The following is a 143,119-nucleotide window of genomic DNA, read 5'->3' as shown; positions in this document are numbered from 1 at the left end:
GACCCCATAGATGGCAGCCCACCAGGCTCCCCCATCCCTGGAATTCTCCAGGCAAGAACACTGGAGTGCGTTGCCATTTCCTTCTCCAATGCATGAAAGTGAAAAGTGAAAGTGAAGTTGCTCAGTCATGTCGGACTCTCAGCGACCCCATGGACTGCAACCTACCAGGCTCCTCCATCCATAGGACTTTCCTTGCTTGAGACTAGGGGTTGGCAAATTTTTTTCTTAAACGGCAAGGCAGTAATTATTTTAAGCTGGCAGGGCCATCCAGTCTCTGTCACAGTAACAAATGACTATGGCTATGTTCTAATAAAACTTTATTTACAAAAACAGTGTAGACTGCTAACTCCTGTGCAAGAAAGTGGTGATACAAAAATACAAAAAATTCTCTTATTATCTGAGCATAGGACAGAAGCTTGTCATTCAAAAAAATTTTTTTTGATTTATAATACTTTATTAAGCAGTTTTAGGTATATAACAAAACAGAGAGCTGTATAGATGTTTTCCACACACTCCCTGCCCTCACACATGTACAGCCTCTCCCATTATCTAAATCACTCACCAAAATGGTAGTTTTTTAAAAACCTACACTGACATACCACAATCACTCAAAATCTACAGAGTTTACTCTGCATTCTACAGGTTTGGGTAAATGTATAATGACATATATCCATCATTAACATCACAGAGTATTTCCACTGCTATAAAGAATCCACTGCCTATTCCTCTCTCTTGCCCCACCCCACCCCTGGCTATCACTGATCCTATTTCCACACTTTTGCCTTTTCCAGAATGTCATACTGTTGGAACATATAGTATGAAGTCCTTACATACTGGATTTTTTTCCCACTCAGTAATATGCATTAAGATTCCTCCATGGCTTTTCATGACATGATAGCTCATTTCTTTCTAGTGGTGAATAATGTTCCATTGTCTAGATATACCACCATTTCACATACTGAAGAACATGTTGGTTGCTTCCAAAGTTTGGCAATTATGAACAAGGCTATAGACATCCACGTATAGGTTTCTGTATAGACATATGTTTTCAACTTGTTTAAGTAAATACCAAGGAGCTTAACTGCTGGATCACAGGGTGCCAGTTCTGGAGACACTGTCAAACTGTCTTCCAAAAGCAGCTGTTATTATTTTGCACTGTATGCATTTTCCTGATGGTCATCTTTCCATTCAGTTATCTGAATATCTTAAGTGAGGTGTCTGTTAAGGTCTTTAGCTCGTTTTTGATTGGGTTTTTTTTTTTTTTTGCTATTGAGATTTAAGAGTTATTTGTGTATTTTGAATAACAGTCCTTCATCAGATGTGCCTTTTGCAAGTATCTTCTTAGTCTGTGGCTTATCTTCTAATTCTCTTGAAAGATACTGTCACAGAGCAGAAGTTTTTAATTTTAATGAAATCTAACCTATCAATTTTTTCTTTCATGGATGTCTTTATAATGCAAGGTCTTCTAGGTTTTCTCCTATGTTATCTTCTAGGAGTTTCATAGCTTTGGGTTTTACTTTCAGACTATGTCTAGATTCAGTTTTTACATGTCGATGTCCAGTTATTTCAGCACCATATACTGCAGAGACTATCGTTTCTCCATTTTTTGCCTTTGCATCTTTGTCAAAGATAGCTCAACTATATTTACGGGGGTCTACTTCTGGGCTCTCTATTCTGTCCCTTTGATCTATTTGTCTCTTTCACCAATATAATGCTGTCTGAATTACTGTAGCTTTATAGTAAGTCTTGAAGTTGGGTAGTATCAGGCCTCCAACTTTGTCCTTCTCCCTCAATATGGTGTTGATCTTTAGTCTCACCTCACAAACTTTAGGATCAGTTTGTTGATATACATAAAGTATCTTGCTGGAATTTTGCCTGGAACTGCACTGAATCAACAACTCAAGTTGAGAAGAACTGACATCTCCACATTATTGAGTCTTCCTGTGCCCCTGACATTTTAAATCAAATGAAGAATAGCGCCGGCACTGTCTCAACACTCTCACTGCATGTCTCTGCACAGGCCTCCAGGCCCTCACTGACTTTAAGCGCCTCTCTTCCCTCCTCACCTCCTCTTCCTGCCATGCGCCTTTAACCTAGTGTTCTCTCAGTGTCACTGATAACAACCAACAGGGAAGCAAAGGACTATTTACTGACTCTGTTTTATAAATCTGGGCCTATTCCAAATCCTTTAGCAATAAATTTACATGTCAACCAATCACACTGCCAAATCTATCACCACACGATTCATTTATCTGATATAGTCTCCCTTCCTTCACTCCTGTAAATTCTTACACCAACCCAAGCAGGATTTAGTAGCAGAGACTCAAATTGCTATCACGCTTCACCTGCCTACCTTTTTTCTTTCTCCCTACCCATCCCCGCTTTTTGATCATATTCCAAAAAGCATGGCTCTCTAAGGTTTCCCTTAAATGCTCCTTCACAATCCTAAACTAAAATTCAGTATTTACGATGCAAAAGCCTTGAGGATAAATAAGCGATTCCTCTGTACTCCCTTAGAGGTTTTCCTTCAGGCTAGTGAAAGTTAATAGTGCTATGATATAAAATATTCAGCAAAAATATTTTCAGATTCATACTGTAAGGTGAGCCTAAAGTTTCGTCAAAGAAACAATCAGAAAGGAGGAATTCCAATATACTCAATGAATGAAGAGGTGCCAGAGAAATTGAGGATGATGAGAGACGAGCTAGGGTGTTGGAAGGGCCGTCTGCTCATAGGCAATCAGTTGAGTTCAGTCACTCAGTCGTGTCTGACTCATTGCAACCCCATGGACAGCAGCTCGCCAGGCTTCCCTGTCCATCACCAACTGTGCTTCAAAATCGACATGTGCTTCTGTCACGTAAACAGCCTATGACATGCTGAGAATTTGGCACGCAAAAAGGGATAAAGAACACTGAGGCTGATAAGAGTCAGAAGATCTGAGTATTTCTCCTTGTATCGAAACACTGAAACAAATTTCCAGCCCCATTCTAACCCTCAGAAAGTATCAGCTTTGGATAAAGGCATTATCAATTGCAGTTATCAATACAGACAATGCCTCCATTTTCCTCCAAACATCAAGGTCCTTGTGGTTGAATTATCTGAATTCACAGACTTTTCAATGAATCCAGAGCTCAAGCAGGAAATACAAATTAGAAATTTCAGTAAATGCTTTTTTTGGAGGAAGCAGCACTTGAAAGTTTCAACAACTAAACCCTTTTTTGGATCAACAGCTTCTTACCTTTAAAAAAAAAAAAAACTACTGCTATACATTTGCTATTGGTCAATAGAGGAAAGGAACTTACAAGGCAATGAAAACAGGGGAAGAAGAGAGTAACAAAGTTTCCCACTTCTCTTGTAGGGCTCTCAGGGATTTCTAAAAATTTAGTCCATCCCTGTGATTCTTAATAAAATTAATTATAGAATACACTTATAAAAATGGAGAAGGCAATGGTACCCCACTCCAGTACTCTTGCCTGGACAGAGTATCCCATGGACAGAGGAGCCTGGTAGGCTGCAGTCCATGGGGTCGCAAAGAGTAGGACACAACTGAGCAACTTCACTTTCAGTTTTCACTTTCATGCATTGGAGAAGGAAATGGCAACCCACTCCAGTGTTCTTGCCTGGAGAATCCCAGGGACGGCGGAGCTTGGTGGGCTGCCGTCTATGGGGTCGCACAGAGTCGGACATGACTGAAGTGACTTAGCAGCAGCAGCAGTTATAAAAAATACCCTCTCATTTAAAAAGGAAGATCATGTATTTCACCACTATCAGAAAAACATAAAGTCATTCATTTTTCTATAAATCTCTTTCCTCCCTTTCAAACTGACGATCCCTCGGCAACTAAAAAAATATACTTGAGACAGACCAACTGGGTAGGGATGGGATATAACTGTGACAAAGGGTCAAGGAAACTAACTGCAGTCACATGTAGTCATGGACTGAATCCATAAGCTCTGTTTCCCCTAGGATATGCCTCAATAGACAATGTTATAAGAAATGTTCAAAACAAAAATATCACTAAGGATAAAGAAAAGTGGTTCAGGATACTAGGAGCCAAAAACTCTAAGTTCACAATGAGAATTTCCAAGTCAAATAAATCATTTCTGAATCTGAAACCAGTATTCAAGATTTCTAGTGCATGTTAACTTACATATGAAAAATGGTGGAAAGTATTTACTAACTAGAGCACTTGCTAGTAAACCTGGGTTTACGCTAACTACTAGGTGGAGACCTCAGTCAATTCATCAAACTTCCTTAAACCTGATAATATCCTCAACATGTCAAGCCATCCCTCAGGGAATGTTAATTACGGAACAGAATACATCACAGAAGTTTAAACTCTTTGGAAGATGGCAAAAAATGAAAGATGGTGGTTTATGGATTTCTAGGCAATTCATACCTTTCCAAAAGGGACAGCTGGTAGGACACAATGCATCACAATCTCAAACTCTCAAAGAAGCAAAACAGCCACAGACTCACCTTACAAACTGGTCTCGTCCACCCACTGCAAACTGGTGGGTGTTGGCAGGATTCACATAGATTGTATACAGCCCCACCTTCTTCTCCTTTTCTTTTGTCACCACCAGTTTCCTTCAAGAGTAGAAAAGTACAAACGTTATATTCTCCCAAAGATTCAGACAGTCATGGCAAGGGAAAACAGAGTAATGCAGACACAGCTAATAAGAAACCAAACAGATTTTCATTTGGAAAGAAAGAAAAAAGTGGTTTTGTTTGTACATTGCAACAAGAAAAGAAAAATATAACCCACTGCCATATATATTTACTAAGTGCTACTTTGGAAATGGAATAAAACATGTAGTACTTTTATGGTGTTCCTCAAGAAGTATAAAATTAAAGGTATATGAAAGTATCACTTCCCAGAGTCTCAGCCTGAGTCCAATATGATGATAACCAACCATTAAAGAGACAATACCCACATTTTCCCACCTTTTACTTACAAATATATCTTTCCAATCATCTGGGAGCAGGGAGTGAGAGGAGGATGAATCATAGGAACAGTGGACAGAAAAGACTTTAAGGTCAAAATCTACCTCCCAGATTTCAGAAAAGCATCACTTAAAACACAGTTTTAAAATGCACAAAGAAAAACGGCAATCAACAGTTAATCCAAAGGGAAACAATATTAGTGTTCCCTTATTTGAAGAAAACTAGGAGAGGAGATTCTTATGAGGACGGCTATTTATAAGGCTGAAAATAATTTCTGAATTATTCTTCTGGTTGTACTACAAAAACAGGTGATTCTGAAGAGGGCATGGGACCCCAAGGAAACCTTATAAAATTTCCATAATTTGTCCCACCTTAAGGGTGGCCCTATTACTACTCTTTCTAGATTGAAGTGTCCAACCTATGAAATATGACATCATAAGGATTAGTAAATTTATAGAAGACAGGAAAGGAAGGGTTGGACTTGGTTTTTTTTTTAGTGCCAAATAATATCTATTATCTGGGTCTACCATGGTTTATCCATTCACCTACTGAAGTACATCTTGGCTGCTTCCAAGTTTTGGCAATTATGAAGAAGAGTTTTCATTTTTAATTCTAAGCTTTTGTTCATTTCTGGTGCTTAGAGAAAGAACTATAATTATGACAAGTTTCTTTGTAAATGTTAGCATCCTCTCTACATGGTCAAAGTCACTCCAACCTAAACTGTTCTAGGCAAAGAGAAGAAATTTTATTAATATTTAATTTTAAAATCTCTGTAGTTTTCCATTAAAAGAATAGTGTATAGAGGTCATTAAAAATAAATGTTATTAGGGAAAATATAAATACACATGTACCCAACCCTCAAAAACACAAGGCAGAAAACAAATCAAAAAAGAGTTTCAGGAACAAAATTAGCAATGGAGAAGAGGCAGCTCTGAGTTTTAGATAAGGAAGAGGAAGAGGAGTAGATGCTGCTCTTTTCCAGAGTACTGTCTCATTTCCTAAGCAATCTGGATTTTTTCAGAGGGAGAGGGTTTCAGACAAACATAAAGTTTACCATGCAGAAGCCAAATGAGGAAATCGAGGTGAAAGATTATGAAGTTATTATGACAGCTCCACTGTCATCTAATCCTGACAAAGAACTCAATCTTTCCATGCCTCCATATATTCACCTAAAACAAACAATTCTCTCTCCCAATATGTAAAAACATGGAGTACCTTGAGCTCTCCATGGAAAATGCAGAGGTATAAATACGATTAATAATGGTAGCAGGGGAAAAAAAGGTTTGACACCAGAGCAAGGCAACAAAATCATATGAAACAAATTTACCAAATTTTGCCTTAAAACTTGCAGTTTTAATGAGCAGGTATGCTCTAAGAAAAAGGGAAATTATGGATCAAACCACAGGATTCTTTTGAAGACTATCTCAAACCAGCTTTCACTGGCTAAAGGAATATCCCCCCTACAGCTCTAAATCTCTTTTCCTATGACATTAGCCAATTTCACCAGCTTCCAGAGAGTCAGCTATTATGGATACAAAAAGGAAATATTCCCCTATGTCAATCTCATACAAAAATGCCTAGCATATAAGCGGATGTTAAGGCACCAGCTTAAGATATTCTAGCCATGACCTTCACATTCAGTCCTCCAACCTCATTCCAGCCTTTCACTAATTCAACCCCTAAAGCAAAAACTTCTTGAAGACCCACTGTATCTTATTTTCCCAGCTCAGAATCCGGACCCCCTCCTACTATAAGTTCCTCTTACGTTCCCCCGTTTAATTTCTATCCCATCTATTACTGCTCGCATCTAGATTTACTGGTCAACTCTCAGTCAGATTTTCTGCCTACAACATTTCATCACACATTCCATTATCTGCCAAAGTCATGTGCTCTGCCCATTACTTGAACCAGATTCCCAATTTCTTGTGGGTTAGTAGTAGTTTTCCTCTGAATCTGATTCAGAGGATCTCATTCTGCTTCACAACTCTCTACCAGAGCAGACCAAACAAACTCCTATCATGTTTTCCATCTTTGCCCTTCCCACTCCTCTCTGGAAAACTTGCTAATGTTTCATTATTATCACAGAACCACAGAACTTTAGAATTGAAAATAACAAACATCATTCAGTTTAAGAGGTTAAATGATTTCTCAAAGGCAGATAACTACATGCTAGGACTGAAGGTAGCACCTTTATCACCCAGGCCTGTTCCCTTTCCAGAAGTCCGTTCGTTCTCTCTCAACCTTCACCCTCTTGAAGTTTTACATAAATAACCAACATATCCTTTCCACAAGCTGAAAACACTTCCATCCTTTAACCAGTTATTTTAAATTCTTCCACTTTGTAGACAACTTTTTCTATACTAATCTCTCTAAAAGTCTGATAATAATCAGCTGTTTATATCACCTAATTAACATATATTTTACTTGTATGCTTTGTAAAAATCAGTAATACCCCTTACTCAATATTGGTATTCACTTATAAGAGTTAAGATAATTTTTAAGGGGGGAAAAGATCTGTACAGTTGAATACTCTGTGGTCCCATAGTAGACTTCCAGTATTCCATATTAAATATATGAAAGTGAAAGTGAAGTTGCTCAGTCGTATCCGACTCTGTGACCCCATGGACTGTAGCCTATCAGGCTCCTCCGTCCATGGGATTTTCCAGGCAAGAGTGCTGGAGTAGATTGCCATTTCCTTCTCCAGGGGATCTTCCTAATCCAGGAATCGAACCCGGGTCTCCCGCCTTGCAGGCAGACGCTTTACCTTCTGAGGCACCAGGGAAACCTGCGTGTATGTTATGTTCTTGCAATTTGCCTTTTTCACATTATAATGCATTTTGGAGATATTTCTACGTCAGACCAAAAAGGCCTACCTCATTTTTAACCATGACATATATATCATAACATTGGTGTACCACAGTTTGTTTAATGATGACCTAGTTGATAGATTATCTAGATTATTTACTGTATTGTTTTAAAAATTATATATATAATTTTTAAAACAAACAATATATATAATTTTTAAAAAACAATATATAATTTTTAAAAAACAAAAACATATAATTTTTAAAAAACAAACAATATATATAATTTTTTAAAATGAATAATACAGTAAATAGATAATCTATCAACTAGGTCATCATTAAACAAACTGTGGTACACCAATGTTATGATATATATGTCATGGTTAAAAATGAGGTAGGCCTTTTTGGTCTGACGTAGAAATATCTCCAAAATGCATTATAATGTGAAAAAGGCAAATTGCAAGAACATAACATACACGCAAGTTTATATACACATACAATTATCCCACACTGGAGGGAAAAGCATATATGTATATAGTAAAGATACGTAAATGTACATAAAAAGGACTGAAAAGGCACTCAAAATTTTTAACAATAGTTATCAACAGCTAGAAAAGTGGGAGGCAGGGGAGGTATACATGAGGCAGCATTTACATTTTGTCCATGTGCTTCATTACTGCATCCACACATGTTTTCTTACAAGCGCAATAAAAATGAAAAAAGTAAACTAATTAGCAGCTACAATTTAACCAGGTATAACCACGGGGCCAGGCTTCCCTGGTGGCTCAGTGGTAAAGAATTCACCGGACAGTGCGGAGACACAGGTTTGACCCCTGAGCCAGGAAGAGCCCACATGCCACAGAGCAACTAAGCCCGCGCGCCACAACTATTGAGCCTGTGCTCTAGGGCCCAGGAACCTAACTACCGGGCCCTCGGACACAACTACCGAAGCCACGTGCCGCAGAGCCCGCGGTCCACAGCAAGAAAAGCTACCACAAACAGAAGCCTGCATGCGCAACCAGAGGGTAGCCCCCGCTCACTGCACCTAGAGAAAAACCAGCGCAGCAACGACGACACAGTGCAGTCAAAAAAGAAAAAAAGCCACCACACTGCCACACACTACGCTGAGGTATCAAACACATTTATCAGTAATCCTCACAGAAACCAGAGAGAGAGAGAATGAGACTGACTGACTATATCCACAGCGAGGCTGAAGAACCTGAAGTTCAGAAAGGTTACATGGGTCACTACTAGTAATGCCCAAATTAATATCTGACCTAGGTCTGCCTGGATACAAACAAGACGCTATGCTCTTTCTATGGTATCACACAGCTAAAAGCAGATATAATTTACCCATTAGTCTCAGATTCATGTAAAAATGAGCTATGATACGATGAGTTCTACTACAACTACCAATATTTTTAAGAATCACCATTTAATTTTTATGTTTCTATACATAACTGAAGTGAAAATTACACATGAGCATACCTCTAAGCTGCCAGTAATGTGCTTCTTGTGGGGAAACTCAGCGGCACCCAAATGAACTAGAAGATCATCCAGTTATTACAGCCCACAATATAATAAGATAACTGAACTCCGCTTTAGAAATGAAGCTAAGCTGAATAGTACTTTATTGCTGAGAAACAGATAAACAACAAAGTAAGGAATTTCCCTAAACTAATCCATTTCTTATTATAAACACAAAGGAACTATTCTTTGTGTTTAGTTGAGAATTATCCAGGACATGTGTAATATCTTTAAAACCTAGGACATCTGCAATACTTTCAAGGTCAAGAAATTCAAATTCTGTAAAAATACTATTGCTATACTTACGAAGCTGGTCGGTCTTGTCTGAGGTCAATGGTGAAGACAACTGCATCTTCACCGGCAGACAGGAACGTACAGGGAGAATCTGGTTCCAGGGCTAGCTAAAGGAGAAAAAAGAGAAAGGATAAGGTTTCTAAAAGATTAAAACTAAAGGTTGTCTAGTTCATTCCTTTATATTTATGAAGGGCTGCATTTACCATGTCTCAGCAAGACAAATACCTAGCTTTTTTTGTTGTAAAATCTCAGGAAAGAAGGTAATTTAATAAGCCCACTGTCTCTTGTGTGTGAATTACTTACAGCTTGTTTATTCTATACAAGTCAAAAGCACAGGTGATTTGCTACTTTAAGTCTCCAGGGGATTTGAACAGTGACACCAAAGGAAAACATTGCCATTAGGGCTCATTCTCAAATCAATTCCACACCCTCAGGTGGGGAGAGAAATGGCACCCAAGTTTCATTCTCTAGAGCTTAGTCCTAAAAGTTAGTTGTCTAACTAGTAGTCTTAAGAATCAAAGAAATAGGTAATTTTCACATTTCTTGAGTCATCTGGGCAAGAAAAGCTATATATTTTATATATATTCAGGTCCACCTGTATATTTGTGCAGGGTTTATAAAAAGAGAGGATGATCTTTTCATGGCATGGAAGAAAACAGTGCCTACTCTGAGACTAGGCAGTTCTTGGCTCCTCACTGCCTGCCACCATGACTATTTGGCCTATATTCCCAGCTCTAAATAGGGCTTCCAGAAATAGTGCTGTTTATGCACTGAGTGTTGTGGACAGGAAAGTTGGAGCTCTCACATATGAGAAGCCAACAGCTAGCACCTTTGAACTGTTAAAATGTTCCAAATACAGTAAGGGCAAATTTTAAATGCTTGGGAGGCAAAGGGGGGCCTCGAGGATCTCCAAACCAACCATGGCTCAGCTTAGGAGTTAAGGATAATCAGGTGAATGCTGCATGTGCAAGATTCTGAGAAGTTCTGGGAGACTGCTTTTTCTCCAATCTTATCTACAAGTCTTAGGACTGAAAGAAGTGACGCAGGTATCCATAACAAAGGGGACACAGTGGACAGAAATACTGGAGGGCCTTGGCTGAGATCCACGGAAGAGCTAAAATGTACAACCTTTGGGACAAGGGCTTACTTACCTTGTGGGATGCTCCCTTGTGCTGGGCCACACGCTTTGTGTTCTTGCAGCACTGTGTAGCAGACAGCTCTGCTACCCGAACCTGTCCATCACGGGCACACATGGCCAGGGTGGAATCACCACTGTTAGGAAGGAACTTGGCCTGGATGTTAATTAAAAAAACAGGACAAGAGAAATTGAAGGAGTGAATCCGAGAGGTAAAAACATGATGACAATCCCAAATCATCCCCTTTTGCTATACAACAGCTGGAAACTTAGACCTCCTGCTCTCGTACAGCTGGCTCAAGTTCAATTTCTTCCGAGGGTTAAAGGAGAAGAGAAAGAATTTCTAATATGAGAGCATTTCTGTTGATTCTGGAAGGTTGAACTGGTTTAGGTTAAGTACTCAGGTGAACTAGGACTAACCCAGTAAGAAAGAAAGGTAAGGGAAAAACAGAGAAGAATCTTCCTTGATTCAAGAAGTCAACAAAAATTTGCTACAAAGATAAAGGAAACCAGAGGGGATACTGGGAAAGGAAAGAGAACATGCTTAGGGATAAAGGTCTAGTACTATATGATGGATGTGCTGCTAAGTAAAACTTCCAGAGAATAAAAATGCTAACTTTATCTATCAATGATTTATTAAGTACCAGGCACAGTTCTAACTGCTTAGCTTCTATTGTTATTTAATCTTCATAACCCTGTACGTTATCAGTCCTAAATTAAAGGCAAATAAACTGAAAGACAGAAGTTAAATAAACTTGCCCATAATCACACAGCTAGTTAAGGGTTTGGGCCAAGATTTAAACTCAGTAGTCTGGTTCAAGAGCCTCTTTCTGTTCTTATATTATATGCCTCCGAGCACAGCATTAGTGCCTTCCTGATGATTTCCAAACACCCTTCCTATATAACGAGGCTTCTAACAGTTTCTGTGCTCAAGGAAACAACAGATCACCATGAGTCTTTCAGTGTATTTAACTCTTCTAAGTCATTGTGGGAGCCAAGGTATGACCAACTCCTGATATCTAATTCCTACCACAACTCACTAGCACTCTTACTTCAGCAGCAGCTCAGGTCTAACTCATGCCTGATTTTCTCAATTGCCAATCTGTTCCCTTGCCTCACCTGGAAGACATTGCTCTTGTGGCCGCTCTCAAAGTCCAATACTGGCTGCCGCCGCACCCAGTCCCAAACCACCACTTTCAGGTCATCGCTGCCACTGGCCAGCCAGGTGCCGCGTTGGTTAAAGTGCAGAGTATTGACACAGCCAGTATGGCCTTCAAGCCCATGCTGCAGGCGGAAACGCTGCACAAAGACTCTTGCCCCACAAGCCTCATACACAAAGCGGGCACTTGAGCCCAGCTCCCGCTCCCGAAGGGCAGGAAGGGCTTGCCAGCGAGGTCGGGGCAGGGCTGATGTCTCTGAGGACACCCAGTCTTCCAGGGCCCGCTCATCGTCTGATGAGTCCTGGTCACGATTGGCCCGCTTGCGCTGCACACGACGACGAGGATGCTCCTCCTCCTCCTCCTCCTCCGAGCGGTCATGGACTTGGCTCTCGTCATTGACCGAGTAATGGCCGGTGTCCTCCATGCTGTCAGAGTCCTTGTCTTCACCTGAGCTCTCTGTATCTGTGCCTCGACTCTCTGTGCTGGTGCGGTTGGGGCCACCATCGTCCCCGGTCAAGCTCAAGCTCAGGTCTGAAGCCTCCACTTCAATGCCTGAGGATGTCTCCCTCCCCTCCTCAGCACCAGACATCTCCTCTGGACTGCTAGACAGGCTTCCTGCATGTTAGTAAGGAATGGGTAGGTGAGGGGGCAAAATAAGGAAATAAGATAGTGACCAGAAGGATTTCCTCTCCATAGTCTAAAAAAATCATCACATCATGAGACCCATAAACCAACACTGGTCAAAAATGTTTTCATTACAAATGCTTATAAAGAGTACCTTCTAAGAGGGAATCCCGAAAAGATTAAAGCCAGAGATACGCACAAAGAACTGCAAGACACACAAATGAGAACCGCAGGACAACCAAAGATTATATAAATTCTCAAGAAGCAAAGCACTGGCAGATTTTATTAAAGTATGCCTGAGCCTAACTACCTTAGGCTCTGTTTTGCTAGATGGGCATCCATTAGTTATAGCAATTAAACTGAATATAAGGAAAAAGAACAGCCATCCCCAGCATGAATTGGCTTGAAAAGAAAAGTTTATCACATTCTAGGTCTGCCATACTGGTAGTTATACAGTAACTGGGTCACTTTGAGCAATATAATTCCCAACAGTCAGATACTGAATTCTCCTATCTAACAGCCAAATTATATACCAGTGAACACTCAGGCAATGTTCTGGAGCCCACAGGGCTACAACTTTCAAACTAAGGTCAAGGTGTAAAGAAAGGAGGGGGCAAATGAGAATTTTAAACACTGCTTATGGCCTCCTTTCCTCAGATGACTACAAATTTTATCCTGCCAGAAGCACAGGCTATGAGGAAAGGCTGACCAGCTATGTGTGACCCTGGGATAGCTATTCAACCCCAGTACCACACTGATGGTCTAAGGGTTCAAAACGGGAGTGTCTTCTTGCTTAGTCATCTGGGTAAGAGCAGTGATTTCTGAAGCTCTTTGAAGCAATGACATATCTTCTCAATGAACTCTTAGACAAAGTCTATTACGGAAAACAGATAAACACATATGGTTTTGGTTCAAGTAGTGACGAAAGGTTGGAAGACTCATAAACATCTGTTTTCAAAAAGCACTTCAACTAGAGTACAGTGTGAAAACGGCTAGGAACTGGAAGGAGGAAAAGTGCAGCAATTCGCTTCTAGGAACTACATTTGCTGAGGCTCCTGTGTGCAGTGAGAAAGATAAATACATGTGGTTTTTGAAATGAAACTGCGTTTGAGATTGGGAGTGGTGACAAGGCATAAAATTTCACACCCATCACTTCTGGGGAGAAGAAAAAAAATAATACATCAAACTTCCTAGCACATGTTGTTAAAATTATGATTAACAAACAAAGATGACTTTGGGGGCCTCACCACTTTAAGATAAGGGCCAGAGCATATCACAAGCTCAGTTAGAGGCTAATAGTCAATGACCAGATACAGCTAAGAGTTGGCAATTTTTTTCTATAAAAGGCCCAACAATAAAAATTTTAGGCTTCACAGGCACAAGTACTCAACTCCATGTTGTAGCACAAAAGCAACCATAAATACTATGTAAATAAATGGGGCATGACTGAATTCCAATAAACTACAAAAATAGAAGTCTGCAGGCCATAATTTGCAATCCCTGATCTAGCTAATGGCCAAACTCCAATTCTGTATCTCAAACCCCTCTAGAATCCTGTGTCTTTCAACTAAGCCCAGTGAAAAATCTTAATCACTCTCCTTTACAGAAAATAAGTGAGCAGCAGTGTTAAGAAAAGAACAAAAGGGGTAGAAAAACAGCATGTTGCAAATCTCCCCTTCCCTTACTCAACACTTCACTGCTCTACCAATTACATCAACTAGAATTTAGCCTATAATCCTAACCCACAAGGTGCTAAGGAATACTGGACTCTGTACTGCCCAACTGTAACTATTCTGAAGGACTTTCTCTAGCTTCAAAGTTGGCTCCGAGTTGATGCACTGGTCAAATGACCCAGTGGTAGCTATATTCTATTAGAATATTGATATTCTGCCTTCAAATATGCCCTAGACCCAGTGATTTAATAGTTTTTCCTAAGAAAAGAAAAAGAAATGAAGAAAAAGGAAGAAAGAAAAAAAGCCCTAATCCCAGTTATTTATAACCATCTCTTATCTAATCTATTGAACTATGATCTACCATGGAAAGAGACCTCTCCTTATAACCGGGGAGGTCTTGCCTTCCCAACAACTACCTTGGTTCCACCACCAATTAGATCTTCTTTTCCTCCTTTATTAACAGCATCTCCTAGGTTTTGTCCACCCTTACAAACTTTCAGAATTCCAAACCACTTGACCTCTTAGAGGCACAACTCCATTACTGATCTTCTGAAAACAATCAAGATAAAAGTTGAAGAAACAAAAGTACCAGAAACAAAAAGGTGTTTCCTATGTACTTTCAACACTCAAAACAGCACAGGAAGAGTTCACTCCCTCCCTTAAAATCCAGGTCTCCATTCTCTTTTCAGTCGACAGCAAAAATAGCTTCACCTTCGTTCTGGTCCCTTACCATTAGCTAAGTCTGTTCTGCCATCTGTGCTGCTCCCTTTGCTGGACATCTTGAATGATATTTACTGTAGCCAGCCTGGATTGAGGAGAGGAAGAAAATGAAAAAATTAGGAAACAATCTGGGAAAGATGATAAAAGGCACCAGGAGATTTAGCGATGTACAGCCTTTGTCATTTCTATAAAAATGATTTTTTGGTGTGTGCTCAACAGGGCTTCTCAGTTGCTGAAAATTATGTCAGATAGTATCCCCCCATGTCTAAATTCCATAAAGGGACGTATCTTTGGCAGGCCAACTGCCATCTTTTTACCTTAACAAGTAACTGGCAGTGATTTTTCAGATGGGGAAGAGGAACTGAAATAAATCTTGGAACAGCAGGTCTATATCAAGTGACAGGTATTGCAAGCAAGCAGTCTTAATACAAAGAAAGTTAGCTTCAGCACTACCCTCTTAGGCAAAAATCTTGTTGTAAATATTCACCGTATGTATCCACAAAGTTTATAAAACATTTGTCTTCATAACATGAAGAGGAGGGTCAGAATGAGTATCCTTTTACATACAAAACAGCCGAGATAGAAGAGACTGAGCTTTTGGTATAACACCTTGAGCTTTATGGCTATTCAGATGCCTAGTTTCAAACTTACAGGCACAGATACAAACTAAGGATTATAAAAAACAGAGTCAAATTAGAACCCAGAAGCACCCTACCCCTAAAAAAGAACCTAAAAGTTTTTTCTTTCCCTTACGACTAGTCAGTCATCAAATGCAAAGCTGGAGAAGAAAAGAGCAACATTTCCATTAAAACCATCTCAGTCCATTTCATAAAATGGCAAACACTATTTCACCTAGTTCCACCAACTTTCACCAAATTTGTCTGTTTAGCAAGGCCCTAACTAGGAACTGGGGTACCTAACTTTATTCCTTTTATATTCCTTTAATACAGTCATTATTTTTTCAGGGCCTCACTCCCACCTCAAGCAAATTCCAAAGAGCAAAGAATATTATTCAGACCAGAATTCTGTAAAGCCCTTTCAGTGCCCTGGACAAAAGGCACTGGTAAAAGACAAAGTATGATTATGATTCCAGTCCTTGTACCCAGGCACACTGGCCTCTAATCTTTCAACAGCCCTTTCATTCCCATAACAATTATCCCAGAAGCAGCCCCATCCTTATCCTTACCCCCTACTCTCTCTACAGAAATCTAAGTTGCTTCAAAGGAAAAAAAAGTATCCTTTGCCAGGAGACAGCTGCCCAAAACTTGCTCACATTAGGCCAGGACGAGGCAGTAGAAATAATCCAAGAGCAGGACTGAGGCTGAATTTGAAGGAGGGACACCTGGAATGGTGATGATGAAAGACAATGTCAACAAAAAACAGATCTGTGAAGCCACATAAAGAAAAACAGAAGAGCTATTTGCAGAACAGGCTGTTTTATTCCTCCTACTTCAATGATGTATTTTTGTACAGTGTTCTCCTCACACAACACTTGTTTTTTCCTCTCTGTTGTCCCTGTGTATATTCTTTGGTAACTCAGCAGTATCTTCTTCCCCACCTAGGGCTTAAATTAATTACATTAATTGCAAAAGTCTATGGAGCATGGAAAAATAGTTGTACTACTTTAAGATTAAAACCTAAGGTCATCGACGTACCTTATGGTCAACTGCTAACAGAACTGTTTTTTCATTTCAAGAATCAAAACTGTCAACCACACCTTACTTCCCACCTCACTAATATCCACTCCTAGGAAAGTAGTAAAGCAGCTCTAGAGACCCTTATCTCAAAACTCAATCTCATCAACTTCTACAGAAGCCCAGACTGCTTGAACTTCAGTCTCATAATGGCTCTAGAAAACATTTGCTGGGCCGGAGGAGCCAAATGCCTGATGCTTACCTAGCTCTGAGAACCACTTCTCAGAAAAGGAGAGCCATGGGGTTCAACCTATACCCAGAAGTTGCAGAGAACATCTGCCTTTTGGGAAATTGGTTTAAGGTTCTTGCAAGGAGGGATCTTTTCTTTGAAGAAAAAAGCTGACAGAATTTACTCCTAAATTCAGAACAGAACATAGTCTATGTCAACTCTGTTTAATCACTGAGCTGATAGCTTCTAAAGGTCACATTTTAGGGGCCACAGAGTCTAGTGAAACTAGTCATAGGCAGAAAATCAGAAGTGCAGGGTTCTAGTACTAGCTAAGTTTATTAACAAACTTTGTGACATGACTTTGGATGTGCTGGTTAATCTTCTCTGGGCTTCCTTTTCTTCTTTTGTAAAACAGTAATTACAGAGATGGTACAATTAAGCAGAATTATATGTCAAAACTTCTGCAGAGGATGTTCTTACAGCAGTGATCTCAAAACTGATTATGAACGTCTATCAGTGAAAACTCTGCACATGAACCCACATTTAATCAATTCACATTAATTATTGAGCTTGATTTTTCTAGGAAAAAAAACAAAAATTTCAATGTTCTTTCCCTATACACCACTGGATCATCTTCCATACCCCATGTGAAGTGAAGTGAAAGTTAGTCGTATCCGACTCTTTGTGGCCCCATGAATTATACAGTCCATCGAATTCTCCAGGCCAGGATCCTGGAGTGAGTAGCCTTTCCCTTCTCCAGGGGATCTTCCCAACCCAGGGATGGAACCCAGGTCTCCCACATTGCAGGCGGATTCTTTACCAGCTGAGCCACAAGGGAAGCCCTCCATACCCCATGGGGTACATACATTCCCATTCTGGGGGACTGCTTCTCTAAAAAGCCAAGAAATGATGACAGTGATAAAACTACAATTACTTTTGGGATGAGTTGTTATTATATAACTGTCTGTCAAAATGAAACTTAAAACCATCTCAACACTATGGCAGAAATTAGAGTAAGTGCCCAAATTAAAGCAGGCTAAAGTGCTATGACTGTTCCTTAGGTCTTAGGTATACGAGTCACGCTAGAATTTCTACCATCACCAAAAAATGCAATCTTATTTTATGATCTGAGTTTGGGAACCATATCTGACCCAAACGTAAATTACTTTTATTCTTTAATGCACTCCATTCCCAACAAATCCACTGTTTTTACCTTGATCATTTTCCATGTAAAATCCAGTCCAGAGCAAACCAATCTGAGTTTGGAAGAGCTCACTGGCCCAGGTAGCTGGGAGAGTTAATCAGACTAGCTCTACTGCCTGTGCTCTAAAAATAACCATAACCCCTGCCGAAGGGAAGGTTAAAGAGGAAACTATGGGGGATGGTGAAAAAGACCCAGGTATCATTTTAATTTCTACCCAAGAAATTCTAACGACTGAGATTTTTCCTGTCTTAAAAAGGCCTTAAATTTTTGACCAAATACATGATAAAATATTAGCTAAAAATCAAGAAGAGGGGGAGTTAATCCAGGAGGTAAGAGGAATCTGTGCAAGAAGCACCAAACAGCTCTTGTTTAAAACCACTGGGGCTGCTTTCTTATTCTAACACTGAAGCAAGAGCTATACAAGAGACCAGGTATACTAGAACAACAGGACATCCAAATGTAAAAAAAGAAACTCAATTTGTACACTGAACGATATACAAAAACTAACTCAAAATGAATCACAGACCTAAATGTAAAAGCTAAAACAACACAACTTCCAGAAGAAAACAAAGTAGATAACCTTTGTGACACTGGGGTAGGCAAATATTTCTTAAGACAGGGCAAAAAAGCACAAGCCATGAAAAAAAAAGTTAATTAACTGCATATATCAAAATTAAAAAGCTACTCTTCAAGAGACACTGTTAAAAAATGAAAAGATGAGCTATGGACTGGAAGAAAATATCTGCAAAAGACATGTTTGACAGCAACAGGAACATATTTACAGTCTCACACCTAAATAACAATCACTTGAAAAAGACGATCAACATTATGAGTCATTAGGAAAATTCAAATTAAAACCACAATGAGAATCCTCTACACACCTATTAAAATAGCTGAAATTTTAAAAATAATAATAATGAAAGTCTTCTTTATCAAGTGCTAACAAAGGGTAGAGTAACTCAACTCTCACACACCGCACAGAGAAATGTAAAACGGTAGTTAGTTGCTTTGGAAAATGGTTGGTTTGGCAGTTTTTAAAAATAAAGTTAAACATACACTTACCATACAATCCAGGAATCCTACCCAGGTACGTACTAAAGAAAAATGAAACTAAGAATGAAAAGATCCATCTAAAAATCTAAATGTAAATGTTTTAAGTGACTTTACTTAGATCCATCAAAAACTAAAAAGTGTTTTTGAGCTAGGTCATGGATAAACAAACTATGGTCCATCACACAATAGGCTACATCTGAGCAATAAAAAGAATGAACTACTGATACACAACATGAATGGATCCCAAATGTGTTATGCTACGTGAAAGAAGCAAGACTCAGTTAACATAGTATTACTTCATTTATAGGACAGTCTGGAAAAGATAAACCACAGGGACAGAGAGTCATTGCTGGGATTTGGGGAAAAGGAACTAAAAACAAACAGGCGTGAGAAAACCTCTTGGAAAGATGAAAATGTTCTGTGCCTTCATCGCAGTGGTGTCACGTGACTATGCATTTGTTACAATTCACAGACTAGGTCAATGAAACAAAGGACAAATTTTACTGTATGTAAATTATCAATCAATCTGGCCAGAAAAGAGAAAGGGGGTGAGGGGGAGGAGATTCATGCAAAGTGTTAAATGACAAGATACAACCCAACAATTAAAAATACTAGACTCTAGAGCTTGTGATTATTAATAGAAGCTACCTAATAGTGGTCAGTAGGTCACAATAAATGAGAGCAAAATGTCAGGTCTTCTTGCCTGAAAATTAAAACATGGAAGAATTTTTGTTGCAAACAAAGCTGCCTTATCAGAACCCCATTAAATGTAAGATAAATCCTGAACTCATAAAAGTCTTCAACCCTAGTCTAGGTGACAGCTAAGAATATCAGAAGCTTAAAGTAGTCCAAAGTAGTTATAGTAGTTGTACTATTAATTTGTATACATATGCCTTCTACCTTGAGAGAAATTTCAAAAATTTCTCTTTCAAGTTCACTTTAATTCATTTGGAGTCTAGGGTCTATGGAAAACGGTCTGATAACTCTACTCTACCTCAGTTTCCATTTCTAAATAATATTACTGTTCCTGATACCTTTACTAAGACTTGAACTTAGGTTCAGTGAGTTCTCTTGAGTTACATAATCCCAGCATTCTCTTGGGTCCATCCAGCTGTCTCATGTGGCATGTCTCATTCTGCAACTTAAGTTCCCAAGTTTCTTACATAGACACCCATGTTTAAATGAGACAAGGTCTCAGAACTTCCTCTGAAAGTGAAAGGTGACGGTAGAAACTACTTCAATTATTAGTAAGACAGATATCTGAGAGCCACACAATCCCTAGTTCCTCTTGGGAGGACAGATGTCCCATACCACTCATGACTGAACAGCTGTTCAGGGTTGATCTCCATCCAAAGTACAAATTTGCTTTTCAGTCTTGGGTCCCCACAGTCCATCTGGAATCAACCAGTACTACTCATTCTCCATACCCAGTTTTTGCTTTCAAACTGAAATGACTCATTTAAATTCATTCTCCTTACCTTACTACTCTTCTACTTTACAGTAAACACTTCTCCAAGCCAACCTTCCCAACCCCAGCTGCCAGCCCGACTCTAATAGTACAGTGTTTATTAATCAGACAGAGAATCTTAGGGTCTGAAATTCAAAGAATGACTCCAAGGAAGCTGAAACTCATACTATATAAAATATGTTTATAGCGAGGCAAGCCTTTAGTTCTGGGCTACTCTCTCTTAAAGTAGTTGGAGGTGTTATTAATAAATACACTATACTGTCTCCTCTGGTAAGCTGGAATGAGGAGCAGAAACTATAAATGTTTCTGGGATCAGGGAAATTAATCTCTATTCCTATCCTGCAGAATAAGCAACAGCACCGGCTAACCATACAGCAGCTCGAGCCTCCCTTTTTTATCTAAATTATAAGCCTTTGGCACCACCCAGTGGCCCATTTGTACTGAGACATGCTAGTAATGCAACAATGTACAAGGCAAGATAGGAGCTACAAATACAAACAAGGCAGTCATAATACCTTTTGTAGCCAATAATCAATTAGGAAAAACAGGTATACAACTATGATATAAGAGACACAAGTGTTAGTACCATTAAAAAAAAAAAAAAGATAGGAAATTCCATGGTGGTCCAGTGGTTAGGACTTTGCTCTTTCACTACCATAGCCCAGGTTCAATTTCTGGTTGGGTAACTAAAATCCCACAAGCCACGTGGTGCAGCCAAAAAATGGGAAAAAAAGAAAAAAATGAAAAAAAAGAAAGAAAAAGAAAAGATAAATAGAATATTGTTATAGTTCAACAGAATAAGGATTATATTGTTTCAGGGGGAAACAGTTCATCAGTTAAGAAGAGAGTGTGTGTGTGTGTGTGCGTGTGCGTGTGCGTGTGCGTGTGCGTGTGTGTGTGTGTGTGTGTTAGGCATCAGGAAGATTTGGTCAGAATAATAAGATGGACAGAAAAAGGAGAAACAAGTTTAAAAGACTTCCCTGGTAGCACAGTGGAAGAATGAGTGAGTGAGTGTGTGTATGTGTGTTAGGCATCAGGAAGATTTGGTTAAGAATGACAAGATAGACAGAAAGGGAGAAACCAGTTTAAAAGCTATCAAAGGACTTCCCTGGTAGCACAGTGGATAAGAATCAGCCTGCCAATGCAGGCGACATGGGTCTGATCCCCAATCAAGGAAGACTCCACATGCTGATGCACAATTAAGTCTGTGTGCCACCATCTCAGCCTGTGCGCCTAGAACCTGTGCTCTGCCAAAGGAAGCCCTCACAGGGCAGCCAAGAGTAACCCCTACAGAAATGCTCACATGCGGCAACATGCGGCAACCAAGACCCAGTGTAATTAAACATTGTAACAAATAATTCTTAAAAAGACACACAGGAAATATTTTTTAAAAAAAGCTATCACAAAGTTGCCAAAGTTAGAAGCAATGAGACCCTGTATCCGGAGGATGGCAGAAGACATGGAGAAGGGGACCAACGTGAGCAGCACTGTACAGGGCGGGACTGACAGTCTGGCTCAATGAGCAGCCGCTTCTCTGTGGGATCACCTCAGGAACTGAGGGAAAATGCTGCTTTTCTCCCTATTCAAGTATCATAAAAGATTCAGCTATCTCTTCAGTTAAGTCCATTAACATTATTCCCATAAAAAACTTATTAGATTACCAATTAATGATAATCTGAGATCTATGTGTCAACAATTAAAAAATGTTTTCATTCATATTATCATTTGGACCGACCTTTTATACTTTAAATACACTTTTGTAAGCAGCACTGAATTCTACCTTTCAGCTCAAGTTGCTTCATCACTTGGCATTGAAGAGCCCTGGTTCTTAAAGACAGCATATGGTATAATGAAAAGAAAAGGGCTTTGGTGTTACTCAGACTTGGGTTTGAATTTTACTTCTACCACCTACCTGTGAGTTTGTTTCTCTTTTTATAAAATGGGACAATACCATTATCCTGAAGAAATGGTTTAGAGGATTAAACATGGTATTTGCAATTGGCTGTCTATACGTGTCAGGCATTTATATTAATTTTCTAGCTTCTCATCTCTGGTTCCAGACTGCGTTTTCTAGAGAAGCCTAGGCATCTTCACCACTCAACAATGATCCTCCAAACACTGTACACAAATTAAGACATAGTTCCAAGTCTAAGAAATCTGCTTACCTGCTATATCACTGGTCTTTTCAAGTACTATTCTCTGAATTCTCTGAATTCTATTCAGAGAGGGACTTCCCTGGTGGTTCAGTGGTTAAGACTCTGGGCTCCCAATGCAGGGGGCACAAGTTCGATCTCTGGTAAGGGAACTAGATCCTACATACCACAACTAAGAATTTGCACGCCATGACTAAGACTGGCACACCCAAATTAAAAAAAAAAAAAAAAAGAATTCAGAGAGCTCTGTTAATACCTTCCTTTGAGCACATTCATGTTCTACGAACTAGGGTAAAGCAATACACCCAAGAGCCCACCACATTAAGTCTCTTTAAGTTCTCCTGCCTTTTGAAGTGTCAGAAGATAGCCAAGGTGAAAACTTCAAAGCAATCATCACAAATGATGAGGGGGAACATAAGTCCTACATCAACTATACTAAAAACAAGGAACTCTGTTCCTCCACTGGAATGAATGCCTTCTCTCCCTGTTGGTAACACCAAGTGCCCTGTGTTTATAGTTTATTGACTTTAATTCTACTAACAGTATTTCAGGGTATGTTAGGAATGTGCTAAGTGCTATCTCCAGCAGCAGCAGAGCTAAGGAACTTTTTATAACAACATTCACCTCAATTTAAATAATTTTAAGGAAAATCACTTAGGAAATTTCATTGTGTTTCTATGAAATGTTTTATACTTAAACATTTGTTACTAACACTATTAAACATAGTGTTACTATGAAATGATTTGTATTTACATCAGAATCCAGTCCCCATTACCTGTTTTTGCCTTTCACATTTCAAATTTTTTCTTAAAATTGTTCAAAAGTATACCAGAGAGATAAAAGGGTACAACTTAAAACAATAAGGAGAGGCTAAAAACATCAAGACATCCCCTCCAATCTGAATGAAACTAGAGGCGAGAGTATAATGTGGGTCCTGAGTAAGGTTACAAATATACCTGAAAATGTGGCAATGCTCAAACACCAGAGGAATATAGTCTCTTGGCTACCACTAGAGGTAAATCCTATAATAGCTTTCCAGATGGCTAACTTAAAAAAAAAAAAGACACGTGAGGCAACATGGATGCTTCACATTAGAACTTGCCCAGACCTCCTTAAATAGTATCCTCAGAGGATAAGAGCAAATATTTAACCTCTTAGATACGATGAAACTTTTTACAATAACCCAATCCATTAGACATACTACATTCCATTAATAAGATGTCATCTTTGTCAAATTAATCACTTATCATGCCCTATTTGCAAATTCAGGACAGCTTTAGTTCACTGGCTTATCTTGGGCATATACCTTCCTTGGATAAAGGTAATACTTGAGAAACTGAACTTCTGGCCCAGAAACTATGTTCTGTAGAGGCAGAAATTTTTTTTAAATGTTATATAAAGAAGTGACAAATTCATAAAATGCATCACACTCTAATCTTTAAAGACCTTTCAAGACTTTCTTCTCACTCTAAGAATAACTGAATCAGTAAACAAGAACAGGTAACCCCTTTTTCTGACCAAGTTTAAGAGTGATGAAGTTTACTCATGAAAATAAGAGATGAAAAGTTTTCAGCATTACTATAAAGCTAATCTAAAATCACTGCCTTTGGGCTCTGAAACTAAAATATGCACAGTCATTACTTCCATGACTGCCACTGATTCAATTCCTTCAGTTGCCTGGGTTCCAAATGGGTGAGGGTAAATAACAGATTATCTTGGCTCACCAATAATCTGCTTTAAAAAAAAAAATTAATTCAATCTTAAAAACTAACTCTAACACCACTGGGATGCAATAAAAAGCTGTTTGGATAACTCTTTTATAGAAACTCTGAACATTTACTAGACATGTTTAGAGTAACTTTTCCACAGTAGAAATAATCCAGAAATAAACCTATCTACTGAAAACAAAGGTCAACCAGTCACTTCATTATTTAAAAGCCTTTAACTCATCTGATAGAACACAGGACCTAGAGCATGAAACTTTGAAGACCTCAGTCTCCCACAACAGGGCACACTTCTATAGAATGTCTTCTACTAGAGCATGTCTGCTTTTGAAATGCCAGTACGGTTTTTAAAAGGTAATAAAAAGACATTTCTTTTTTCTCTGAAGACACGATTCTGTCTTAGGTTGATCCTAATCAAAACTAAAGGTCACGGAGACTGATTCTTACACATTTAATAAGTTGCTGTATAAAATGCCCTGTCAGGTTGGTGGTGGGAACTAAGATCATAAGCATAACTAGCCTCTTACTGCAGCCACAGAAGGAAATACTTCCTAGCAAGATGCAACAATTCTTATGCAACATCCTGAAATATAAAATATCCTCAGAAATACACGAATTTTAGAATTGTGGTCCAGAGACTACAAATACTGCTTCACTGTACACACAGGTGTCACCTGGAGCATAAAATGTGAAGCCCTTCCTGGTGGTGGTGATGGTGGGCGGAGGCCCTTACCCAGCACATAGAGTAATAAGGAACAAAGCTGGGCTCTTTCAACATAGTTCCTTTTCTCCTCCCACACCTGCTCCTGCCCTACTCAACACGGAACTCTAGATCTCAAAAAAACCCAAAACACAAATAATAAAGTGCACGTTACTATCCTTCACCCCAAGAGTTTTTACCTTTCAAGAGAGAGTATTTAGACCCTAGATGGTAGTAATGAAAGTTGGTTAACTTTAAGTTGATCATTGGCTTGAATGAATACAGTTGCTTTCATCGCAATGTTATCAACATTTTCTTAATTTTCATGTGCCCTTACATCCCTCAAAGATATATGTCATGTCAATGTATGGCAAAACCAATACAATATTGTAAAGTAATTAGCCTCCAATTAAAATAAATAAATAAATAAAATAAAAATTCTGACAAAATTTCAAAAAAAAAAAATGTGAAATGAAAGCCAACAAGAGAAGGTTAAAAACTTTTCATCTCTGCTATTGTATTAAGATGGCCAAGTTGGGGAGATGAAATAAACACTGCATTCCTGACTTCCTAGCCCAGATTCACTTCAAAAAGAAAGGAGACTTTTTCACGGTCCACAGTTGTTTTTTTGGCCATGGGGATCCTAGTTCCCTGACCAGGGATCAAACCCATACTCCCTGAAAAGGAAGCGCAGTCTTAACCACTGGACCACCAGGAAGTCCCTCATGGTCTAGTCCTTTGATAAGCTATTGATGAGGATCACTGCAAAGCCCAACGGCTTGGAAAAAAATGTGTTCTTTCTGTGGCAAAAACAAAAAGGCATAAGCGGTAGCTGGAGCTGAGGTGGTGAGCAACATTGAATCAGGAAGGGAAGGAATTATATAAACTCTGATTAGGTGTGCTAAAAGGGAGACCAAGAGGTAGGAGCAAAGAATAAAGGAAAGTTACTGATGCTTAGTTTGAGAATGAATTTAGAAAGACACATACATCAACATCTAATATTCCCGCTGTTCTCTGGTCTTGAACTCCCACCAGAATGACCTGAACCACAATCAAAAGGCAACCCTAGGTGGGCACCTACAAAGAACACATCTAAGCTGGCCAATTAAAAATGAATCTGAAAAAATTACCAGGAAAACACGTTCAAAAGTAAAATGCAAAGAAGAGGACACTAACATACAACTTATTTAAAGCTGTATCAATGATGTGTAAAGAAAAATTTTTTAGTGTCTATCTTGTGCTAGGCATAATGTAAGACCTTTATATGACTTTCCTCACACAATACTGACAAGGACTCTAGGACATAAGCTGTATTATTCCACTTATAGAGAGGCGAAAATTAAGAAAGGACTCAGAAAAGTTTAAGTGACTTGCCCAAGGTCACATGGCTAATAAATCTTAGTACAGTATTTAAACCCAGACCTATCAAGTTCTAAAGACTGTATTTTTCTTTTATTTTATTGATACACACACATACTGCCAATGACCTTATTTCAGCTCCTAATAAGCAATTTCTACACAGAACACCATGTGGAATAAAACTCACCAGTGTCACACTCAACCTCTTCCTACTACAAATCATAAACATATTAAGAATCAGCCAGGTCTACCTTCCAGAGCCACTCAACTCTTCCATCACATTCCATGAAACTCAACCATAGTACTATTCTCTGCTACCAGGAATCCAAAATCTTTACAAAAATTACATTTACCACTAGTATGTCCTAACTCCCTCTGTGGCACTGGCCCATGCTGCTGAATGCATAGGATGATTCCTCTGCTAAATAAGAATTCTTCAGACCAGATATAAAAGAGCACCACTGTTTTGTAGGGTCTTTTTTCCACTCAAAACTTATCTCTAAGTCCTGAAACCAGAATTCTGAGGTGGATGAACTTAGACACCAACTAAAGGCAGTATCACTCAGGATTCACTAGCTTTTAGTTAAAAGCAGCTAAATGTTCCCCTAAATAGCAAGAAATGACAATCCAAAGCCCTAAGAGGCAAAGAGAATTGATTTGACAAAGGGCTAAAGAGAACTCTGGCAAACTAATTCCCAGCTTTTAACAGCATAAGAAACACAAAGGCAAAACGCAAGGCAAATGAATAAAGAGGAAGATACATTCACTTCTAGGCTTAACAGGAGTCATGTGAAGATAAGCAGCAACCATTTAGGACAGAAAGTCAAGAAGCCTAGAGTCAATTAAACTTGCAAAAGTAATTTTACCAGACGTGGAACAAAGCCAAGAACAATACCCCAACTCTTTGGAAACAGTGGAAGGAATTTTATGACTTTAGTGGTCAGCACTGGAGCACCAGAGTAGGGTATGTCTTGAACTCAGGAATTTAAATGCCTTCAAGTCCTACTCACCTTTCCTCCTTTATCACTGAAGTAGGGTCAGGCTGAGCTCCTGAGAAAATAGGTCTGCAGATTCACTGAAGGACTGAGAAAAGTTAAAGTTTAAATGGCAAAGGTGTCTCTTCTACTAAACATAATAAAAAATTGTAATATAATAAAAAAGTATTAATACATGTTAGTATTTTTCAGACCTCGTCGAACTATTTAGAACCACAGAAATTTATCTTACTAAAGAAGTAACTTTCAAACATTGTTACAGAAATGAAACGAACCAGGCAAGTAATCTCCTAGTTCTGCTAAAATGTAAAACTCATTGGAAAGTAAAACCTGAATCTTTTCAAAGCTAACCCATAAGCAAACCTCTCAACAAGCAGCCACAGAGCAGGGGGGAAATCCCGCAGAGAGCGTGATCGCGCTGGTGCCGGTTTGTTTACAGACTCCAGCAGCAATCGCATGAGTCAGAAATTCAAACCACCAGATGCTTTCCAACTAACAGGGACCAAACGGCACCGTTCTAGGGTGTCCTCAAAGATTTAGGGGTGAAGGGAGGCAGACTACGAGAATTACATTACAAACCGGACAGGAAAAGACGGCAACAACTGACTCCCGGGTTCTTGAACCTCGGCCTTCCGTACAAGGTGCTGGGCCCGAGAACTCGAGATGGGGGAGGGGGACACACTGCGCGGTGGCCCCGAGGTTACGGGGAAACACGAGGGGAGCCGCGTCCCTCAATCTAAAGGTGGGGTGGGGTGGGGAGCGCACACAAATGAGTCACCCGACGAAGCGAGAGGTCCTGCAGACTGTGGGGCAGGCTCCTAGGGGCAACCCTGGGGCTGACCTGAGGGAAGGGCAGCCAGTCCTCCCAGCGGTGACTCGGGTCATGGGGAAAAGACCTGAGCCCTGGGAGCTTGGGAAAGGAGTCAAACCCATCCTGAAGGGGTTTGGGCCAGGGGAGAAGGGGTCAGGCCAAGCCGGAACGAGACACGGACCGGGTAGGTCAGGGGGGAGGGGGGGATGTCCTGCTGGGGCAGTTACAAGCACGGGAGCCGGCGAGGCTCAGCAGCCCGCTTCCCGTCTTGGGTCATCCTTCTGCCAGCGGCTGCTCCAACTGTTCCGGGCCCAGCCGCCCCGTCCACTGCCGCCACCAACGCCGCCGCCATCTTACACTGGCCAGCGGCCGCCACCACCACCGCCTCCGCTCTCTGCGCTTGCGCCTGCGCCGCCACGCTTTCCGGCCCCTTTGCGACGCTGTGCTGGAGAAGGTTGGGGGAAAGTGGTCGCGCAAGCTCTGGGCTCCCAACCCTCCTCGAAGGACGCATAGGGGGCGGGGCTTAAAGTCAACGGAAAACGGAGCGAGGAGCGCGTGCGCATTACTGAGGAGGGAAAGTTGGCTTTTGGTAGTTTTGCTGGGGGTTCACTTTGCTCGTGATACTCAAAAGGTAGACGGCCTCCCAGAATTGTGGTGGAAATCAACTTCATTTCTAACAGGCTGGCAGGCAACTTTCTGAACGACTTGCATTTTCCCCCGTTTTTGAATACTTGGAACAAGCAGCTGTCTCTAGATTTCTTCTGAAAGCCCATTTCCTTTGAGGACCTTGTTAAGTGGTTTCTATACCTCTGAGAGCTATTTACCCCTGGGAGCCTCCATTTTTTAAGAAGCCTGAGATGCAGCTAAGCTATTCAAGAGGCTCTCTGAAGCAGGGTAGTGCGTTGAAGACTCCCACGGATGGGACTGGAGGTATTCACTCTGCCTACTTCTGACACCTGAAGGAAGCGTGCAGAAGACCCGTGAAAAGGTTACACCTAGCTGCCAGGCCGGGGATGGAGGGTTGGGGCGGGGGTGACCGGAAGGCCAGGGTGCAAGGCTCCTTGTCATCTCTTCTACCGCTACATTCCTATTATAAGTCATTATTATAATACCTGGACTATTGCAACAGATGCCAAGCTGGTTTGTCTACTTCCATTATTGCCCAACTAGTTAAATAAGGGCAGTCAGATTGACCTTTTAAAATGTAAGCCAGATGACTCGCTCAAAAGCTTCCCATCACACAATAAAAATCAAAATGCTCAAAAGGGCCTCCAAGGAAAGCCCTACATGATACTGCTCCTATTTCTCTGATACTACTTAGCTTTAACCCTGCTCTAGCCCTTTGGCCTTCTTGTTGTCACTCTTGACCAAAGTATGAAGAGCCCAAGGGCTTTTGCACTTGTTCCGTCTTCTTGGAATGTTCACCTACCAGATCTTTACTAGACTTGTTCTGTCCACTTAATCAGATCTCTACTCAAATACTCCTTCCTCAGAGAGACAATTCTTAACCATGCCAGCTATAATAGTATCCTGCAACAAAGGTCCGTCTAGTCAAGGCTATGGTTTTTCCTGTGGTCATGTGTGGATATGAGTTGGACTGTGAAGAAGGCTGAGCGCCGAAGAATTGATGCTTTTGAACTGTGGTGTTGGAGAAGACTCTTCAGAGTCCCTTGGACTGCAAGGAGATCCAACCAGTCCATTCTGAAGGAGATCAGCCCTGGGATTTCTTTGGAAGGAATGATGCCAAAGCTGAAACTCCAGTACTTTGGCCTCCTCATGCAAAGAGTTGACTCACTGGAAAAGACTCTGATGCTGGGAGGGATTGGGGGCGAGGAGAAGGGGACGACAGAGGATGAGATGGCTGGATGGCATCACTGACTCGATGGACGTGAGTCTGAGTGAACTCCAGGAGTTGGTGATGGACAGGGAGGCCTGGCGTGCTGCGATTCATGGGGTTGCAAAGAGTCGGACATGACTGAGCGACTGAACTGAACTGAACACTATCATCATTCTTTGTCCTTTCACTGTGCATTTTATACCATTTTTTTACATATAATATTTAACCTCTAATTATATATTTGTAATCTATACTACTAGAATATAAAGTCTATAAGGGCAATGGCTATGTCTTTTTCATCTTTATAACCCCATCACCTAAGAGGACTTTAGAACAGTTAACTATCTAATGCCTTAACATTCTATTCATTCTTTCATTCATTCCATCAACAACTATTGAATTCCTGCTACATGTAAGGCCTCTTCTAGGTACTGGGGCTGCAGTAGTGAATAAAACAAACCAAGATTCCAACATTCATGCAACTTATTAATGCAGGGGTTGGGAGTGTAGGGGGAGAAGAGGGCCATGCAGACAATATTAAATGTAAAGAAAAATAAAGCGGGGTAAAAGTGGGTTACCTACGTAGATGAGTTCTTTTACATATGTGGTTACGGAAGGCACCTCTGCTGAGGGCTTCCCTTATAGCTCAGTTGGTATAGAATCCGCTTGCAATGCAGGAGACCCCAGATCGATTCCTGAGTCAGGAAGATTTGCTGAAGGGATAGGCTACCCACTGCAGTGTTCTTGGGTTTCCCTTGTGGCTGAGCTGGTAAAGAATCTGCCTACAATGCAGGAGACCTGGTTTCGATCTCTGGGTTGGGAAGATCCCCTGGAGAAGGGAAAGGCTACCCACTACAGGATTCTGGCCTGGAGAATTCCATGAACTGTATAGTCCATGGGGTTGCAAACAACTGGACATGACTGAGCAACTTTTACTTCACTTCACTTCAAACTACTATCCACATAATGATGACTCCCATGTATTTATTTCCAAACCAGGCTTCTCCTTCAAGCTTTAGACTGACACACCTGAGAGCCAATGCACTTTTTAAAAAACAGCTTTATTGAGATGAAATTCACATACCATACAATTCACTCATTTAAAGCGTTCAGTTGAATGGCTTTGGGTACATCACAGATATGTGCAACCATAACCACAGTCAATTTTCAATAATCTTCATCCCCTAAAAAAACCCCACAAAAACCCAGGTTCCTTTAGGTATCACCTCCCACCCCCATCTCCCACCCCTCTCCAAGAAACCACTAATCTATTTTATCCCTATAGATTTCTCTATTCTGGACTTTCATATGAATGGAATCATATAGTATGTGGCCTTTTGTGACTGGCTTATTTCATTTAGCATGCTTCCAAAATTCACCCATTGTATAGAATGAACTGTGGTGTTGGGCAAGACTCTTGAGAGTCCCTTGGACTGCAAGGAGATCCAACCAGTCCATTCTGAAGGAGATCAGCCCTGGGATTTCTTTGGAAGGAATGATGCTAAAGCTGAAACTCCGGTACTTTGGCCACCTCATGCGAAGAGTTGACTCATTGGAAAAGACTCTGTTGCTGGGAGGAACTGGGGGCAGGAGGAGAAGGGGACAACAGAGGATGAGATGGCTGGATGGCATCACTGACTCGATGGACGTGAGTCTCAGTGAACACCGGGAGTTGGTGATGGACAGGGAGGCCTGGCGTGCTGCAATTCATGGGGTCGCAAAGAGTCGGACATGACTGAGCGACTGAACTGAACTGAACTGACTGATAGAAGGTAACAGTACTTCTTTTAAAACAAATATTCCATTGTATACGTTCAACCATTCATCTGTTGATGTATGTTAGTGTTGTTTCTACCTGTCAGCTATTGCAAAAAATGCTGCTATAAAAATGTATATACAAGTTTTTGTTTGGACATATGTTTCATTTCTTTGGAGCATATACTTAGGAATTAAATTGCTGGGTCATATGGTTAACTCTATGTTTAATCATTTGAGGAACTGACAGAGTGCTTTTTGAAGCTGTTGTACCATTTTACTTTCACACCAGCAATGTATAAAGGTTCCAGTTTTTTCCCATCTTTACCAATGTTTAATAACTTTTTGATTCCAGACATCCTAATGGGTTTGATTTTTGATTTGCACTTCCCTGATGACGAACAACGTCAAGCATCTTTTCATGTGTTTATTGCTCATTTTTGTTTCTTTTGGAGAAATGTCTATTTAAGTCCTCTGCTCACTTTTTAAAATAATAGGTTGTTTTTCTTTTAAAAACCCACTCCAGTATTCTTGGGCTTCCCTGCTAGCTCAGCTGGTAAAGAATCCACCTGCAATGTGGGAGACCTGGGTTTGATCCCTGGGTTGGGAAGATCCCTTGGAGAAGGGAAAGGCTACCCACTCCAGTATTCTAGCCTGGAGAACTGTAGTCCATGGGGCGCAAAGAGTCGGACACAACCAAGGGACTTTCACTTTTCTTTTAAAAGTTTTTATTTATGGCTGTGCTGAGTCTTCGTTGCCGTGCGGGCTTTTCTCTAGTTGCGGCGAGTAGGGCCTAGTCACTAGTTGTGATGTGCAGGCTTCTCATTGCAGTGATGCAATGGCTTCTCTTGTTGCACTGCACAGGCTCTACGGCTCTTGGGATTCAGTAGTTGTGGCACATGGGCTCAGTAGTTGCAGCTTCCAGGCTCCGGAGCACAGGCTCAATAGTTGTGGTGCACAGGCTTAATTGCTCTGCAGCATGTGGGATCTTCCTCGATCAGCAATTGAACCCGTGTCTCCAGTACTGGCAGGTGGATTTTTAACCACTGTGCCACCAGGGAAGCCCTCCTTTGCTCATTTTTAAATTGGGTTACTTGTCTTTTTATTATGGAGTTGTAATAGTACATAGTTTTTCTAGATAGAAATCCTTCATCAGTTATGTGATTTAAATATTTTCTCCCATTCGGTGAGCTGTCTTTGCCCTTTTTTGATGGTGTCCTTTGAAGCACAAACTTTAATTTTGATGAGGTCCAATTTATCTTTTTCTTTCATTGCTCATGCTTTTGGGGTCCTATATAATTCTTGGGTTTCCCTGGTAGCTCAGACAGTAAAGAGTCTGCCTACTATGTATGAGACCTGGGTTGGATCCCTGGGTTGGGAATATCCCCTGGAGAAGGGAATGGCTACCACTCCAGTACTTTTGCCTGGAGAATCCCATGGACACAGTTATTACTTTGAGCTGTTTATTTTGAGTTAAGTTTTTTATATGGGGTGAGGTAAGGATTGAACGTATTATTTTGCATGTGGCTATCTAGTTGTCCCGGGGCAACTGTTGAAAAGACTGTTCTTTCTCATTGGATGGTTTTGGCCCCTTTGTAAAACAAATCAGTTAACCACAGATATATAGATTTACTTTGGAGTCTTAATTCTACTCCACTTGTATCTATGTCTTTTCTATGTGCCATCACCACATTTTTAAGATTTGTTTTTTTGTTGCACTGGGTTTTTGTCGCTGCCTGCAGGCTTTCTCTAATTGTAGAGAGCACAGGTTCTAGGTGCTCAGGCTCAGTAGTTGTGGCACACAGGCCTAGATGCCCCATGGCATGTAGGATCTTCCTGGACCAGGGACTGAACCTGTGTCCCCTGCCCTGGCGGGTGGATTCTTAACCACTGAACACCATGGAAGCCCTCATCACACTGTTTTGATTATCATTGCTTTGTGGTAAGTTTTTAAAGATTATTTTCTTCTTTTGAGTCCACTGTGATGCCATATGAATTTTAGGATTAGTTAGTCAATTTCCACAAAGCAAGCTGGGATTCTGATAGAGATTGCATTGAATATGGAGATTAGGGAGTAGAACAGTTCCCAACTGACAATGGTTCAGCTTACTATTTTTTTACTTTATGGTGGTGTGTAAGAGATAAACATTCTGTAAAAACTGTACTTTGATTTTGATCTTTTCCTGGGCTAGGGATATGTGGTAGGATATTCTTTCAGGATGTTGGGCAGCAACAGTGAGCCACAGCTCCCAGTCAGCCACACAATCATGAGGGTAAACAACCAATACACTTAAAATCATTCTTTTTCACTTTCAGTACGGTATCAATAAATTACATGAGATATTCAACACTTTATTATAAAACAGGCTTTGTAGGTTTTGCCCAACTGCAGGCTAATATTAAGTGTTCTGAGCATGTTTAAAGTAGACTAGGCTAACCTATGAGTTTGGTAGGTTAGTGTATTAAATGTATTGGCTTAGGATATTTTCAGCTTACAATGGGTTTATCAGGACATAACCCCATGGTAAATCGAACAAGATCTGTAGTGACATTTTAACAATGTGCTCCATGAACATTATTTAGATCTTTCTTAACAATATTTTGTAGTTTTAACAGTACTTCTTTTGTTAAATTTATTCTTAAGTATTCTTCTCCCTTAATCCCAAGTATTCTTTTTGATGCTTTTGTGAATGGAATTGTTTTCTTAGTCTCACTTTTCTGGACTGTTCACTGCAAATCATAAAAATACAATTGATTTCTGTATATTGAACTTAAGTCCTGCAACCTTGCTGAACTCATTAGTTCTAATAGTTTTTTAGTGGATTCCTTAAGACTTCCTATATCTGCAAATACAGTTTTATTTTTCCTTTCCAATCTCAATGTCTTTTCTTTTTCTTGCTTAATTGCCCTGACTAAAACCTCTGACTAAAGCCAAAGCCTTTGACTGTGTGGATCACAATAAACTGTGGAAAATGCTCAAAGAGATGGGAATACCAGACCATCTGACCTGCCTCTTGAGAAACCTATATGCAGGTCAGGAAGCAACAGTTAGAACTAGACATGGAACAACAGACTGGTTCCAAATAGAAAAAGGAATACGTCAAGGCTGTATATTGTCACCCTGCTTATTTAACTTATATGCAGAGTACATCATGAGAAATGCTGGACTGGAAGAAGCACAAGCTGGAATCAAGATTGCCGGGAGAAATATCAATAACCTCAAATATGCAGATGACATCACCCTTATGGCAGAAAGTGAAGAACTAAAGAGCCTCTTGATGATAAGTGAAAGAGGAGACTGAAAAAGCTGGCTTAAAGCTCAACATTCAGAAAACTAAGATCATGGCATTTGGTCCCATTACTTCATGGCAAATAGATGGGGAAACAGTGGAAACAGTGGCTGACTTTATTTTCTGGGCTCCAAAATCACTGCAGATGGTGACTGCACCCATGAAATTTAAAAGACGCTTACTCCTTGGAAGGAATTTATGACCAACCTAGACAGCATATTAAAAAGCAGAGACATTACTTTGTCAACAAAGGTCCATCTAGTCAAGGCTATGGTTTTTCCAGTGGTCATGTATGGATGTGAGAGTTGGACTATAAAGAAAGCTGAGCACCGAAGAATTGATGCTTTTGAACTGTGGTGCTGGAGAAGACTCTTGAGAGTCCCTTGGACTGCAAGGAGATCCAACCAATCCATCCTAAAGGAGATCAGTTCTGGGTGTTCATTGGAAGGACTGATGTTGAAGCTGAAACTCCAATACTTTGGCCACCTGATGCGAAGAGCTGACTCATTTGAAAAGACCCTGATGCTGGGAAAGATTGAGGGCAGGAGGAGAAGGGGACGACAGAGGATGAGATGGTTGGATGGCATCACTGACTCAATGGACATGGGTTTGGCTGGACTCTGGGAGTTGGTGATGGATAGGGAGGCCTGGCGTGCTGTGGTTCATGGGGTCGCAAAGAATTGGACACGACTGAGTGACTGAACTGAACTGAAAACCTCTGGCAAAATATTGACTAGAAGTGGTTATGGCTGATATCCTTGTATTGTTCCTGATCCTTAAGTATGATGTTAGCTGTAGATTTTTTGTGTAGTTGTACTTTACCAGATTGAGGATGTTCTCTTCTATTCCAGCCAATGGCACCTTAACATTCCCAAACTGAACTCAACACTTGCTCTTTGCTCTACTTCTGTCACACTCAAATCTCTCAGTTGACACTATTATCTCCTGTTTTCTCCCTAGAAGCAGAGTCCAAGAAAGGGATTCTGTGCAAGTGGTTTATTGAGGGAGTGCTCTCAAGTAAAACCTATAATGGAGTGAGTGAAGAAAGATAGGACAAGAGGAAAAGTTAGGCAAAGATACAGGTTCAGCTGATAAGTTTAGCTTCCACTGGGAACTCTTGGCACATAAATGGCTCACCTTGAGGAAAGCAAGGAATTTTGTACCTTAGTATCATTTGCTGACAACACAATTACTAATTACATATCATCACTGATAATGCAATCCCTATCAGAATCCTGACTGACTTCTGAACAGGAACTAATATCATACCATTGACTGTGGTGTTATCCCTGGGAAGGAACAACCTTCCAGGGATTTCCAGAAGTGGCTTTTGTTGGCAGAGAGTGATTCCCAAGAAGATGCAGCAGTGAGCTATTAGCAGCCAACACTCACTTCCTGGTAAAGAGGCTTTGAACAGAGTACCAACAATGTCTACTATATTGGGGCCATTTGTGTTATAAAGTTCTCTATATCTAAGCAGTTTCTCCATAAGTCAAGTTAGTCACAATTTCTGGAAACACAAGAGGGTTTGCAGTTGGTCCAGAAATTGCAGATGATACTCATCATCTTCCTTCAGTGACACCTATTTCAGATTCATCTTCCTGCTGACTACAATTTTTGTTAGTCTAGATAGCTTACCTCTGGGGTGATCCAGATCTTCATCCCTGAGGGTTCTGGGCCCCTGAAGATCATGCCCTACCAGGCCATAAGTGTTTAGTTATTTACAGTTAAAATTGAGTACAGGAGAACTAAAAGTTAACCCAGGGATCACATGTGCATCAAACACTTTTCTGTTTGTATTCATAATGTAAAAGTGATCCTAACTCCTCATCACAGAGCTAATTATCCCAGACAGTATGGCAAGTTTTCTGCCTGATAATTTGCTGGCATTAGGAGCCCAAAGTGACCAGATGGCAGCCATACCTTTAAGTTTATTAAGATTCTTATGCTGTACCTGGTAGAAGCATCTCCACTCTGGGAAACAGGATCTCCAGACCCACAGAATTTAAAGTTGCAAGGACAGGAAGTACAAATGCTTCAAGTGGCTCACGGAAGTGATATTGAACAGGGTCACGCCTATCTCCACCCCTTGGTTCCAGAACCCATGAATTCTACCTTTTGTGGATAAAGCACCCTATTATGGTCATGTAGGTTTATACTGTATTGTGAAGGACAGCACTCCATCCTTAATGGCACCACTTGCACCTTCAAAAGGCCATCCCACTACTCTACCAGGTCAGAAGCTTCTGGTAAAAAGGTATTTTTAGGAGCAGTGGGCCCCACTGTCATGTGCCCATTACTGTACTTGCTTTGCCATTAACTAAGAACCTTGTTCCACGGCATTCTTACGTAGGGCCCAATGCCAGCAAATGGCTCAGGCACTTACAGGCAAAGCAAAATATATCAGTCCTGATCAGAATGTTAAACTGTTGTTTTTTCCAGAATGGAAAAGGTTTGATGTAATCAACTTGGCACCAAATGGTGAGCTGTTCTCATTGAACAGTGGTACTTAACAAGGGGATCAGCACTGCTCTTTGATGCTGACAAGACAGACATTTAGAAACAGCAGAGCTCAGTCAGCCTGGGTAAGAAAGGAGTTCATGTTAACAGGTTGAAAAACAGGCTCCATTTCTGCCACCACAGAGATTCTATTTATAACCACACTATGCACGAACCAGGATAGCTGAAATTGTCCCAACTAAATTATCCTATCCATACAGTTTATTTATTTAGTGAATACAAGTCCCACTTCTGGGGAATACAAGTCTCACTCTCACAGATCCACCTAAACACTCTTTACCAGACCCCATTTTCTGATCTTGCTCCTTTTGGGTCCTTGACCAACCAGCCCACTGACTCTGAGTTCATGTATATCCTTGCCTCCAGCCACTTCTTTCTCCAAAGTGGATGGTCAACTAAACTGCCTAAAGTCCTACTCATTGAGAGAATTTCCCCTCATCACTGTCTCTTAGGATTCAGGACCACTCAGGAAAAGGCTATTGAGAAGCAGCAGTCCTTACTTGGCTTAGTTTGCCCTAACATGATCAAGCTAGGCCATCCACAAACCAGACTTGGACTTTTTCCTCTGTCAAATGGTTGAAGGAATTCTTATGTTGCCATAGGTATGAGCTACAAGAAAGGTTTTAGTGCAACAGATATAGGTAATATGAAGGCCTGAGGCCCTTTGTTTAATTTTCTTGTGCCAAGTTTGCTTGGGCTTCTTCCAAAGTGAACAATTTCCACTGTAAAATATATTGTTATTGTATCCACCGAATCTTATGACTTGGCATGTCTGACAATAACACGCTGTTTATATGGGCAACTGGTCACATAGTCACTTGATATTTTGTGGTCAGACACTGAATTTCTTTCAGGACCTAACAGTATGCCAGGAGATGCTTTGCAATGGTGAAACTTTCTCTACTGCAGAAACAACCACCTAACTCCAGAACCCTAGAGATCTGTGCTGGAATTCTCCTACTGTGGATTGCCAGACAATTCACACATCTTTTCTTACCACAGGTACCTCTAGTACCATGGAACTTTCCAGGTGTTATGACCCAAGCAGCAGGACTGCTTGTATGGTAGTCTGGACCTGCTGTGAAGGCCAGTATTGTATTCCCAAGCTCAGACTATGCTGCCTCCAAAACTGTAATATGCCTACCAAGGTATTGTACTTCTTAGGATAAAAGGCACAAGATACAATAACTTATATTTACCTTAGAAAGGATCATTGGACACGTAGAAACTTAACCAACATGGCAGGGCCCTGCGTCTTTTGAAGAATTTATCTTCTACCCTCTGGAGTGTATGTGTCTCAACAAGGAATCCAGAATAATTGACACTGTTTGTTCATCAGATCTGATTAGTACATCCTCAATACCTGAGTAGTATAAGCTTAATAAAGCAAACAAATGGGGTATATTACAGAATATCCAGATTCTTTTGGACTGTACTGTGACAGGGAGAGGAAGAACTAACATAACTCTATATTAAAATCAAAACATATATTGTTGACCATCAACTGCCGCTCCAACTAATTCTGATACTTCTTCCTGATTAATATTGAAAGAACATACTCACTAGATTGGGAAACTTTCTGTTAAAAAAAGGCCAAATAGTACAAATTAAGAGCCACATACCTGTATCAGAGGCTGTTGTCACTCTCCAGTAAATGTGTCCAACCTCTTACGAGATGGGCCACAAGGGAGTGTGTTTCTCTCTCGTGGACTCAACATGTGTTTGTAGGTGAAAAGTCTTGTTATCTCTACAAGCCAGAGATGAAGCTCATCCAATGTAAGATTTGTTGTGTTCAACCAGAATATCAAGTCTAGTTGTAAGGGCCAGAACAGACCCTACAGTTGTAAGGGTCAGGACTACTAACTGCGCAAGTTTACAGCAGTCCATTTAGTCGGTGTTTGCAAGGGCCAGATGGTAAGACTAAACGAGGATATGATGGGGACCAACACCCTGTACCCTTTTTAACTCTTAAAGAATATAACTAATTGCTGCCATTTCCCCCAGAATGCAATAGTACTTATTTACTATTCTCGGCAGAGGTGGGGGTGTAGTTTTAGGGATTCTACTTGGGCTTTCTGCCGACTGCCAAATATGTCCATTCAGATTACCCATCGCAACTGGAAAAATGACTATAGATTTTTGGACCCACCGTGAGACAGACTTGGGCAAGCACTCCAGTTATTACCTGATCCCCTATTTTCCTACTGTAATTGGGTTGGGGTGGGGGCTGCAGGGATAGGAGGTGTGTGGCAGTGCTCTAAGTCCCTGGGTTTCAGTGTCAACTCAGACCCTGTATCCTTGTATTCCAACTAAAAAAATGTGGACAGTCTTCTTTCCTGAGTGTGTGGTTAACTAGGTAAATGATGTGGTCAACTGAGGAATTTAGTCTGAAAATTGTCTCAAGCCTAGAAACTAGGCAAGGAATTGTGACCTTTCATTGAAGTTACTGACCTCAGTCTTCTGTTCCACCATTCTTGGTTACTCTTAATTATATGTAAATTGATTTATCCTCCTTGACTATCTATGGCCTCTAGGACTCACTGTCCATTAGTCCCCTCCTCTTTGACCATGCTGCCCTTATGGAAATTCATTCACTCTGCTTCTGAGAGTGAAGTGTTGCCATTTGGTCTCTGCTTTCAGAGGCAAATGCTAGGATCCTATCATCCCCACCAATACCAGGGAAACCAGTTCTTAAACAACATCCTCTTCCATCAGCCTCCACCCAGAGACAACCCTTCTTAACTTCTCAAACATGCTGGTGACCCCTTCATCAGGGCCTTTCCTTTATAAAAAATTTTCCCAATGCCTTCCTGAGAAACAGTCAGCAGGTGGACTTTCCAGTGACATATACATTCATTCTTGCATGCATACTTCCGCTAAGACTTTTGATCACTTCTCATATGGTCTGTCATTTCTCCCTGACTTACTGTGGGCCATCATTTCTCCTAAGCTCCCCAAAAGCCATCTCAATAGCATAAGTGCCTCATGGGATCCTTGGGCTGCGGGTTCGATCCCTGGGTCAGGAAGATCCCCTGGAAGAGGGCATGGCAACCCACTCCAGCATTCTTGTGCCTGGTGAATCCTATGGACAGAGGAGCCTGGCAGGCTACAATCCATGGGGTCGCAAAGAGTTAGACATGACTGAGGCGACTTAGTACACACACATGGGGCCCTTATTAGGATGTTCCAAAAATCATAGGAAATTGACCCCATTATCACAGTATTAACTTGATTCTTAATTCATTAAACCATCTAAACAACCAAGAATTTGTTTTCTAATGTACAGAATTTTGGAGCAAGGGGGCATTTCCTTTAAAGTATGACAGTAGCATAAACCGGAGAAGGCAATGGCACCCCACTCCAGTACTCTTGCCTGGAAAATCCCATGGATAGAGGAGCCTGGTAGGCTGCGGTACATGGGGTCGCTGAGGGTCAGACACGACTGAGCGACTTCACTTTCACTTTTCACTTTCATGCATTGGAGAAGGAAATGGCAACCCACTCCAGTGTTTTTGCCTGGAGAATCCCAGGGACAGGGGAGCCTGGTGGGCTGCTGTCTATGGGGTCGCACAGAGTCGGACACGACTGAAGTGACTCAGCAGCAGCAGCAGCATAAACATGCACAACTGAAAACTAAGCTTTGTAATGGTTATTTTAAGTAGCAAAAGGAAGGCTAGAAAAATACTAGAAACTTCCTTACAGTGACACATTCTTGCTAAAGAAAAAGTTCATTAAAAGCAACACTCATATGGAACAAGTATAGAAATGTATCTATTTGCCTGATGCAGCTGTGGAGAGACTGAGGAGGGGCCCAGAGCAGAGCTACTCAGGTAGTTGGAAATTTGTACTGATCTGTGAGTAGTTTACCACTCTGTGACAAGACGAGTTAGAAATTCAGTTTTTAGAAACTTTTTAGCATTTTATTTTTTCATATTCATTTAGGCTGTGCCGTGTGGCATGTGGGATCTTAAATCCTCGACCAGGGATCAAACTGGTGCCCTATGCATTGGGAGCGTCGAGCCTTAACCACTGGACTGTCAAGGAAGTCCCCAGCATTCCGACATTGCTATAGTATCTGAACGCATAAAGAGTGGCTTTATCAGGCAGAAGGGATTTGGTCAGTTTGGTGTTGTCAAACTTATATGGTGGGTCGCCCACAATATGAACTGTGCATATGGAAAACATACTGGTGGGCAAAGGACAGGATACTTGTAAAACAGAACACCTGGTCCTTTACCAAAGGACCTTTACCAGTCTGAGAAAGACTGCTTTATCTTTCTATGAGCCCTAGAAGAGTTCAAATAGTATTTTTGGAACAGCCAGTAACCTGAGGCCAATCAAATCATGTTCAATGAAAATGAAAATGAAAATGAATGTCTCAGGAACAAAACTAAGGTGGTACCTGTTTAGGTTCTTGGAGTAAGTCCTGGCCAGGCCACAGAAGTGAGAATGTGTAAAAGAAAACTGGCACATGGATCAAGGGGCAGGGCCCTTCTGTCCTTCCCACCCCCCTTCCCATCCTCGTTCAGTTTTTGGCTAGAGCTATAAGGAGACAATTTTGGCCATTCATGTCCTGTGACCACCATCACAGATCTGCTTGTACTTTCCCATCTCTTGCAGAGGCGAGGAGTCTCAGACTCAGGCCTGGGCTCTTCCCTACTGTGAGGTACAATAGCTGGACCTTCCTAAACAGCCTGAGGTCTTAAAAATATTTCCTTCCTCACCAATACCACAGAACGTGTAGGGGATCTTAAGGGGAGAAAAGTCTTAACCCAAGGGAAAGTGTCATGTCAGGTGATCAGAATGCCACAAATGGTAAGTACAAATTTGCTCTGGTAGTTATTTTCTGAGTGCTGAACCAGGACAGCCAGCTGGTCTGAACCAGAATATCCACCAACATGTGGTACCCAAGATCTACAGATCCACTGGCTCCCATAGTGAAAGGCAAGGTCAGCTCCAACAAAAAAAATTTAGAAAACATGTTAACAATACATTACTAATATTAACATAATAATGTAAAATGTTAAAATACAATACCAACTGAAAGGCTTCAAAAACAGAGAAAATGAGGAATGGTGGTCATTCAGTCTGCTCTACCAACTGAGGTGCAGACTGAGCTGGGAAGAGACGTGATGGTAGAACCCAGCAGTGTTAAGCTAACACACCTCACATGGCAGCGTAGAGAAGCTGAGGAAGATTAGGAAAAGAGTTGGATGAAATACAGACTACCGTCCTCACTCAGAATATTTATTTGTCAGGAAAAAGGGCGCAGGCAGCATCCCACCTCCCTTTTCCCAAGCTACCTCCCTGAATCAATGGGCAGCAGTCAAAGAAATCAGAAGTGTAAGTGTGTAAAAGAAAACGGTATGCAACTGGGGAAGAGCAGTCATTCACTTCCTAGACACACTATAATTACAGGCTTGCCAGCGAGACAGCAGGGCTGGTGAGAGTGGTGGATGGACTAGAACAGGGGAAACAGGACAGGACTTTTTCCTCACAGTTTGGGCTCAGAGAAGGGTTGGAATAAAGAGGTATTTAAAGTAGAGTGATGAGAGGAGAGGTAGGGGGGAAAGGAAGGTCAAGGGCTGAGTTCACCCAGATCACATAGCATTATAGAAAGAACCAGGGCAGCTGCTTGAGTTCTCAGGCTGGACAGGGAGCTGAGGACTCTGTACCTGGAGAGAGAATTCCAGGGCTTCTCTTTCAACCTGTGATTAGATGCAAAAGGCCCCCACTTACTTTGGAGAATTCACAACAGTCTGAAGGCAAGAGGGTGTGGTGACAGACCTACGGCCCCAGCCCAGGCTAAGTTTCTTTGCACTCATTCCCAAAGGCCCTGCTTAAGAGAAATACAGAAATACAGAGTCTTAGGACGCAGTCCCTGATCCCCAGGTCCAAGAGAGGGAGGAGAGACAAGGCACGAAGACCTCGGGTACAAAAGTGAACATCAGTGTGGCCCTGTGTAACATGACTTTGGGAGAGGGAAAAAGGTGCCTGCCCCCAAAGAGTTGCCTTCCTTCACTTGGAAGGTAGCTGGGCCTTTGCTAGCAGCAGAAACCACAATGGAAAGGTTCACAGTAATGATCTGCAGAACAGGCCTTATTCCTACAAAGAGAAAAAGCCTCAGCTGGTATGACACAATCTTGGGTGGGATGACAGATGGCAGTGGGCAGCCACTCTGGTAGACGACACTCCTGCCTCAGTTCTCAGTGCTTCTTCTGACTCCAGACGTTCCCCCATGGCTGGGAATCACGGAAGAAAGTGTGCTGTGTTTCACATGATCAGACACTGTTCGCCATTGGCACCTGGTGGGCCCGATAGATTAAGGGCATCCAGGTCAAAGTTGAGGCCAGGAGGCTGGAGAAGAGATGAAGGGACTCAGATAACTCCTCCCATTTCAAAAAGTTAGAGCTTTTGAAGGTCTATCCCCTGCAGCCACTATTATTACCTTAGGCGGAATCACTAAAGGTTACAGAATAATGGAAACTTGGGCTCAGATTAAAGTCTACAAGATGGTATACTCACCATCTCCCCAGCAAGCTCTTTTGGAGGATGGCCCAAATCTTGTAGCTGGAAAATAAGGAGGAACACGAGATAAGCCCGTGCCTTGTGGCCTCCCCTGTGCGCCCTCCCCAACTTTGGTTCGGCTGTGTGGCCTCCTTTCAGGATCTGCCTGCAATGAACACTCAAGCTGACAGCAGCAGCAGGCAGACAGTGAAAGGCCTTACCTGCTGCATAAGATCCAGCACCACCTCAAAACGAGCCTTCTGAGTGGCCTCACTGTCTGTGGGGGTCTCTGCCTCAAACTGCTCACATATTTTGCCCATGACACTATGTTGTTCCTGATATTTTTCAAATTGCTCTGGAGGTAGAGAGTCTCGGTGAGCCTGCAACCATTCTGGATACTAAGTAAACAGAGAATGGGTGGTGAAGAATTAAGTGAACAATGCGTAAGTAAGGGTCATAAAATATGAAGAACACGAAGGGGCCAGAAAGAGAGGAGGAGGAAAAACTAAATAAGCAAGTTTAGCATGAGAAGCAGCACTGACTTCAATCAGATCACCTGGCTATGCTAGCCTTTATGGTCACCATTTATGACAAACTTTTTCTGTGACGAGCCAGATGGTCAATATTTGAGGCTTTAAGGGCCCATATGGTTTCAGTCACATATTCCTTCTTTTGTGTTTAACAACTTTTAGAAGTCTCTCCAGTAACACTATAAACTCTTTGATGGCAGAGACCATCATTTAAACTACTCTTAAAATTGTTCACAGCATAAAGTCAGTAAACCATCAGTGACATCTTGTTGGAGAAATGAATGAAATTGGAAATGCAAGAAGGAGTTGATCAGACAACAACAGAGTCTTAGACTAGTTTATAGAAAACTATTAATAGAGCTGAAGGATTTCCCCTTCTACCTTAAATATCCTCAGTAAAGTAGCTTTACTCTCTTGGAGACACAACTCCTCCCTAACTCTCCCCCTCCAAATAAACAAACAAAGGAGAAAAAAACAGATGAACTTGTACACTTGAGTTACTGTCTTTACAGTCTCTAAATAGACAAAGTAGCCCATAGGAGTTGATACAATGAGGAATAAGGAGGAAAAGCATAAACAGAAGTTCACAAACCTTTTCTGTGATTTCCTTCAGTGACGGGTACAGCACATCCCTGGACAGTAGGTTCTGCATGATACTCTGCATGATGGGGAGGATGGTCCCTTCCCCATCCCCTTCGTCCATGCCCAGCCCTTCCATGGCCTTGGTCAGTTCCTCTTCTGACATGCCAGAGTTCTGGAAAGGACAGAAGAGAAATGAGCAAGTATACCACCTTCTTGGGACACTTACCAACTTTTCAGGTGGGAAAGAACTATTTAAACATGCCTGTAGCAAAATAGTGAGGCAAGAACAGACTTGAGATGATAGCCAAGAGAGTCTGTCTTTTGAGACTCTGCTGGTGAAGTCTCTGTGAGTGGGACCCTTGTGGTTCCCTATCTCTTCCCCCTCACCTGAAGGTCAGTGGCATTCTTGGCTAGTCCACTTAACGTCTCCTTTAGGCAAGAGGTGAATTCTTGTTGGGAAGTCGCATCACTGCCTAGGAGAGATGAAAAGAGCCTAAGTCATTTAGGATTTTAACTGCTTGCTTGCTTAGACTGACCTGGTTACCAGCTTGGACATGGAGCATTTATTAGTGAATTACTACACTCCAAATCTTTGAATACTCTACGTTTATCTTCATAGTTATTTCCACAAATCTACGTGGACTGTGTCTCAGTTTGTTCTCTACAATGACACCCACATTAACACTGATCTTTAAAATTATCCCTTTTCAATAATCTTTTCTGTTACTTTCCAACCTATCTCACCCCTTTCATTAAACAGGGTCTCCTTTTTCCTTCCATCTCCTCCCCTATACCATGGCAGTGGTATCATAATTCCTGTCAACTTTTACAAAAAATTTTGGTGTTGTCAAGGGACAATAACCCAAGAGGTTTGTTTAGATATTTCCCACTGTTTCCCCTCCTTACCTACTCTCCCAGCAGCCTCTGAAAGCTTTTGGAACTGCTCTACCAGGTGGGGCTCTTCCTCAGCCAACTCTTTCATTGCTTTCTCAAACTCTGCAGTGGCTTGGGAAGCCAGCTCGCTGTCAAACAGTTCCTGGAAAAACTTCTCCTGGGAGGCGAAGAGGGCATCCTGCAGGCGACAACGTGGCCAAAGTACATCTCTTACTTGGCGCCCCACTGTACATGGTTTCTGACAGAAGCCACAGGCAGTGGCTCTGGGAGATGCAGTGCTTCCCTCCTACCCACCTCAATTGGACATTCTGACTACTTCTCCTTATGAGAACAGCAAAAAGGCATCCGGCCACTGAGGGAAGGCAATGGGCTGGCATTCCCAATCCAACCATTTAAATCTGTTCTTTGAGATCCCTCTACTTAATCTCAAGTCCCTGTTTCACAAGGACTGAGGCCTGCAAGAGCACTCAGCAATGTGAGGCCAAGGCACCCTCCCCGACTCCCTTCTGGCCCACAAGGGCCTGCCCCACCTCTGCTTGGAGCTGCACACCCATCCCCTCCCCATCCCTTAAGTGGGTAGAATTTATACTTTGGCAGTGTCTCCTGGCGATCTCTTCTGGGGCCCTGAAGCATCAGGGGCCGTGGTGGTAGGAGGGGGTGCTGGGGAGGGTTTGGCCTTATCGAAATCATCAAGAGCACCTTCAGAGACAAGAGACACAGTGTATATGTTGGTGATGGATGAGAATGCAAGGCTAGAGGGGTTTCTGAGCAAAGCATTAAGAAAACAATCTTTCAAGCTGCCAACCTTCCTAAAATGCTCTCCTTTTTTGAGTCTCCCTCTCCTGACCCACTCTTCAATAAGCTTCTCCCTCCCCCTCCCCATTATCTAATGTATTGTAATCATAGAGGAAGAAATCTCTTAAGGTGGAAAAAACATCTCTCAAAGCTGTAAGACGACAGTTCATCTACATGATGCCTCTTTGCCATACTTCAATGGTTCCTAGAAATCCCATACAGATATTCAAGGGGAACAGAGAACACAGATGTCCTTAACCTCCCTAGAACTCACTCTGGAGCCCTACAAGGAATAATCTTTGGCAAGAGAGCAGAAGCCTTAAGATATTTCACCCAGCTTCCCATGGGTCCTGGTACAAACTGAGGGACTCCATATTATACTCCACCGGAGGGCCCTGAACTCTCTTTTCTCTTTCAATTTAGCTCTCCCTCCCCAGAGTTGCTAGAGCTCCCTGTGGCCTCATCTCTGCAGACTCACACAGTCACTTAGCACTTCTCACCATTTCTGTTTATCTTTCCACCTGCCCACTCTGTGACTGAGCAAGAGACAAAAAGTATTCACCTCTACCCTGAAAAACCTCTGTTCTCACCACCACTATATTTGCCAGGCCTAGGGGTAAGACACCAGCCCCACTCTGGACAAGAAACCAAACCAGAGAGGAGTGGATGGCAGGGCTGAGAAGGAAAAGTACAGCCGCCTCCTTTCAAAAGAGAACTGTCTTCCCCTGAGGCTGTCTCACCCTGTTTTTCAAAATAATGGGAAGGGTTTGAGCTCTGACATGATGAAAGAACTGGAAAGGGGCCTGGTGGATGAAAGGACTGGGAGAAAGAAAGGAGTGTCTTTTCTATTAAGGAGGGCAGGAGCGTGCACAGAACAACGCACTACAGGTTTGCTAATAGTTAATGGAAGCAATCCGTGGTTGTTCGGTTCGCTGCCCCCCGAGGACCAAATGCTGCTGCTGGTGGGGAGAGTCAAGACTTCAGAACTTACTAATCTAAAGTAAGGGGAGTTTGGAGAGGGAGCGTGAAACGTCCTCTGGGTTAGTTTCCCCTCCGGCAGAGTGATCAACAGTGTGGGCCGTTCAGGGACCCAGAGAGAACTCCTCAACTACCGCTGTAGAGGAAGGAGAGGGTGACCCAGAGATTTTCTCGAGGGTCGCAGTCAGACTCTCCGCCCCCGGCCAGCCTTTGGCGAGCCTTACTTGCTCCGCCCCAAACATCGCAGGTTTACCTACCCCCCTGAATGGACCCTTACATCCGCCCTCTTTGGGGCTTTCCCATGACGGGCTCTTACTTTCCAGAAGCTCTTCCAATTCCCGGTCAGCTTCGGCCCGGACACCACCGTCCCCCTCAGCCGCGGCCATCTTGCCACCTCTGACTTGCCGTAGGGGGTGGGACTCCGCAGCTCCGCTCGCCCCGCCCCCGAGCCCGCCCCTCTGCTCGCGCAACCAATGGTATTGTTGGTCCGTGCCAGGCCGCCATATTTAAAGGGACAGGAGGCTCCAATTCCCACCCCTGCCACCTCTCTTCTTTCTACTGACACGTTGACCTAACAGAGGTGAGTTTACTCTTACCTTCTGCCAGGTTTTTTTTTCTTTTACTGGCCTGGCTTCCTTTCTTTCAACTTCCCACATTACCTGGCTTCCTTATTATTTTTTCCAGAGCTGTGGGTATGCCAAACTGGGACAAACTGCCTACGAGCCACCAGAAGCTGTGCATTTGTAATCAGTAAGGCAGTTGCAGTTACGGCATACCCAACATGGTAGTTTTATCTCACTTCAGTATTTTACTCACATGTCATCTTCTCTGAAATGCCTTCTTTGGCCTCACTAAATAAAACTGCAACCCCTCCCACACACATACATATACAAATCCTGTCCACTTTCCCTCCATTTTTCTCAACCCTTACCTCTATCTGACATACTGTATGTTTTACTTATTTATCATTTCTATCTCCCCTTAAGCCCTTTGCAATTTAAGCACGATGATGGCAAGGATTTTCATCTGTCATCTTCAGTGCTGCATCCCTAGCTCCTGGGCTAGGGATTAAAACTTAGGCATTCATTGTCTACTCTTTGCTCTCTCAGATCCTAAAGAGGCATGTTTCTCTGCAGAATCTACTGGCTATCTCACATTTCCTGTACCCCATTAAAACTATCACAGGGCCAAGAACTTAGAACTCGATTATTAATCAAATTGGGTAGAAAAGTGACTCTTGGACTTTGGATTAAGCAAAAAGGCTACTGTAGAGTTCCCTTCCCTGAACAGAAAAACATCTACTTGTGCTTTATTGACTACACCAAAGCCTTTGACTCTGTGGTTCACAACAAACTGTGGAAAATTCTTCAAGAGATGAGAATACCAGACCACCTGATCTGCCTCCTGAGAAATCTGTATGCAGGTCAAGAAGCAACAGTTAGAACAGGACATGGAACAACAGACTGGTTCCAAATCGGGAAAGGAATCCACCAAAGCTATATATTGTCACCCTGCTTATTTAACGTATATGCAAAGTACATCATGAGAAATGCTGGGCTGGATGAAACACAAGCTGGAAACAAGATTGCCGGAAGAAATATCAATAACCTCAGGCATGCAGATGACACCACCCTTATGGCAGAAAGTGAAGAAGAACTAAAGAGCCTCTTGATGAAAGTGAAAGAGGAGAGTGAAAAAGTTGGCTTAAAACTCAATATTCAGAAAGCTAAGATAATGCATCTGATCCCATCACTTCATGGCAAATAGATGGGAAACAATGGAAACAGTGAGAGAATTTATTTTCTTGGGCTCCAGGATCATTGCAGATGGTGACTGCAGCCATGAAATTAAAAGACACTTGCTCCTTGGAAGAAAAGCTATGACCAACCTAGACAGCATTTTAAAAAGCAGAGACATTACTTTACCACAAAGTTCTATCTAGTCAAAGCTATGGTTTTCCCAGTAGTCATGTATGGATATGAAAGTTGGAGTATAAAGAAAGCTGAGCATTGAAGAATTGATGCTTTTGAACTGTGGTGTTGGAGAAGACTCTTGAGAGTCCCTTGGACTGCAAGGAGATCCAACCAGTCCATTCTAAAGGAGATCAGTCCTGGGTATTCATTGGAAGGACTGATACTGAAGCTGAAACTCCAATACTTTTGCCACCTGATAGAAAGAACTGACTCCTTGGAAAAGACCCTGATGCTGGGAAAGATTGAAGGCAGGGGGAAGAGGGGACGACAGAGGATGACATAGTTGGATGCATCACCGACTCAATGGACATGAGTTTGAGCAAGCTTCTGGAGTTGGTGATGGACAGGGAAGCCTGGTGTGCTGCAGTCCATGGGGTCACAAAGAGTTGGACATGACTGAGTGACTGAAGTGAACTTCCCTGACTTATAGCCTTTTCTCTACACAGAAGTGAATCATGTGTAGTTGGGGGAGACTCAGATAAAGACAACTCCAGACATCCCTTCCCTTCTCTGGAATTGTTCTATTTAGATCTGCCAGAATGCATCAACTGCCTTAGACAAACCTACTTTACCACTTAGAGGGCATCTGCTGTTGTTCAAAATCCTATGTGGGGCACCATGGAGGACAGAGAGATAAATCAGGACCAGCCCTTGCTGTTAAGGTAGTTGTCTGGGCATTAGGCTGGAGGTGGGTATAGACATAGACACAGCAAGTATGGCCAAGGTCATTGTCTTATAAGAATTCAGGATAAAGTATCATAAAGTTTAAAAGGGAGAAACCACATCTAAATGAAAAAAGTCACTTCCTGACTTTCATCCTTAGCTTCCTAAACACACTTGAGTACTATGTCAAGCACCAGATTAGGTACTTACTCTTTCCTTGACATATAAGGCACATACTTTTAAAGTCATACTTGTGCAAAACCTGCTGTGATCGTCCAAGCACACGTACTGTAACTTGGGAAAAACACTCTGAACTAGAAGTCAGAAGACCTAAATGCTAGTCTCAACTCTGTTATTAAATTGCTTTGCTCAAAACCTTTCTCCACTCTAGGACTCTATTACAAATATGATTAAAAAAAACAAAACAAAACAAAACATGAAAGCTGAAACTCTAAGGTTGTTTTCACATCTAAACTTCTGTAATCCAATTCTTCCCTGATTAATCTCTTTCTCCCCAATAGCTGTAACATCTATTCCAGGTTAACTCCAAACTGCTTACATGTGTCTCTCTAATACAACTGTAGTTACAACAAGCACATGTTACAGGTATTTCTATTGGCTTCACATTAATATAGTACTATAAGTATGCTAATAAGGAAAGTATCAGATAGTAATTGAATGGAGTTGAAAATAGGCATGGTTGTTCTATTTCTTAAACTCGCTTTACCATTTTTTATGAATTTGTTTACTGGTTGCACGGGGTCTTTGTTGGTGTATGCACTTTAGTTATGGAGACAGGGGGCTGCGCTTCAGTTGCGGTGCATGGCTTCCCGTTGTGGAGCGCACGCTCTAGGTGTGCAGGTTCAATAGTTGTGGTGCATGGGCTTAATTGTTCCATGGCATGTGCAGTCTTCCCAGACCAGGGATTGATCCCATGTCTCCTTCATTGGCAGGTGGATTCCTATCCACTGTACCACCAGGGAAGTCCATTAAACTTGCTTTACTACTGAAACGCCTAACACCTCATCTCAGTATTTACTCATCTCCTACCTTTCATGTATAGTGAACATTGCTGCAAGAGTATTTTACAGCCTTTTCTTTGTATCACTCTCTTGATTAAGGACATTTTTGGTTCTCCACTGTTTATTCAGTTCAGTTCAGTTCAGTCGCTCAGTCATGTCCAACTCTTTGCATCCTCGTGAACTACAGCACGCCAGGCCTCCCTGTCCATCACCAACTCCCAGAGTTCACCCAAACTCATGTCCATTGAGTCGGTGATGCCATCCAGCCATCTCATCCTCTGTCGTCCCCTTCTCCTCCTGCCCGCAATCCCTCCCAGCATCAGGGTCTTTTTCAGTGAGTTAACTCTTCGCATCAGGTGGCCAAAGTGTTGGAATTTCAGCTTCAGCATCAGTCCTTCCAATGAACACCCAGGACTGATCTCCTTTAGGATGGACTAGTTGGATCTCCTTGCAGTCCAATAGACTCTCCAGAGTCTTCTCTAATACCACAGTTCAAAAGCATCAATTCTTCGGCATTCAGCTTTCTTCACAGTCCAACTCTCACATCCATACATGACCACTGGAAAAACTATAGCCTTAACTAGATGGACCTTTGTTGGCAAAGCAATCAGAACACTGCTGCAAGAATATTTTACAGCCTTTTCTTTGTATTACTCTCTTGATTAAGGACATTTTTGGTTCTCCACTGTTTATTAATCAGCTTCAAATTCTTGTCTGGTATTCAATTACTTCACATTTATCCATTTTGTTTCCCAGTTGGTGATGGACAGGGAGGCCTGGCGTGCTGCAGTCCATGGGGTGGCAAAGAGTCGGACACGACTAAGCTGAACTAAGATTATGTAAGCTTCATGAGGATTGTCCACTTTTTTCATATCCCTTAGTTCATTATGTTTATATTGATATGCAAAACTAATTTTATAATTTAAGTTTTAAACTTAAAAAAGTTTTACCAAAATAATCAACTTGCCTAGGTTACAGTAAGAATGTTTATAACTGTTATGAAATTAGTATGCAAATTTTTTGAAAAGGCAGACTTATTTTGGGGATACTATGTTTAAGAAGGTATCTTTTTAAAAAAAATTTTAAAATATGAGATCTTAGTTCCCCAACTAGGGACTGAACCTGTGCCTCATAGAGTGGAAGTACAGTCTTAACCACTGGACCAAGGAAGTACCAAGAAAGCATCTTTTAAAGCTAAAAAGATACACAGGCCTGCATTCTTTGATGTAGGAATCACACAATTCTAGGAGTTTATCATCCAGGCTCACTTTCCCCACCTGTACAATGTATGTTCACGATATTCATTGCACCACTGTTTATAATAGTCAAATATCAATCAATAAGTATATCCATCAATAAAAAGGCAACTTAAAATCCTTAAGTAGTATGCTTCCATTTAGATACAAATAGGGGGATAGGGAAGAACACATTGACATCTGCTTGTATATACATTTTAAAAAAAACCTCTGGCAGGATTTAAGGAAGCTAACAATGGCAGTTACCTGTTTTGGGGAAGGTGATAGGAACTGGGTGGCTGAGGGAAAGCAGAGGAGGAAGACATCACTGAATAGCTTTCTAAATTTATTGATTTGTGAACTAAATGTACTGTTTATTGAAAACATGAATTTGAAATGACAGTACATATTTTCATCAAAGGTGCATTATATCACACTACCAAATTAATCTTATTACATGACAAGCAAAATATGTTGTACTATATAGAGTGTATTACTAATTAGCAATAGATGGAAGGTTACAGTCAACAATGGAATAGGGAACTACTTGCTTTCTACCATTCTCACAGCAGTTTACTTTAAAAAAATCAATGGGTATTTACTACCTTTGTAATTAAAAATAATTATTGAAGGAAAGATATCTGCTTGGATGGGGCAGCTACATGAAGTAAGGAGGAATGTGAGAGTGTCCAGGAAACAAATGACAAACCACAAAACTCTCATAAAAATCTATTTTATTTCGTGTGAGAAACAAAATACAAGAACAATCTTTGGAAAGAATAAATCAACAAAAAGTGATATGCATTTCTGGGAAAACACACAGTTTCTTCTCAGACTTTAAGTTTCTAGGCACAGAGAGGCTATATCTGCCTAGGAGTTTAAATGCCCAAGGAAAATGGGGATGGCTAAGAGCTTGGTATGACTGAGTTAAAGATGCTATCTTATTTATTACATCTCATTCCTTTCTAACAAAAGGTACACATGGGGTGGAAAGGGAAAGGATAAATATTGAAGGAATTTACTATTTAAATGTTCATCACAAATGTTCTTTGAAAGATCTAGGCTGGAAAGGCAAGGCTAAGTGTGACCACAACTATAAGTCACCTTGAGAAGACGAGAGGTTCTCAGAGGCGACAACAACAACAAAGTCAGGTTTAGACTTGATTAGCCATACAAGAAGAGAAAAGGACATTAGATTTTAAGGCAGGGAGAACTAAACACCAACACGAAGAGTAGTTAAGGAAGAAAGGGCTAGAAGAATATAAAGACTCTGCAGGAAACATGGTGTTTCACCCTACACACAGAAAGGGGCCTCAGCGAAACTGCAGAGGGCTGATCCTCAAACCGATCACGTCTTTGCCAATCTCTGTCACCTGTGGAAGAAGAAAAAAGATTAGGGGTTTTTGAGGGTGAGAAGCCTAGAGAGTCTACTCCCTGCCCTCCTAGTGAGCACAGGAGAGTGCTTTGTTATGGTTACTGATTGGTAAGGAGTGGTGGGGAGAAGTTCTACCTTTCTCCAATGTCATTACCTTAAGGTGTGAGGCGGGAATACAGGAAACAAAAGGACCAACATGCCTTCTTTCCCCTTCCCTCAATACTCTAGATTCATTTCTCAAGGACAGTACTTACCGTGGTGACCTTGCAGATCTGACCCTTAAACTCAGGGGAATAGCAGGCCCCACTGAGCGGACATTTCTCCACTGGCTTTCCACGGTAGATGGGCCGATAAGATGCAGCACAGATGTCGAAAGGGTTGTGCATGTCATAATTGAGCTGATAGGCATCTGTGGGGTTTTTCTCACAGGCAGACAGGATTTTGCGGGTCTAAGGGAGGGAAGGAATGTTTTATTTAAAAGGACTGAAAACTGCACACCACAACTCAAATGACCTCAACACCATGGTTTAGCAGTTTCTTTGATGCAAGAAGCAATTGTACTGAGTGAATACAGAATATGTCCTCCGCACAGGTCATATGAAGGAATAATAACTGCCATTCATATTGTATCAGGGTTTTTCCTTTTCTATCCCAAAGTGGCCCTATGGAACTAGACCCATAGTGAAGTGAAGTGAAAGTCGCTCAGTCATGTCCAACTCTGCGACCCCATGGACTATACAGTCCATGGAATTCTCCAGGCCAGAATACTGGAGTAGGTAGCCTTTCCCTTCTCCAGGGGATCTTCCCAATCCAGCGATCGAACCCAGGTTTCCCGCACTGCAGGTGGATTCTTTTACCAGCTGAGCCACAGGGGAAGGCCAACTAGACCCATACTTCTCCACGAAGTCTGAGAATTGTCAGGGTTAGCCAGGAAAGGGTTAATACTGGCTTTCACTGCCCAAATAAAAAAGCTTTCAGAAAGCACAAGTAATGGGACATGTATATATATGGAGGTAACTGGTGTTGGTAAGGAGAAACCTTGAACTTAAGGACAGTGCGGGGCTGACTTTCAGCTACAGAGGAGCTATTTGATGTCACAGGTCACATTCTCACAGTGGAGCAATGTCTGAGTAAGGTATTTGCTTAGTTTCCAGGAGTAAAAGGGGGTCCTCATGCCATACAGAGGTCCTCATCCTCTGTATGTAAACAGAGGATGGCATCTTGTTGGCTCTTTTGTTGAATGCTGTAATACAACACTTTGTTTCTGAGACAAGAACCTTGGTCTTCGACCCCCTCCATGTAAGAGGAGATCCAGTTCTCCTATGCTCACTGAAGGAGTTCCCATATACCTGTTGAGCCACCTCCGGCTTGGGCCCGAGTTCCAACAGGCGCCGAGCAAAGGCGGCAGCAGTCCTGAAGTTCTTGAGCTTGAAGAAGAGGTTGAGGGCTGTACGCAACACCAGGATCATGTGCACTGGCTGCAGGTTTGAGTGGGTGAAATAGGCTGCCATCTGGTGGACAGAAGGAGGAACATGTCAGGCTGATGCTAAAGCTAGGCTAGATCATTTATAAGTTGTTGCACATGCATTAAAAACACAACAAAACAACCAAATAAAAACCGGACTGGCTATAAAACAGGGAAAGCTTCTGCCTCCTAGTTATAGAGAACTTATGGGATGAGGAAGAAAGGTGGAGAAATACATTCTATTGTCACAGAAACAGGCCCAAATTTCTCTTACTCCCCATATTGAGACCTAAAGAATTCAGACTCCATAGAGGCTTCCCAGGTGGCACTAGCAGTAAAGAACCCACCTGCCAGGGCAGGAGAGGTAAGAGACCCTGGTTCGATCCCTGGGTAGGGAAGATCCCCTGGAGATGGAAATGGCAACCCACTCCAGTATTCTTGCCTGGAGAATCCCATGGACAGAGGAGCCTGGCGGGCTACAGTCCAGAGGGTCGCAAAGAGTCGGACACAACTGAAGTGACTTACTATTTATTCATTCAGAGGGTATAAGGGAGGATGCCTCTGTACTGCTCAGAGGTCTTACCTCACAGATGCGCTTCTGCTGTTCTAGAGTTTCCTTGGGCAGTTTCTTCCTTTCTGTCTCCATGGACAAACCCACAATGTACTCACGGCAAATGGTGATAAGCTGCTGAGCCTGGAGAGAGGGGACAAAAGAAGGTCACGGTACAGATGCACGACTGGGGGGGTGCCTAGCACTGTGACAAGCAGCTAGACTGCTCTCACCTCTGCAATCTCTTGTTTATTGTCTACAACAAGAAGTGGCACGCTGAGTAAAATGGACCGGAATTTTTCCACAGCCTCCTCAAACTTGCCAACTGTGGTGAGCTGGTAGCACAGCTGCAACCGTTGGATGAGGTCATTAAGCTTCAGGCCCACAGCTGGTACACCGTTCTTCAGCCCTGCATCCTTCCTGAAAGAGAAAAGTAGAAAGAAGACAGGATGATTAGGAGCCCACCTCAACCTAACTTCTTCTGGAAACATGATCACAACAGCCTACAGTGAAAAAAGCCAGGGAAAAGTGGCAAGTCAAAGATCTTTTCCTACTAGGAAACATCAGCTCTGGGACAATGCTGATATTCCCTGAGGCTACCATCTGAAATATCTACCACAAGCTGGAACAGAGAGAAGCAAGGGGCCTTACCAATTGCGATTAGGATAGCCATACATGGAGGGCAGGCAGGGCAGAGCCTGATAAGTGGTGCGGCCTCGGGCATAGGTCTGCAGGAACAGTTGCTTGTAGGGGCCAAACTGGGTTACCCCTACTTGGTCGTGAAGGAGCTGGAATACAAGAGGAAGAAAACATAAGGATCTGAGCTCTGCTACTTAAAAACTAGTTGACCATGGGCAAGGTATTTAAGTTCTCTCTACTTGGTTCCTCATCAATAAATTATATTTAATTATAGGACCTACTTCATTAAATAATACCCATAAAGCATTCATGATAGTGACTGGCAAACAGTCAACATTAGATGTTAGTGGTTGCTGCAGCTGTTGGTATTGTTATTGCTACCACAGCACATGGCTTAGTGTTCAAAACATACACCTGTTCATGAAGGGGTGAAGGGGTGCTGACTTCATTGATGTGAGCCAGAAAGCAGGCTATAAACCAGTGGAAAATGGCTGGAAGAATCCTCTTTAAGAGATTACTAAGCCGTACTGAAAGCAGATGAGAGGTGATACATATACACCTCTGCCCTTGTGGGTATAATAATTTCCATCTGGTTAAGATGAGTCAGCCATCCCCCTGGGACCCCAGGCACATTCGGTGAAGGCCAAGGTAACTTTAAGACTCACTCGCATGGCTGTTTCAAAAGAGCCGGCCAGGATGTGATCAACTGGAAGCTGAGAGTTATTACACCAGATCTAACAAGGAACAGAAAACCCAAGACAAGTGAACTTTTGCTCTTTCTCTTCCCAACAATCCTACTCTATATCTGTAACAGAAGAGTGTCAATATTCTTTACACATGTAATCAAGTATAGCCACCTCACAAACATTTACCCCTCCAGAGCTGTATTTCTCTGCTTACCTGAGTTGGGCTGGTTCCCTTGGTTGGGGGCACAAAGAACCCATCCTCAGCTCCCCCAGCTGCCCCAGGGGGTATATCCTAGGGGAAAAAGAGAAATGAGTCATTTTTTAAGGCATTCAAGCAATTTGTCCTGATCAGTTCAGTTCAGTCGCACAGTAGCATCCAACTCTTTGCGATCCCATGGACTGTAGCACGCCAGGCCTCCCTGTCCATCACCAACTCCCTGTCTACTCAAACTCATGCCCAATGAGTCGGTGATGCCATCCAACGATCTCATCCTCTGTCGTCCCCTTCTCCTCCCACCTTCAATCTTTTCCCAGCATCAGGGTCTTTTCCAATGAGTCAGCTCTTTGCATCAGGTGGCCAAAGTATTGGAGTTTCAGCTTCAGCATCATTCCTTCCAATGAATACTCAGGACTGATTTCCTTTAGAATGGACTGGTTGGATCTCCTTGCAGTCCAACGGACTCTCAAGAGTCTTCTCCACCACCACAGTTCAAAAGCATCAATTCTTCAATTGATGCTTCAAAAGCATCAATTTGTCCTGATAAATCTAAACAAAACTATCTTATTCCCAGCCTCTGCTGGTGAGGGGTGGTGGTTGTGGAAGATGATTCTCAAAATAGTAGAAATTTCAGTAGTTGTAACAAAAGCTATATACCAAAAGTTCCAATTCAAACAAAAAAGCTTGCTGCCTTTTCATAAGCTGCCACTGTACAACCCTAGTTATGTTCTTCTATCTTTCAAGTGGGAGATAAAGAGCAGATTAGGAGGATCTAGATCTCCGCCCTTTTGGGGTCCTTAGGACAGGGGTCGGGGGGTGACAAGGCTGCTGACCTCCACAGGGGTAAATGGAGAGAACCATACAAGGGTGAGAATTCCACTTACCAGCTCAGGAGGAAGCTCCAGATCTTCTTCCACATCCCAGCCACCTCCTTCTTCTTGTCCCTTGCCAAGAGCATCATCCCCCAAACCTTCTGTAGCCTCTACAAACCCATCTGTAAGGAAAATCCAGGCACAAAATAGATTTGCAACATGACAATTTTAGCCAAAGGCAAGAAAAATGTTGGGATCCCATGGTCCAGGACCCTGCAGAACTGCCCACAGCCCAGTCCCACTCCAAGGAGCCCATCTGCCCAGAACAGCCCGAGATGAGCATCTTACCTTCATCCAGCTGCAGCTCAGCATCCTCTCCCCAGCCCTCAGTACCAACAGTGTCAATGTCAATGTCAGCAGCCAGCGCGCCTCCCTTCCCTACAGTGGGAAGGGACAGAAAGGAGCTGGTTATAGTCGGTTAACTCTGAGATTCGGCCTCCTCTGCAGGCAAGATGTATCCCTAAGAAGCAGGTGCCAATGCTTTATCTACTTACTGTTTTTGTTTATTATTTGTTTTTGTGGTATCTATGTCATGCTAACTTGCAGGTTAGCATAGGTTTCACAGAATGAAGGAATAGAAGAGAGATGAAAACAACTGACCTTCCTGCTAGCAAAAACTGCCTCTTAAACAATCTTTTCCTAACCAGCCTTCGGTACCAATTCTTGGCATTTCTTGCTGAGATCTTTGCTAAGTTAGCACCACTACTGTGTAAACAGGGTGTGAGGACAAAGGTTAGAGGGGAGGATATGGACGAAAGAGCAGTGCTGGGTACAAAATGCCCAAGGTCTATTTAAGTAGGCTCTTAGTTGCCAAGAAACTCGGAAGAAACAAATTAGTAGACTTTTCCAAGAAAACAGTGTAAAGATGAGTGGCAGTGAGTATAGTCACATGACAGAATTGAGGCAGCTGAGGTTTGTATCTTAAGATTGTATGTCATGAATGATAAAACACAGAATGGAGAGTATGACTACATATATGGTAAAACCTAAGAAAATACACCGAAAGTTAACAGTGGTTGTTAGAAGCATGAACTAAGAGACCTCTTTCCCTCCTATTTTCTGAATTTTCATGATCTCAGCATGATTTTATTCAGTTTTTAAAAGGCTATACAATAACTCTGATTGGCATTTCAGTGCTCCATGAGGCGTCACACAGAAAAAAGAATAGATGGAAAGGACATTATGGCTAAGGGTACTCTCTAGAACAGTTTCTCACAAAACAAGCACACAACAAAAATGTTATGGAAGAAGTGGACATTTACCCTTGCTGGCAATGGAGCCCTCAAAGAACCCTTTGGACACAGTCAATAAGGGCCAGTTGGTATCCAACGGCATGATAGGTGCAGGTGGCTGAAGCAACTTGGCATTAGGGTCAATGTCTGGGATCTGGAAGGCAAAAGAAGGTTAAAAGCAAACAGCTCTCAGGAACATTGTAGGGGAGGTTGTGGAGCTTCTTTTGATCTCAGTGGGAGTGACATTTATAAGTTTGAAAGTGAAAGTGAAGTTGCTCAGTCGTGTCCGACTCTTTGTGACCCCATGGACTGTAGCCCACCAGGCTCCTCCGCCCATGGGATTCTCCAGGCAAGAATACTGGAGTGGGTTTGCCATTTCCTTCTCCAGGGGATCTTCCTGACCCAAGGATTGAACCCAGGTCTCCCGCATTGCAGGCAGTCGCTTTAACCTCTGAGCCACCAGGGAAGCCCCTTGTAAGTTTAAATAGTCCCAAGATATCAGAGTTAATCCTGTAATCAGAGACACTTTACATAAAGACTCACTGTCTCCTTCTCTGGGTCAAATGTCTCCTTCAGGCTCTCAGCTTCTTCGTCTAAGCCGTGGGTAGCAGCTGTGAGATAGGCCAGTGACTCTGTGAAGAAAACAGATTTTGTGGTAAAGCTACATTTCCAAGTGTACCCCCATCAGCATCCTGATGTCAGCCTCCTGGTATTCAAGTCCTGGCATAATCCGCTTCCCTTAAGTGTGGGCTGGACTTATGGACTCACTTCTAATGAACAGCACGTGGGAGAAATGATGGGATGTCATTTGTGAAATCAGCATACAAAGATACGGCTTAATCTGAGGTGCCCCCACCTGCTCTAAGGGAAACCAGCTGCCATACTGTGAACCGCCCTATGGAAAAGCCTACATAGCAGAAAACTGACGTCTTCCAGCAGATAGCCAGCGAGGACCCAAGGCTTGCCCACAGCCACACGGTGAACATGGGAGTGGATCCTCCTCCACTTGAGCCTTGAGAAGTCTGCAGTCTTGGCCAACACCTTGATTGCAGCCTAATGAAAGCTAGTGAGCCAGAGGCTCTCAGCTAAGTCACACTGCAAACTGAGATAATCAATGTTTATTGTTTTAAACTACTGTTTTGGGTAACTAGCTATACAGTGATAAATAACTAAAACAGTTGCTTATCCTTAAGATCTATCAGTGTTAACAAGAACCTTGAACTCATTCCTTTCTCTTCTCTTTCACACCCCACATCAGTCCCCTTCAACAAATTATGTTGGTTCAACCTTTAAAATATATGCCAAATCTGACCACTGCTCAGCTGTTCACAGGCAGCACCTTGGTCCAAACCACATCTTTCACCTTTCTTATTCCCTAATGTACCTCAAGTGCTAGTGTGATGCTTGGTATATACCGTGGGTTCTCAAAAAATATCCCTTAAATATAAAATAAATATATGAGTAAAACCCCCAGACTTGAAGTAAATAATAAAACTCTAATGGCATTCAACCAACTACATTTACTATAGTATCTGCTCCAGGACCTTTTAAAACCCACTTTCCCCGTGATATTAGCTATTTTCCTACCAGTGTCTAGAGAAACTATATTTTCTGGCTGTCCCTCCATTTGGCTTTGAAGAAAGTCTTCTGAGCATGGTAGGAGCATGCGGTCTCTTCTGAAAAATGTGCAATGAAGGAAATCCCCTCACCACTATACATGAATAACTTGCCATAAAGAAAGTACTTCCTGAGGCCACCCCCCACCCCATGTGAGTTCTGGATACTTACTCTGCCCACAGTTCTTCAGGATCCGCACCCGCTCGGACACATCTCCCAGGTAAAGGGCATTCTGATAATGGCCACTCATGTCCTTTCGTATCTCAGCTGCACCAAGACAGTAAGAGGCACTCAGTTAGGTCTTCTCTCTCAAGTTCTCTCTTGCCTCTATTTGCCGTCTTCCTCCCCACAAAGACCCCTCTTCCCATCCTTAGTTTCTGGGGTCTTACCAATCTTCATCATCTTGCGAAGTTTCTCTAGGTTGCCAGTGATAAGGTACAAGAAGGAAAGTTTGTCAAAGTTTTTGGTGCGCTGATAACACATTTCCACAATCTGGTGGTTCCCCTGTAGTAAGGCCACCTCTCCCAGCTTTTCCCAGCAGTTCTTGTCATCTAGTGCTTTGGCTGCTTCCAGAGCAATCTAAAGAATCCCCAGGATTAGAGTTAACAAGTTGGAGGTTATTATGACTGAAAACCAGAGTCTGCAGACAAAATGTCCATCTCTAAATAAATCTTCCAAGCAACTCTTTATACTTCATTCCACCTAGCTTTGCTTTCAGTAATTCTACTGAAAATTCAATCAACAAATGGGATCCCTTAGGATCCATGGATCGAAGTATCAGATCACATTATCTTCCTCCTCAGAAATTTACAACAAAATCATCTTCTAGCAGTTGCTGATTTCATACAGTCAATTGTTGCTTAGCTATCATATTTCCTATCTGCCAGGTCTGACGAACAATGTGGCTCCTCAGAAGAAGTAATGGAAGAAGGAAGTTCAGAACTATTTCCACCCACTTAAAAATAATGTTTACAGACTCTACACCTCAACATTTAGTAAGTGTTCCTTCATCCAAGCAGCCAATCGGCAAATCAATGTCAAGGAAATAATGACGTTTTTCTAATTCTATCCTATCATGCTTCTGTTGTAAAAGTTATTGAATTCAGACTAACTCAGAATGACAACAACAGTAGAAATGCTGTGGCAGAAGCAAAAATGGGCAAATAAGCAACAGGAAGATGGCTCCACAACTTAAAAAATCCTAAAATTCATTACATTGGCTGAAGAAGCAAGCCCAGAATAATGTCTTCCCAAGGCCACCGTAACCCCCTCGCCTCCTCTGCAACAATATGGGGCTTATAACCCTACTTCTCTCACCTCAATGTTTCCACACTCCAGTGCCAGACTAAAGCGAGTTTTTTCATCCTTGACGAAATGCAGTGCCACTTCAGGATATCCCTTCTTCTGAAGATAAGCAATGATAGACTGGCCTACAAGTTTCGCATTTCTCACCATGTGTAGCACCTAGACATTTGGGGTGGGGTAGGCAGGAAATAGAGATCATTTATAGGAAAAAAGGAGCACTGCCCCTCTCAATACTCCTAATATGCTTCCTCATTTCATACCTCGTCATATTTTCTGTTGATCAGGGCCAGTTTGAACTTGAACTCAGTGGGATCAATGGTGAGCACCCGAGGACGACACTCCCTGTCCAGGCAATATACATTGTTGCCCTTCACCCGCGTGACGTAGATAGGTAAATCCAGAGTTCGGATGATCCCGTAGTCCCTGAGAATAAGAGTTGAAGAGCACAATTTTCAGCAAATGCATGGGTAAATCCAGCCTATAAGGAAGTAAGACAAGTCTAGGACCTAATCTTTTATCTTCTCATTACCCCTTTCTCAAGTGCCATTTGAACAATGGTATAGATGTGAAGTGAGTCAAAAAACAGCAGAACTAAATGCCAGACTTATTTGATTCTCTTGTGTGAAGTGGGAAAAGGTGGGGCAGATGGTATGATTTCTCTTTATAAGCTAATACTCTACAGTCTAAGAGACACAGCTATCAGAACCAGACCTGAAAGTTAAAAATCTTAAGTTCTGATATATAATCACTAGCCCGCTGCTGCTACTGCTTAGTCACTTCAGTTGTGCCCAACTCTCTGATGCTAGGGACTGTAGCCTGTCAGGCTCCTCTGTCCATGGGATTCTCTAGGGAAGAGTACTGGATTGGGTTGGCATGCCCTCCTTCAGGGGATCTTCCAGACCCAGGGACTGAACCCGGGTCTCCTGCACTGCAGGCAGATTCTTTTACTGCTGAGCCACCAGGGAAGCACCACTAGACTACTATCAACAGCTAAATCCTTCCTTATAAGCTATAAGCGAAAGTAGAAGACAGGTACGTGTGACGACTTCTGACATACAAAGAAATGATGCAAAGCATGTAATGTTTTAAACTAAACAAAAATTAAAAGTTTACAAATGAAAACTTATGACTATAGCTAACACAATACTTGAAGGATAATTTATAGTGTTAAGTACACACATATTAGAAGAATACTCAAAAATTAATGAGCTCTATATGTTTAATATTAGGAGAAAGACTAAAAATTAATAAGTATCCATCTCAAAGACTTTATTGTTCTTTTAAAAGTTAAAACAAAGAATATACTTGGAAGGAAAAGAATAAAGCCAATAGTAGAAATTAAGAAATAGAAAACAAAAATACAATAGAGAAGTTCAAATTATTTGAAAATAGCCTAATAAACTAAAAATAAAGTGGAAAAGATTTGTGGACCTACTATGGCAACCCACTCCAACATTCTTGCCTGGAGAATTCCATGGACAGAGGAGCCTGGGGGCTATAGTCCCCAGAGTCACAAACAGTCAGACACAATTGAGAGACTAACACTTTCACTTTCTTTTACCAGATGTAAAGACTTACAAAACTATAACACTCAAGACAGTGCAGAATTCGATCGCAGATAGACAAAAGACCACAAGAAAACAGATCTTTGCATTTCTGTAAACGTGATTCATATATCACAAAGATGGCTCTGCAGAACTATGGGGAAAAGTTGGTATTTTTCAATACACGCTGCTGCTGCTGCTGCTGCTAAGTCGATTCAGTCATGTCCGACCCTTTGCGACCCCATAGACAGCAGCCCACCAGGCTCCCCCGTCCCTGGGATTCTCCAGGCAAGGACACTGGAGTGGGTTGCCATTTCCTTCTCCAATGCATGAAAGGGAAAAGTGAAAGTGAAGTCACTCAGTCAGGTCCGACTCTTTGTGACCCCAAGGACGGCAGCCTACCAGGCTCCTCCGTCCATGGGATTTTCCAGGCAAGAGTACTGGAGTGGGGTGCCATTGCCTTCTCCCTGAGTGTCCTTATGAAAAAGTAAAGCTGAGCCCACTACACCTTATACCATATACAAAAATCAACTTCAGGTAGATTATAGACCTAGATGCAAAAGGCAAAACTATAAAGTTGTCATAGGAAAGGTAAAAGAATGTTCTTATGATCTTGGAGTCAATAAAGATTTCTTAACTAGGACACAAAACTTGATATCCATAAATGATAAAGTGCATAAACTCAACTACATTAAGAACTTCTGTTCATTAAAGGATTCAAAAGAATAAAAAAATATGCAGCAGAATGGGAGGTGATATTAGTACTTGCAATACACTGCCGTCACAAAGGACTGATGTTCAGATAAATAAAGAACTCCTATAATAAAAGAACAAGGATAACTTATTTAAATGAAAGATAAAAGCCTTGAACAAAATTCATAAGAAAGGAAATACTGATGGATGGCTAAATAAAAAAAGTTGTCTAATCTCCTTGGGAATCAGATAATAGCAACGTAAAATTACAAAATACATCACATATCTGCCAGTCAAAAATGAGTCTGACAAAGGCAAGTGCCCGCCAGGGTGACAAGCAAGGAAACTTTTATACAATGCTGGGGGGGCATGCAAATTGCTAAAACCACTCTTTCACATTAGTGAACAAATGTGAAGATAAGCGTGTTCTACGACCCAGCAATTCTGCTCGCGGGAAACGCCCTAGAGCAATATATGTGCATATGAACCAGAGTACATATAAGAATGTTTAAAAGAACATTGTTCCTAATAGCCAAAACCTAGAAATCGCCCAACTATTGGTCTAGTATAGAACTGATAAACTGTGCTATATTCATATAAGAGAGTATTATACAACAATGAAAACAAATAAATTAGAGCTATAACATGGATGAGTCTTACAAACAATATATTGAGCAAAACAAGCAAAATATAAAATATATTCAGCATGACTTAATTAATATGAAGTTCAAAAGCAGGCAAAATTAAATCATTATTTTATTGATAAAATAATGGTGGTAAAATTGCAAAGAAAAGCAAGGAAGAAATTATCATAAAAGTCAGAATAACGTTTTCTTTGTGTGGTGAAGAGAGAGAGTTGTGATCAATAGGGACCACATGGCAAAGGGAAATGTTCTATTTCTTAACTCGGGTGGCAGTTACACAGATGTTCATTATATAACTGTTTGCTATTTCATATATTTATAACCTATATAATTTTCTATATTTGTGTCATATTTCACACAATTTTAAAACAGCTGAAAAAAGAATGTTCTGATGCCTCCAGCACATATATGCCAAACAACGCTTTTCCATAAAGACAGTTCAAGGAGGACTTCAGTATGTCTCTTGAGACAGGATAGTGATTTTCAGAAGCCACTTTCTCCCATTCTGTATTTCAGATAATTAACTTACCCAGTGGTGACAGCATATTTGATGTGGTTGCTTGTGGTATAGATAAATACCCCACTCTCATCCCAGGCCCCACTCTTGACACGAATGTTCTCATGAATGTTACATAGAGCCTCCAGTTTGCGGTTACAGATCACAATGGCTGTAAGAGGCATAGGACATGAGTGCTCTGCTGGACAGGGTGAGTGAAGTAGGCTGGCAGGGACGGGGAGGGAGGGGCTGGTCTCAAATCAGGGTGGATATAATCAAGACTTACCATGTTTGGCCAGTAGTGCTACATGGGACATGTCTGCTGACCAGATAACATATTTCACCTTGGAAATCTTCACAGATGCCAGAGTCCTGGGATAGAGAGAAGGGCAAACATGAGTGGGTCTGATCCCCTTGTTCCAGGTTATGACTTACCGCCTCTTTATCTTCAAATTAATGTAAACCCTAATTTCTCTTTTTTTTTTTTTAGCATTTAATTAATTTTTTAACACCAAAAACATTTTGTACTATGGTATACCTGATTCACAATGTTGTGGCAGTTTCAAGTGAATGGCAAAGGGACTCAGCCATATATACATATGTATCCATTCTCCCCCTAATTTCTTAACACCAAATAAGCATTTTTGTATTACAGTTCGGTGACAAATATTTTGGCTCACACTGTACACTTCCACCTTCCTCAACTCCCTGACCCTCATTCCCATGTGTTATTAGGAACTTGTGTATGTCTATTTTCACCACTGCACCATAAGCTCTGTTAAGTACAGGAACTATGCCATTCATTCCTGTGGTCCTATTCTAAGTCCCAAGAGCAATCTTTGTTCAGATAAATGCTCTGAAAACAAATTAACAAGCCCCTTGTAACGCTTGTTGTGTGTGTGTGTACAGGATGGAGGGTGATCACAGAGGGAAAAAACTGATGAGAAAGAGCCTTGGAATTATAGCACAAAAATTGGCCAAGCCACAAGTCAAACTCACTTGGGGAAAAAAGCTCCCACTAAAGATTTCCACCCTCCCCCACTATAAACCTGTCTGCTTAGGGATATCTGACATGTTACCGCTTCTGCTGTACATCAAAGAGCGTGATGGATTCTGCATCTCGAAGCAGGAGGTTGCCTGTGCCAGCATAAAAAATCTCATCGCAGTTAGGCACCTGTACCTTTTTGGTGATCTCATTCTTTAGATTCTTGATCAGAAGCTGAAATGAGTATAAAAGGTGGGGTTAAGAGGAATACATGTAAGATGACGACAGGTGACAATGTCCCTTAGCAATTATTCCTCAGCTTTGATAAACCATTTGTTTTCTTTTTCTGGCTGTCCAGGTCAATCACCACTATATGTAGACCACTCTAGCTAAGATCCTCTTGATAGGGTCTTAATAGCCCTTCTTTTTTCTTCAATTGAAATATCCTAAGTCTAACTAAAATCTGAATTCCTTAATCAACCAGAGAGAGAACAGAGCACTTCTGGGGCTTAAATTTTTGTTAAATATTTTCTTGAGAGAGCTTTGCTTAACTCTTTTAGAATCCATTATATTTTAAATACCAATGGATGTAGTAGGATAAGGCAGAGGATCTACTCCTTATCCAGCTCACCTATTTGGGGCGGGGGGGTGGGGCAGGGGGACAGGCCCAAGCTGCACGGCTTGCGGGATCTTAGTTCTCTGACCAGGGACTGAACTCTGGCCCCGGCAGTAAAAGCACTAAGTCCTAACCACTGGGACTTACCAGCTCACCTATTTCAAATTTGATGTTTCTTTGGCCCCTGTGTTATCAAGAGTGAGTTTAGCTTGGTTCTTAAGCCCAGAGCCACAGTGATCCTCCACCCAATCAAATCAATTTTAAGGCCTTTTTTTCCCCAAGGGGTGTGGGGTAGAACTAAGGAGAAAGAGGGTTTCCCTGGTGGCTCAGACGGTAAAGAATCTGCCTGCAGTACAGAAGACCTGGGTTCAATCCCTGGGTCGGGAAGATCCCCTGGAGAAGGGAAAGGTTACCTACTCCTACTTCTTCTTGCTTGGAGAATCCCATGGACAGAGATGCCTGGCAGGCTGCAGTGCGTGGGGTCGCAAAGGGGACTAACGCTTTGTTGTGTCCGTGGGGACACAACCAAGGGACTAACACTTTCACTTTTTTTAGGAGAAAGAAGCCAATACACAGGAAAACAGCTGCCCAAGGGAGAATAAGAGAAAAATCATGCTCTTCATTTTGCAATACAGAGGTCAATGCCACCACACTCCCCAAATTAATTTCCCTTTTTAGTCTTAACTCACCGAATGCATCCGATCTAGGACAGCAAACCGATTTCGAGCAACCCAAACAGCTGTCAGGCCTGAGGATCGTTTCCCTTCAGGAGCTAAGAAGAACAAAACCAAAGGGCAGGAGCATGTGGTAAGCTACTGGCAGGTGACACAGTCAGGTGCCATGAAGCTGCCAGTCTTGCTGGCTGCCATGCTGGCTTTGCCAGTTCAGCTGCTTCCTAACTAATTCAGCCATAACCTGAGGCTATTGTCAGGGACTTTTCCCCACCAGTCCCCTCCAAACTCCAACCTCTACCCCTGCCAAGCCTCTTTTCTCTAGGCCAAGTGATTTGAGCCAACACCATATACTGGCAGAGAAGGACCACCCATCTTGGGAGACAGCACACTCCATCAAGTTAACGAGCAGGGCCTCTCTGGCCAAGCTGTGGCACAAAGCAAGCAGCCTGTGAGTATCTTGGACCTCCTGTCTCAACAAGCTAGAGGAGAGACACAGCTCTCTCTCCAGGACCCAGCTGCTCTGCTGCTTTTAACATGCAAATACAGACCTCCTAGTAGAGCAGGGTGGGGCACAGAGTTCCTAACTAAATCCAGGCAGTTCTATGCTGGGCAGAATTTTGCACCAAGTTGTTGCTCCATTAATGTCAATCAATCATTCTTAATACCAGGAAGAAAGTTACAAAATGCTTCTCAGTTTCCAAGTATTTCACTGACTAATTAGAATTCTAAATAGGCACTCCACCCTCTGGGAAACTTCAAAGGGGATACACAGAAGGATGCACTAAATACTCTTATCTATCAGTATCAGCAGGACACTGGACAATACACACTGGCCAGCCTTGCCAGGCCACCCCTTGACAACCAGAGGTCTCAGGCAATTTTAACAAAATTAGTTATTATCACAACCAACAGTCCCATTTTCCAGGGGCTGGAGAACCACATTATTCCAGCTTTTGCTCTTTCTCTTCCTCTATGTTCCCTATCATTGGACTCTATCTTTATTCCTTTAATAATTATCATCTCCCTCATAAAATGGAAAGGAGAAAATAAAAGTGGTTATAAGAGAAAGCAAAAATATTTTAGACTCTATTAACTGTAAACAGATGGGGAAAGGAAGCAAGGGGATGGATAAGCAGGGACTAGATAAAAAAAATTGGTCAGAAATGGCTCAACTGATTAATTTATAAGGGAGACTTTTCATTTATGGATACCAAAGACATATAGGTTTTCTCTTCTCACCATGACCGCACTTATAGAACAGTGATCATATTAGCAGCAATAATGACACAGGAGCACCCACAATAGGGCAGAACTAGCAAAGTATCTCTCAGACTCTGTTGATGGGGTCTAAAATATCATGGAAGTATGCTGTTAAGAGTAGGGACCTGAGGTACAAGCCTCTGACCTACAAATCAGCTGGAGGAAGTACACTAAAGGAGACTCCAATCTATTCTGAGAATGTTTTGTCAGCAAGTGCTAATGGTAAGGACATTAACAAGGGATGGTGGTGATGGAAGAGGTAGGCAGGGTCTCAGCTGGATCCTGGGATCCCTGGTGGGGTGTGGGGCTGTTAACAGCCTCATCGTTTTGACATGCAAAAGGAAGCAAATCGGATCTGGATATGGATGGGAGAGCATAAATCCCTAGTCCCAGGATGAGACATTGCAAGATTGGAACCACATTTTTAAATAAATGAAACTACCAGGGTGAAAGTCATATCAGCTGACAATAAACTAGGATAACATGCTGTGCTGAAAGAGAAAATGGAGAGTGTCTAATAACCAAATTATAAAATATATATATCTAGCTGGAGTAATAAAATGGAGGAGGAACATGAATATTTCACACCATGGTCGCCTCTGATGCAATTGGCAGCAGCACCTGCCAACGACATGAGTGATGTGGCCATGGCCTGGGGATGGAATGAAAAACTTGAAGAGAAGAGATGATTCGGGTGAGGAGAGCTAGGAGCAGAGCTGGGAACACAAAGAGAATGCCTACCATCAGGATTCTGGGAGTCAGCATCCTTGGGGATGGTATACAAGTCATAGGTACTATTTTCTAAATTGCTGGCTCTCTGTAGAGGAATGGGAGAAATTAAATTGTTAGTAGGAGTCCCCAAGATACCAGTTTACTCTGACATAGAAAACAGTATCATTACACAGATAGCAATCTGAAACTATACTCTCCACACCCTTCACTCAGAGGACATTTGGATGCTTCTACAGCTAAAAATTATAGGGCTCTTTGCCAGAGAACTCAGCATTCACATAAGTTTTGTTGCTGTTGTTGGAGTCGCTAAGTCATGTCCAATTCTTCGCAACTTTTCCTTTTATCTTTCAAAGACATAATTTCTGAATGAAAGCAAGGACTGCTCTCTATTCCACAAATTAACAGATTAAGAAACCAATATTCCAATGCCCCACCTGAGTAAACTCATCAACTTAAAGTCTGTTTGAAGGATGTAAAGTTTAAAAATAAAATAAAATTAGAAAAAAAAAAGAAAATTGCCAGGAGGAAAATATGGGACAGTTAAGATATTGAAAAAGGACTGGGATCAGAAACTAGAAGTCCTATTGGGAAAAATGAGTTTTCATTCTTCTGATTTGGCAACCAGGGCAATAAAATTAGGATGTTGTTTCCTTTTTTAAAAAATTGTATGGCAAGAAATGAGGCCCCAAGATAACAATAACGAAAGGAATGCCTCTCAAAATCAGCTCTACTATTTTCACCTAAATAGAGAGATCAAGATAAGCATCTCCTTTGCATAGGATACAGTCCCAAACATACTTTCAAATTACTTTTAGTGATTTGGGTGATTTGACTTGATGCTCCATTAAGTTTAGAAGTTGTCAGCCTTATGACAGATATAAGTACACAAACCCTGAACATGAGAACAGAAGTCTACCTGGTTTGAGCCTTTGTTTACTATTTCAGCTCTCTCAAAATGACCATTAAATAGTTTCTAAGAAGCCATCAGAGATCCTCTACGGGTATGAAACAGACCTATGGGAAATGAGGAAATGCCAGGAGGTTTACTTACTGTACACAGTAGGACTGCGTTTTCTGCTGGATTGTACGACATACTGAACACTGGAAACTTGGAACCACTAGAGATATGTATACCAAGAAAAGAGAAATTTAGGAAAGAGATATAATGAAAACAGGAAAAAAGGAATTACTCCTGTACTTCCTTCTTATTTAATCTTTACACATATACTTATCACTTTTATAATCAAGAATAAAAAATTAATGAATAATGCATCTATTTCTTCCTTCCTTTAAGACTTAGGGACTCCCCTATTTCAGCTTTGAGTGAAGTGTTTTTAAAAAGCTCACCTAGTACAAGTCTACTTATTCAACACAAGGTATGGTGAGCACTCACTGTAGTGAGTGAGACTGGTTCTTCCTGGGTACAAATTCCTACACATAATTGCAGTGGACACCGCAGAGTAACATGATGTGATTTGCTTCGGGCTAGTTTCTCCTGTCCCTTGGAATATTAACATAAACCCATCTTTTTATTGTAGTAATGCTGGAGGGTGACTGTCAAACCCTTATGCCAAAGCTTGCTACCATGAATGTTTCAGCATGCTAATACAGCTGGCTTTCCAAGAGGATAGCTCCTTTTCCCAGGCACCCCAGAGGTTATTGTATCTTCAGAGTTAAGAGTTTCCAGAGACATATATTCTGGTTTAGAGTTGTGTGCATTTTGCTGAAAAGCAAAGAAAGAGTTATAGAAAAGAAATGCCAAATAAAGGCAAACAGGTCTGTCACCAAGTTGGGCTACTCTCAACCAGGAAACTTTCTCCAGTTTTCAAGACACCTGCCAAACTGGCTGTACGATTTCCTTTCCTCAGGATCTCTAACATTCTTAACAGGGGCACTCCCATTCGTCTCATGACCTTGCCCAACATGCTCCTGGGGATTCTATCTGTGACAGGAGATGAGATCCAAAATGTTGTTAAAAGAACAAGAGTCCAGTTTGCAGGTACTGTATCATGGTAACAGATGAGACAATTTGGAGGGAAGAAATTAGTCTAATTTACCTCCGCAACTGCATCACAGCTACATCTTTGGAGCTGTTGAAATCCAACTGACGTAAGAATCGGTCCTTGACATAATGGAGCATATTGCCATGAACAGCATAGGCTGGCCGTTCTCGTTCCAGTTTAAATACAATCATGCCACCATCATGGCCTGGGCCACAGGGAAAGGGAGGAAGAATTAGTTGCAGATAAGAAAAAAAACTGGAAACAGCAGATACATGAAGATAATGACTGTGTATGTATGCTACAAACAAAGTTAAGACATTTAAATGCAATCTTTATTTGTCTGAATGCCCACAATTCTTGGAATCTTTATTCAAGTGAACACCTGTAAATCCTTCCCCAATACTCACTCTATCATACTAGCACATTAGACAAGTCCTCCTTCGTGTTCTAACAGCCCGTACAAACCTCCATCATAGCACTTATCTTGCACTGTAATTGTTTAGGTATATCACCCCCACTATACACTGAGCTCCCTGAAAGCATAAATTACAATAATTTCCATCATTCCCCAGTCACTATCATATAATAAACATAAAAGGTATGTGCTGAATAAATGAATATTAGTTTAAAAAGACTTCCTGATTCTGTTTTTTAAAAATGTTTCACTTTTCTCTACCAGCATTATCCATCCTTCAGAAAAACTTTCAATCTTTGTCCTCCAAGTGTGCACTCCACACATAAACCAGATCATGTCACTCCCCTACCCAATACCTTCCAATGGCTTTCCATTCATTCAGGATAGAATCTTAAATTCGAATGGCCTACAAGGCAAAGTCCATTCTGCTTTGGTCTTACCTTCTATTACTTCACCTATTATTGGCCACTGTGATGTTCCTCAACATGTTAAACGTCTCTCACATCATGGTCTTTGTATTTGCTGTTCCTATTGTCAATGCATATGTGATTCCTCTTCACTTTTTCAAAGCGGCAGTCCTACACTCTTCCCTCTCTATCCCACCTACTTTTGCTTAACTCTCCTTTAAAGCAGTTTTCACCATACAATGTTTCACATATTCATTGTTTTATGGGTCTATTTCCCTTCACTACAAACAAAAATTTCAGGGCCTCAGGCACAGCGCTCCCCAGGGACTGCCCCAGGCCCATTTCCAGCCCCAGCCATCCCACCAAGATGCCACCGGCCCACACTCCCCAGGGCCTACGCCTGCCCATGTGCACTCCAGCTCCAGCCAGCCTGCCAAAGCACCAGGTGCAGTCTACACAGGAGATGCTCTCACACAAGGCCACTCTGTGAAGACCAGGAGAGGTAGCTGTTTTGCTTAAATCCACAGAAACAAATGCCAAAAGTCATTCAAAATGAAGAGACAAGATGTTCCATACAAAACAACCCCAGAAAAAACCCTAATGAAAGAGGTAAGTAATTCACCTGATAAAGAGTTCAAAGAAGCAATCATAATAATGCCCACCAAACTTGAGAGAAGAATGGAAGAACTCAGTGATAACTTCAACAAAGAAAATATAAGAAAACCAATCACAAGTGAAGAATACAATAACTGAAAAATTATGCTAGAGAGAATCAACAAATTAGATGAAATAGAAGAACAGATATGTGATCTGTAAGACAGAAGAGTGGAAATCAATCAGAACAGCAAAAAAAATTTTTTTAAGTGAGGAGACTTAAGGGACTTCTGGGACAACATCAAACATACTAACTTTTGCATTATAGGATTCCCAAAGGAGAGAAAGGAACAGAAAATTTATTTGAATAATAATGACTGAAAATTTTCCTAACCTGCAGAAATATATATCAAGGGCCAGGAAGCAGAGATTCCCAAATAAGATGAACCCAAAGAGATCTTCACCATGACGTATTTTAATTAAAATGGCAAGAGTTAAAAAGAGAATCTCAAAGGCTGCAAGAGAAAAACAATCACATACAAGAAAAATCCTGTAAGACTATCAGCTGATTTTACAGGCCAAAAAGAAATGGCACGATACATTTAAAGGAAAAGACATACTACTTATCCAGCAAAGCTATCATTCAGAATTGGAGAGTTTCTCAGACGAGCGAAACCTTAACAGAATTCATCACAACTAAAGCAGCCTTATAAGAAATGTCAAGGCCTCCTTTAAGCAGAAAAGGCCACAACTAGAAACAAGAAAATACATGAAAGGAAAAATCTCACTAGTAAAAGCAAACACATAGTAAAAGCAGTGGATCAACCACTTAAAAAGCTAATATGAAGGTTAAAGACAGGGAGAACAGCTGACCCTTAAACAATACAGGTTTTAACTGCACTGGCTCACTTATATGCAGTTCTCTTTCACCAAGTATGTATGATAATACTACATAATCCATGGTTGGTTGAATCTTCAAATATGGAACAACACATCCAGAGATTCGACTTTAAACTTATACACAGGTTTTAGATTGCACAGACGGTCAGTGCCCCCAGTTTCCACACTGTTAAATGGTCAGGTGTAGTACAATCAACTATAATAAATAGTTAAGGGAGGTCCTTCCCTGTGTGGTCCAGTGGTTAAGAATCTGCCTTCTACTGCAGGGGATGTGGGTTCAATCCCTGGTCAGAGAGCTAAGATGCCACATGCAGGGTGTGAGATCTAAGCCCCCAGGCCACAACTACTGAACCTGAATATCACAAGTAGAGAGAAGCCTGCACACTGCAACGAAAGATCCTGTGTGCTGCAACTGAGTCCCAACACAGCAATAAATAAATAAAAATTAAAAAAAAAAAGGGATACACAAAATAAAAATATGACATCAAAAACAAATGAGGTGTGTGTTAAAAATGGAGCTCTTCTAGAATCTCTTTGAACTTAAGTGACTATCAGCTTAAAATAGACATATATATACAGTTCAATATATATGAACCTTATGGTAACAACAAACAATGGACAGACAAAAAATAAAGAGAAAATCCACACGTACTAACACTAAAGGAATCCATCAAACTGCAAGGGAAGAAACCAAGAGAACAAGACAGAAACAGAGAAGAACTACAAAAACAACCAGAAAAAAATTAACATAATGTCAATAAGCACATGCCATGCTGTGCTCTGCTAAGCCACTTCAGTCGTGTCTAACTCTTTGCAATACTATGGCCTATAGCTCTCCAGTCTCCTCCTCTGTTCATGACATTCTCCAGGCAACTGGAGTGGACTGCTATGCCCTCCTCCAATAAGCAAATGGTTATCAATAATTATTTTAAATGTAAATGGACTAAATGTGTCAACCAAAAGACTTAGGGTGGCTGAATGGATTAAAAAAAAAAATGAGATCTATCTATATGCTGCCTACAAGAGACTCACTTTAGATTTAAAGACACACAGACTGAAAGTGAAGGAATGGAAAAAGATATTTCATGCAAATGTAAGAGAAAAGAAAATTGGGACATTTCTTATATTAGACAAAACAGATTTCAAAACAAAGATCATATCAAAAGACAAAGGGCATTACATAATGATAAACGGGTCAATCCAACAAGAGGATATAATATTCGCAAACATTTAACCACACAACACAGGAAAACCTAAATATATAAAGCAAACATTAATAGAAATAAAGGGAGAAACTGACATAAAGGGAGAAACTGACAACACAATAATAGTAAAGGACATTATATTCTACCAACATCAATGAACAGGTCACATACAGACAGAAAATCAATAGGGAAACACTGATCTTAAATGACACATTCCCAGACAGAATTAATAGAGAACATTCCATCCAAAAGCAACAGAATACATTCTTTTCCATCTGGGAGTTGGTGATGGACAGGGAAGCCTGGCATGCTGCAGTCCACGGGGTTGCAAAGAGTCGGACATGACTAAGTGACTGAACTGAACATTTTTTTCAAGTGCACACTGAACATTCTCCAGATCACAAGCTAGGCCACAAAACAAGGCTCAATACATTTAAGACTGAAATAATTTCAAGTGACTTATTCAACCATAAAAGTATGAATCTAGAAATCAACTAGAAGAAGAAATCTAGATAAAACACAAACACATAGAGACTAAACTATAAGCTACAAACAACAGGTAGGTCAACAAAAATAACAAAGAAGAAATAAATACCTGGAAAAAGATGAAACTGGAAACAAAATCTATAGGACACAGCAAAAGCGGCTCTAAGAGGAAGTTCACAGTGAAAGAGGTTTATTTCCAAGAAACGAGAAAAATCTCAAGCAATCTAAATATATTAAAGAACCCCGAAAATGAAGAATGAGCAAAGGTCAGTGAGTATGAAGAAGAAACGATAAAGATTAGAGCAGAAATAAATAGAAACCAAAAAAAAAGGAAGGAAAAAAATTAAGAATTGGCTCTCTGAAAGATAAAATCTACAAACTCTTAGCCAGACTCATCACAAAAAAAGAAAGCCCAAATAAAATTAGAAAGAGGAAAAATTACAACTGATACCACAGAAATACAAAGGATTATAAGAGAATACCACAATGATATGCCAACAAATTAGACAACCTAGAAAAAAAAGGATAAACTCCTAGAAACATACAATCTTCAAAGACTGAGTCATGTAGAAACAGAAAACCTGAATAGACCAAATACTACTAACAAAATTGAATCAGTAATCCACAAACTCCCCAAAAACAAAAGTCCAGGTCCAGATGATTTCACTGGTAAATTCTACCAACATTGATAGTTAATACCTATCCTTCTCAAATTATTCCAAAGACTGAAGTGGAAAGAACACTTCCTAACTCATTTAATGAGTAAAACATTGCTTTGATACTAAAAAGCTGACAAAGACCATAAGAAGCCAAAAACAGGCCAATATCCTTGATGAGCATAGATGCAAAAATCCTTAACAAAATATTAACAAACCAAATACAATATATTAAATTATTATAACTCAAAAAGTTCCATAAAGTAAGGGACATTGTTTTATACACTGCTAGAATACCAGCACCCAGACTAGGGCTGATACTCAGTATGCATCTGCTAAATTGATGAGTAACACTCAGCTTCTAGCTCCTCAGTCTGAGAACCTCAAGTGTCCAGTATTAGTCTCTAAGTCTCCTAATCAAAAAGGAACTAAGGAACTAATCAAGAAGAATGGGCTGTAGGAGAATTCCCTGGCAGTCCAGTAGTTAGGACCCAGTGCTTTCACTGCCAAGGGCCCAGGTTCAATCCCTGGTCAGGAAACTAAGATCCCACAAGCCACATGGTGTGCCCACCCCCTCACCCCCCCCCCCACAAAAAAAAAAAGAGAGAGAGAATGGGCTTCATTATTAAATGAATTTTGGAGGAAAAAGAACACTGTGCCAAGAAGATATAGGGGGGAAAAGGAGAAAAGCTTCAACTACATGGCTCTTAGACTTTTACTTTGCCTTGTCATCCTACGATATACTTACTGGAGACAAAGTTAATGGAGAATCACTCTCAAGTCTTAAAAACTGAACCAAAGGGAAAAAGAGAAGAAATGGCCCTTACCTGCTGCAAAGAGGTTAAGGTTAGGGTGGGCAGCTAAGACCCAGAAACGATCATGGTCCCTGCGGAATGTCTGAACTCCAGTGCTAGGAAAGCAAAAGGTATACAAAGAAAAATATTAATTTCCAAGAAAACTTCAGCCTATCACATACAAGAGTATTGAGCTGTAGGCCAACACACTGATAAAAAGTAAACCAAGTACAGTGAAGGGACACATTTTAAATAAAGACAGCCACAAATTCTACCAAAGAACAGAAAGAGGACTTTAAACCGACTCTATTGCTTTGGTATTAAGACTTCCCCACTCATCATAATTTTCTACCATACTGTTTTCATTTAATATTCCTTATTTCTGTAGCTACAGAAGAAACTGCTTAAATATAAAGCAGAAAAAGAACACAAGCAGAAATTTCTATTTGATGGAAAATTTGTAAATGATGGCTAATCTCTGGGTCCCTTTGAAAGGTTGTTGTTGAATCACACAAAGACACCAGGATTTTTGGCCCCCGGAGGAGAAGAATTCAATCTGGGGCCAGAAACGAGGCTTGATTGCTCAGAGCTTTTGTGTAATAAAGTTTTAATAAAGTATAAAGGAGATAGAGAAAGCTTTTGACATAGGCATCAGAAGGGGGCAGAAAGAGTACCCCCCTGTTAGTCTTCAGCTGGATGTTATAACACTGGCAGTCTGTTAATAAAAGAAAGGAATGTCTTAAAACTCAGAATCGCACCAGGCCCCTCACCCATAAGATGCATTTTGGGATAATCTTGGCACCAAATGGTTCATCCTAGGCCATAAAATGATTAACTTGAATCTTGTAGAAGGACAGGTTACCATACAGATAGTTTCATTTACATAGATTAAGGCAACAATATCTGAGTATAACATACTGGTTTGTCAAGTAGGTTCTGAGCTATTAGGCAGGACCAACTTGAAGACAGAGTTTGGGGTAAATGTATAGTATATTAGCATAACTTAAGACAAACACTTCCATAAAAAATGCATTGGTTATCTCAAGGTTTGGGAATAGTTAACTTCAGGTGAAACCAGGTGTCATTATGGCAACACAGTATTTTAAGAGAAATCTCCTTTTAAATTTGCATAGAGAAGGAAAAAAATATCGCTAGTTTGTTTCCTCCTGCAGCTTAAGAGAGATAAAAATGTCTGATACTTGCAGGCTATTTGCTCTGTTTGGAGACCCCTGGCCTTCCTGCCTGTTACCCTCTCACCTTCAAGTTTTCATAAAATATAATTTGATTTTTCTATATGCAGAGGATGATAAGAAACAAAAATTATTAATCTGATTTTTTAAAAGAACAGAGTAAAAGAGAGAAAGGGGCTTTCTCCTGGGTTTGGTCACACACCACTGTAACCCCCTTACCGCTTAGACATGTCCCAGACTCGGATACTCTTGTCCTCAGAATTGCTGAGGATCAACTCTTGACGAGGGTGGAAGACAGCACAAGATACATTGTTGTAATGGCCTCGGCAGGTATCAACTTCCCATGCTTTTGATTCTGAAAGACAAAAAAGAATTAGGTCACCACAATTCCCTACTACTGTAAGTTTGGGATTTTGAATTATGACATCCTTTAACCAAATGCTGCTGTTGCTAAGTCACTTCAGTCGTGTCCGACTCTGTGCGACCCCATAGACGGCAGCCCACCAGGCTCCCCCATCCCTGGGATTCTCCAGGCAAGAACACTGGAGTGGGTTGCCATTTCCTTCTCCAAGGCATGAAAGTGAAAAGTGAAAGTGAAGTCGCTCAGTCGTGTCCGACTCTTAGTGACCCCATGGACTGCAGCCTACCAGGCTCCTCCATCCGTGGGATTTTCCAGGCAAGAGTACTGGAGTGGGGTGCCAACCAAATGCTAGATACTACAAAATCTTAAGTAGTATCCCACTTCTTTCTAATAGGTAAATTTCCTTCATTTATGACTCTGAATCTAAGTATTTCTTTATTTCATAAAGAAGATGAACTATAGCACCTCTTCTCTGTCATTCTTCATCTCCTTACCCTGCCTTGTCACTAGCTGCCATTATAAAAGCTTCATACGGCAGGAATTTTATCTGGTTTAGTCATCACTGTATCTTCAGAGCCTTGAACAATGGTTAATACAAAGTAGGTACTCAATAAACAGCTGTTGGATAAATGGAATTCTTTATTAAAATTACGTTCATACTCCTCCAAATCAGGATACCATCAAATGAAAAAAAGGGAATAGAGCAACTGTCATGTTCCCAGGATAAGCCTAACAACCTAAGGTAGAAAAATGGGTCACTAAATCCAGAACACCTGACTTTCTCAGCTTGCTGGTCAGCAGCCAATATTTTAGGTATGATAACACTGTTACCTCACTCACCATTCATACGCCAGATCTTCACTTGACGGTCATCTGCCCCAGATACAATGAGTGGCATAGTAGGGTGAAATGCAGCCCAGTTAACTCCACGATCATGACCCTGTACCAAAAAAAAAGTGGTTTGCAAAACCAAAAAAAGTGATTCTTCATATCCATTACTCAAAGCAATGGACCAGTGGACCATGCTCATGGTCATAAAAAATGTCTCTGATTTTCACTCCATGTGAAAAAGACTCAAGGGACCGCTGCTGTAAGATTTGACCATGAGTCACTAACTACATCAGTCTATCCAATAGTATTCCCAAACTCTCATGGGAATTCCCAAATCCCTTCTCCTCTAAATTCAGCTTCATTTGCATTTGGGATATACTGTCTTGCTTTGTTTCTGGCCAATTATATTGTATTTCTCCAACCAGCTATTAGCATCTCAAAAATAAAGACCAATTTAATAACTTAATGAAGAAATTCTCAAAGTGTGGTCAAGAAACTCTATCCCCAAGAACTTTTTAGGAAACCCCAGCAATGTTAAAAATTACTTTCATAATACTACTAAAATGCTATATACCCTTTTCACTCTTATTCTCCCATGAGTATAGAGTTTTACAGAGGTTACATGACATGTGATGATGTCATTGCTTTGATGGCTAATAGACTATATCCTTATATATCTCATATTTTTAAAAGTTCTTGGTTTCAATTTCAAATATGGTAAAAACTGACAGATATAATGCACATAAAAACTCTCTGGGGTCCTCAATAAGTTTTAAGAGTATAAAAAGGTTCTCAGACCAAAAAGTTTAAGAACTGCTGATTTTAAGATATCTTTTATAAGATATCTTATAAACCTATTTATAAGTTTATACTCTGTATCTGAATCACAGATAAAGTAGTGTCAAATTAGCAGTATTTTTGAGGTACCATACTGTGGTGAAAAACACCTGGGTTCTGGAGTCAGACAGACACAAATTCAAAATTCAAAAATTCAAAATTCAGTTCTTCAATTTACTAGACACGTGTGTGTGTGTGTGTGTGTGTGAGTCACTCAGTTGTGTCCGACTCTTTGCAACCCCATGGACTGTAGCCTGCCAGGTTCCTCTGTCCATGAAATTCTCCAGGCAAGAATACTTGAATGGGTTGCCATTTCCTTCTTCAAGACACAAGTAGATTTTGGTAAATAACTTACTTTCTCTAAACCTCAAATTTTTCATCTGCAAAAGGCAGTTAATAGTATCTCTACCTGCAGACAGCTGTAAAGATTAGATACTTTAACTTTGATTAACTATCCTCCCCTTTCCCCAGAGGCTTCACAATGGACTCTGCTTTGGGATGGTGATGGAGCCTATGCCAGCTTTCTCCCTCTCTCCCCAGTGGGTTTAAAAGGTAACATGATTCTCGCTCAGGTAGCACTTAAACTTCAATTGCCTACTGGCTCACCTACCATTCTATTTTCAGTGCCTCAAATGGCACCTGGCACTCAATAAGCCCTGCATAAGCTTTGGTGCAGGAATGAACGCATGAACAGCACACTGTCACTGCTTCCCTGGAGAAGAGCCCATATCCAGCCACTGGCTAGAGAGATAAGTACCTCTAGTACATGCTTCACCACTGCATCCGTAGTTCCAAACAGATCAACCCCCGTAATTCCTCTCACATCCGACTCCACTGCACCAGGGGACAGGTTTTTTTTCCTTAGACCTTTGAAGGGGTGAGGAGTGGGATGAAAGATGTAAACATAATGTTACCAAAAAGAGCACAGTAATTGAAGCACCCAAAGGTACAGTGATATACCAAAATTAAGGAAAAAGAAGGGAAAAAGAAATTTAAGGAGACTGAAGAAAGATGCAAGAGCTCTTATGTATCTCAAATATAAAACAGTTTATTTGGTGGATGATATTGTAAAACTATAAACTGCAAAAAGTGTACTCTTATTTCCTTCTTGACTCTTGGGCAGTGGACAAAATGATTAAAACTCTCATTATTCCTTTAAACACTTGCTCAAGAGACTGGTTATAGATCTGAATATATGTATTTTGTCATTAAAATTTTCAGAGGCTACAGGGAGAAATCAGCCTGTAATTTGAAAACAACAGAAAAAAGACACCAGGATAAGGTCAGTCTTATGTGTATAGGACCAACACCTATGGCTCAACAACAATCTGTCTTTAAAATCTGAATTATCTGTGCTATAGTCAGAACCCAAATTACGATAACACGACTACCTTACAGGTGAAAAGCATCTTGCAGTTTTCAAAGTTGATCTGATTAACCCTCTGAGGTAGGCAAGCAGATATAATAATACCAGTTTATAGATGAGAAAATGCAATTGGGACTAAAATCCTATCTTCTGGAGTATTTGGAAGGTGGGGAGAAGAAAATGAAACTACTTGGCATTTACAAAATTAAAAAGCCAAATATCTGTAATAGAAGGGGGAAAAGCTATCATTGGAAACAAAACCTAAAGTAGTTTTAAGTCTAAATGTTGGCACCTGTAAGAAAGTACAAAAAATTTAAGTTCAATGACTGTATTTATCTTTACTGTTTTAAAATTACAAAATAACTTTTCTATTATAATGGCATATAAACATCAGCATTAGAGAAGCAAGTGCTTAAAAGGGCACAACAGTTTTACTTATCTTGCACCCTGTCCATGATAAGCATTTAGCCAACTGATAGAAATAAGGCCAATGCTTAAAAAAATAAAATAAGCATTCTTCCAAGGCTTCATAAATACATTATTACAGGGATGCCTCCTTTCACTTATTTCACTTTATCCCTTTAATGGGATCTGTCAACTTTTTCTAATGAGTCTGATGCATGAAACAGATTCAAAGGAAGATACAAAGACAGACAGCTGTGAGGAACTTCACCTCCAATAAGCTTCAACAAACACATTAAAAGGAAAGCTGTATGACAGAATGGAAGCCTTTGTTGTGATTGCTTGTAACGATCCAGGAAAAGGGGAAGAGCAAAAACAGACAGATGAATAGTGACAGGCAGTGAAAAGATACTTTGAGAAGAAATATTTGAGCCTTCAACAAGCTACTCACTAGGACTGAACGACAGATGGAAAATTTCTACAGCAGCTACTCAAATCCAGAGGGAGGGGAGGACACTCTCAGAATGGACCAGTTTGATGCACACTTCCCAATGGGAACCAGGGGAAGTAGTAAAAAAGAGAGGCATGAGCACAGGATTTGGCAGCAAATTAATACTTTTTTAGTAGTCATTTCAAAGATTAAGCCTGGCTTGACATGCAAAAGTATAAGCACATTAAAATAATTTCACTGTCAGTTTACTTGGAAGCTCAAGCTAAAAAAAATAACTTATTTTTAAAATCTAGGTTGTAAATATATTCCCTTTAAAACAAATATCTTTTGCCAGGCTAATACAAAAGATCAGGTTACACTAAGCCCCCTGGCTTAATCCTCATGGGAGAGGTATCTAGAACACAGGTTTTCCTTAAAGATCTCTGTTTTCTTATTATTTACTTAGTGCAGAGAGTGTCCCTCTTCAAAGAGAGGTACTCAGAAAGATTAGAATTTTAACCAGTCCTCTAGATTTGAGGGTTTTTGTCTTCTGACTCAGAACTAATTTTTTCCTCTCGGAAATACTGTCAATATTAGCTCTAGTTCCTAACAAAGCTGACTGCTAATTTCTCTTCCTGTGTTCAGATTTATTTGAACCAAGGCAAAAGAACCCTGCTAAAAAGAGTATGCTGACTTCTAGAGGAGAAAGAATGTGTAAGTCTATCCCAAAGGCTCCTTCCACTTGGTTAAATACCAAAGCATCTCCTTCCACTCTGGTTAAGGGGTTACTGGAAATCAAGAGAGTTGTGAGTACAGAAAAACACTTAGAAATGGTAAAGAGAGCATTAACATTAGTAACATTAGTACAAAATTTTCAGTACCACATATACTAAGTATAGCAATTATAATGGTATTATATAGTAATCCATGCACTTTACACATTCAAGAGCAAGCATAAACCCCAACTGGGGTCAAACTTTCTCCCTCTCTTCTCTGATTTAGGGCCTTTGATTCTGATGCAAATGTTTTCCTACGAAAGTGAAGAAAATAATTTCTTACCCTGGGCATTTCATGAAGACCAAAGAGAATCCATTTACCTAAGGGCCCCAAATTGCTTTAGCTAGGTTACAAGGAAACTGCTCTGCCAGCTTCAGGTGGCATAAACACTACTCTTAAAGAGTGGAGCAGTATAAGGCCCTTCTCATCCCCATGCTCTAGGGAAGATTTAAGCCCCAGTGGTCTAAGGATTGGTTTGTGCATATAACAAATTCACTTCTCTGTGATCTAGAATGGAAGTACTTGTACACCATTCTTAGAACTGAGGAAACAGTCACTAAAAACTGTCTTAGTAGCAGGTAACTCTCTCACAGATCCCCAGTTGAGAAAGGCTATTCTAAGTAACTGCCCCTGGTCAGCTGAAACAGCATAAACTGGGATCCAGCCCCATTTGGCTCCTAAATGCTGAGACAGAGAGGGCTTTGAAAGTGTGCACAGTTAAAAACTATTAAAAGTCAAAGCTTGGTTACTGGAGGAGTGAATAATAAGCTCCCTGGTACTAGCAGTGAGGAGAGGGCACAGGATCCACAGTGCCTGTGCCTACCTCTTCCTGCTGGCATGGCTGGTCACATCTGGGTGTACTTCAAAAAACCTAGCTAGTCTGACGAAAAACTGCAATGGCAGAAGCCCTTAGGAGAACAGAGTAGGACTGCCCTATCTCCAATACAATCTTGTTTCTACCACTTCTTTCTTGATTCTGAACCTTTGAAAACTGCAGAGCATGATGCAGAGCTTTTACTTTCCAACTGTCCTCATCTTCCCCTTGGCTTGTTTCCATACTACATGAATCTTAAATAACTGCTATTACAACATTCCAAATGTTGCGCCCAGGAATCCAAATTTTCAACTTGCTGTTTATTAATGGTTAGAACAGCAAGTATTAATATCATACTGCTCCAGCCCACCACAACACAAGGAGTAGGGAAAAGTTATCAACTTTCTTTGTTACCACAAAGAACCAGGTAAAGACCTACGAGGAGTCCTTTTCACAAAATGGAAACAGTGCTCTGTGGACTAGCCATGGACTTTTCAGAGTCCAATCTCTAAGAGTTTTTAAGGCAACAAACAAGTAGAAACAATTTAGCAACTGCTAAATAAATCTAACTGGGCAGAGAACTATAGCATTTAGTTTCATTTCCCTACTGCATTTCTCAACAAAGCACTTCCATTTTTCTAGTATGTCAATCTCATAGGTACAACCCTTTCTCTGCATTTAAATTCTCAATTCTCCTCTATACAGTCCTAAAAATTTAAATTCTTATCCCCAAATTAAGATACTGTATATAAACTATGAAAGGAGGAATTATCCCAACTACTCAAAATCTACAAGTTATTTAATTTTTCATCCTAGAAGTCTGCCTGTTAAAAGGTTTTCTGGACATGAAAATCCTTCCTCCAACCCTCGTTCTCTTTACAGTAGACGGTATATAATAGAAGAATTTTCCTATTTCTAAATGAAGCCACAGGATCTAAAAGCCCTGTTTCCCTGTACTAATCTATTCCCCAACTTCATTTCTGTCAAAGATTTTTCTTATTTTAGTGGAAAGCTTGATTCTTAAATACTCCCAACAGTACAAAGACTGATTTAACTAAGAAGTGGAATTTTCTTAAAATTAAATTTTCTAGAGCAACCACTTTCCTGAGAATACTTCTAACGTGAACCATCAAAGCACATTTAATATCTTCAGAAACAAAGACACTATTAAATGAAAACAGAATACTCTAAATTTTTCTGTTCCAACTCAACTACCCTCACTATTTTAAGCAATTGCAGTTTTGCGCCAGACACAACCAGGCTGTCCCCTGAACTTGGGCAGCTCACCAGAAATATCCCAAACGCGCACAGTCTGGTCCAGGCTGGCTGACACGACCAGGTCTTCTGAAGGGTGGAACTGAGCGCACATGACGTAATGATTGTGCCCTGTTAACACACTGCAAGAGGGAAAGAAAGACAACACCAAATCAGAGGCCGGAACCAACAGGCTCCCACATGTCAAACGCCATACTCCACACTGAACAGGTGCACGTCCAAATACACTCTTTTGGAGGCCAAGGCAAGTCATCCTAACAATTCTGAATTAACAATAATAAGCAGAGTCGGCTGTTTCAAGCTTGGCTCTCTTCTCGCTTGTAATGTTTCAGTGTTTATTACTAGTTTCAAAAGAACTGAGACTGCACAGCATTCCTCTCATTAAAGATGCATTAAAATATCAAAATAAATGAAATCTTATTCATACTAAAACTATCTGTTAGCTTTTAAGGGGGTATCCCTTTTAAAGGACGTCACTTTAAATGGTCCTTACATACTTATCAGATCAGTACATACTTATAAAAAGCTCTATAACCAAACACTAGGCAGGACAGAGGTCTAGACCCTGACTCAGGTTTCTCGGAAACAGAACTGAAAACCAGCTAAAAATTTTGTCCCAAAAGCCTAGCTATATGACTTCTTTCCCCTGGAAAGAAATGATCAGAAAATCCAGGTTCACATATTACTAATGACACTGCTTCTGTATTTATCTTTTTATATACAAGAGTGTCTTACAATCAGTAATTAATCAGCAGACATAGCCCATTAGGGACAGGAGATGATTGTTCTAAAGAGAAGCTGATTATAAGAAAACTAGAAACGAAGGTTTTTTTGAGCTCTCTGTCTCCTGCTTTACCAGACACAGGTTCTGGACTGCCAATTCCACACTCGGATGGTCTGATCATCTGAGGCACTCAGAATCCAAGGGTATTCCTGAAAAATATTCCAGACAAAGGGTTTGAACATTAACAGACGTGTTCTTCCAGGTTCCATTTCTCTCTTTGGAGGAAATATTTCATTGTCTGACATCTCAGCTAGTCTCTAACTGATTCTGAGTTACCAGGCTAGTGGTCTATTCCTCCTTACCATGCTACCAGCTCTTCCCAACTTTGGTACTTTCAACTATAAGGTTTAAGAGTGGAAGCAAGACCATGATAGATTCTCAGAGACAAATAGTATAATATATATTTACAATTACTTTTACATATGTGCTTATGTATATGTGATTTATATTTATAAACAGTTAATCTTGTAAATCAAGATCCTGTGAAAGGATCTCTACTTAACTCTAAGATTGGAATATTGTTTTAAAATCTGACTTGTCCCTGCCAGACCATCCAGTCTCAAAAAATTCCAGAGTCTCAGAGAAGAAAGCAGAAAGTAACATGTAAAAACAATTCATCCCTTCTACAGTCTTTAAACTTTTTAAGAGAAGGAAGTATTTCTTAGTCACAGTTGTCTCTCCGGTGTTTAGCAGAGAACTTAACGAGCACAAGTAAGCACACACTTACTAAACTGAAAAAAATAAAAGGAAGTAAGTTTTTCGTAAGTTCCCAGCTGAATGGTAACTTGTTCTGGGCAAGAGTCTTCAGTGAGCCCTTCGTGGCAATGACAAACAGTTCCTTCTGAATAAGTTACCTATTGAATGGTTGTCATTCTCAACTATTTCAGCTATAATTTTCACATTCATCTTCTCCTATTCTACCCTAATTCTTTTTAATTTTAAAAAAGGAAATAGAGTGTAATTAGCCCAGAATTTATTGTTTATTTTGTTATACTTTTTCTTACTTAATTCAAGAGACTTAAGTTTACTAAAATAGTACAAGTTAATTCTAATAGCATATATTAATAATTATAGAGAAATCCAGTCAGGATGGGATGAGATTAAGAGGCTGGGAGTCTTAATCTTTAACTCAGTATCTGTCTGCTATGAAACCTAAAAATCAAAAAAGGTAGTAAACTTGGCTCAGGGAACAGCCTCTACCAGACCCTAAAGTCCTAGGATAAAAAGCACATGATTGTCAATGCTTCAAAACATTGGTTAGTATCAAAATGGCATCTTATCTTGACATTCCTCCAAGAAACACCTACTTAGTAACACCCCACATGTGATTAGCCTGCAAACTTCTGTTTGCCAGTTCAGCAAATTTAAAATCAAATCTCTACTTTTCCTTACAGAGAATCAATGCCTTCCTCATAAAGGCCACTGAATCCAATTAAATTCAAATATAACCCCGAGTGCTTCCTCTTACAGAAGCAAACAAAGCAGAGAGGCCAACACTCCACAGATCCTAGAAGAATCAATAATGTGATTCTGTCATCAAAAGCAATCTTCAGGAGCATGGAGAAGATTCCTACAGGGAAACTGAAGAATGCTCCAAAGCTAGAGCTACAACAGTTACTTACATGATGAAAAAATGTAGTGCGGATGTAGTCTAAGTGCCCAAGCAATGTGAAGAGACAGCGCCGAAGCTTGTAATTCCACACCTGCAAAGACAAAAATTCAACTAAAGGAATAAGGACATAAAGTTGTGAGCCTCCGTAAGGCCCAGGTTTCTCAATAAACAAGCTGGGATTTATCTTTTGGCATCTTTAAATAGGTAGAAATCTTGACAGGGAATCTTGTTTAAGGTTGGAGGGGAAAAGACTATGAATGAAAATGTAAGTCAGCTACACGTGTGGGGAGAGGAAAAAGCAAGGCTAAGGAAACCTAAAAGATAAAATGATGGAAAGGTTTTTCTTTTTTTCTGGGAAGAAATCATGTCTATTTAATATGACAAAATGTTTATCTAAGGCTCAGCTTGAAACTCTTCTACTGAATAATTGTGTTCTTAGCTTGAATACAGACCCTTTACTTGGTGCTTACCTATCACCTTAATTGTGGGTAAAAAAAGTAGGATGGATATGACTTCAAAGGAAACAATAATATAACATATAGCATCATCTTTTGTTAGGCTTGATGGCAAATGATGCCCATACATTCATGGTCTGTACTCACCTATCATGCAAATATACTTTAACTCAACACTATGGAAAATACAACATTGCTCAGATAGACTGAGCTAAGCAGAAAAATATCATATTTAGATAAGAAGTTAAGACAGCTATCCAAGTATCAGGCATCGATGGACACAATTGAGAAAGATGCTGAAACCAAGACCATAAATGTAAGACAGCTCACACTTCCCATCCAGAAAAACTCCCAAAAGTATAAAAAGAAAACAGATGCCTTTTTTCCTTCTATAAAATTTAATGCTTCTTCCGTCTATGGGGTCGCACAGAGTCGGACACGACTGAAGTGACTTAGCAGCAGCAGCAGCATAATCTATCCAGGCCAGCCTATTACTATTTTTTCCTATTTTTACTTAAAAATTGTTTTCTTTCATAAATCACAAGTGATCCATTTCCTGTAACAAATTTGAATAACCCCAAATCCAGCATTTCCAAACAAGAATGTAAGCTCCCTAAAGGCAGGGTCCTTGTCCATCATGCTCAAAACTACACCCCCAGGATCTAATGTAGCAGTTAACACTTAATAGGTGCACAAAAGGGATGTACAGCAGAAATGAGAAAAGATAAATAACACAAAAAGTGAAAATATTAGAATATCCTCACCTTCATCTGTTGAGTCATCTATAAATAAATACACATGTATACAGTGGAGTTTGACTTTCACACAAAAATTAAGACTATACCATAAATACTATTGTGTTAACTAGCTTTTTCCCCCTTATAGAGTTCAGTTTTTTAAACTTTCATTATGTCTTGCTTCAGATCATCTTGATTCCTTTATAGGCCTCTATCAAGTTCCAGAACTATGAATTCTGAAAGACCTATAGGGTTTTTAGACCCGAGCCATTTGTGATTCCTATCTTACTCTGGGTAAATCAGGATTATACTAATGCTACATTTATCTGGGTGTAGCAAAAAATATGATGGTCCACAAATATGACTTTTCAAGATGCTCCTACTTTCATCAGAGAAATATAAATCCCAGCATGACAGCACTACATACCCATCAATTAGCTAATTTCTTTATTTAATAACATCTTTCAGATATAATTCAAATCCCATATAATTCACCTATTCTAGAATACAGTAGTTCTTAATACATAGTTATTTAACCATTAGCACAATCAATTCTAGAACATTTCATTACCACCAAATGAAAACTATACCCATTAGGAGTCATTCCTCATTTTCTCCCAATCCCCTCAACCTCCAGACAACCATTAATCAACTGTCTCTACTGATTTGCTCTACTGATCTGAACACTGCAAGTAAATGAAAGATAATTCATTTTCAAAAGTACTAATGACTTTGGGAAAAAATTGTTTTCTTAAATGTCACTCAGTGTTTGTCTTAAACAGATCATGAAGAACCCAAGTTAACCATGCGTAATACTCAGTGGTCATCACTTTTCTAGAAATAAGACCAAGGAGAGACAGCCTGAAGAGCTCCTGAGGCCCATCAGGTGGTCCAAGCTTCCACTGCCTGCCTCCAGGATCAGTGCCTAAAATCTAGGAAGGAGCTGTGCTCCCTGTCATTCTAATGCACATTTTCTCTACAGATAGCTGTCACTCCTCATGCCTGTTACATAAGTCCTACTGTATAACTTATAGCCTCCTAAGGTAGCTTCTGAAAAAGATTATTTTTTTCCATGAAGTAAATTTCTCTGGTGTGGTTGGATACGTCATCTCCTCTGCATTTTTAATGTCACGGCCGAAGCTCATGCTCTGTCCCTTTCGCACACGGACTTTTGTAATGGTCTCCTAACTAGTATCTGCCTCCAGTCTTGCCTGAGTCATCCAATCTTCTCTCTATATTGCCATTTAAGTAACCTTTTTTATTTTAAAAGAAGTGTGAACCTGGGGGCTTCCCTGGTGACTCAGTGGTGAGAAACGGCCTGCCAATACAGGAGACACAGGTCCGATTCCTGGTCCGGGAAGATCCCACATGCCACGGAAGAACTACGCCTGTGCACACACTCAACTCCTGAGCCCGTGCACTATAGAGCCTGTGCCCCAGAGCAAGAGAAGAAACCACAATGAGAAGCCTGCACATAGCAATTAGAGTAGCCCCCACTCAAGCAACCAGAGAAAAGCTTGCACAGCAACAAAGACCCAGTCCTGCCAAATAAATAAGTACGTAAACGTGAATCTAGTATCACCCCTCTATATAAACTCCTTTAATGGTTCCTTGTTATTTGTATGATAACATCCAAAGTTCTGAGTACTACAGAGAGGTCCTCCATAATCCGGCCCTTCTCATCTTCTGCTCCTCTCACTTCTTCCAGATTTTATCCAAAACTAATTATAGTTTCTCAAATGTATCCAGCTATGTCATGCTTTTTGTTCTTGTACTTAGATTGTCCTTACCCATTTCACTTTATTTATCTATGGTATATTCACTAATCTGTACATGTCATTATTAGGGTGTATATTTAACTCCTCCACTAGAATAAAAGCTCCTTGAGAAGAGAGGCCATTTCTTATTTACTTTTGAATTCTAAAAATAAAAAACAGCATCTGCAACATAGTAAGCATTCAATAAATGTTCACTGGATGCTCTGGATAACGTCAAAAGCCTGAGCTCTATACAAATGAGACATCTGGTTTTTCAGTCCCTTCTGTGATTCCCAAACTTCACATTGCCTGTCCTTTACTCCCAGTCATGACAAGCCCGCTATACCTTAATCTTATAGTCATCTCCTCCAGAGACAAACAGTGGCTGCTGCTTATGGAAGTCAATGCCTCGTACTGGACCTAGGGAAGAAAGCAGGCAATACATGTTAAAAAGACAGTTATGCTTCGAGTCTCGAAGGTGATTCTTATTCAGAATTTTCCAGTTCTATCCCTCCCATGTTCTTTAATCCTAAAGAAAGCTTAAACTACTCCAGAAGACAATACTTATATTTCTTTTAGCTTCTTCCTAGAAACTGTTATCTTACCATCATGCTCATCAAACTTGTCAATGAGGGTACACATCCGATAGTCCCATAACTGGATGACTCCATTGTGTAAACTGGTCAGGATCCAGGGTCTTTTGGGGTGAAAGCTGAGTCCTGGATTTAAAAAAAAAAAAAAAAGACAATGATCCAATGGGCAAAGCCCCACAATATCACCTCCTGCCAACTGTGATAAGAAAATGGGACAGCTAGGTAAAAACTGGGTTCATATATTCATTCACTGGATGCCACACATTGTGACTTATATGGTATCATGTGTTGGATTTTTTTGTTATATTACCTTAAATACTGCTGGGCTCTGATTTAGGATGCAGTCACTTGGAATTAGTTGATCCTTTTGAGGCATGCTTTTTAAGTTTTGGATGGGTCCACAGCAGCCTTTAGCCTAGATCTAATCTGGCATCACTGTTAAAGCAATACCCTTTTGAGATTTCTATATGATGCCTTATAGTATTAGGAGGTCTATACTGGCCAGTGGGAACACAAATTATTCCCAGCTCTATGTGAGCTCCATGGATAGTTCTGCCTTCTCCTCTCCAGTGGTTCTTTCCCAGGCCTTGGTTTATTTCCTCACATGCATTAGTACTCGGACAAAGGCCTGACAGGATCCCCTGCAGAACTTCAAGTTCCTCTGTGCAGTTCCTCCTCCTTCTCTAGTATTTTGTCCAGCAAATTCTAGCTATCTTGGCTTCCCCGAACTCTAAACTCTGTCTTCTCAGTGAGACCACAGGGCTCTTCTCCTCCTCCCTGTACTTCAGCCTGGAAACTCTCTCCAGGTAACAAGCTAACACAATCATAGGATTCATCTTGATTGTTTTTTTAAGTAATTTTACTTATTTATTTATGGCTGTGCTGGGTCTTTGGGGCTGTGCAGGTTCTTCTCGAGTTGCGGTGGGCAAGGGCTGCTCTTCATTGCAGTGTGCAGGCTTCTCATTGCAGTGACTTCTCTTGTTGTGGCGCACAGGCTCTTGGGCACACGAGCTTCAGTACTGAGGCACATGGGCTCAGTAGTTGCGGCTCCCAAGTCCTAGAGCACGAGCTCAACAGTTGTTAAGCCCCACGGGCTTAGCTGCTCTGTGGTATGTGGGATCTTCTCAGACTAGGGACTGAACCCGTGTCTTCTGCATTGGCAGGCATTCTTTACTACAGAGCCATGAGGGAAGCCGGACTCATCTTGTTTATTTCCCTTTTCTCAAGAGTCATTCCCATGGAGTAAGAAATGGCAACCCATTCCAGTATTCTTACCTGGAAAATTCCACAGACAAAGGAGTCTGGTGAGTTACAGTCCATCCGGGTCACAAAAGAGTTGGGACATGACTGAGTGACTGAACAAGCAAGAATCACTCTCCTGCACCGCCTGTTTTCCAATGTCTGAAAAACTTTGGTTTCACACGTTTTGTTCAGTTGTGCAGGTATTTAAGGTGGGACGATAAACCTGGTCTCTGTTACTCCATTATGACTGGAAATGCGAGTCCACAGAAGTTCGGAGAGTATACTTTCAGGTTTTTAATGCAATACATATTGTTTTATGAAACTGGAGATAACATTTTAATGTTTTACAAACTTGATTTCACTTAACTACATATAATGTATCTCATAACATTTTAAGTACATCTAGACTTAGCCTCTTTCTTTTTAATGACTGCAGTGTACAAATATACCACTTTTTAAACTATTCTACTAATGGGCATTTAAGTTTTTTCCCCTTTTATCTACCAGAAAAGATGATCCAATGAAGATGTTTCCACACATAATCCAGTCTGTTTGTATTATTACTGATTTACACTGAAGACTAGAAATCAGATTTGTTCAGGAACAGGGTATGTACATTTAACATTTTGGTAGATACTATTTGATTGCAAAAAGACTGTATCAACATATAGTCTGACCAAGTTTCTGAAGGTACCGAGAATGGGATGTTATCAGTTATTTGTTATTTTGTTTTAGTACTCTAACATCACTTCTTTCATTACTAGTGAGGTAAAGAGTATTTTCATTTATTTATTTAAAACTTTTATTTCTTCTTCTAAGCTGTCCGTTTTCCATTAGGTTGCTTATTCCCCACTCTCCTTCCCATTATATACAGGAACATTCATTAATAGATATTAACTCTCAAATATCTTGATAGTCCCTCTCTGGCCAATTTTCTTCCCTATGCCCGATAAGGAAATTAGGAGCAGAAGAGAAAGCTCTAGGATTATAAAGACACATTTCAACCATCCAGGAATTCTTAAGGGCACTCTTCTTTATGATCAAGATTCCCAAGAGACAAAGAAACTTCTCAAAACTTATTCTCACGTTAACAATGGCCTCCAGTTTTTGAGCTATTGAGTCTACACCAGTCATCTTTTATATACTTTCTCATTTTAATTCTCTCTAAAAAAGAATGTTAATTATTCATGTATTACAGATAAGGAAATAGATTTAGAAATGTTAAGTTGCCCAAAGTCCTGCAGTTCATTACTGCTGCGGCTGCTGCTAAGTCACTTCAGGTGTGTCTGACTCTGTGTGACCCCATAGGCGACAGCCGACCAGGCTCCGCCGTCCCTGGGATTCTCCAGGCAAGAACACTGGAGTGGGTTGCCATTTCCTTCTCCAATGGATGAAAGTGAAAAGTGAAAGTGAAGTCGCTCAGTCGTGTCTGACTCTCAGGGACTCCATGGACTGCAGCCTACCAGGCTCCTCCGTCCATGGGATTTTCTAGGCAAGAGTACTGGAGTGGGTTGCCATTGCCTTCTCCAAGTTCATTACTGAATGTTTCAGAATTCCAAAGTAAGCCCATATGACTCCAAATATCAAGTTTCTAACCACTTTGTTATGCTGCATCTTTTATAAAAAAATTTTATATTAGTAAAGAGTCAAGGTACAAATATTTCCCCCAAATCTCTGCCTCTGCCATTCTAACATTCTAAGAGACTACTATTGCAATATCAGTTGTTTGCAATCCACCTACATTCAGTGACGCACAAGTTTTAGAGCTGTCATATTCAGGAAATAAAAATAAAAGACGTCCCATTAAATTTGAACTTCAGATAACCAACAATACTAAAATGTTACTTGCTTTTTATCTGAAATTCAAATCCAATTCAGTTCAGTTCAGTTGCTCACAGTTGCTCAAGAGTCTTCTCCAACACCACAGTTCAAAAGCATCAATTCTTTGGCACTCAGCTTTCTTCACAGTCCAACTCTCACATCCATACATGACCACTGGAAAAACCATAGTCTTGACTAGACGGACCTTTGTTGGCAAAGTAATGTCTCTGATTTTTAATATGCTATCTAGGTTGGTTTTAACTTTCCTTCCAAGGAGTAAGTGTCTTTAAATTTCATGGCTGCAATACCATCTGCAGTGATTTTGGAGCACCCCCCCCCCCAAAAAAAAATCTGACACTGTTTCCACTGTTTCCCCATCTATTTCCCATGAAGTGATGGGACCGGATGCCATGATCTTCGTTTTCTGAATGTTGAGCTTTAAGCCAACTTTTTCACTCTCCTCTTTCCCTTTCATCAAGAGGCTTTTTAGTTCCTCTTCACTTTCTGCCATAAGGGTGGTGTCATCTGCATATCTGAGGTTATTGATATTTCTCCCAGCAATCTTAGTTCCAGCTTGTGCTTCTTCCAGCCCACCATTTCTCATGATGTACTCTGCATATAAGTTAAATAAGCAGGGTGACAATATACAGTCTTGATGTACTCCTTTTCCTGTTTGGAACCAGTCTGTTGTTCCATGTCCAGTTCTAACTGTTGCTTCCTGACCTGCATATAGGTTTCTCAAGAGGCAGGTCACATGGTCTGGTATTCCCATCTCTCTCAGAATTTTGCAGTTTATTGTGATACACACAATCAAAGGCTTTGGCATAGTTGATAAAGCAGAAATACATGTTTTTCTGGAACTCTCTTGCTTTTTTGATGATCCAGCGGATGTTGGCAATTTGATCTCTGGTTCCTCTGCCTTTTCTAAAAGCAGCTTGAACATCTGGACGTTCAAGGTTCACGTATTGCTGAAGCCTGGCTTGGAGAATTTTGAGCATTACTTTACCGGCATGTGAGATGAGTGCAATTGTGTGGTAGTTTGAGCATTCTTTGGCATTGCCTTTCTTTGGGATTGGAATGAAAACTGACCTTTTCCAGTCCTGTGGCCACTGCTGAGTTTTCCAAATTTGCTGGCATATTGAGTGCAGCACTTTCACTGTATCATCTTTCAGGATTTGAAATAGCTCCACTGGAATTCCATCACCTCCACTAGCTTTGTTCATAGTGATGCTCTCTAAGGCCCACTTGACTTCACATTCCAGGATGTCTGGCTCTAGGTCAGTGATCACACCATCGTGATTATCTGGGTCGTGAAGACCTTTTTTGCACAGTTCTTCTGTGTATTCTTGCCACCTCTTCTTAATATCTTCTGCTTCTGTTAGGTCCATACCATTTCTGTCCTTTATCGAGCCCATCTTTGCATGAAATGTTCCCTTGGTATCTCTATTTTCTTGAAGAGATCTCTAGTCTTTCCCATTCTGTTGTTTTCCTCTATTTCTTTGCATTGATTGCTGAGGAAGGCTTTCTTATCTCTCCTTGCTATTCTTTGGAACTCTGCATTCAGATGTTTATATCTTTCCTTTTCTCCTTTACTTTTCGCTTCTCTTCTTTTCACAGCTATTTGTAAGGCCTCCCCAGACAGCCATTTTGCTTTTTTGCATTTGTTTTCCACGGGGATGGTCTTGATCCCTGTCTCCTGTACAATGTCACAAACCTCCGTCCATAGTTCATCAGGCACTCTATCTATCACGTCTAGTCCCTTAAATCTATTTCTCACTTCCATTGTATAATCATAAGGGATTTGATTTAGGTCATACCTGAATGGTCTAGTGGTTTTCCCTACTTTCTCCAATTTTAGTCTGAATTTGGCAAGAAGGAGTTCATGATCTGAGCCACAGTCAGCTCCCGGTCCTGTTTTTGCTGACTGTATAGAGCTGTGAGATGAGAATAAAAGTAGCAGTACAGGACCCAGGAGAGAGGAGGAGAAAGAAACAGGGGGCGAGCCAAACGCACCTCCTGCGGTGCGTTAACACTGCAGTTAAACCAAATCCCAAGGGCACACTAAAGGCGACCGGACTGCAGGTGAATCGCCCGCCAGGCCTAAAAGCCTCCCTCTGTCTCAGGTTCCTCTAGGTTCGTACGGTGGGCCCAATTCAGCCCGTTAAATCTTCCCTCTCTCTTCCGCAGTGACAGGGCTGCCCCTGACATCCAACCTCCGCGCTCCCTCTTTTAATCTCCATTACCTTTAACCCGCGCACTCTTGGTCTCAAATTTGGTTAGCATCCTTCAGGTTCCGAGCTGTTAATCCGAGTCCTGACACTCCCTGCCGCCCTATGGTTGCCTCCACGTCAGCGTCCCTCCGCATCGACTCCCGGAAGTTCCACGGATACGAACTTCCGGCCCCAGGAGCTCCGGGCCATAGAGACGGAGCCAGGGTTGGCCTAGAGAGGCCACTGCCGGAGAAGGTGGGAATTGAGGCTTCCGCTCAGCTGAGAGGCAAGATGGCCACCGCTGGGGGCGGCTGTGTGGCCGACCCGGGAAGTAGGAGTCTTCTTCGCCTTCTGTCTTTCTGCGTCCTACTGGCAGGTGAGGCCTCCCCTGCCCGTGAGCTCCAGTCTGTAAGGAGAACCCTCCGGATCTGCTCAGCCGCGAGCGCTGCCGTCTCCCATCTGGTCCCCGCAGCCCCTCCGTCCCCCCACCCTGTAAATCCTCTCTTTTTCGTTCCTACGACAAAAGTTCCCCCTTTGCCTGGACCTGAGGGTCCCTTCTCCCCCGCGGCAGGTCAAGTCTCCCGATTTCCTCTTCCAGGCGTCTTCTTGAACTTCCAGCTCAACTCTCTCCCACTTTGTCCGGATACATCGTTTCCCCCACGGCCCAGCCACCCCACTCAAAATCAGAAAGGACAAGTGTTAAGAGTTCAGCTTTCTTTCCAATGCGTTTAGACTTTTAAGATGAAAGCGCCTGGTTCTGTGGGTGCATTGCGGCGCTAAGGAAGGTAGATGCCTTATTTCTTTCTCGTTTTATTCCATCGTAAACCCGCGTCCCTGTGCTTCACCTCCGTTTGTCCCATTAATAAAGTGAGACTAAGGTAAGATATTAGTTCTCTTAACTGTTTATGCTGTGAAATAATGACTCAAGGAACTTTAGGCATTTATAATGTGCACAGGTGTTTGCCTACACGCATTTACTTTCTGGTATATGAGGGCCTAAAATGCAAACATGCCTGTTTATAGACATGATGATACCTTCCCCCAAATTGAAATTGTTTGTTTTAAAGATCTCCAAAGGAGAAACTGGGCTTCCCTGGTGGCTCAGTGGTGATGAATCCGCCTGTTAATGCAGGAGACGCTGATTAGATCTCTGGGTCGGTAAAGATCCCTGGGGAAGGAAATGGCAACCCACTCCAGTATTCTTGCCTAGGAAATCCCATGGGCAGAGGATCCTGGGGGACTACAGTCCATGGGGTCACAAAAGAGTGGCACTGGACTTAGTGACTAAACAACAACAACAAAGGGAAAACTAGCTGCCCCACACTGTGGGCACACACAAATTACTTACTAATATTAAATTAACTGACAGGGTATATGGCATAAGTTTTCTCCCAGTTCTGTTCAGATTTCCTGGGAAAATGTCTCAGGGAGACTTTTGTTGTTGTTGTAATCTATATTCTTAGACTGGCACCAGTTTATTAACTAATTAGTGATGTATATACAGAGTAGAAAAATGAAAGTGTGGTTGAGTATGCAACCAGAAGCAGGTACATCTGTTAAATGCCTTTGCTTTGATGAATCAAGTGTTTTCTCTTTAAGCTTCAGTGTCAGTCGCTTTATGATTTGTAGCAACCCTCTGTGGTACATAGCTGAGTGCATTTATTTATTCCAGTAATGTTCCTAGGAGGTGAGAAGGGTAGACATCAGTCCCATTTTGGGAAGTATGATATACCCAAAACTGTTCAACCTAGTTGTGGTATGACAGGCTAGCACCAATGTCTTCCAATTTCTTCTTACATTTTTTATCTTCTGATCAGGTTTGTGTGAAGGAAACTCAGTGGAGAGGAAGATCTACATCCCCTTAAATAAAACAGCTCCTTGTGTCCGTCTGCTTAATGCTACTCATCAGATTGGCTGCCAGTGTAAGTTGAGATTGGGAACTGTGTTCGTGGCTGTTGACATTTCAGTCTGTGCCCTGGGTGTAATGATTCAAGTCTTGTAGGTAACCTCAACACAAACTAGGCGATGAGGGTAGTAGGTGGTAGAGAACCATTGGTCAAACCAGGCGAGGTAATTAATAAGAACAAACAATGAGGAAATACTACATACTAAACTTCTTATGTGTGCATATCATTTAACCATCACAACAACCTCATGAAGTAGCCCCTGTTATTACCCCGCATCTTACCAATATGAAACAGAGACTTAGAGAAGTGAGTAACTTCCAAGATTGTCCTGCTGGTCAGTGATGAAGCTTGGATTTGGTGGTCTAAGTTCTAATCTAGAACTCTTAACCACCCAGTAAGTTAGGTAGAAAGCCATACTCTTTCTTAGGAGAAGAAGCCTCATACTCTATGAAGTCCAGTCATCATCTGCACTCTGAATGCTCTTTTTGGAACCAAAATGAGCTTCTTTAAGGCAGTGAACCCTTTGAAGAAGAAGACATTGAGAAAGCCAAATAGTTGCAAGAGGAAATAATAAAGCACTTAAATTTGTCTTTGTGTTTTGTAAATGTGTCCCATGTCAACGTGATATGGTTATAAAACTATGAGGGAAAAAAGTTGTAATCAAAAGGCCGAATTTTCCAGTTCCTTGCTACTTAACCTGTTGTCTTCAGATTTTGTTTGTTGGAAAGTAGCTTTGGTAGAATGTAGTTTTTTACAGGGAAGCAGGAAACTCAGAGTCAGATCTTGGCTTCTTCATCAAATTGGTTCCCTCTGAATCTGTTCATTCTCGTAAAAATGGTTAGAATATAAGTGCACAAAGCTGAAAGTCAGAGCACCTTTAATAGATGTTTATTGGTGATGCTAAGTGCCGTCTCAGCAGTACTTTGTAATTGTCTGAAACCTCATTTGGTTGTAAAAAACTAGACACTGGAAGTGAAGGACTTGCTCAAGGTGGCAATTACTGTTTTTCTACCCACCCATCCCCTGGCTATATCCTGTGTTAATTATCCATGTCCTTGTTACAGCAAGTACTGGGAGTGCGTTAACTGGTTCCAAACAGCTCCAGTTAAAATTTTTGTTGGACCTTGTTCTTAAATTAGGCTTGTGAGGAGAAGGGAGCCAGGTCCAGTGTGGACTGAGATCAGACTGTACTGATGGTCTTGCTGGAACTCCACTTTAGTGCAAAAAGCGAGGCTCCCATCCTCCTGAAGCTGAGCTCTACAATATCCCCTCTGGGACTGAGTCGTTCTGCTACATGTCCTTAGAGCAGCCCTGTGGGAAGCAAAGCAGTAGCCTGTAGAGATAAAGCCTGGAGCCAATATGGAGAGGCAAGAGGGGAGGGGCTGGTCTCTGGCCACTTCCTCATTAGGATCTTGTTTCCTTTTCAGCCTACTTATTTCTAAATCTTACTTCATATCTGTCCATCCTGAGCAAGCTACACCCTCTTAAATTTGGAGTAAAAGACCTAGATTTGATTTTCTGTTTCTAATGCTCTGTTTCAATTGGACCCTTTTAAAGGTGCTCAAAAGGGGTAATCTATAGCTTTCTTTCCTTTCCTTTTCTTTAACTCTTTCCCTATAATATGAGATACTTCCAAGTTATCCATAAAGCATCCTGGGGTAATATATGTGTCTGCTCCTGGCCTGGGGTGAACAGCCAAGCTCTTTGGAGATGTTTGGTCCCCAGAAATGAGAGGACTTTTAATATCAGCACATCTAATCTCTTTGAGGACCATCATTTGGGAAGTTCTGTTCTACAGATCTCCTTGAACCTCTTGATTTAACCTTACCCAAAACTGACCAAAAGCAAGTGAAGTCTTACCCAAATAGGGCAAAGGAATGGAGATCCATGGAGGCTATGAGGGCACGGAAATCTGCACAAAGGAAGATTTAGTGCTGGAACGCCAAGCTTGATGTCTAGAGCCTGTCATTTTCTGGAGAAAACACATATTTAAAAACTTTGGTGTCTACTGCTACAGAATCTCGTATATAAGCCTTAGTGAGGTTGAGGGAAGAGGACAAGAAAATGAAGATCATAGAGCCTTTCTGACATTTAACAAGTAAGGCCTGTAGTAAGACTTCTGAGCTCTTTTGTCCTCCATTCTTTCCTAGTAATCTTCAGATGGAACCAGGGCAGTTCTGCCCTTCAGTTTCACTCTAGAGTTGGCTGCATTAACCCAACGTCTTGTGACATTTTGGAGGTGGGGCGGGGCGGGGTGGGGGTGGGGGTGGTGAATAATCTGCAGAATCAGTGAGGCAAAGTCAGAATTTTTAGCTGTGGATGCTTTAATTTGACTCATTCTATCCTGGCAGCTTCCATTAGTGGGGACACAGGGGTTATCCACGTAGTAGAGAAGGAAGAGGACCTGCAGTGGGTGTTGACTGATGGCCCTAACCCCCCTTACGTGGTTCTGCTAGAGGGCACACTCTTTACCAGGTAAGAACTCGGTGTTCCTGCTGGGGAAATGCATCCAGAGAAGGGGAGAGTCAGGGAACAGTCTTCCAGCTTTTGAGTGTAAACTGCCCTCAGCTTCCCTGGTCCCGCCAGGCAGGGGGTGGGTTGGTGCTCAGAGCAAAAGATGAGCCATCAAAAGGAGTCTCGGTGACCTTGTAAGTAGAACTCTAGGTGTTTAAGGACCCCAGGAAGGAAAGGGATGTACAGAGAGGGGTAGATGAGATGAAGCCTTGAGCTCAGATTAGGTCATAGTTTTCGTTCAGAAGCTAAAAGACCAAAAAGACAAGAAATGAGTCAGCAGTGGTGATTCCCCTAATTCTGCATTTGTTTCTACCCTAGAGGGCAGGATGTCAGGCTGCCTGATAATCTCCCTCCCTTCGTTCATGGCATTGTTGCCCCATTCCAGGGATGTGATGGAGAAGCTGAAGGGGAGATCCGGCCGAATTGCTGGTCTTGCAGTGTCTTTAGCCAAGCCCAGTCCTGCCTCAGGCTTCTCTCCCAGTGTGCAGTGTCCCAATGATGGGTTTGGTAAGAGCCCCAGTGGGTCAGGGCAGACTGCTGTCACCCAGAGCTCATCGTTGCTTCGTTCTCTGGGGGTTGGAGGTTGTGAAGGAGTATGTGTTTGTGTGTATGGTGAGCAACTGCCAAACAGGATTTCTTTGTCTTTGCCACTCATCTCTTCTGTCTCCTGCTCCCCTATCCTGTTTACCTTCCATTCTCCCTTTCTGTCACATGTTCAGATCCCCAACTGGCTATCCTAGGGGTCCCTGATACAGTCTGTTTTACTGTAGGTGATGAGAAGTTGATGCTTGCTTCTTTTTGAGTCACTCCCTCTGGAACTCTTAGTCCCAAACCTGTGATATCCTAGCCGTCCTCCCTTACCTGGTTTCTAAGTGCTTGGTGTCCCAACATCCTATCCCCTGTCCTCCCTTTCAGGTATTTACTCCAACTCTTATGGGTCACAGTTTGCTCACTGCAGAGCCTTTCAGTGGAACAAGGTGGGCGACGGCTTGGCTTATGAAGACTTCAGTTTCCCCATCTTTCTTCTTGAAGATGAAAATGAAACTAATGTCATTAAGCAGGTAATGACTCTGCCAGCTCTTAGCACTTCTTACTTAGAATTATTTGTCAGGCTCTCCTCCTGTTTGGAGGGAGCCTCATTGTACTAGTCTACCCTCTGAAAGGCCGTTGCTCCAAGAAGAGCCAAGAGGTTTATTTTTTTCATATTCCCCTCTCCTATTTCTCTTCTGCCTTAAAGTATAACATTAAAGGCTTTTAGACTAGAACAAAACATAAAGAATGTTCAATATGAGATAAGTTGTAGAGCCATGACTAAGAACACGGTATGGTAAGAGCATTGGACTAGGAATTGAGAGATTCAGTTTAGTAATTTCTGAAGTTCTTTTTAGCTCTAGTGTTCTCTAATTCTAAGCTAATATTCTCTAATTTTTATACACAGAGCAGTTAAGAGGTTTGTGCAAAAGTTTAATGGTGAGTTGATGTCCAGGCTGTCTTGAATTTGCTTTTTTCATCTCCCAGTTTGGTGCTGTTTACAGCAAATCACATTAGAAACAGTGACCAAAGCTCCATATTGAACCAGGCCATTTGGTATAGGGTAATTTCATCAGCCCCAGCTAAGTCGTTGAGTCTGTGACCCTTGGCACCTCTTGGTGACTTGTTCTTTTTGACCTTATAGCCCCTGTGGTTGTACCAGACAGGGTACAGTCCTGTAGCTCAGGGACAGATGTGGGAGCGGCTGAAGGATGGAGCCGGGCCCTCCTCCTTTTGTTGGGTGTGGGAGGGACGCTACAGCTCCAGCCTCACCAGGGTCCTCCTCCCCATGTAGTGCTACCGAGATCACAACCTGAGTCCGAACGGCTCAGCGCCGGCCTTCCCGCTGTGCGCCATGCAGCTCTTCTCACACATGCACGCTGTCGTCAGCACCGTCACCTGCATGCGGCGCAGCCTCATCCAGAGTTCATTCAGCATCAGCCCAGGTGGGGCACGTCAGGGCGAGCTGGCTGCCCGGGGTGGGCTGAAGGGGCTGCCAGCGAGCGTGGCTGAGACCACTGTAGGGGCAGGGTGGACCCAGAAGGGGGCGCTGGTCAGAGCAGGGAACATCAGGTGGGCAGAAGGGGCGGCCAGAGAACATGGCTGAGACCACTGTAGGGGCAGGGTGGGCCCAGCAGGGGGCTCTGGGCAGAGCAGGGAGCACTGGAGAGGCGGCCAGCGAGCGTGGCTGAGACCGCTGTAGGGGCAGGGTGGGCCCAGCAGGGGGCGCTGGGCAGAGCAGGAAGCATAGGGCGGAAGAAGCGGGACCGGTTCCACACAGATCGAGGTAGGTTGTCTCCAGCGGCAGAGAAAGCAACGTGGAAGAACGGAGCCGGAGAAGTGACTCGCAGAGTCCGTGGGCCCTGGTCAGAGGCCGCCTCCGTAGCCGCCTTCTCCCTGTGTCCTGTTCAGAAATCGTCTGCGACCCCCTGTCCGACTACAACGTGTGGAGCCTGCTGAAGCCTATAAACACATCTGGAACACTGGAGCCCGACGACAGGGTGGTGGTGGCTGCCACTCGAGTGAGTGTTGGCCCGATCAGGGTGGGCAGGACTGCCACAGAGAGGACAGGCTTGTCAGGCCTCTAGGTTGCTACTGTGGGGAGCCTCAGACAGAGCAGGATCTGGACTGTGGGTGTCTAGCCATTGCCCCAGGATATGGATGTTTTCTTGGCCAGAGCAGGGGAAGGGGGGACTAGGATCTGGCCCGAGTTTCTATTTTCAAAGTGCACCCCCTCTGCCTTGTCTGCTGCATCCAGCTGGACAGCCGTTCTTTTTTCTGGAACGTGGCCCCAGGGGCTGAAAGCGCCGTCGCCTCCTTCATCACGCAGCTGGCCGCAGCTGAAGCCCTGCAGAAGGCACCTGATGCGGCCACCCTGCCCCGCAACGTCATGTTTGTCTTCTTCCAAGGGGTGAGGGCTCTTTCGCTGGGGTGGGATGGTGGGAAGAAGCAGGTGGTAAAGGTGGGAGGGGCTGTGGTGTGGGGAAGATCTCAGCGCTTGGCCCAGTTGCTATTCAGCTTCTGGAAAGTCTACGTGTCTCCCCTTCAGGCTCCCTCATCACAGGAAGCATTTTCACCCTGACCCAGAATTGCTAAACTGCCGACTACCTCACTCCCCCACTGGTGCAGTCTATTTATTTTATTCTGTGCACCCTTCCCCTGCCTCCTTCACCTAGGAGCCCTGAGGCTCCTGCTTCTCCCTACCGCCACCACAGCCTGGCCACGGAGTAGGGGAACCAGCAACTGTAGCTGAGTGGGTGGAGGTGAGGGGAGAAGCAAGAAGCAGGCACATAACAGCTGGTGTCTGCCTTGGGCCTATGCACTGTTGCTCTCCCCATGTCTGGGCTCAGGAAGTCCTATGACACACACATGTGAGGCCTCGCCGCAGCTGGGAGGCGGGGTCGGGAGGAGGGCAGGGTCATGTGACTCGGCTAGCCAGCAGTTGAGATAACGCAGACAGTAGTAGCCTTTGTGCCTAGGGCTCTGAGGATCTGGCCCTGGGTCACTGAGGCTGCCCTCATGCTTTGGGATCTCTGTTCCTTTTCCCACTCGTCTGTGCCCCTCAGGAAACTTTTGACTACATTGGCAGCTCGAGAATGGTCTACGACATGGAGAATGGCAAGTTTCCTGTGCAGCTAGAAAACATTGACTCGTTTGTGGAGCTGGGACAGGTGTGGCATGTCTCCTCCCCCCCTCTTCCTTGCCTCCTCAAAGCTTTCCCTCAGCTATTCCCTCATCCTCACTGAAGGTGCTGCCGCCTCTTCCCTTGACCTCTGCTCCCACTCCTTTCTTCCTGGTATGGGCCAGAAGAGGAGACTAATTATAAACGTTGCTCCTTCATCTTACCTCCAGGTGGCCTTAAGAAACTCACTAGAGCTTTGGATGCACACCGACCCCATGTCTCAGAAAAATGAAACTGTACTAAACCAGGTAACCTGAGCATCTCTCCCCCTCACTTCCTGTTTCAGCAGCTCAAAATATGGGCTTGCCCTGGCCTTATCCCCACCGGCCTCCAGGGCGTGTGAGACAGGACCTTAGGTTGGGTGTTGACTAAAAGGGTGAACTCTCCACCTGTTCCAGTTCCCTGGGAAAACCATAAGCTCAGCTCTTGTCACCGTTCCCTGGGATGGGTAGTTCTCTGATCATCCGGTACCTAGCGAGCTATCATTGCCCACTTAGGACAGGGTGTGAGTGTCTCCTTTCTTCCCTGCTACCCCAGGGACCCGGCTGTCCTGCTTACCCTGCCCTATTCCTGGCTGTGTCAGACTCCCTACCCAAACTGTTTTCTACTTCCCTCACTCCTTGTTCAAGACCCTCCCTCCCTCAAAGTACAGCTATAGCTCTGTTTTATCCCTGAGGTCCTCTTCCTGCCAGCCCAGCTTCACTATCACCCCTTCCTCTTACAGCCTAGACTGGACTACTGGTATGGCACGCAGCACTGTTTTGTATTATTTTTTGCTCCTCCAGTTCTGCACAGTAAATAATTAGTAAGACATCGGCTAAGACAATGTCCTGAGGACAGTTGGGTTTACCTATAAATATGGAAAAGAAAAAAAAAAACAACCACAGATCTCTTCCTTCTTTGTGTGGTGATTTAAACAGGATAGTAGACACTGCAGGAAAATCCAGAGAGGCTTGATCCCAAAAGGCTTGCAGGATTTAGATCCAGGCGGATTTAGGGCTGCTTTGAAAGTTGGGGAGCATTTCAGGACTGAGGGACCTCCTGCTTCCTCCCCTCGCAGCCTCCGTCAGCTCATGCCCCTCCTCTCCCAGGTGGAGGCGCTCCTGAGCACCCTGGAGCAGAGTGGCGCTGGTGTCCCCACCGTCGTCCTCAGGAGGCTGAATCAGTCCCAGCCTCTGCCACCGTCTTCTCTGCAGCGATTTCTTCGAGCGCGAAACGTCTCTGGCGTTGTTCTTGCTGACCACTCTGATTCCTTCCATAACCTGTAAGCATTGCCCAGCCCGCCTCCTTGTCATTCCTGAAGAGGGTCTGTTCTGCAGTCTGAGGCCCGCAGAGGGACAGTGTCCCTTTGTCAAGAGGAGCCTCTGCCCGCCCCTGTCCCCATGCCATCCTCTCCAGAACCACAGGTCAATCTGTATTCTTTGTTCAGTGTCCTGTTCTCATCTCACACGACCCTCTTGTTGGATGAGATGTTCATTTTAGAAAATAGTCCTCAGCTGAGTCCCTTTGTAGCTCGGTACTCCTCACCCGTGGTTCCACCTCTCCACGCTTTCCGGGGGCCCGAGTTCCCCAGGGCTGCCAGCAGAGGGCATCGTTACAAATGCACAGTACAGTGGTGATGGGGAGCCCGTGGCCGGAGGACATGGAGCTGTCCCTGCCCGGGGCTGGCCCGCCGGGGACACAGACGGTACTCACCCTGAAATGTCACATGTTCTTACTGTGTGGCAACTGCGTGTGGTTCAGTGTGGGTGTGAAAATGTTCCTGCAGCTGAGGGGGCTCCAGAGATACGGGGCAAGGCCATGCTAGTCACTTTTCTGCCAGTCCTGACACCCCTAAACTGCCCCTAACTCGATGCCTAGGGCAATGGGATTTTACTCAGGCTGGATTGCTAGGCCCCCAGCCTCCCTTCCCTTCTTCCAACAGGCCAAGTGAGTTTCTTTTTTTTTTTAACTTACTTTTTTTTTTTTTTGGTGGTACTGGGTCTCTGTTGCTCTGCAGGCTTTTCTCTAGCTGTAGCGAGTGGGGACCGCTCTAGTTGCAGTGCATGGGCTTTTCATTGTCTTGTGGAGCACGGGCTCAAGGGCTTCAGTAGCTGTGGTGTGTGGTCTTCAGTAGCTGGGGCTCCTGGGCTCTAGAGCACAGGCTCAGTAGTTGTGGTGCAGGGGCTTAGTTGGTGATGGTATGTGGTATCTTCCTGGACCAGGGATCAAGTCCATGTCTCCTGCATTGGCAGGCAGGTTCTTGACCACTGAGCCACCAGGGAAACCCCCAAGTGAGTTTCTGAGTCAAAATGCATAAGCTCTGATTCTCCAGCCTGTGCTCAGTAGCACCTTCTCATTTATTTGGGGTGGTGACAGTTCCAGTACGTAAGATCAGCTCTCTTCTCCAAACCTATCTTCTGTACTGCTGTGTGGTGAGAGGTGATCCATCATTTGAACACACGTTGGACTTGACCATGTGATTGACTTGATTCCTTGTAGAGCAGGCTATTCAGTGATGGTAGAGGCTGGGAGCTCTCTCCTCCTACCTTCTCTTCTGAGATCTGCCTCCTTGGGGCTCCAATGAGTACTGAGGTGGTTTGACCTTGTGTAGTGTTACATGTCTGTGGACAAGCCTGCTCGACACCCTCTGCTCCCAGCCACCTTCACTATGAATGTGCGTTGAAACGATCATACGACTGCTCTGATAATGCGTGCTCTCAGCTACCCTTCTGTATCTCTGACCCAAATGACACAGAAGTGTTGCTGATGTTTTAGGACCTCCCAGGAAGGCGCAGATTCTGCATTTTGGTCTCATTTGCCTCTTCTGTCTTGTCGGTCACACAAGTCTTTGTATTCAAGCACTCCCACCTGCGCTCATACTTCCCCATCCTCTGTTCCTTCTTCAATGTGGGACCCTGATTTTCTCTCTTCCCTCATCCTTGGATGAGGAAAAATGAGACCCCCGAGTTCCTACAGGAGGGACAGTGGGGGGAGGAAAGGGCTGGGCCCTGGCTGAGTGCAGCCAAGGCTCATTCTGGCTTTCATGGCAGCTATTACCAAAGCATTTACGACACTGCTGAGAACATTAATGTGACCTACCCTGCAGGGCAGAGCCCTGAAGAGGACCTGAACTTTGTGACAGACACTGCCAAGGTAGCGCCCGGGCTGGGGGGAGCACGGGGACCACAGTGCACGAGGCTTACATGTTCGTGTTGGGGGTCAGGGGATCTGGGCCACTCAGCCCCTCTTCTCCTCCCGCAGGCTCTGGCAGGTGTGGCCACGGTGCTGGCACGCGCCCTATACCAGCTCGCAGGAGGAGCCAGCTTCAATGACACCATACAGGCTGATCCCCACACGGTAGGAGCAAGTGGGCCCCTGTTCCTTTCTGTCTGTCTTCCCTGGTGGCTCAGACGGTAAGGCGTCTGCCTGCAATGGAGGACCTCTGGGTTGGGAAGATCCCCTGGAGAAGGAAATGGCACCCCACTCCAGTACTCTTGCCTGGAAAATTCCACAGATGGAGAAGCCTGGTGGGCTACAGTCCATGGGGTCGCAAAGACCTGGACACGACTGAGTGACTTCCCTGGCACACAGTGGGCTACCGCATCCTTCATCCTGGTCCCCTCCTGGTCTCCCGCACCTTGGCATCTAGCAGGCCTGGACGTGCGGGTGAGGACCGCTGATGCCCTGGGCGTTCCCCCAGCGGGCCTCATCTGTCTTCTCACCAGCCACCATTTTCCCTACCCCAGTGTCTGGCCAATCTGGTTCCTACCCCATGACGGAAATCTCTACTAATAAAACTTTGCTTGGGCTCCAAGTCTCCCCCATATCCCCATCCTAGGTTACCCGCCTGCTCTATGGGTTCCTGGTTAGAGCCAACAACTCATGGTTCCAGTCTATCCTCAGGCCGGACCTCAGGTCCTACCTGGGTGAGTACCTGGCGTGGGGTGGAGTCCTTAACCAAGGGAAGGGATACAGAAAAAGTCATCATTTTGACTTAATCTTGACTTCTTTCTTTTTCCTATTTTCTTGCCCCCCGTTTTCCTCTCCTCCTCCTGAAATTTGTTGGATTCTCTTCTCTTGACTTTCTCTTCTCTGGCTGCTGCCAATCTTGGGCTCTCTCTGGCCCTGCCCATCTGCGCCTCACCACCGCCCCCCGCCACCCACTGAATCCCCCCTTTCCTTGTGGTCTCCGCCCAGGTGATGGGCCTCTTCAGCATTACATCGCCGTCTCCAGCCCCACCAATGCCACTTATGTTGTACAGTATGCCTTGGCCAACTTGACCGGCAAGGTGATTGACCTTACCCGAGAGCAGTGCCAGGACCCGAGTCAAGTCCCCACTGAAAACAAGGATGTGAGTGATAGTGGACATCAGAGGTGACCCCAGGGCCCCCTGTACCCGCCTTCCACTGGGAAGGTTGCTGGATCTCCTAGGCTTGGATCCAAGGGATTGGGGTGGAGAGGTGGAGGGATGCAGCCCGTTGAACTCGAGTACTGAAGAGGCAGCAGCCTGGGTCAAAACAGACTAACCAAACGGTGAAGGGAGTGGGTGAGAGAGGTCTGCGTCAGCCCCTTGCTGTGGCCTGTGTCCTGTGCAGCTGTACGAGTACACCTGGGTTCAGGGCCCATTGAACGCCAATGAGACGGACCGGCTCCCCCGGTGTGTGCGTTCCACGGCACGCCTGGCCAGGGCCTTGTCCCCTGCCTTTGAACTGAAGCAGTGGGGCTCTACCGAATACTCGACGTGGACCGAGAGCCGCTGGAAAGACATCCGCGCCCGGATATTTCTGATAGCCAGCAAAGAGCTGGAGGTGAGATGGGGAGGGTGGGTGGCAGAGGTCTCTTTGACCTCTCTCTATTGCCTCTTGTCTCTTAACCCTGCTAGCTCCCATTTGCCCCCAAAACCTGCTGCACATCTGTCCCTGGTCAGCCAGCATGCACCGTTAGGAAGCTTGTCCCCACAGACAGTTTGCGTATGTGTTCATTCTGGCCGTGTGCACCCGTGGAGACCCAAGGGGACAGTATGAGCCCTTCCCCAGCTCCACTGCTGCCTGGCACACCCACCTACCAGAGCTAGAACGTTGCTCTAATGCCTACTGAGCACCGGTCACAATCAGGTTATTGGCCACCAGAGAATCAAGGTCATGGCCCTGCCTTCAGGATGCTTAAAATCTAAGTAAAAAATGAAAAGCAAGGACAGAGGTATTTTACTCCTCTTTCCAAATGGGGAGGCTGAGTCCCCAGACTGGGGAGATGTTGCCTGTCATGGTTCAGTACTTGGTGCTTAGAGCCAGCTCCAGGATTCTAGTGCCCTGCCTCCCCGCCCCGAGCAGTTACCACAGCTGCCTGGAGTTCTGAGAACACCTTTCTCCTCCCCTGCCCACGCCCTCCTGCAGTTTATCACCCTGATAGTGGGCTTCGGCATCCTTGTCTTCTCTCTCATCGTCACCTACTGCATCAATGCCAAAGCCGATGTCCTTTTCATCACTCCCCGGGAACCAGGATCTGTGTCTTACTGAAGAGGACCCCAGCTTTTCCCTCCAGCTCTGCAGTTCGCTTCCTAGATCATCTGTCCCACTGGGACATAAACCACTAGATTGTCATGGAACCTCTCTGGGCCTGGCTCAGACTTGACGTTGACATAAAGCGGAACTGCCCAAGAGAGACCGTGAGAGATAATCGAGTCACCCACCGCCCGCATCTCCCCTTTCCTGTCGGCTCTTCCCTGTTCCTTCTTCCTTGCCCCTGCCTGATCCTGGGATGACGAATAGAAGCCTCCTGCTCCTGTCTGACTCCTGCCCCATGGTGGTTCAGAGCTGCCTGCCCTAACTTCCCCTTCTTCAGCGTCTGTTTTCTCTCTCCTTCCTGCTTGTACCTCCCCATGCTCCCTGCTCCCCCCTCTGCCTTCCTGACCAGGAAGGACATGAAGGGTTGAATGCCAGGAACAAATGACAAGGAAGCCCTCAGGAGGACAGGGCCATCTGTGGGCTGAGCCTTCTGTCTCCCTCCAGCTGTCCCGTCTCCAGGCCCTTAGATGGCACATCAGGGGGGTGTGCTGCCGGGTGGGTATCCCACCTCCAGCCCACAGTACTCAGTTGTAATTTTTATTATGCTGTAATATCTATTTTTGTTTCCTTTTTTTTCTTTGTGTGTGTGTATGTGTGTGTGTATGTAAATATATAAATAGCGAGTTTCATTAAAACAGACTGCCCCACACAACCCGTACCATTACCTATTTTTTTCCCCAGCCCCTTTGTTCTGTGACCCTAGATTAGAGACGTAGAATTGCAACCTCCCGTGCTCTCTTCTCAGTCCCCAGAGGGCCCCAGGAGTATGACTGTCAAAAACCACAGACACTCCAGCAGAAGAGTTCCCTTCTGACCCCTGGTTTTCCTCTCGTGAGAGTGATGTGAACAGTTTCTTGCGACTCTGCGTTTGACAGACATTTCTTTCCCTATCTGATACCCAAGCTGGGGCACAGAGAGGAAGGGAGTACAGCAGGCAGCCCTGACCCTTGAGTAACTCACATCTGGGGTGAAGGGAGAAACACTCACAGCTAGGTGCAGTAAATGGAGAAATCGCAGCCTCTCCACAGTGCTCTGGCAGCACATGGAGGGGTTCAGGGCAGTGTGATGGTGTTTAGAAAGCTGCAGAGAGGAGGCACTTGGGCAGCGATTTAGAGCTCACCAGGTGTGGAAGCACAGAGCCAGGAAGAGGCATGGGTCACGTTTGAGAACTGTAGGTTGTTCAGTGTGCCTGAGCCATAGAAACAGGCAGTGAGGCTGGGGCAGGTCACAAAGACGCTTGGGTGGCATGCTAAGCAGTCTGGGCTCCGTCAGTGGGCATGTTGTAGACCAAAATGAGTAGTCTTACAGGCTTCTAGAAAGGATCTCTGTGTGCTAGGGAGGAACTCGAATTCCCTGGGTCCTCACAGGCAGAATTCGGGAGTATGGCAGAGCTGCTGGATGTTGCTGGGAAGGGGCTGAATCAGCTGAGCGTGGAAGCGAACCTGCAGGAGTGGCGCCTGAAGCCAGCCTTCTCCCCTCACTGTTGGCCAAGAGCCTGTCTCCAACGTGCGTGAAGACAGCAGAGATGGAAACGAACTGGCCATTTTCAGAGTCCTAAGCACTCCTCGTAGTTTCCTGATAGAACTATTTACCTTTGCAAATCCTGCTGAGAGGAGGTGATTTTTCTCGAGGTTTCTCTCCCAAGTTCCCTCAGGGGGCTGTTTGGGGTTTGGGGCTGTGGGGGAAATAAACCCCGCCGCTTTCCCTCCACCACACCCCTCCCGGTTTGAGCTGGAGAAGCTGCTCCGTGCTGGCGGGAGCTGAGCACAGCTGCCACCATCGCCTGGGCCCACTCCACGCCTCCCTCGGCCAACAGGTCTCCCAGCGGACAGAGCACTAAGCTCCCTCATCCTGCTGGCAGTTTCGGGAAGTGGGGAAGTGGCTGAGAACCAGTGAGGGGGCTGAACAGGGAAGCAGAGGGTTGGGAAGAATCAAGGGACGGGGTGGGCAGGAGAGAAGGATACAGGATGTCAGTCCCTGCCACCTGGGGAGGAATCTGCAGCGAAGCTTGTCTTTTGCTTTCCACACTATGCCTACCCCACACTCCCTCCTCTCCCTGAAACTTACAAAACCAAAGAACATGGGTTTGTGGGCTCCATGGAAGGGGCATGTCTATGGAAGGGCATGACCCCTCACTGGGGTCCCTTCTCTGAGACCACAGTCTGACTCCTCCCCTGGCTCCTTCTGTGTCCTGGAAACCACACAGGACTGACCAGCAGCATCGTAAGGCCACAGACTTAACTCCTTAGCCTCCCTCTTCTCTCTCGGTCCAAGGCCCTGCTCAGTCCTGTGCCTTCTAAAATTTGTCATCCCCTCCCTGCACCTTGCCTCCTTCCCTTCTCTCCCTGCATCCTACCCACTGCCAGTTCACACTGTGCCTCCTCCACTCAACCCTTGTGCACAGTTGAGTAACTGACTACCCTACTCCGGGACCCAGTCTGTCCTGTCTCCACTCTGAGACGCCTGGTCCCTGGAGACTAGACCGAAGGCTTTGCTGTTCCCTGGTTTCTCTTCCCAGCTTCTCCGAGTAGAGGGTTTACTCTCCTGTTTCCCACATCTGGGTCACTGCTCCCAGAGGTGCACCCTGGGAGGAGGTATTCCCATCCAGAGTCTAGTGTTCTGCACCAACATCCCACCTTGTTCAAAAGGACTTTGTTTCTTCCAGGGACCATATACTAAGACCTTAGGAATTGTGTTTATGGTCTAACTCATTTGATAGATGGGGAAATGGCAGCTCAGAGGAGTGACGTGGCTTGCTGAAGGCTCCACAGCATATTAGAGCTGTGTGAGACATTTCTTATATCTGCACTGGCAGCTACAGCGGTAATAAACATTTATTGAGCCTGACAATGGGCAAGGCACTCTGTCCCAGCATCATAAAAGAGTGTGAGATACGGCAACTTCCCATAGAGACTTGGGATCCAGAGTCTTGATGGCAGCATGGGATAAATAACCAGGCCAGGCAGCATTTGCTCCGTGCAAAATCAGTGCTATAAACAGGTTCTACCTGAGTTCAGAGGATGGAGGGTTTGCTCTGGGCAGGCTTGTAGGGAGGAGTTTCAAATACCTCCAATGCTGTGTATGACTTTGGAACGGGCACTCCCCTCTCTGGGCCCCAGTGTTTTCATCTGTGTGCAGTCAGACCAGGCTGTCATCTGAGGCCCTGCCCTGCTCTGGCCACCTCTCTTCCCTTTTCCCTTTCATCTTAAACCCCTCAAGTGGTGGGCTTGAAGGGTTGGCTGATTCACGAGCTTTCTAAGGTGGTTAGAAAGTTCTCCCATGGGAGAGGGAGGCCTGGGTAGGGGTGGGGGGCTGATCGCCCTCTAACACAGGGACAGATGACTGTGGGTAGTGGTGTGGGCTGGTAGAAAAGCCAACCTGAAACTCAGCCTCCCCAACTCAAAACAAGCTTGGTGGGGCTTGCTGAAGTGACCTTTGGGAAGCAGAGAGCCTTGGAAGGTCAGGGTCAGGTGGGATCTGATTTCTTCCGGAGCCCCACACTCAGAAGGTAGAGGGGCTTGCACTTAGCTGTGGTGAAGGGGGCAGCTGGAGCCCCTGTCCCCATCCGGAGAGGCCATGGAGGCAGAAGGGGAGGGGGCACCTCAGGAGGCCTGAGGAGATGATGCAACTGTGAGTAAATGTTACCAGCGCTGGCTCTGGCCGGCTGGCTGCTCAGGGGCTGCGGGCCGGGACCCCAGAGTCCCCTCTTTCTTCCCCCATCAGCTGAGGAGGAGTTAGAGAAACTGGAGGGAAAGAAGGAACAACAGAGCCGAAAGGATATCTGGGAAAAGAAAGAAGGGAAGGGCAAGTGGCAGTAGGCAGTCCTCGTTGGGCTGAAGGAGGGAAGGAGCCGGGGAGCCTGCGAGGGAGCTGAGCCTGAGGGGAGAGAGGCCGGGCGGGCAGGCGTGGCCAGGGGGAGTGGGCGCAGAGCTGGTGGTGACAGATGGGTGGACACAAAGAGGAGGGCTTGGGGGAGACAGATGGATGGGGGAGGGGGTAGGAGAGGCTGCGGGGGGCGGGGGGTGGGCAGTGGTCGGAGGAAGCCCTAATGAGATTGAGGATGGGCTCGGAGCTGGGGAGAGGTGAGCAGAGAGGAGGGAAGACAAAGGCGACAAGGCCTAGGGGGTCGGGGGTGAGAGAGGGCGCAGGGGCTTCCAGCGGGCTGGCGGCAGAGAAAGGGACAGATTGCTGTCCGCCAGGGTGGTAGAGACCCGCTGTCACCTCGGGGCACAGGGGTGGAGACAGGGAGACAGAGGGAGAGCTCCTGGAAGCAGCCAAGGGAGGGAAGGAAGGAAGGAAGGAGATCCAAGACAGCCGCCGCTTCCCAGGCACACAGCGGCTCCTGCCCGAGGCTCCTGTGACCCCGAGCACAGCTGATAACAGCCCCGCCCCCCAGCCACTCCTGGGGAAGGGTCCGGCGGTGTGGCACAGCGAGGGTTAACGCCGTCTGCTCTCCCTGCCAGTTGCTTGCCTGGTTGGGTCCCCAGGGCTCCCCACATATGTCACCCCCTCTCCTGCCAAACCCATGGCTTCCAGCTCCTCCAGGCCCTACCCCCACCCTCAAGGAGCAGGCCCCTGCCCCTGTGTCTTCCCTACCTCACCCCCACTTCCTCGCTCACCACCTACCTCACAGGCCTGTACTGCAGTGATGAAAAGAGATGATGAGGAACAATCTGAAAAAAGTGAATGCCTTATAAAATGCAAAACAGCAATGAAGCCACAGAGCCACATTGACCCTCCCACCCCCATCCCCATCCTCCTGCCCCCCACACAGCAAAGGCCCTTAAACAACTCCCAGGGTTCTCCTCCCCCTCAGGGCCTGGGGCTGCTGGCAACCCAGGCTGACCTCCGAGCTCCCCCCAGCCTCCCTCAGTCATCACGCCTCGTATACATGTGCAGAGAAGCTTCTTGCCACCTTTGAGTCACAGTGCACGCCCTAAGGGCTTAGGGGGCCTAACACTTCCCCATGCGCAGTGGCACAAAAGCCCTGTGAGGGAGGTGACACTGTCACCCTTTCACAGATGACAACGTAGGTTCAGTCAAGGTTAATGATGTGCCCAAGGTCACCAGGACTCGGACCCGGTCTGCCGGCCCCAAGCTCAGTGGAATTAGTAGCTCTGCCCACCACCGCTTGTTTTTAGCTCCTCATCACCCCACGGTGGTTCAGCCGGTAGAGAATCCACCCGCAACACAGGAGACCCCGCTTGGATCCCTGGGCCGGGAAGATCCCCTGGAGGAGGGCACGGCGACCCACTCTGGTACTCTTGCCTGGAGAATCCCACGGGCAGAGGAGCCTGGAGGGCTACAGTCCACAGGGTCGCAAGAGTCGGATGTGAATTAGCAAATAAACCACAATGACCATCTCACGCGCATGCGTGCATGCTAAGTCACTTAAGTCCTGTCCAACTCTGCGACCCTGTGAACTGTAGCCCGCCAGGCTCCTCTGCCCGTGGGATTCTCCAGGCAAGAGTACCAGAGTGGGTCACCGTGCCCTCCTCCAGGAGATCTTCCCGACCCAGGGATTGATGAACCTGTGTCTCTTGTGTCTTCTGCATTGGCAGGTGGGTTCTTTACCACTAATGCCACCTGGGAAACCCTCTTTATCACATGCTTATGTTCTTCTTAGCTGCTCTCCCAAGGAACAGAAACTGATCTCTGAGTGAAGACTGGGGCTGGAGGCTCCAAAGTGCAGGATCCTAGAAGGACAGCAGAGGAGGCAGAGGTGGTCCTGGAGCACTCTCTTGCCCGTTTGTGCCCTCAGCCCTCAACTCACGCTGGGCACAGCCTGGGCGGGTGCTCCAGGGATGGAGGTTGCAGAGCCACTGTATCTGAGCCAAACTGCCTACAAGGCAGGAGGCTGGGAGCAGGATTTGGTTTCTGTCTCCCATCTCCACCCTACCACGGTTCCTTTCTGCCTCTCGGGTCCTTCCAGGCTCTGCTGTTCTCGCCGTCTCACCCTTGAAGCCAGGCCTCACCGTGTCAGTAACGTCCTCACTTTCACTCCGTTTGTCCTGTCTCCCCGCCTTGTCTCCCTGTCTCCACTCATTTTTTTCTTTCCTCACAACCCTCTGCGCTCTGCCTCCCTCGTGTCTGTGTATCTCCATGCTGTCTCAGAGGCCCTCAAGAGTCTTTCCCAGCATCAGTTTCTGTCCATCCCTGAATATCTGTTTATTCTCCACATCCGCAGTTCACCCAGCTCTGTGTCTCCCTAACCGTCTCCTCTTTTCATGTCTCTCCCCACATCTCTGTCCCCCTATATCTTGCATCCCCGAGTCTTTCACAAAGCCTTGGCAGCCTGGCAGCTCTGCTTCCATCTTCTCTCTTTGGTCTCTGTCCCCCCTACCCCTCCATCTCCCCATCAGGAGTCTTCCCACTCCTCTGCATCTTTCCCGTGTCTGTGCCCTGACGATGCTGCTTTCTCATCCTTTCTCTGTCTCAGTGTCTCCCCATGTCTCCCGCTTCCTTTCCTCTGTCTCCTCTCCATTTCCCATTCGTTCTGTATCTTTCCTCTCCTCCATGACACTCTCTCCTGAATCTCTTAGTCGCCCAATTTCCTTGGATGGGGTGGAGGGCAGGAGGGTGGGGGAGGTAGGATTGTTGTTGCTGGGGGCTCATTAGGTAGAGATTGGTTTTTAATCAGCGCCATGGCAATGATGATGCAAGAGCTGAGATGCCACCTGATCCCCTGCCCCCCAGCCCCCCTCCTCAAACCTCCTTTCCCCTCCAGCTCAGCCCATCTGCTGGCGCCTGGGCACCTGTCTGGGCCTGCCCAGGTGGGATTTGGCACCTCCCAGACCTGGGAGTGGGGGTGGTGGTGGGGGAGCTTGGGAAAGAATTACAGGACTCCCCTTTGGGAATGCCTTACCCTGGAGAAAGCCCAGAAGAGGTTGATCAGCAACAGGGAAATGGCAGGTGCTTCCAGAAGCCTGAAGGTAGGCTGTGCACCTACTAAGGTCCAGGCCTATGACATGCATTATCTTACTTAATCTCCCTGGCAACCTAAGCGGCAGCTATAGTTAACCCCATTTTACAGAAAAGAAGGGTTGAGGCTCAAGAGGGTTTCCCAGGTGGTGCTAGTGGTAAAGAATCCACTTGCCAATGCAGGGGATGCCAGAGATGTGGGTTCAATCCTTGGGTTGGGAAGATCCCCTGTAGAAGGAAATCACAACCCACTCCAGCATTCTCACCTGGAAAATTCTGTGGACAGAGGAGCCTGGCTGGCTACAGTCCAGAGGGTCGCTAAGAATTGGACATGACTAAGGCTCAAGAGGTTAAGTTACTTGTCCAAAGTCACACAGCCGACAGAGCTTTCTTCTCTGTAGCATACAGTCTCTGGGAGTCTTGCCAGCCACGGTTCATTGCTGGATCTTCACAAAGGTTCAGTGAAGACACTCAACAGCTGATTGGGTAAGAGAACTTTAGGTACTGAAGCATAGCCTACTGCCTCTCTGTGGTGCTTCCCTTGCTCCCTTGCTCCTGCCACCCTGCATCACACACACACCCCCTCAGATACGCACACACATGCACACCCAGACTGGAGGCAGCTGAGCTATTGATGTGAACTCAATCAATGCCCATTTGCATATTGTTTTATAGCTGGTGTTCTGCGTGGCTCATCTGATACCCCAGCATGCTTGCCGCCTGCCTAGGTGCCTGCCCTCCTCCGCCAGTGTCCTTCCCACCCCGGTTCCTCCTCTCTCGGCACTCCTGTGCTCTGCTCCTTTTAGCCTCACCTCTTTCCTCCTGAGAGTCCCCAATTCCCAGTGGGTCCGATGGGGCCAGCCAGCCTAGAAAAACTCTTCGTAGGATCTGCATCAGGCATCTGACCCCACTCCTCCTCTGGTGATGGGGTAGGTGGGAGGCTGGGGGCTGGGATAAGAGGGTGCAGTGAGTCCCAGGGGGTGATGAGGGCAGGGGCCTGAACAGTAGTCCCAGGTAGGCTGGCAAGGGGGCTGGTGGGAGCCAGCCTTACGAAGAATGAGAGCTTGGTGAGGGTAAGGACTCTAGGGTCCTCTTCCATGCTTTAGTGCTGTCCACTTGCTCTTTTCTAGACTTCCCTGTTAGTACCTTGGGGAGTCTTTTTCCCGGGGAAAAGGAGACAGGGGAAGGGGCTATCATAGTCCAGCTGGGACTCAGAATGGGACCATGGTTTAACCTGGCTTGCCAGGGGCCTCTGTCCCTGCCGCCTCTGGTGTGAGAGACTGAGGGGGTTCATCTGTGATCCTGCCCTGGCTCTCGCCCCAGCCCCACCCCTTCCCCAGCTCTCCATTTCTTGCTTATGAAATATGCATGGAGAACAGATGTCCCTGCTCCCCCACTCCCCGCCCCCCTCAGGGCCAGCCCCCGCCCCCAGCTCCCAGGGGGGTTCCCAGATCTCTCTGCCAATGGCTGCCTGGCCTGACTGTTTAATATTGATGAGAAAGGGGGGCTGGGCCAGCCAATGGAGAGCTGGGGGTGTGTGTGTGTATCTCCATATATATACATAGGGCTGGGCCAGCTCAGGTGTGTGTCTGTGAGTGTGTGTGTGCATGTGAGTGTGGGTGGCCCCAGTACCTGGCTAAGCTTACCACCTCCACCTGGGCCCTCTATCCCCAACATGTGTACCCCTCTCATCTGGCCCGGAGCCTGTACAGCCATGCCACGCTGCCCTGGAGAGGTCTAGAAAGCTGGTCAGTAACTTTGCAGACGGATGAGCTCTGAGCAGCCAGAGGAGACTGGGGCTGTCAGCGCTGGCCCCCTGTCCTGCCAGTTTGGATCCCCTCACAGGGTCCTCCTAGGTAAAGGGGGAACCATGGGCTGGGAAGGCTGGGCGTGTCCCTCCCACTCTCTGGCTCAAGTCCCCTCCCAGAGCCTCCCTCTAGTTCTGTCTCGTGCTGTGTCTCTCTGCATCCCTGGACCTCCCTCTTACCCACTTCTCCCCTTGGACTCTTTGTGCCTATCATTCTCAGTGGGGCTGGGGATGGCAGAAGCGGGGCAGGAAGTCCTTCCCCGGATGCTTGGAATTGCAGATCTTCGGAGCCTGGAACTTTGAGAGCAGAAGTGGATTTTGGGGCGAGGACTGACTTGATGGGTAAATAGACGCTGCTGTGCAGATTGGAGTTGGGGAGGACAGTGGGGCAGGTGGAAATGGGACTGGGGTCAGATTGGGAGCAGATGGAGTGGGCTGGGGGAAGGAAGGGTAAAGTGATCAGGGATGAAGGAATGTGGGGGCCAGGGAGAGGGGGAACCGGGCTGTGACTGGTGTGGAGAACCCGGCACTGAACTCCTGGAGCATGGAGTGGGGAGTTGCAGCATTAACACATACTGGGAGGTGCTGACTTCAGGGCCTCCTACGCTGTCGCCTAAATTTCAGCACTCACCTTCCTCTGTTTTGTGTTATGGTTGTGTGTGTACATGCATCAGATGGTGATGATCTCACACCCCTCAACCCTCAGAGCTTACTGTTAGTGAGCTACTAGGTTGAGCCTCTTTTCTGCATGGTGGGGCGGGGCAAGGCTGGCGAGTCCTGACCCCTGTGAAGGTCTGCTTCAGGCAGGAGAACTCAGGCTGGCGAGGAAGGGGAGACGGTGATGGCGAAGGAGCCTCTGTGCTTCTGTTTCTGGAAGTTAAGTCCGCAGGGCCCACGATGAGCGATCAGCGAAGCCCTTTCCTCAGCCCTTCCTGGGCCACGTTCCAGCTGCCTCTCCCTGACCTCCTCTGCTCTCAGAGACAAACAAACCTTAGCCAAGCCCCAAACACAGGTCCCTAAAAGCTATCCCTATCCTCCTCTGCAGACCATCTCTGAACTGCCCTTGAGCTGGGGGAGGATGTGGAATGGAGAGCTGATTACATTCCCATTCCCCAGTCTTCCTTGCACAGTTGCCAAAAGGGCCAGGGAACAGCAAGGTGGAGAGTGTTGATGACAGAGCCGGAGGAAGGGGCTGTCTTGGGCAGGGGGACTGTTGCCAAAGGAGCTACGCCCCCCTGATTCTAGTGGTCAGGGTGGTAGGATCTGAGGTCTGCTATGGTCCTGTTGTGTGGGGTTTGGGGGCTGGGAAGGACTGAGCTGGGTAGCAGTGCTGAGCTCCATATGCCCCAGTCCACTCTACAAAGGGCAATCTGCGTGCTTATCACCCTCACCCCTCCACACACACGTCCGGAAGCAGCCAGGGTGGAGAGGGGCCCTGGGAGGGAGGGGCTGGCAGGGCCAAGGCTTGCAACGTTCCCCTCACAACTGGGAGAGATTTAGAGCCATAGCCCATCTCTCTTGGAGCTGTGGCTCCTCCAGTCTTGCTTAGTCCTCTGTCCTTTTAATTATTAAACATTTTTTTATTGTGATAAAAACACATAACATAAAATTAGAAATTTTAAGTGTATGCTTCAGTAATGTTAAGTATATTCATGTTGTTGTGAAACAGAGCTCGGGAACTTTTTCATCTTGTAAACCTGAAACTCTGTAACTTTTTAGTGATACCTCCCATACTCCTGGCCTCAGACTCTGAAGCATCATTCTACTTTCTGTGAACTACTTAGCTGCATCACAGAAGTGGAATCATAGGATATTTGTAATTTTGCAACTGATTTATTTCACTTAGCATAATGTCCTCAAGGTTCTTCCATCTTGTAGCACTGGTGATAGGATTTTCTTCCCTTTTAAGGCTGAATAATATTCCATTGTGAGTATATGCCACGTTTTTTAATCCGTGCATCTTTTGATGGGCGTTTGGGTTGTGTCCATATTTTGGTTATTGTGAATAATGCTACAGTGAGCATGGGGGTGAGACATCTCTTCAAGATCCTGATTTCGATTCTCTTGGACATATACACAGAAGTGGGATTGTGAGATCATGTGGTACTTCTATTTTTAATTTTTAAAGGAAACTGCGTACTCTTTCCATAAAACAGTTGCACTATTTTACAATCCCACCAATAGGGCAAAGTGTTCCAATGTCTCCCTATCCCTGGTGTGTGTGTGTGTGTGACAATAATCATCCTAACAAGTGTGAGGTTACATCTCATTGTGATTTTGATTTGCGTTTCTCCGATGATTAGTTACGTTGATCATCTTTTCTTATGTTTGCTGACCATTTGTATATCATCTTTGGAAAAATGTCTTTAAGTCCTTTGCCCATTTCTTGGTCAAGTTTTTTTTTTTTTTTTAATTGAACTGTGGGAGTTCTTCATAATACTCTGGATATAAATCCTTTATCATCCATATTATTTGCAAACATTCTCTCCCTTTATTTGCAAATATTCTTGCCCTTTCAGTCTGCTGATTGTGTCCTTTGATGCCCAGGCGACTTTAAGTTTGATGTAGTCCCATTTGTCTATTTCTGCTTTTGTTACTTGTTCTTTTGGTGTCATACGTGAGAAATCATTGCCAAGTCCAATGTCATGAAGTTTTCCCCCTGCGTTTGCTTCTAGGAGCTACAGCGTTAGGTCCTACATGTAGGTCTTTAATCCCCTTGTTTAGTTTTATCCTGCCCTGTATTCTTCTCACCGGTTCTCCTCCTTTCCAGTTGCTGACTTTCTGGGTCTCCTCCTTTCTTTCCAGCTTTCCTCTTACTTCTTTACCCTGGGGCCACCTGCTCCTCTATCTTGTGCCCCCCACCCCCAATCCTCCCCTTGTTCTGCTGTCCTTTCCCCAAGCTTACAGTACCTTCCCCCTCCCAGCCCATCTTAAACCTTCCTCCTGGCTCCACATCTCTGAGCTGTCCCCTCCTTCCTGCCTCTGACCTTATTCATTTCCCCTTCTTTCTTCCAGACTCCCGACCAGAACCCTGACCATGGAACCCTGAAGTGGCTCTGACTTCCTGAGCTCAGTGGCAGACCTCCCCACCCCAGGCCCTTCCTGCCCCTCCCGCCACCAGCTTTTAGGCTCCCAGAGGGAGGGGTGGGGAGGGGGTCCTGATCTCACAGGGCGGGGGGCATCCATCATGATGCTCAACTCAGACACCATGGAGCTGGACCTGCCTCTCACCCACTCTGAGACCGAGTCCGGCTTCAGCGACTGTGGGGGCGGGGCGGGCCCTGACGGGGCGGGGCCTGGGGGGCCGAGAGGGGGCCCGGCCCGCGGCCTGGAACCTGGAGAGCCGGGCCGGAAAGACCTGCAGCACTTGAGCCGTGAGGAGCGCCGGCGCCGGCGGCGCGCCACAGCCAAGTACCGCACGGCCCATGCCACGCGGGAGCGGATCCGTGTGGAAGCCTTTAACTTGGCCTTCGCCGAGCTGCGCAAGCTACTGCCCACGCTGCCCCCCGACAAGAAGCTTTCCAAGATTGAGATCCTGCGCCTGGCCATCTGCTACATCTCCTACCTGAACCACGTGCTGGATGTGTGAACATGGCCTGCCTCCCCGCTGGGTTCACCCGTCTCCCCGGGTCTCGCTGGGGTCCCTTCTCACCCGCTCACTGCTTAGAACGGCCTCTCCTTCCTGAACCCCTGTACCTCGCATGGCATGTACCCACAGGCCCCGGGCCCGGGCAGAGTGCCCACTGGTGGGTCATGAAAGCGACTTTCTTTGACTCACCCAGGCACCCAGAGGGCTCCTTTCATGGGTACCTTCCACGGTTAGTGGTTGGGGCCCAGCTGGTTAGAAAAGCTTGCTGGGGTGGTGGGTATAGTCTTGGCGTCTCCCCCTTGGCTCGCTCATGGGCTGCTGCCTCTTCTACTCCTAGTCCCAAATTTTCAGAGACTTCCCTGCCCCTTCCCCAGACCCCAACTCTGCCTCCCACCCTCTTTCTACCCTGTTCCAGCTTCTCCTGTCCATAGTAGGGAGGGGGCATGAGAACAGGAAGGGGGAAGGCTGGGATTAGAGTGGGGTGGGCTTTTTCTTAAGCATCTCAGTCTAGCCCTGGGAGGCAGGGGCTCAGGGAGTTAACTCCTCTGAGGGGCATCTCAGTAGCTGGGAATTGTGGGAAAACTCCCTGTTTTCTATGTCTTTCCTGAGGCTTAGCATATACAGACCTCGGTTCTTACTTGGTAGTGAGTGCCTTGCCCTCTCTGAGCTATTTGGCCCTCTCCCTTCCCCTTCCACCCAAATATCCCGATTTGCTTCCTCCTTGTGTGCAGCTAGAGAAAGGGAAACCTAGATCTTGGGGTAGGGGAGCATGTCCCCAGACTCAGCCCAGAGTATCTGCAAAAGGGCCCTGCAGTGGGTGGGCTGGATCTCATGTCTGCTTCCTCCTCCCCCGCCCACCACAAAGATGTGAGAAGCCCACACTGATTTCTCTGTCGGGTGCAGGGGTTATGCCCCATTATTGCCCTCTGGGAAAGCTCAGCTCTTTTGCCCCATGACTTGTTTATTGTATTTTTTTCTCTTTCCTTAAGCTGCCTTTAGCAGGGGAGACCCCTATCCCACCCCACCTTGAGGCCCTCTTGTCCCCACCCTCCCCCCACGTTGCTGAGCCCACCTGCTCACTAGCTGGGGTCAGTGATGGAATGAAGGGCCAGAGAACCTGTGTAGAAGAGATGCGCTCCCACACTCCCCATGTTCCACCTCCCTTTCACCAAACTCCTAGCTCTACAAGGATATTATTTATTTACGTATTTATTTATTCATCTATTTATTTACTTATTTATTTATAAATATTACTATTTATTGCCGAGTCGTGCACTTTGGGGTAGAGTGAGGAGGCTCCTGGCAGCCCTCGCCTGGCCTCTCTTACTTCCTCCCTGGTTATTCCCTTCCCTTTCTTGTTCCTTCTGCAGCTCCAGGTGTGTGGGGGATCCCTTTCCCTCACCACACCCATATCCCCTCCTAGGACCCATCTGTCCTGATACCCTAATCCTCGGGATGATACCCCCTTTACCCTTCCAGTGCTCCTGGATCCTTCTTCAGCTCCCTTCATCCCCAGACAATCCCACCCCAGTCCTGCCTGCTTCTTTTTTCTTTCTAACCTTCCCCCCGGATCCTCACTTCTTCCTAAGAACCCCTCCCCAACAGTGGGCCCTCAGGGGTCTGTGTCCTGTGTGTGAGTCCCTCCTGTTGAAATTCTGATTTCATATACAAGGAAAAATTAAAGTGACCTCGTTCTAGTACCAGGTACGGCTGTGGATCATTCGACCGGGTTGGGACGCTGGCTTGCAGGTTGTGGTAGGGCAGGCATTAAGGGTCCCAAGCTTTGAAGACTTTTATGGGGTCACGAGAGCTCATTATGGTGGGAAAATGAAAAAAGAGAGACGAGGGGTGCCAGAATGTGTAGGGGAATGTGTAGCAGGTCCCAGGCTCCTCCACCTAGAGTGGAGTACCTCCATCTTGATCCCCATCCAGGGACACCTACTGACTCTTCTGATGTTGTGCTTCTGCTCCTGTGCTCTGTGGATCAGAGAAGGAGCTGAGTGTCCTAGTGAAACCCATGTTAAACGTGTGTCTGTGGGTCCCTATGCAACAATTCATGCCGTGGCTATGAATCATTATTGCCTCTGAGCTGGGTCAAAATTCCTCGCAGTCACAGTTCTTGGCCCATTTTGTGTTTCTCAGCTTTTGGATACAGGAAAGACCACAGTGGAGCCCCTGGGACTAAGAGGGAAATAGGGGCAGGGATGCAAAGGGGAGCTGAAGGAATAGCAAAGGAGTCCTGGGAGAAGCTCTAAAGCTACCTTATAGTTGAGGGAACTAGAGTCCAGAGAGGAAAAGAGCCTTGCCTAAAGTCACACAGCTAGTTAGGGGAAGAGAGGAAGTTCACACCCAGATTTTTCTATGTCCTATATTCTGCCAGTACTTCTCTGCTTCTCTGACATGACCCAGCCTGCCAGGTGCTGCTCTATGGACTCCTTTTTTAACAGGAACTTCGATAAACTAGAGAGTATTCAGAGTTATGTGGTCAAGAAGGCACCACACACTTCACTTCTGTGAAGTCTGGAAATAACTTCACAGAAGGAACAGGTGAAACACGGAGGCTATGTGTCTTTACAAGTGTAGAAAAAGTGAATGTTGTTCAATTGTGTCCAACTTTGGTGACCCCATGGACTGTAGCCCACCAGGGTCCTCTGTCCATGGAGTTTTCCAGGCAAGAATACGGGAGTGGGTAGCCATTTCCTTCTCCAAGGGATCTTCCCAACCCAGGGATTGAATTTATTGAACAATCCAGGTCTCATGAACTGCCGGCAGATTCTTTACTGTTTGAGCCACCAGGGAAGCCCTTTACAAGTGTGGACTTAGGGATAATAGGATACCCATCTTCAAATATTGAAAGAAAAACAAAAACAGACATTCTATGAGGCCCCAGGAGGCAGAATGAAGACCAGCAGGTGGAAGTGACAGGAAACAGGTTTTTAACTCCAAAAAACTTTGCAACATCTGGAGCTGTCCAGCAGTGGGAGTGCCTGCCTCAAGGAGGAGGAGTCCAAATAGGCAGAATTACCAGTGAGCCATTCCTGCAGAGATGAAACACTGGCTAGGTAGACTTGATGATCCTTTTCAACCATAAGGTCCCAACACTGGGTGGAAAATGCTGGGATGTCCTTCAGCACCTGATAGGTGCTGTTGTCATCTCTGATGGGCAAAGAATGACATCAGCAGCAGGAGCAGTTTGAGTTAGACTCAGGGAGGAACGCCCATAGAGGAAGAGGCTGACATCTTCCCTTCCCATCTGATTTAGATGAAATGTGCTCTGCCTAGAGCATGGCAAGAGGGAGGGCTGAACAGATACCAGGGAGAATCTGAGGACTACAAGGGGCCAGGGCTGGAAGGGAACAAGAATTTGCTGACTCCAACACCCTTGTTAAAGAGCCAGTAAAATGCAAAGGTGATGGAACTCCTCCACGATGGTGGATTTAGAACCGGTGTCTTCCATTCCTGGCCCCGAGATCGTTGTGCTTTCCCCTGCACAGCAACCTCAGTCTCCTGAGCGCCCTGCCTCTCTCTCAACACTGTGTCCCACTGGAAAGCAGAAGGGGTTACTGGGCCCCTCCTCTCAAGGATCCCTGAGGGCCTGGACGTGGTGAGAGGGGGCAGCTGCAGCTGTTCTACTGCTAGCTCCGAATTTCTTCAGATAATCAATTGGCCTCGGCTGCCGCTCTGCTCCACAGGACTGGAGATGAAGGAGGTGAGAGTGGGAGGGGGAAGGGAGCAGGGGACCAGGCCCTGGGAGAGGAGACTCTCAGGGAGGTAGAAGTCCCTGGATGAGGGGAGAGAGGGCACTCCAGGGCTAACGTTCAGGGAGTGGGGAGGAACAGAAGGTTAGAAGAGGAAGCATCTAGGGGGTCCTCATTTCACAACCTCCAAAATGCAGCACGTGGGGCCAGTGGGTGGGCAGGGGTGGTTTGGAGGCACCTGGCAGATGGGTCTTACCCCTTCCTCCTCCAGCCCCTTCCCATCAAGCCCCGCCCCTTTCAGCTTTCCAAGTCCTCTGCCATCCCCAGTTGACTCCAGCCTTGACCCTCCCGTGCTGTCTGTCATAATTACTCCCCTCTGCCCTTTTATCCGTAAACTCCACCCCTAGTGACAGACAGCAGGGCCTCAGGGGTTTGAGAGGATGAAGGGGACCTCTTAGCCACTCCTCCCCTCCCTCACACACACACACACACACACACACACACTGTGTAGGCTGCCAGGCATATGGCCCCTTTGTACCCACACAATGGAGACCCTGCCTGTGCCCCTTTCATCTGGGCACAGCGCTCCTCTCCCTCTTTCACTCACCTTCCTTCCTTCCCAGTGCGGTGCTGGCCTTCTTTGCCTTCTCTTTCTGACTCTTGCTTTCTTATGTCCTTTCCATAAGCTCTTGAAATCTGATTGAGTGAGGATTGGAGGCAGGAGAAAGAAGCTGACAGGAAGGTCACAATCCCTGAATGCTAGTTTGCCAGAGAGAAGAGGGAAGAGAGCAGAGAGGGAGCTGGGGAGAAGGGAGGTGGTGTGGTGGCCACAGCAGAACCAGCAGCGTTGTGCCGGAGGGGAGAGAATGCCCTGTGGCCTAGCCCCATCCTCGACTTTTATGCTTTGTGCCATAATGAGCAAAGCACGTGCCTCCCTGCGCCTCAACTTCCTCCTCTGCAGCATGTGAAGGTAAGACCTGCCTCGCAGGGATGCTGAATCATCACTGATTCAATGGACACGAACTTGGGCAAACTCCGGGAGATGGTGAGGGATAGGGAAGCCTGGCATGCTGCAGTCCCTGGGGTCGAAAAGAGTCGGACACAACTTGGCCCCTGAACAACAACACAGGGATGTTAGTTAGGAAGGTTAAATGAGATCATCTGGCGGTGCTTAGCATGATGAAGTGAAGTGAAGTGAAGTGGCTTTGTCGTGGCCGACTCTTTGCGATCCCATGGACTGTAGCCTATTAGGCTCCTCCGTCCATGGGATTTTCCAGGCAAGAGTGCTGGAGTGGATTGCCATTTCTTTCTCCAGGAGATCTTCCCGACCCAGGGATCAAACCCAGGTCTTCCGCATTGCGGGCAGACACTTTACCATGTGAGCCACCAGGGAATACGTGCTCACTTAGGGCACCTCAGGGGCTGTAAGTAAGAGGGCCAACCTGTACTGTTGCCCAGTTTGTGCAGCGTACCGTGTGCCAGGCCAGAGAAGAGAAGGGGCCACCAGACTAGCTGTGCCCTTGGTGCCAGGGAGGATGCATGGCTCCTCCAAGAGGTGGCCTTGGAATCAAGCTCCCCGTGTGGGTTCCTGGGCATCAGTCAGGAGTCCAACCAAAAACTTGAGAGTCCTGACCATCTTGGCAACCATGGTAGAGTAGGAGGGGACAAGAGACTTGGTGGGGGGCACTACAGAGTGGGATCCCTTAGCCCAGGCTTCTCTGGAAAGTTGAGCAGAGCCAAAGTCTGGCATCTGCTAAACTGAGGATGGAGACAGTGCCGTTGAGGAGAAGAGGGAGTGGGTGCTGAGGAAGCTGAAAAAGAGGGAGCCCTGGGTCAGGGAATATGATCAGAACGCTGTGTTGGTTGGACCTCTTGCTCCTGCTCTTCCCTGTTCTTCACATAAAGCCGGTTTCTTTAAGCCAGTTCTGATTGTTTCTTGTGTAGCACTGCCCCCTGCTGGCCATAGTCAGGGATGTTCTCACATTTCTCCCTCTGGCTGGGAGCTGCTGTGCTGTGCTTGGTTGCTCAGTCTTCGCGACCCCATGGACGATACTGCGACCCTCCAGGCTCCTCTGTCCATGGGGATTCTCCAAGCAAGAATACTGGAGTGGGTTGCCATGCCTTCCTCCAGGGGATCTTCCCAACCCAGGGATCAAACCCAGGTGTCCCACATTGCAGGTGGATTCTTTACGGTCTGAGCCACGAGGGAAGCCCTTATAAATACACATATACATGCTGTGCTGTGCTTAAGCATTTATACGTGGGAGCTGCTAAGAAACAAGAAAAGAGAAGACCATGCTAGACTGGGGACAAAGGATGAAGGAGAGGTGGTGGGACCTGCAATCCAAACTCCTCTTCTTGCCAGAGGTTTCTGGAAGGTGAATGTGGGTTGATTGCTGTCTGGGGATAAATAAAGATAGAAATTCATAGGTGTTTCATTTACATATAACAGTGCTCTATAATTTTCAGATTGTTTTCTCCTGTGTCCATTTTTATTCATTTTGTGTGTGTGTGTGTGTGTGTGTGTGTGTTTTCTGTCTCTGGGGACGCTTGGCTGCTCTTTCGGCGGCTGTATGTGCATATGTCGGTGTGCTTGTTTTCTGTCATTTTTCATATTGGAATCTAAGTGACAATTGTCAGGTATGGTGCAGAGGCCCGAAGCTGTTTAACTTCCTCTCCTTCCGTCTAGGTCTTACTTCTGCCTCTCAGCTCCATCAGCCTCATGGTTATTTACAAGTGACAGTCTTCCTGCCCTGCTTCGATTATTCCAAGCAGGAGAGCCTTGTTTTGCTTTAATCTGGGACTCTTGGGTTTCACCTGGTTCCCAAGTGAAGTGAGAGGGACCTGAGATGAGTACTTCTCTGCCATCCTTACTGGCAATTATACTCCAGCCTTCTTTTATAACCTTGTAGCTGTCTCCTTCACGAGTCAATCCCATTTAATTCAGTACATTGTCCATTTATTAACTAGCCAATGTGGGCTAGACACTGTTGTAGTTTCTGAAATACAGGCCTACACTCTCCTCACTATCTGCTGGGGCGGCAGACATGGAAACATGCATTTCCTGAGGATGAAAAGCCTATGCAAGGAACAGAAGTCAGGCTTTATTCAGAGGGAGTGTTGATGAGGAAGGAAGCAGGTAAAATCTGAGCTGGGTTTCAAAGACCCAAGGGGATTTGCCAGATCTATGAAGGTGCTTGCAGAGAATTCTGCAGTATGTTGCCAGGACCCCCCTTTACAAATCTCCTCCTTCACTGGACAAAGCATTCGCCTCCCCAGATACAGCAGTGTTGACTCACAGCCAAGTCTCTCCAGAATTGCCTGTGGAGGACGAAAGCCATCTTGCTTCAGGCTGCACTCCCTCCCTAGGCAGTGTGCACGCAGGGACTGCTTGGTGTGTGGGTTTACACAGCCCCCTTCCGGGGACAACCATGAAGGGCTAGCCCAGCTTTAGAATCCCCATGGGATTGCCGGATGCCTCTTCTGCAGTCGCAGTGTATTTCAACTTCTCTTGCAGCTTAATCCAGCCTCTCTCACACCTAACAGGTATTCCCGAGTTCCCTCCGGGAAGCACCCTCCTGCGTATACCTCAGTGTGTAAGAATCTCTTTTCCAGGAAACCCTACTTGAGACAGCGGTATTCCAGGTAGAAGACACTGTGCATAGGAAGGCATGGAGGCCTGAAGAGGCCTTGTGAGCAACGGTACACTGTGAACAGTCTGGTATTGTTAGGACTTAAAAATACAGTGGGCTGGTGTGGCAGGAGAGTGATGAATGGCAGTGGTGTTTGTTATGCTAGGGAGCATGTCCTTTGCCACATGGAGATGGGAAAATAGTAAATGCTGTCTGTGAGTGCGTTTCCAGTTGCTTCAGTTGTGTCTGACGCTTTGTGACTCTGTGGGCTGTAGCCCACCAGGCTCCTCTACTCATGGGATTCTCCAGGCAAAAATCCTGGAGTGGGTTGTTATGCCTTCCTCCAGGGGATCTTCCTGACCCTGGGATGGAACACGTGTATCCTGTATTGCAGCCACCTGGGAAGCCCAGTAAATGTTGTCTAGCAGGGTGGATAAACGCCATCAGATTTGCAGTTTAGAAATATCACTCTAAGGTCAGTTCTGAAGGCAGACAAGCAGCAGTAGGCTCTGTGCTGTGAACAGTTTTAGAGGGTCAGCTGAGAGGAAAAGAGAGTCTCTTTAGGCAGTGGCAGAGGGAATGGAGAGGAGAGGACAGATTTAGGAAAGCTGTTTAAATGTAGGTTCAGTGGGACTTGGTGATTTATGAAACGTGTTAGGTTAGGAGACAGCTCCCAGGTTTCTGGCTTGGGAGCCCGAATGAACGGTGGTACTACCTTCCAAAACCGACCAAGTGGAGGGAGGGACTGTCGGAGGCTGCGGCGGGGATGGTGGCAGTAGTGGTGATATACGAAGGACACCATGAACAAGAGCTGCTGAGGGCGGATTCCCTGGCGGTTCAGGGGCTAAGACTCCATGCTCCCAATTCAGGGGGCTCAGGCTCTCTCCCTGGTCAGGGAGCTAGATCCCACATGCGGCAGCTAAATGTTCGCGTGACACAACCGAGAGGTTCCCGAGTGCTGCAACTAGGGCCTGGTGCAGCCACATCAATACATAGTTTTGTTTTTGTTTTAAGAGCCATTGAGGAGCTGTCCAGAAAGAAGCTAGTTCTCTGGGTTTGTGACTAAAGAGCTGGGCCTCTTTACTAGGATACCTCCCAAAAATCTCCACCTTCATAACCCTAAACTGGCCTCCTTATTCTCTCCACCGGTCAACTCAACTTTTCCGTTGGTATTCTTAAATGAATAATGAACCATCCACATGCAATTGCCCTGACTGTCACACTTTTCTTTCCTTCTGCTCCTACCTCCAATCCACCATCAACATCTATCCATTCTGCTTTCTAAAGCAGACTTGGAACTGGTTTTGTATTTCCACCAGTACCACCCCTGCTTTTGTCTGCCCGGACTATGGCAGCTGCCAAGCTGTCTCCTTGCCTCTTGGCTTCCTCTCCTTAAGTCCACCCGCCAGACTGCCAGCAGTGATCCACCCCCAGTGCATATCTAATCAGGACAGTTCTAGACTCAGATCCTTTCTGTTCAGTTCAGTTCAGTCGCTCAGTTGTGGCCGACTCTTTGCGACCCCATGAATTGCAGCACGCCAGGCCTCCCTGTCCATCACCAACTCCCAGAGTTCACCCAAACTCATCAGATCCTTTAGTGGCTCCCTGTTATTTCTAGCTGACCCATTGGAATAGACCCTGATGCTGGGAAAGATTGAAGGCAAAAGGAGAAGAGGGCGACAGAGGATAAGATGATGAGATAGCATCACCAACTCAGTAGACATGAATCTGAGCAAACTCTGGGATAGTGAAGGACAGGGAAGCCTGGTGTGTTGCAGTCCACAATCAAAGAGTCGGACGTGACTTAGAGACTGAACAACAACAACATTGTTTCTGGAATAAAATCCAAATTCTTCAACATGGCATGAAAGTCCCTTCACGGCGCAGCTCCTGCAAACCTTTCCACCCCCAACTATTAATACTATCCCATCCTTCACACTTTGTGCTCTGATGTTCTAAGGAAGTCTCTGACACACTCCACATCGTTCCCAGCTTCTGTGCCTTGGCTTGTGTGGTTCCTCTGCTTACTGCACTTATGGCTGTCAACCCTTCAAGACAACAGAGATAGTTTCAACTCTTCAAGACAACAGAGATGTTTTCTCTTCCAGGACATCCCAAACTTGGCTCCTCCTGCTTCCTCTTAGCTTTCAATGCATGTCTCTGTGCACATCTCAATCACCAAGTTGAATTGTACTGAGATCATCTACCTATTATCACATGGGTTTTGGTGTGACCTGGAGTGAGTTACTTGAAATCTTCAAATATCTGTATTCTTATTAGAGATAACATGTAAAGCCCCTAACCCCATGCTAATGCATAACAAAGGTCAATACGCAGTGGTTATATTAAGAGAAATTATGCTTTTATTGTTGCTATATTGTCTGAACACGCACCCGTTACCATTTACCTTGAGAATATGTATTCATCTATTCCAGTCCATTTGACTTTTCAGATGAAGTTCTCATAAGTTATTTTCTATACTATTTCCAACCACACACAAGTGTACATTTCTTCATACCCTTCATAGCAAAGGATATTATCATTCTTTTTAAATTTTTTCTAACTTTGTGGGCAAAAGAAATATCAAATTTTTCTTCAACAAGAATTTTCCTTATCTGAGGTTGATGATAATTTCATATACTTATTAGATGTTTGTGTTTATTCTGTGAATTGCCTGTTCATTTCACTGACTTATTGAAAAAAGCTTCTTCATTTATCTTTTAAAATTTTTATGCAATATTTTTGCTTTTAAAAATACAATTGAGGACTTCCCTGGTAGTTCAGTGATAAAGAATATACCTTCTAATACAGGGGATGCAGTTTGATCCCTGGTTGGTGATCTAAGATCCCACATGCTGTGGGGAGCTAAGCTGCTGTACTGCAACTGAGACCTGAAGCAGCCAAATAAATGCATAAGAGTAAAATAAAATAATACAGTTGATTTTAAGTAAAACAAAAATGTTTCTGTTCTGCTTTTGTTCAACTGCAATAATTTTATCAAATAAATGCCTCAGTTTGTGGCACATTGAATAATTTGTCCATGCCCCCCTTTTTGTTGTGCCCTCTTTCCCCATCCTTGACCCTATTTTCCTTGCCACCCCTCCCACAGGAATCTACTCATTTACTTAGTGCATGTCTTTGAATCTCCCTTTCATCCCCTTATTGATGCATGAGTGTATCCATGATCAGTGCATTACATTATTTGCATGTTTCTATATTTCAGGATAATATTGTGATGTATAATATATGTTATTTTTTTATTTTTACTGAACATTGTGTTTTAAAATCCTATTCTGCTTTTCCTGTGAGATGGAATCTAAAGCTCAATATATGGGCTTCAGAAAGTGAAGAGGAACTCAAAAGCCTCTTGATGAAGGTGAAAGTGGAGAGTGAAAAAGTTGGCTTAAAGCTCAACATTCAGAAAACGAAGATCATGGCATCTGGTCCCACAACTTCATGGGAAATAGATGGGGAAACAGTGGAAACAGTGTCAGACTTTATTTTTCTGGGCTCCAAAATCACTGCAGATGGTGACTGCAGCCATGAAATTAAAAGACGCTTACTCCTTGAAAGGAAAGTTATGACCGACCTAGATAGCATATTCAAAAGCAGAGACATTACTTTGCCAACAAAGGTTCGTCTAGTCAAGGCTATGGTTTTTCCTGTGGTCATGTATGGATGTGAGAGTTGGACTGTGAATAAGGCTGAGCGCTGAAGAATTGATGCTTTTGTTTGTTTGTTTGTTTGTTTTTTTGCTTAAATTTATGATCAACTTTAATGGGATTAAGATTTTTTTCTAAGACGCATGAGTACATACTATGTCTGTAAAATCAGGACCCTTGTGACAGTGAAATGAGATAATATTAGCAAGAATTGATGCTTTTGAACTGTGGTGTTGGAGAAGACTCTTGAGAGTCCCTTGGACTGCAAGGAGATCCAACCAGTCCATTCTGAAGGAGATCAGCCCTGGGATTTCTTTGGAAGGAATGATGCTAAAGCTGAAACTCCAGTACTTTGGCTACCTCATGCGAAGAGTTGACTCATTGGAAAAGACTCTGATTCTGGGAGGTATTGGGGGCAAGAGGAGAAGCAGACGACAGAGGATGAGATGGCTGGATGGCATCACTGACTCGATGGACATGAGTCTGAGTGAACTCCGGGAGTTGGTGATGGACAGGGAGGCCTGGCGTGCTGCGATTCATGGGGTCACAAAGAGTCGGATATGACTGAGCGACTGATCTGTTCTGATCTGATGGCTCAGTAGTAAAAAAATCTGCCTGCAGTGCAGGTGATGCAGGAGACACAGGTTCAATCCCTGGTCAGGAAGAGCCCCTGGAGGAGGGCATGGCAACCCACTCCAGTATTCTTGCCTGGAGAATCCCATGGACAGAGGAGCCAGGCAGGCTACTGTCCACAGGGTTGCAGAGAGTTTAACACGACTGAAGTAACTGAACATATGTTGAACTAGTTCTTTTTTTATCTGCATATGCCATATGCATATTCTATTGATACCATGTATTCATTACATAAGATCTTACCCCAGTTTTTTCCTGCAATGGATATCCTTGAATATATCAGTTTATTTATCCTTTGCAAGGTCATTTTTGGTGATTATATCCCTAGGAATGGAACTGGGTTATAGAGTACACACATATTTAATTTTATGAGACACCTCTAAACTGTACTATAAGACATATCAATGCACCTTCACACCAGCAGCTTGTGATGGTCTCTAATTCCTACCACCTCAGCAGCAAGTGACATTATTCTGCTTGTAAGTTTTGCTGTTCAGGTAGAGGTAAAGTGGTAAGTATTGTTTTACTGTTTTGTTTGATTGTTGGGGATTTTCTAATTGATTGTAGGATTATAGGGTTGTAAAATCTAATGAATTATAGATACTAACTATTTTGCCATGCAAAACATTTTTATTTAGTCAAATTTATAGTTGTTTTCTTTTAGGGACTCTGTATTTAAGCCTTGGCCTTCCCTGCTCCAAGATCATAAGATAAAAAAGAAACTCCATGGCTTCCTTCTAGTATTTATAATTATTGTTTTAGTGTTGCTGCTGTTTACCTTTGGCCCTTTGATCTACCTGCATTTCATTAGATATAAGAAATGAGATAGTAATCCAATTTTGCTTTTTCCCAATGATTAGCTAATTATCCCAATGCCATTTATTGAACAATCCATCTTTTTTTTTTAATTAAAAGAGCAATTTTATTTATACTTTTGCATATTTTTATGTATCACTTCTTTTTTTAATTTTGAGAATTGTTTTTATAATCTGGATAAATTCTTTATCAAATATGTGATTTGCAAATACTTCCCCTGAGTCTGTGACTTATCTTTTCACCTATTAGATGTGTCTTTTGAAAGCACAAGTTCTTATATTTTGGTAAAGTCCAATTTATCATTTTGTATCTTTTAAGGACCATGTTTTGAATGTCATATCTAAGAGCTTTTTTCCCATCCAAATGTCACAAAGATTTTCTCTTACATTTTCTCTGGAAGTTTTATGTTTTACATTTAGTTTTGTGATCAACTTTGAATTAATTTTTATGTATGATGCAAGATATGGATTGATGTTCTTTTCCTGGATATGTAGATACCCAAATGCTCTATATTAGAAAGACTATCCTCTGCATGTTTATCAACGATTAGTTGATCATATGTATGTGATCTATTTATGAACTCCTTATTCTGTTCCACTGATCTATTTATCTTTTTTTGCCTATGTTCTACTGTCTTGATTACTGTAGCTTTATAATAAATATTGAATTTATATAATATAAATTGCTCAAATTCATTCTTCTTTTTCAAAGTTGTTTTGACTCTTCCAAGTACTTTGCATTTCTATATCATGTTTAGAATCATATTGTCAGTTTATATTAAAAAAAGATTGCTGTGATTTTGTTTGGGGTAGCATTGAATATTTAGATAAGTTTTGAGAGAACTGAAATGTTAACAACATTGAGTCTTCTGACCCATAAACAGTGTTTATCTTCCCATTTATTTAGGTCATCTTTAATTCATCTGAGCAATGTCTTCTAGTTTTCAGTACACATCTTTTCTCAGACTTATCTTAAATATTTTATATTGTTTAATGATGTTATAGATTATAATTTTAATTTTTTGAGTGTTCTTTGCTAATGTTATGGGCTAAATTGTATCTCGCCCAAGAGTTATGTAAAAATTCTAACCCCCAGTTCCTATGAATGTGAACTTCTTTGGAAATAGACTCTCTACAGATGTAATTAGAGTTAAGATGAGGTCATACTTATTAAGTAGGGTGGGTCCTTAATCCAATATGGTTGGTGTCCTTATAAAAAGAGGGAAATTTGGACACAAACATACAGAGAGGGAAGATAATGTAAAAATCCACAGGGAACAGATGGCTATGTGAAAACAGAGGTAGAGATTGGAGTGATGCATTTATGAGCCAAGGAACCCATGGCTTGCCAGAAAACAACAGAAGCTAAAAAAGGCAAGGAAGGATTCTCTCCCAGATCCTTCAGAGGAGACATGGATGTGTCAACCACTTGATATCAGACCTCTAGCTTCCAGAACCGAGTTGTTGTTCAGCTGCTAAATGAAGTGAAGTTGCTCAGTCGTATCCGACTCTTTGCGACCCCATGGACACCAGGCTCCTCCGTCCATGGGATTTTCTAGGCAAGAGTACTGGAGTGGGTTGCCATTTCCTTCTCCAGGGATTCTTCCTGACCCAGAGATCGAACCCAGATCGCCCGCTTTGTAGACAGACGCTTTATAGTCTGAGCCACCAGGGAAGTGTTCAGCTGTTAAGTCACGTCCAATTCTTTGCTACCTCATGGACTGCAGCATGCCAGGCTTCCCTGTCCTTCATTATCTCCCAGAGTTTGCTTAAACTCATGTCCACTGAGTCAGTGATGCCATCCAACCATCTCATCCTCTCTCATCCCCTTCTCCTCTGGCCTTCAATCTTTCCCAGCATCAGGGTCTTTTCCAATGAATAGTCTCATCACATCAGGTGCTCAAAGTATTGGAGCTTTGGCATCAGTCCTTCCAATGAATATTCAGGGTTGATTTCCTTTAGAATGGACTGGTTGGATCTCCTTGCAGTCCAAGGGACTCTCAAGAGTCTTCTCCAGCACCACAATTCGAAAGCATAAATTCTTTGGTGCTCAGTCTTCTTAATAGTCCACCTCTCACATCTGTAAATGACTACTGGAGAAACCATAGCTTTGATTATATGAACCTTTGTCAGCAAAGTGATATCTCTGCTTTTTAATATGCTGTCTAGGTTTGTCACAGCTTTCCTTCCAAGGAACAAGCTTCTTTTAATTTCGTGGCTGCAGTCACCATCCACAGTGATTTTCAGTTCAGTTCAGTTCAGTTGCTCAGTCGTGTCCGACTCTGCGACCCCGTGAATAGCAGCACGCCAGGCCTCCCTGTCCATCACCAACTCCTTGAGTTCACTCAAACTCACGTCCATTGAGTTGGTGATGCCATCCAGCCATCTCATCCTCTGTCATCCCCTTTTCCTCCTGCCCCCAATCCCTCCCAGCATCAGAGTCTTTTCCAATGAGTCAACTCTTCGCATGAGGTAGCCAAAGTACTGGAGTTTCAGCTTTAGCATCATTCCTTCCAAAGAACACCCAGGCCTGATCTACTTTAGAATGGACTGGTTGGATCTCCTTGCAGTCCAAGGGACTCTCAAGAGTCTTCTCCAACACCACAGTTCAAAAGCATCAATTCTTCAACGCTCAGCTTTCTTCACAGTCCAACTCTCGCATCCATACATGACCACTGGAAAAACTATAGCCTTGACTAGACGGACCTTTGTTGGCAAAGTAATGTCTCTGCTTTTCAATATGCTATCTAGGTTGGTCATAACTTTTCTTCCAAGGAGCAAGCATTTTTAAATTTCATGGCTACAGTCGCCATCTGCAGGGATTTTGGAGCCCCAAAAAATAAAGTCTGACACTGTTTCCACTGTTTCCACATCTATTTCCCATGAAGTGATGGGACCGGATGCCATGATCTTTGTTTTCTGAATGTTGAGCTTTAAGCCAACTTTTTCACTCTTCTCTTTCCCTTTCATCAAGAGGCTTTTTAGTTCCTCTTCACTTTCTGCCATAAGGGTGGTGTCATCTGCATATCTGAGGTTATTGATATTTCTCCCGGCAATCTTGATTCCAGCTTGTGCTTCTTCCAGCCCAGCATTTCTCATGATGTGTGCTGCATATAAGTTAAATAAGCAGGGTGACAATATACAGCCTTGACGTACTCCTTTTCCTATTTGGAACCAGTCTGTTGTTCCATGTCCAGTTCTAACTGTTGCTTCCTAACCTGCATATAGGTTTCTCAAGAGGCAGGTCAGGTGGTATTCCCATCTCTTGAAGAATTTTCCAGTTTATTGTGATCCACAGAGTCAAAGTCTTTGGCATAGCCAATAAAGCAGAAATAGATGTTTTTCTGGAACTCTTTTGCTCTTTCCATGATCCAGCAGATGTTGGCAATTTGATCTTTGGTTCCTCTGCCTTTTCTAAAACCAGCTTGAACATCTGGAAGTTCATGGTTCACATATTGCTGAAGCCTGGCTTGGAGAATTTTGAGCATTACTTTACTAGCATGTGAGATGAGTGCAATTGTGCAGTAGTTTGAGCATTCTTTGGCATTGCCTTTCTTTGGGATTGGAATGAAAACTGACCTTTTCCAGTCCTGTGGCCACTGCTGAGTTTTCCAAATTTGCTGGCATATTGAGTGCAGCACTTTTACAGCATCATCTTTCAGAATTAGAAATGGCTCAACTGGAATTCCATCACCTCTACTAGCTTTGTTCGTAGTGATGCTTTCTAAGGCCCACTTGACTTCACATTCCAGGATGTCTGGCTTTAGGTGAGTGATCATACCATTGTGATTATCTTGGTCATGAAGATCTTTTTTGTACAGTTCTTCTGTGTATTCTTGCCATCTCTTCTTAATATCTTCTGCTTCTGTTAGATCCATACCATTTCTGTCCTTTATCAAGCCCATTTTTACATGAAATGTTCCCTTGGTATCTCTAATTTTCTTGAAGAGATCTCTAGTCTTTCCCATTCTGTTGTTTTCCTCTATTTCTTTGCATTGATTGCTGAGGAAGGCTTTCTTATCTCTCCTTGCTATTCTTTGGAACTCTGCATTCAGATGTTTATATCTTTCCTTTTCTCCCTTACTTTTCACTTCTCTTCTTTTCACAGCTATTTGTAAGGCCTCCCCAGACAGCCATTTTGCTTTTTTGCATTTGTTTTCCACGGGGATGGTCTTGATCCCTGTCTCCTGTACAATGTCACAAACCTCCGTCCATAGTTCATCAGGCACTCTATCTATCACGTCTAGTCCCTTAAATCTATTTCTCACTTCCATTGTATAATCATAAGGGATTTGATTTAGGTCATACCTGAATGGTCTAGTGGTTTTCCCTACTTTCTTCAATTTAAGTCTGAATTTGGCAATAAGGAGCTCATGATCTGAGCCACAGTGAGCTCCTGGTCTTGTTTTTGCTGACTGTATAGAGCTTCTCCATCTTTGAGCCCAAGAAAATAAAATCTGTCATTGCTTCCACTTTTTCCCCTTCTATTGTCATGAGAAAAGAGTTCCAAAGAATAGCAAGGAGAGATAAGAAGGGACTTCCCTGGTGGCTCAGATGGTAAAGCGTCTGTCTACAATGTGAGAGACCTGGGTTAGATCCCTGGGTTGGGAAGATTCCCTGGAGAAGGAAATGGTAACCCAGTCCAATACTCTTGCCTTGAAAATCCCATGGACGGAGGAGCTTGGTGCAGGCTACTATCCATGGGGTCGCAAAGAGTCAGGCACGACTGAGCAACTTCACTTTCACTTTTCACTTTCTTAAATGAAGAATGCAAAGAAATAGAGAAAAACAGTGGAGTGGGAAAGACTAGAGATCTCTTCAAGATAATTGGAGATATCTAGGGAACATTTCATGCAAGAATGGGAATGATAAAGGACAGAAACAGTAAGGATCTAATGGAAGCAGAAGAGATTAAGAAGAGGTGGCAAGAATATACAGAAGAACTATACAAAAAAGATCTTAATGACCCAGATAACCACGATGGTATGGTTACTTACCTAAAACCAAACGTCCTGGAGTGTGAAGTCAAGTGGGCCTTACGAAACATCACTAGGAACAAAGTTAGTGGAGGTGATGGAATAACAGCTGAGCTATTTCAAATCCTAAAAGATGATGCTGTTAAAGTGCTATACTCAATAGGCCAGCAAATTTGGAAAACTCAGCAGTGGCCACAGGACAGGAAAAGTCAGTTTTCATTCCAATCCCAAAGAAAGGAAAGGCCAAAGAATGTTCAAACTACCGCACAATTGCACTCATCTCACATGCTAGTAACATTATGCTCAAAATCCTTCAAGCTAAGCTTCAGCAGTACATGAATCAAGAACTTCCCGATGTACTACCTGGATTTAGAAAAGACAGAGGAACCAGAGATCGAATTGCCAACATTCACTGGATCATCAAAAAAGCAAGAGAGTTCCAGAAAAACATCTACTTCTGCTTCATTGACTATGCTAAACCCTTTGATTGTGTGGATCACAACAAACTGGGGAGGATTCTTAAAGGGACAGGCATACTAGACCACCTTACCTGCCTCCTGAGAAACCTGTGTGCAGGTCAAGAAACAACAGTTAGAACTGGACATGGAACAATCAACTGGTTCAAAATTGAGAAAGGAGTATGACAAGGCTGTATATTGTCACCCTGCTTATTTAACTCATATGCAGAGTACATCATGTGAAATGCGGGCTGGGTGAAGCACAAGATGGAATTAAGATTGGCAGGAGAAATATCAACAATTTCAGACATGCAGATGATACCACTCTAATGGCAGAAAGTGAAGAGGAACTAAAGAGCCTCTTGATGAAAATGAAAGAGAGTGAAAAAGCTGGCTTAAAACTCAACATTCAAAAAATGAAGATCGTGGCATCCAGTTTCACGGCAAATAGATGGGGATAAAGTGGAAATAGTGACAGATTTTATTTTCTTAGGCTCCAAAATCACCGCAGATGGTGACTACAGCCATAAAATTAAGATGCTTGCTTCTTGGAAGAAAAGCTATGACAAACCTAAACAGTGTATTAAAAAGCAGAGACATTGCTTTGATGACAAAGTTTTGTATAGTCAAAGCTATAGTTTTTCCAGTAGTCATGTATGGATGTGAGAGTTGGACCATAAAGAAAGCTAAGCGCCAAAGAATTGATGCTTTTGAATCATGGGGTTGGAGAAGGATTTCGAGAGTCCCTTGGACTGCAAGATCCAACCAGTCAATCCTAAAGGAAATCAACCCTGAATATTCATTGGAAGGACTGATGCTGAAGCTGAAGCTCCAGTACATTGGCCACCTGAGGTGAAGAGATGACTCATTGGAAAAGACCCTGATGCTGGGAAAGATTGAAGGCCAGAGGAGAAGTGGGTGAGAGGATGAGATGGTTGGATGGCATCACTGACTCAATGGACATAAATTTGAGCAAGCTCCGAGATGGTGAAGGACAGGGAAGCCTGGTGTGCTGCATTTCATGGGATCACAAAGAGTGGGAAACGACTTAGTAATTGAACACCAACATCTGCATATCTGAGGTTTTTGCTATTTCTCCTGGCAATCTTGACTGTAGCTTGTTTTTCATTCAGTCCGGCATTTCACATGATGTACTCTGCATATGAGTTAAATAAGCAGGGTGACAATATACAGCCTTGTCATACTCCTTTCTCAATTTTGAACCAGTTGATTGTTCCATGTCCAGTTCTAACTGTTGTTTCTTGACCTGCACACAGGTTTCTCAGGAGGCAGGTAAGGTGGTCTAGTATGCCTGTCCCTTTAAGAATCCTCCCCAGTTTGTTGTGATCCACACAAAGGGTTTAGCATAGTCAATGAAGCAGAAGTAGATGTTTTTCTGGAACTCTCTTGCTTTTTTGATGATCCAGTGAATGTTGGCAATTCGATCTCTGGTTCCTCTGTCTTTTCTAAATCCAGGTAGTACATCGGGACGTTCTTGATTCATGTACTGCTGAAGCTTAGCTTGAAGGATTTTGAGCATAATGTTACTAGCATGTGAGATGAGTGCAATTGTGCGGTAGTTTGAACATTCTTTGGCCTTTCCTTTCTTTGGGATTGGAATGAAAACTGACTTTTCCTGTCCTGTGGCCACTGCTGAGTTTTCCAAATTTGCTGGCCTATTGAGTATAGCACTTTAACAGCATCATCTTTTAGGATTTGAAATAGCTCAGCTGTTATTCCATCACCTCCACTAACTTTGTTCCTAGTGATGTTTTATAAGGCCCACTTGACTTCACACGCCAGGATGTTTGATTTTAGGTAAGTAACCATACCATCGTGGTTATCTGGGTCATTAAGATCTTTTTTGTATAGTTCTGTGTAGTCTTGCCACCTCTTCTT

The 143,119-nt window shown here is 43.7% G+C and overlaps 5 protein-coding genes across 15 annotated transcripts in view; 2 read left to right on the top strand and 3 right to left on the bottom strand.

Annotated features, from left to right (window-relative positions):
- DCAF8 (DDB1 and CUL4 associated factor 8) overlaps positions 1-36,306 on the bottom strand; it is a 48,387-nt gene extending 12,081 nt beyond the window's left edge. The window contains exons 1-8 of one of the 8 annotated variants that reach the window (XM_061401637.1): positions 28,570-28,605; positions 27,981-28,137; positions 27,417-27,489; positions 14,893-14,967; positions 11,825-12,480; positions 10,722-10,862; positions 9,583-9,677; positions 4,478-4,588 (exon numbers count right to left, since the gene is read on the bottom strand). In XM_061401637.1, the coding sequence (XP_061257621.1) occupies positions 4,478-4,588; positions 9,583-9,677; positions 10,722-10,862; positions 11,825-12,480; positions 14,893-14,941 (1,052 nt within the window). In that variant the 5' untranslated portion in view covers positions 14,942-14,967; positions 27,417-27,489; positions 27,981-28,137; positions 28,570-28,605. Of the gene's footprint in view, positions 1-4,477; positions 4,589-9,582; positions 9,678-10,721; positions 10,863-11,824; positions 12,481-14,892; positions 14,968-17,958; positions 18,021-27,416; positions 27,490-27,971 lie in introns of those variants that run through there. The other 7 variants (XM_061401629.1, XM_061401645.1, XM_061401652.1 and 4 more) reach the window with 7 other exon arrangements.
- Positions 36,307-42,847: 6,541 nt separating this feature from the next.
- Positions 42,848-48,324, bottom strand: PEX19 (peroxisomal biogenesis factor 19). The gene is made up of 8 exons (XM_061401790.1): positions 48,217-48,324; positions 46,717-46,826; positions 46,140-46,305; positions 45,621-45,706; positions 45,244-45,405; positions 44,343-44,519; positions 44,140-44,184; positions 42,848-43,971 (listed from the first exon to the last, which is right to left on the bottom strand). The coding sequence occupies exons 1-8, from the start codon at positions 48,284-48,286 to the stop codon at positions 43,888-43,890; spliced, it is 900 nt and encodes a 299-aa protein (XP_061257774.1). The 5' UTR covers positions 48,287-48,324; the 3' UTR covers positions 42,848-43,887.
- A 5,273-nt stretch (positions 48,325-53,597) lies between these two features.
- On the bottom strand, positions 53,598-97,527 carry COPA (COPI coat complex subunit alpha). Of its 2 annotated transcripts, none has more exons than XM_061401509.1 (33): positions 97,383-97,527; positions 92,089-92,202; positions 91,830-91,903; positions 88,545-88,625; positions 86,995-87,071; positions 86,151-86,260; positions 81,832-81,941; positions 80,247-80,346; positions 79,265-79,400; positions 77,889-77,971; positions 72,453-72,603; positions 71,447-71,513; positions 70,405-70,480; positions 68,419-68,501; positions 67,208-67,347; positions 66,415-66,500; positions 66,162-66,327; positions 63,012-63,174; positions 62,764-62,910; positions 61,836-62,025; positions 61,618-61,713; positions 60,373-60,461; positions 59,860-59,983; positions 58,886-58,975; positions 58,610-58,719; positions 57,723-57,800; positions 57,488-57,556; positions 56,835-56,971; positions 56,417-56,603; positions 56,217-56,327; positions 55,518-55,679; positions 54,423-54,617; positions 53,598-54,166 (listed from the first exon to the last, which is right to left on the bottom strand). In XM_061401509.1, exons 1-33 carry the CDS (start codon positions 97,420-97,422, stop codon positions 54,107-54,109), a joined length of 3,702 nt encoding a protein of 1,233 aa, XP_061257493.1. In that variant the 5' UTR covers positions 97,423-97,527; the 3' UTR covers positions 53,598-54,106. The 2 variants fall into 2 exon arrangements, with proteins under 2 accessions (XP_061257493.1, XP_061257503.1); XM_061401519.1 differs by having other exon boundaries at positions 66,162-66,300; positions 97,383-97,496.
- A 113-nt stretch (positions 97,528-97,640) lies between these two features.
- On the top strand, positions 97,641-122,854 carry NCSTN (nicastrin). 3 transcript variants are annotated; one of them, XM_061401606.1, is made up of 17 exons: positions 97,641-97,725; positions 99,167-99,271; positions 101,608-101,731; positions 102,156-102,277; positions 102,686-102,831; positions 103,596-103,746; positions 104,213-104,322; positions 104,559-104,711; positions 105,367-105,471; positions 105,653-105,730; positions 106,574-106,746; positions 108,515-108,617; positions 108,726-108,821; positions 109,303-109,390; positions 109,662-109,816; positions 110,061-110,273; positions 122,773-122,854. In XM_061401606.1, exons 1-17 carry the CDS (start codon positions 97,641-97,643, stop codon positions 122,815-122,817), a joined length of 2,052 nt encoding a protein of 683 aa, XP_061257590.1. In that variant the 3' UTR covers positions 122,818-122,854. The 3 variants fall into 3 exon arrangements, with proteins under 3 accessions (XP_061257590.1, XP_061257570.1, XP_061257580.1); XM_061401586.1 differs by lacking the exon at positions 122,773-122,854 and adding an exon at positions 112,397-112,739; XM_061401596.1 differs by lacking the exon at positions 122,773-122,854 and adding an exon at positions 110,859-111,681.
- An 86-nt stretch (positions 122,855-122,940) lies between these two features.
- Positions 122,941-125,043, top strand: NHLH1 (nescient helix-loop-helix 1). The gene has a single exon (XM_061401802.1). The coding sequence runs from the start codon at positions 122,945-122,947 to the stop codon at positions 123,344-123,346; it is 402 nt and encodes a 133-aa protein (XP_061257786.1). The 5' UTR covers positions 122,941-122,944; the 3' UTR covers positions 123,347-125,043.
- Positions 125,044-143,119: the final 18,076 nt, after the last annotated feature.

Source organism: Bos javanicus, chromosome 3 (genome assembly GCF_032452875.1).
Source record: "Bos javanicus breed banteng chromosome 3, ARS-OSU_banteng_1.0, whole genome shotgun sequence".
NCBI lineage: Eukaryota > Metazoa > Chordata > Mammalia > Artiodactyla > Bovidae > Bos > Bos javanicus.
This window is presented reverse-complemented; position numbering and strand designations above follow the sequence as displayed.

Bases quoted from the DNA above. Each gene is read 5' to 3' on its own strand.
- COPA (XM_061401509.1), bottom strand. From the start codon at position 97,422: ATGCTAACCAAATTTGAGACCAAGAGTGCGCGGGTTAAAG. The intron at 92,203-97,382 runs GTAATGGAGATT...TTTTAAATCCAG, and splicing joins CAAGAGTGCGCGGGTTAAAG to GACTCAGCTTTCACCCCAAA. The intron at 58,976-59,859 runs GTAAATGTCCAC...TTCCCACTGTAG, and splicing joins GGGCTCCATTGCCAGCAAGG to GGAAGGGAGGCGCGCTGGCT.
- PEX19 (XM_061401790.1), bottom strand. From the start codon at position 48,286: ATGGCCGCGGCTGAGGGGGACGGTGGTGTCCGGGCCGAAGCTGACCGG. The intron at 45,707-46,139 runs GTAAGGAGGGGA...CATCTCTCCTAG, and splicing joins AGAGGCTGCTGGGAGAGTAG to GCAGTGATGCGACTTCCCAA. The intron at 45,406-45,620 runs GTGAGGGGGAAG...TGTCCTTTCCAG, and splicing joins AGAATGCCACTGACCTTCAG to AACTCTGGCATGTCAGAAGA.
- NCSTN (XM_061401586.1), top strand. From the start codon at position 97,641: ATGGCCACCGCTGGGGGCGGCTGTGTGGCCGACCCGGGAAGTAGGAGT. The intron at 105,472-105,652 runs GTGTGGCATGTC...TCTTACCTCCAG, and splicing joins CGTTTGTGGAGCTGGGACAG to GTGGCCTTAAGAAACTCACT. The intron at 108,822-109,302 runs GTAGGAGCAAGT...TCCCCATCCTAG, and splicing joins TACAGGCTGATCCCCACACG to GTTACCCGCCTGCTCTATGG.
- NHLH1 (XM_061401802.1), top strand. From the start codon at position 122,945: ATGATGCTCAACTCAGACACCATGGAGCTGGACCTGCCTCTCACCCAC.